Consider the following 126,459-nt stretch of genomic DNA (forward strand, 5'->3'; position numbering starts at 1 on the left):
AAATTAACAACTTCGGATATATGTGGTGCACAACGGCCCCTCCCCATTTCTAAGCTCATTTCCATATCAAACACAGTGTATCAAAAGCGGCCCTATGAACAGCGCCTCAATTTGATGTGGTAAATCATATAAGTCTACGATCAATATTTAATTAAGTGTTCGACACAGAGGGTATACACTTCATTTTGGTTGTATGATCCCTTTTAATGGGAAAGCAGAGATTAACTTAGCAGTAATGTTGAGAAGGAAACAATCTGCCTCTGTAGTGATTGAGTACACGCAGCATAATTTTCCTCTCACTCTGCCTCCCTCCACCTCGCCTGTGCTGTGACTGACAGCTCACACCAGATCTGCGGTAAAATGACAGTATTTTGCAGTGACTCATTTGTCTCAGAGGAATAGGTTGCCATCCATCTCCATCATGTTCCTCTGTGTCTTGCATTGCAGTCATTGAAGTGTCAGCCGCTGTCTGCATGCAGGGGGTATGTCTCCCCTGCCTCCCCAACATCATACATTCAGGAGGAAACAAAGTTGCACAGCAAGAGAGGCGGATACACAGTAAGAGCGGTAAAGCAGCAAGCAAAGAACACATTCAGGTGGCGTTTTAGTTAACATTGTACGTCCACCATATTAAAGTGCCTGTTGATTTTCTTTTGTGAGGTCAGTTCAAAGCGAGTACAGAGTATTCGATTTTGCAAACAGTATTTACAACAGACTCTTAAAAACAGCTGGAATAGAACAAAGGCATTATGGCATGGCACGTTTTGGCATTTTAACTCTCGGACTGCACAGAAGAGCGACGCCTTAAGGAAAATGGAAAATGCCAAACAATTACACAAAAATTCAATAATAATTACAAATGGTTTCATATGTACAACAGTTTCTGTTTCAGAAAGGTTTCAGGCAAAATCCTGGTTTTCCATCCATCTGAACAAAGTAAAACAAGCAGGAACACACAACAAATCACTTTGAGATACTGTAACCTCAATGTGGAAGCAGAGTGCATAGTTCGTAAAAAAGAGCCTCTCTGCTGCAAAGGCAGACTTCATCCTGACAGTATGCCTTGTAGATTCAGAGCCAAAGGGACCAGATAGACATTCAGTCAGAAAAGAGGAAGACCAAGTAGGATCCAGATCCAGGAGCACTGGCTGATTGTTCTGTAGGGCTTAAACGGCTCGTGTACCTTTGTGTTGTTGCCTGCAAACACTTTCTATCCAAAAACATTCATTCAGGAGGTCATCAGTCATTCAAGAGGTCCATCAGTGAAAGCTAAAGGAGAAAATTTATGTTTTTAGTTTTCCACCTTCTTCTCTTTGATGAGCTGAACGGTGCCGAGGAAAGCAGATGCACAGAGGAACGAGGAGAGGTCTGCTGATGTGCATCAGCTATGAGATAGATGTGACTTAGTCTGTTCCTTCTGTCTGCTCATCATCCGCAGGTAAACGTTAAATTCACACTGTGCTTTCTTCTCTACGGGGAGCTCAGCTTTCTCACCTTCAGGTTGCCTGGGTCTGCAAGAATAACACAGACTTCTAAAGAAAAAGATCAAAGTGAGGCAATAGCATGACTCAACATCGAAGCACGTTGATTTTCTTTACCTCCTAGTTTGCAGGAGTGTTCTCGACCGCTGTCTCCTAAAATCAGCTGCAGGCTAGCGGCAGCTATGAAGCCCTCCTGCCGCCGACTCAGATTTTTCACCAGCCTTTCCACCAGGATGATAAATGGCAAGTGAGGATAAAGAAGAGAAGATTATAGAAACATTTAGGATAAATAAGGGTTGTCATATGGCCAGCATTTATGCCACATTCTGCAAGGCGGTGATTTAGTCTTTTACTTTTAACATACGTTTTCCCAAAGCAACTTTAGCTTTAATTTTATGGAGAGTCATTAAACCAACTGAAACAGTTTACTGGGCTTCACGTTTGATGGGAAAAAAAAAAAAAAAAAAACTCACCAGCACCCCCTGTTGTCTTCACATTGTAGTTGGATAACATCTCCACATCTAATGATGATGCTGCCTGGTCCATTTGGGGGGCAGTCAGCAAAAACCCTGTATCTCCCTGCAGACTGACACAGATAAAAAAAAAAAAAAAAAAAAAAAAAAAACATAGACAGTGCATCAACGGAATACATAATAAGGTATATTTATCACACAGGAACAACATTAACAGAAATGGCTGCCACTAAGTAAATGTAAAACAAAAATTAAACCAGAATTAATAATGCTTTGTCAGTAGAGGGCCAAATCATAGCGCCATTGTATGGCTGTTGTTTATAGCAACGATAGAATACCGTCTACAATCAATAAAATAATCATGTTTTTTATTAGAAAATCATTTATTTTTCCATGGTTTTAAAAAGAGGAATATGGGAATTTAAAATATGATAGTGCTTGATCTCACCAGTTGCACCAAAACCTCCTCCTCTGTGTCAGATGGTTGAAAGACGTCATGACCTCCAGACCACTCCTCTAGACCTTCGCAGATGTCGACTGTATGATGAGCCCCGGGCCAACCTGGGACGCAGACATGCTCTTAAAGGTAGTGAAAAGGACATCTGCCAAAATACAACACCTGAAAAAGCACCAAGTAGATACTTAGTAGCTATGTCAACATTAAAATGACCCTTTAGTCACTTACTGGGAAATTATTAAGAACGCAGAATCAAAAGCTAATCTCAGTAGCTGGCCCTTTTTCTCCCAAAGTCCTCGATGTACCTGGTTCTTCAGGTCAAAGTACACCTGAACTGCTAAGGGTGAAAAGTCAAGTATCTACATTAGTTTACGATTCTGAATGAAATCAGAAAGAGCAGTGCAACAGTGTGCATAGCAAGTTGGATTTGGATCAATTCCTCTACAAATTTAGTTTATTAAGTTACTAAGTATCTACTTGATTATATTATAAATGTCTCAGGATGAGCTTTACTCACTCCTGCGATTGTGCTGGTGTTTAGGGGAGTGTGGCTGGGGGTCTGGACTGCTCCGTCCTGACTCTGTGTCCTCTGAGCTCACTGACACTCTCTGCTGTTTGCTGAGAAAATAACACAACACAACACCCACAGTTACACACAGTACAGATCGCTAGTCGTGCTCAGGACAGATGTTGTCCTCAGTCATAAAACCTCAGGTCAGCTTCCTGGGTCTGACGGATAACGTGAAACTGGCCCCAGATCAGTGCCAAGAACAACTCTGCCCTGCTGTTTGTCACGCAGTCATGACCTACCAGTCACCAGCCAGACAGCACACAATAATCAGCAGCCATTTGCAAGCCTCTCAGTAGAACTTACAGGCCACTGAAACACTATGTCACAGCATCTCTGTTAACATGTGTCAACACAAGATAAGAGCTGGTCTCGATTTATTAAGATCCAAATTTGGCAATTTGGTCAGTTTGTTGCTGGATGTTAAGACAAAACGCTTTATCAGATCTCAAAAAACGAGCACCATCTTAAAAAACCAGCTATCATGAGGAAATGAGGCGAACTCATGGAATGAAACGAAAACGTTTCGAGTTTTCTCTTTGCATTACATGCAAAACAGCAAATCTGAGATGCAGAAATAAGAAGTAGTCTTTTGGTTCCATGTTAGAAAGCCATGGAGGAGCTGTTGAAACACGAACGTAAGAGGGGGAGAGCGGGGGTCAGTTATGAACCACAAATGGAGGCCATAAAAGAAAGAGGGAGGCTGCAGCTGACGATCAGTATGCAAACACAGCAGTCTGGGGTTTTCGCTCCTCATGCCATGGTGAGGCAAGCGAGGCTGAGTTTACCACTGAGCGTTACAGCAGGTCAATGGCGCTGGGAGCAGTGGCGGGGGCGTGGCCGGGGCCGTTGCCGGGGGCTCCAGGGACGAGGGCTCCGAGACCGCAGGCACAGAAACACGTCAGCTGACAGCGAGACAAAGTCCAGCCCCGGCAGACAGCCCCTGGGAACCCTTCTGGACGGACGCATGCCCCTGCAGGTAGGGGATGGGAGGAGTGGGGACAGGCAACTAAACAGGAGTGAACACAAAAGGAGAGGGACTTGTGCCCGTTGTCACAGTCCACCACACACAGAGCTGACACGCTGATAGTCAGCTTTGATCTCATATGACAATGCAAATGTTGTAGGTCTGCGAGCGCCTGTGTGTTTGCATGTTTGTCAGCCTACAGTCATGCTCCGAGCTCATAGCTGGCACTACTGACCTCTCAGCGATTGGTGGAGAAAGCTGCATGTGTTCCGCCATTTGGCCATGTTGATATGCTTCATCTGTGAAAAGAAGAGAAGCAGGATGTTGTGAGGAGAAACAAGCTGAGATTTTAGCTATTTCAACAGAAAGCACTTGATTCCATGGTGAGGACTTCTAAGCCCAAAGGCTCACCACAAGCTGTGGAATTTCAACCATGTCTCATGAGGGATATGGCAGTGAGAATCAGTTAAAGCTCTGAAGGTTAAGAGGGAATTTTGTGCTTAGAGTCTTTCCTCATATCAAATAAAGTTTCTCACAGACCTCTGAGCAGCTTCTGCTGGTTGGTCAGAATTTTCCGGAGCTCATTGAGCCAAGCCAACTTCACCTCCACTGTAGGAGCCTGACAGACCAAAGACACAGGATAGATTAAAAAAAAAAAAAAAAAAGTATTTGATCAAAATATTTATATATTTAACTTATAGATGCCTTTCGTCTGAAAGGCTTTTCATATTAGATTACACAATTAATTGTGTCTGTTAAATAGTTAGTGAATTAAAGTCGCATCTCAGCTTCAAAATGGCAAAAAAATCAAATATATCCAGTTCAAACGACTAAAGATCTACAGTGAAAATAAGAAACTTCTTACTTGAACAACATAAACCTCCTCCCTTCCACTGTACCAGATCTCAAACTTCTTCACATCTCCCTTGACGTTCTCCGTTATCCCCACAGCAGTCATCTGCCGAGAGACCCACACACACACACACACAGCACAGCGTTAAGATGATAAACAACACATCAGTTACATCATGCAACACATCTGTCCCATCTTAACATTTGTTCTCACACACCTCAGCTGTGTGACTGCTTCCTTCCAACATCCTCAATAATAAATCAACAGCTGCAGCTGCTGGAATGACAGCAGATGCAACATCCCGCAAGTCAACGCATACAATAAAAGAATCTGAGCAGCTTGAGGGTGCTAGAAGTAAGCAACACTGATCATGATATTAACTCGGTCTCCTGCAAATAATAAAGTGATCATGTTTGTGACACTGAAGGATAATAAGTGAATATATTTGAATCATTCATCATTTACAAATCTAAATGAAACATCAGCCTTATTTTCTCAACTTTTAGGATTTAAAATCATTCATAATCTCTAAAATAATATGGAATAATTTTGTGTCCAAAAACTGACAAAGGATTTGCACAAGGAAATCTTTCTTGGTATTTTGAAAGCTGAGTTGTTGTAAGATTTATTAAATGTGATTGAGATTAAAGGGAGTTATAAGGAGGGAAGTTTAGAAACCAAAATCTTGGATTGTAGGATAAAAACTAAACTCAGACTTGCTGTTTTTGGTATCAAAAGGATTAAAAGATAAACTGGCTAGCATTTGTGGATTTCTAATTTGTGGCCACATAGAAGATTTTGCTATAGCATTGCAAAGAAATCTCCCATCCTATTCTGTGCTTTTTAGAGGCATGTAGATACTGTGGAGTCAAAGCCAGAACAACAATAACTGTGTCTGGCGCACTGTGTTCCTTTATTCCATCTCTCTCTTACACACTATTGTTACAACTTCAGCTGTCAAGTCAGAGACCCATCAGGCAGAGGATGAAGTGTGACAGAGGTGTTTACAGAGAAATGGGACATGCAGAAGTTTTAGCTAGCTGTGCTATGAATGGATTCTTGACACCCTGCTGCAGACGACATCCATCCTATTAAATACTGGGACATTTTACATTTAGCAATCAGAGTAATAAATACTAGAATGTGAGTAAGGTTGAAGATGTAACAAAGATTCATTTCTGTTAACTAATGATTGGTGATGGTTGTGGCTCAAAAGCAGGGTGGCAGTAAAAGCTTTGTGTTTTCTATTCTCCACCCTGTGCTGAACTTTCCTTGGATAGGACACTAAACCGTTCGTATTACCGTGATGAGGTATCTTGTGAGCATATATATTTATATCTGCATGTAAAACATCAGTTTATATTTAAATGAAGCTGCAGACCAACCTTGAGACAGTGCTTGAAGCTGTATGAGGGTGTCTTGTCGTTGCCGTCTCCATGCTCCTCCCTTCGTTTGCACAACAGCAGAGCTCTTTCATACAAAAAGAGGTGTCTCTGCATCGGCTTGAAGCGAGCCAACTCCTTCATGCGTGTGGGACCTCTCTTATGGCTGATCCACACACTAAAAGAACCCTGCATCAGTACCCGGCCCAGCTCACAGATGTCACCCTGCAGATGAGGAAAGTTGGTTGTTTACTGCTTTATGTAAATATACTTAGTGAATACAGTTATTATCAAATTACTTAAAGTTGAGGTATTCAAAAAGTGAAATAAAACAATAAAATATTTTGTTCACCTCATATCCTGTGATGGCAATCTGATGCATGGAGTCATTGACTGATTTGAGCAGGTCCAACATGGCTGCCAGCGCCCCCTGCAGCTCAGAGGTTCCCTCATTATCTGTGCTGTATTTTAGCAGTTCCTGGGAACACACCAATGTAGAAAATGTGTCAAATCCACAAACAAATCACAGATACAGCAGTCTTGCTCACTGAAGACAAAAATAAATAACAAAAAATGGTTAAAAAAAAAAGAAAAAAAGAGGGAAATACAATGTTAGTCTCCAAGCTATACCTTTAGAAGCAGCTGGTATTTGGTAAGTCGCTGTACTGGTTTCAACAGGTATGAATCCAGGCCTAGTTTGTGGTGCAGCTTTCGTTGACACTCCTGCACACAGAAGACAAATTCAGCCACACTGTATGTTGAATTTGTCAATAAAAATGTTGAACTTGTCAATAAAAAAAAAAATCACAGCAAGTTCAACACCTTGACTCAATGGGTTGAACTTGAACCACATGCTCCTACAAGTATTTAGATATTACAATTCATTGCAGTTTGTATTACAAAAACATATTGAAAATCTTTAATCCGATGGAGTCAAATTGGGTTACTTTTTAGGAATAAATCCAATCCAATTTGTTATCAGATATTTTTAAATCTCTGATGGATTATGGCGCTGTGCTGTTTTAGAATGCTACTAAAAAATATCTTAAGAAAGTCAATACTAGGTACCATTGTTTCCTTACTGGCTGTGGAAATCCCACACATCACTGCATTTGGTATGCTACTGCTAAATGACTGTCTCTGTGTAGAAGCTTTTGTACTGGCTGATATTTTAATATTAAGCTATTCTTGGCTTAGCTCCACTATATCTCTCAACCTCTATGTCTAAAATCCAGAATAAACAGGACACTCATCCATTCTAGGCTACAGATCCATTACTGATTATATGTGTTTTTTGTGCCCTCTTGGCCAGGTCAGTCTTGGAAAACAGATTTATAATCAAAATGAGGTTTTATTAGGTTGAATAAAGGAGAGATTTAAGGAATATTCAAATATTTCAGTAGTTTAAATAACCAAAATACTCTCACAGAACGCAAAAGAGTGACGATGCTAAAAAATATTTTTTAAAATATTGCAAAATTAACCTGGAAGAAGGTGCAGTCTGAGAACTGCCTCCACAGTGCTTCAGAGCGTGGCTTGTTCTGACAGTAGCACTCATACATTTGGAAATTTTCTTTCTGCATAGATGGGACAGAGGAATCTCTTCTGAATATTGGGAATTTACTTGTAAACGATGCACATTTAACCAAAGCACAGAGTCAAAATGAGATAAACATCCATTATCTCACCCGCTCAAGAAAACGGGCTCCCACACCTTCGGGAGCTTCAACACATCCTTCCAGGTCCTGAAGAAAAACCCTAAACCCCAAGAATTACATCTCATAAGCCAAAGAAAGTGGTTAAAACAAACCCAAATTTCAGTCCATACAGTAGCTTGGAAAGCTTCAACCTTACTACAACAGTAACTCTAATCATAAAATCACTCAACAGACACCACAGCAGTTATCAATATCTCTCGCATCACTTAATTCTAGTGCTAACAATTTCATTAGCTTTATAAACTGAGCCTAAAGCCAGCAGGTAAGATGCAACACCAAATAATTTGACTTAAGCTAAGAGTTGATATCTATGTAAGTGAGAACATTATAACCAGGCTTCCTTTTGATATCAGCACATTAAAAAGAAGGTAATAAATAATTAACTTTATTTCAAGCTACTAAAACCTAGGATGTTTAGCCAGTCCTGTGTTTTTACATTCCAATGGGTTTCTTTGTGTAGTGAGTCATTAATAACTTGCCTGCTGTGAAAGTTGTAGATCTCAGGTATGTTTCCAAAGAGAATGTCTTTCTTACTGCGAAGTATTGGGGGCAGAAGCCCCGACAGAGCTGGGTTGTCCATTTCAGCCCTGTAACCCTACATTATTTATGACAATACGATATGATTTATGCAAAATTTGATCAAATATTCATCAAAGATAAACTTAAGAATCAATTTAGACCACAAACACATGCAACTCTTGTCTAAATTCTAACATATCTGAATTCTGTAGAAGAATATTAGTAATTTTTTTACCAGTAGAACTGAAAGCAGCTCCTCCACATATATTCTTTCTGTTTCTATGAGTTCCCTCATCACATGACTGTGACGCAAACATGCACACAAACACAGACAGACAAAAGAAAAAAAGAGAGTGCCAGAGGGCATCATTAGCACTGAGCAAAGAGAATCACAGAGTAAACAACATCAAAAGCAGCACTGAGGACAGACAGATGGGTGGACGGATGCCTCCTCCTTCTCACCGCTTCAAGAGATCCGGGCTGTCATCTCCATCCAGACTGTATGACACACAGCTTCGGCTCTCCTGGTAGTCATGAATCACCTCTATCTAAGCATACACACCCCCAAGGTCAAGACCATTACATTATGAGGTCATAAACATGTTGAGATCTCTGTGAAGCTGTGAAAGTAGAAATAAACTTTGCTTACTTTTCTAGGGTTAGGACTCTTTCTGGATGCTTTCTTCCCAGGAAGAGAAATATCGAATGTGAACTTCAAACCATCACCTGTAATATCAGCAAGAAGTATGAGTGTAATTTGCATACAGTCAATTTCCATATGCACTCAGGAAGAGTACTGAAAGAATGACTAATTTAAGTTCCCTCTGCTAATCTAACACGTAAATGTTTTATGACAGAGTATCATATAGCAGCCTCAAACAGACTTATTGGCTCTGCTCTGGACTTCTTTGATTGCTCAATAATTGAATAATAACAATAATAATAAAGGGAGGACATTTTTGGTAATCAGTAATAACAATAAGCCATATAAAACAGGACAGAGCTCAGGCAGTGTTTGGCAGTTATGTTAATGTCCAGTTGGATCCTTATATAATGATTTTAGCTCATCTGAGTGTTTTGGTTTTGCATGGTGTATTTATTACTGCTGTGTCTGTATGTGAAAATGCAAATATGCGCACGTAGACCGGCACTATTCAAAACTGGCTTGTGTTCAATGCATCAAAGAAGGCTCAGTGGGTTTATAATCAGTCCCACTTTCTTTTTATTACTCTCATTACCATTGATTAATATTATAGAGAACAAAACTGTAAAGACATGAATGAAAGTGGGAAAAAAAAGGCTCAAAAGTTCCACATCTAATGGATGAAGAACTTTATTGGAACAAAAGACCTCCACAACAGAAATTACATTCAGTTCTAATTAGATACTACTATAAAGCTTTGCAAGCCTCCCCTGTGGTGTAAAGGGAGATTTTAAAAAGTCCTTTAACTTATATGATCCACATAAGCTTCTATAGCTATAGCGAAGCAGTCGATTTTCCCAGTAGACTTATTATACTGTCTACCCTTCTTCAAGCATGTGTGCAAAGGCAGCGTGCAAACCCCAAAGGCCATTCAGGGAAACTCTTGGCGCTACACAGTGGGACCATGTGATGTGATCATTTAACCATGGTCTCTTAAGGAAACATGTTGGGGGGAGGAAGGGTATGATGCCACTTAAGATAGGAGGGAGGACAGCAAAAGATATTTGATGCATAAAATACATAAGCTGCAAATCTGGGGCAGCTTACCTAAAACAATCCATTGTTACAAACATCATTACTTTTGACATAACACTGCATAAATGAGGTGATGTACTATTTATTTTATTGGGTCTGTCTTTTTAATACACGCATCAGTGTGTGTGCCATACCATGCTTGGGAGAGAAGAGCGGGGATTTGGAGCGCGGTGGATTTTCAGGTCTGGGGGCCACCAGCTGGATTGGTCGCACATGTTTATCAGCCAGCTTCCTGAGGCTTGCCTGCCTGTTCTGGATCATCTGCTGCACTGCTGCATGCTTTTCTAATGTTTTCCCAATCTGGACCTAACAGAGTCACACACACACAAAAAGAGAAAGCATGAAGGAGGAAGAACATTGGCACACAAATGTATCGTTCGTTCCATCCAGAGGCTGATTTCTAAACTGTCCAAAGTTACAAATTGTGAATTCATTTCAATTCATCTTTATTAGTATAGCACCACTTCACAAAAATGACATCTCAGGGCACTTAACAGACACATCGGTTTGAGCAAATTAATAATAAATAGCTTAATGATGATGAATAAATAGGAAAAAGAATATGTTGGTTGCTTTCAATATTGTTTTTAAGGTTATAGTAGCTGACCTGTAGATCAGGTGTGATGATGGCCTCATATTCAATAGCCAGGATCTCAAGGCCTGAGCTCAGCAGGGAGGGCGCCCCTTCCAGAAACTTCTCAATGTCCTTCAAAGCAACCTGGGCCCCTTCTTTATTGTGGAACTTATCGACAAGCTGATTGGCCAACATATATGCTCCATTGTCACACCAAGTTTGGGCCTGAAGGCAAAGATCACATGAGTATCAGACAGATATAAGACATGCATGTCCTTGTTCTATTGTAAATAAATGGATGCATATGCTTACCTGTTCAAGACAAAGCAGCAGCTGGTGTGTTTGCAGAAGAAGAGAGTGTTTGGTCTTGAGAGCAGCAGAGAGTGTATCACAGTGGTGGCGAAGCTCGTTGCAGCGTTGCATAATGAGAGCCATAGCATAGTGATGACCAGCCGATAGCTGGTGTCCGTGGAGGATGATGATCTGGGCTCGAGACATCACCTCCTGATAGAACCAAAAAAGAAACACAAGCAGAAGGAAGTCAGTTTTCCTGTCCATTTTAGACTTGCAGTTATATAATAACATTTAAGAATCTTCCAAGACAAATTATATTTCAGGGTGAATCTGAAACTTTTTCAGTGCAAATAGGTGAACAACTCCTACAGCAATCAGTAAATTAATATAAACAACTATCATTTAAAACAATGCGCATCAACATATGCAAAAAGGCTAGGTTTAATATGCGTTTGTTGCAAATGTAGCAGAGAGACAGCATCAGACGGGGAAAGTATAATTACAAAACCACTGACCTGTGCATTGGCTTCCACACTGTCCAGCTTTTTGAGCACCTGCTCTGTTTGAGCCAATGTATTCACATTTATGGACAGTTCCTTCTCCTGACTCATGAGGTGCTCCAGACATAAGTTTATCTAAATAAAAACACATATATTCCCACATTAAACTCATAAACACCACAAGGCCAGATACAAAATCAGTGTGTGTATCCCTGTCAGAGGGACGTGACGACTGAGCATTTTTTGATGCCATCTCTCTGATTAGCCAAAAAGGGTCATGTGCATAATGAAAACCCTTCCAGTTTTTCCTTTTATTACTTCTAATACCCTGGGTGTTTTGAAACTGATGTTAAATTGATTGTATTAGTTCTTAAAGGTTTTAGCCCTATAAGTATTTATCAGACTTGCTTTTAGCTAACAACCTTCCCAGGGCGGTATCTTTAGGTGATTATGGTCCTCTCCTGTTGACCTGAGGGCAGCTGGGAGGGTTGATATTTTTAAGAGGCAGCTTTAGACTTACATGTTTAGCTTTGATTGATATTTTTTACTAGAATCATTTTCTAATCTTATTATATTTTATAAACTAAGTCGAGATAATAGGATTTAATATTTATTTATTTTAATTTGTGATGTTTTTATTCTTTTTATTTAACTTTACCATCTTTCATGTTTTCAGTGACTCTTCTCCAATCAGGTTAGCTCTTCCAGAGACATTATTTCATGTAGGCCTACATGTGTGTGGGTGTGTGGTTATGAGTGTGCATGGGTTGTATGTTTTATATGTGATTCATGGGTGTGTGATCTGGGGGATTTATTGGGTAAAAAAAAATTTTGTATTTTTTGTTTGTTTGTTTATTCATCATGTTTTGAATGTAAAGCTCATACCCTTTATTTATAAATATTGATGATTGGTTAGTTGGTTTGCTGACTGACTGACAGACTGGTAGGTTAGTTGGTATGTTGGTTGACTGATTGAGAAAAATGATGACATTACATGTATTTGGAATAGGCAAATTTCTTTCCACGAGAAACATTACAGATGAACAAAAGTCTAAGGAATCAGACTAAACATGGATGTTTGTCACTCAACATGTAAATTAACCAACGGAAAGAAATGCAGTTTGTAGCTGCATAGTTTTAGTTGTGGTTTTAGTGACTTTTTGGCGTAAACTGAATATTTTAATCAAACCTTGGGGATTTCTTGAGATGTCCTAAATTAAAAGATACGTACTTGTGAGGAGTATGCATATTGACAAAAGGCATAATGAATTCATATCAGAAGTTTATGAAATCATTACCTCCTGAAAACTTTGCTCGTATCTGAGCAGTTGCAGGTACTGATGGAGTTTCAGATGATGCTTCTCAAAGAAGCCATCAAAAGCTGACTCCATGTCTCTGAGCTGGGCAAGAAGCCTAAAGGCATAGGAAGAACTTAATCAGAGATCTCACCTATTTTCTATGGTAATATCCTCAGTTGAGTTTCACAGGAATGCAATTTAATGGCAGTCACTATCCTACCTCTGCACTGTCTCCCAGTCCAGCTTCACATCCCACTGAGAATCATCTTCCTTCCCAGTGGTCTCCAGGCTGGAGAGCAGATGACGACCCTCCTTTGAAACCGACCTGATTGCATCCTTTCAAACAGAAATTGCATCATAAATGTCAGTCTGACATCACTATGGTAACAGAAATAAATAAGGTTTGCATAAAACATCACCTTGAGTTTTCTGTACTTTTCAGTGTGAGTCTCAAGAAGACGTTCAATGGCTTTCCCCTCATCAGGCAGCTCTGTCTCTGCCAGCTCAGTACCAAAGCCCTGTAGCATCTGAGCTATGTCTTTGACTGTTACAGCAAAACTTTCTATAGCCTGTAGTGAAAATGAAAGATTACAGTAAGCTGCAGCTTTATGAAAGACGATAACTTTATGAATAATAGAGATTATCAGAAAGATAACTAAAATCAATCTATTGCTATTATTAGTTGACCCCTGTTTGAATCTGTTTACCGTGCGTAAAACAATCCAGTCACTGTGACAGTAGTCCAGTGTGCCTCCAAATTCTGACGTCAGCTGGTTCTCATCAATGTAGCGAAGCAAGTCTGTGACAGAGCTCAGCATCACCACCTAAACATGCAGACAAACCTGTAACCTCACAGAAAAGCTTTACTCTGCTGGACTACAGGATGTGCAGTTAGCTGAAGATATGATAAAATCCAACATCTGCAGACAGCAGGATGTGTCAGTGGCATTACCACGCAAGCAGAAGAACTTGAGAAAAGAGTGTCTGGCAGTCAAACATTAATTTACAGAGCCAGAATTTAACAAATCATACCAACAGTTTGTTGTTTTATAATCATTTTTATCAAACTGTGAAATCAATGTGTGTTTTCTGTCTAGTTTACCAAACAATATTTGACTCATGGAGCTCCGGTTTGTAACAAGAATGAGTTGTACCTTGTCATGATGTGAGACATATTTGGTAACTGAGGAGGAGCTGCCTTACTGGCATCTTAAGCATGAAGTCGTCTTGGCTGAAGCGGAAGCCAATATCTGTGACAGTACGGTGGAAGAAACTGGTGGGTCGGAGCACCAAAACCAGGTGGAGGTTCCCAGGAAAGGAAGCCTGGGTTAGGGAGAAGATGCTCAGTGTTACACTAAAGATGCTTATAAAGGAGATTTTTCTATCAAATCAAAACAATATGCTCATCCTCACTGAGAAGCGAGAGACTTTGTGAATACTGGCTCAGGAAGAGACTGGGCACAAGAGGGAAAAAAGAACATTAACAAGCTTTTATCCTCCAGATCTGGCAGGAGACTTCTGCTCTGTCACTCTGGAGATAAGACTACTGTCAGTCTAAAGGATTAAAGACTCAGTTGCACCACTTTGTACCGACATTATTTGATGCAATTCATCCTCAGACAGTCAGGTCATTGCATGGCTTTATGGGCTTTTCTGCACAGCATCTGCATCATGGCATAACAGCTGTATAACAGCAGCATACAAACCTTGATGAAACAGGAGCGGTGAATAACTACTATGACATACAGAGTAGTAATTCATAGAGTTTAAAAAAAAAAAAAAAAAAAAAAAAAGACTCCATTGACATTTTATCTAAAACCACCTTCAAGTTGAAAATAATAGTGATCTTATTTAAGTGCTGCAAAACAAGCTCTGCAGCACGTTTAGCCTAATAAACGTATAACCTGACATTCATTTCTCCTGCCTCGACCTTCCTGTTTCCTGATAGTCGGAAAAGTCTTAAGTGTGGGTTTCGCCCAGGGGCTCGCGCGCAGCCAATTGCATGACTAAGCAAAAAGCGTGTTCCGCACCGCAGTGCGCTCGTGCCGCATTCGTCCTGCCCACCCAAAAACTTCACTCCAAACTCTTCACGCCATTAATCTACTGCAAAGAGCTAGTTACCGGGCTCTTGCGGATCCTCGGCATCCCTCGGCGGTAAAAGCAATCGCTCATGGTGTCAGAAGCCATGTCTTTTTAGCGTAAGTTTCCAGCCAGCCACTGTAAGTCGGTGCCAAGCTGGGTAGATCTGCGGCTGCCTCCGACCTCCTGACAACAGCCGCAGCGCTGCTGCCTCTCAGATGGAGGGTGGCAGGCAGCCTTTACTGCAATGTTTCCCCTCCCGCCCACCTTCCTCATCCTCTTCTCATCTCCATCGAGCATCCCGCGTCATTACACAGTTTATGCTTACTCATGCATTTCCAGCAGTTTGCACCGGGACATCCAGCTCTGATTAAAACTCTGCACTGCTTTGAAGTCTGGATTATTAAATTGAAATATCAATCTGAATTTAATGCTGCTCTTTGGGATCATTTGGGTTTTCAGTACCATGGATAGCAGATATTTGACATTGTAATAACCTCATGAAATACCATGAAAAGCCAGCTGTTTCAGACATGATGTCTACACTATCCATCCATATCGGTTAGGATTACAATAGTTTTAACTGCAAGAAAAACACAACTTACAGCTATCCTTGCAAGGGCAGTTTTAATAGATGCCCACGTATCCAGTCTTCGGTCTAAAATGATGATGAATTTGACTCCTGGTTGCCTTGTTCTGAGAGTAAACACATAGATAACATTTATATAGCAGTATGCAATAATTGTGGAATTAGTGCTTTTGGGTATTTTGTGATTGGACACAAAAAGTAAGAAAACATTAATAATACTAAATAAATTACTGCTCAAAATGATTCCATGTCATCATATGATTTAAGGATTCGGCTGTTAAATTGATGAAACAAACTAAAGGGAGAGTGAAGTTATGGCACAGAGGACATCAGTAGGATGTTCAAGCCTGACTCCCTGTGCTCAGAATATGAGCTTTTGGTGCAGTGCAGAAACAGAGAGACACAACAGGACTAAAAGAGCGAGGACACACCGAGGGATGAGTGTGAGGTATGTAAAAACTTTGGCTAAAGCTTCCTCTGGAATATCAGTGAATGCTGAGCACTCTGGCAGGGTGATGATGACACTTGAGTCTTCACCACGGCCCCCTGTAAAATAATAATAATCAATTGATCAAAAATTAAGCATCATCTTAGATTAGGCCTGTATTAAAGAAATTGACCGATAAAGTTAAGAAACGACTTACCGGACAGATACGCCACCTGTTTCTCTATGTAGCCTCCCACCTCCTTCATACTAACAGGAACAGTTACCTCTGAAAGATCATGCAAATTTCACAGTAAATCAGAGGAATGCACTGAACATTTAAAAAAAAGAAAAAAAAAGTGGCCTACTTATCAAGATGGATGTTAGAATTAGGGTATTTTGTGCTGTCACATTTCTTTTAGAATTGTATATGTTTGGTTTTGTTTGTTCATTTTAGCTTTACGGTTGTACACTGCATGTACCATTATTGCACTTTTATGACAAAAACTGAAGGGTTTTTTATTATTATTATTAGATTTTTTTATGTTTCATATAATGAAGTATTATATATTCTACTTCTGTTTGTGTTCATTGAGAAACTTTGGCCTACAGTGAATTAATCAGGCAGCCATATCTGACTGAATAAGGTGTCATGAGTGGTGCTGAGTGAGAGAGCCAAAAATCAAGGATAAAACCATGAAGATGAGAGAATCATAACCGTGAAACGTGAGTGTGATGAGACACTTAGGGAGAAGTTTGAAAAAATATATTGAATCCAGAGTTCCTTTGGAAAGATGGGGTAATCTGTACTGGCACGCCTTTGCCCCCCAAAGAACAATCTACTGGAAATTTCACAGATTAAGTATCATGTGAAGTGAAACTGACCACTGGACATCACTACAGTAACATCTCTACTTTCAATACATGGACATGGGGAAATCATCCAATGGGGATACTTTTCTTCAAAAAGAATGCCAAGAAAGAACATTGCGATAAGACCTTTTTCCAGAGTGGAGCATTTCAAAAAGACGGTGTCCTTATCAATAAAGCTAAGAAATCACTGCAGTGTTTTCAGACAAACTGTGAAAAACTTGAAGTCACCAGCTATTAACTTTCTATAGACAGACATGTTTATGTACTGATGCTCAACATCCAATCTGAAAGAACTTTAATATTTTTGCCAAAAATGATTCAAGGAAAATCTGGAGGAAAAGGTGTCAATGATGGAAGAACATCTTCCAAGAACCTTGAGTCTCCAAATGCTCATAAAGATGCTTTAATATACAACAGAGTGAGAGGTCTTGTAATTTAAAATGAATATTTCAACCATTTATTTTAAACATTTATTTTCTACTTGTGTGTCTGATTGATTAGTCTTTTGTACAGAAATTGATGCAGAATGGAAGAGTTTCATCTGGATATTGGTGTACCAGGATAATTCAGTCAAATGTACAGACAGCAAGCAAGTTGTGATTCATGTTATGCCTGTTAACATTTGTTCAATTTATTTTAAAGTGCACCCAATACGTTTAATTGTTGACATACATAGAAAGGATAAAGAAAATAAAGTTCCAGCTGAGGAACAAACTGAACATTTTAGCTACCACACTAAAATGACCAACAGAAGAAGAGTATTACATGTGTACCGGTACATGTACCTGTTAATGTAGCCAATCACAAGACAGACGATGTGTTCTGATTTCTTTTCTTCTTTTTTTTTTTTTTTTAACTAATAAATCAAGGAGCTAGAATGGTTCCAGAAATGAGAACATCCTTTGTACACCATAAAGAAATAAAAGCAAAAACTCCCATTTGTAGGCAGAAGGTTGCATTTGTTTTCTTTTCAAATTAGGTTAAAAATTAACCAAAGTTTAAGTTATGGTGATTTTATCCGACTACATGCTGGAGCAACCTTTCTGGAGCCTTTTCTGCACTTTGATTTGCAGACATCTTTTTCGGGTTGTGTGCCCATTACACGACAAACCTTAAAAAACACACTATATTGTACACCACCTTTTATTAATGCAGCGTTACAGAGAGCTGGAGCTCTTTCCAGCAGCTACAAGAGAGACATGCAGCCACTCTCAGTCACACCGACAGTCAATTTAAAATAGACTATCATGATCTAATAAGCATGATTCTGGAGTTTCAGAGAAACCTGTCCAAAACTCATACAGGAACAATGAGAACTTTGATTTTGTGAGGTGACTGCACAAATCACCACTTTGTAAACATATTTAGCCTACATCAAATATATATTATGTTTATTGTGCAGAAGTGACAAATCCATCAAGATGTTCTGGACGCACTGCAAATAAATACAACAAGAAATTTAAAAAAAGACATCCATACATATACCAGCTTATTCTAGTGCAGATCTGCCAGAGGCTGGAGCCTATCCAAGCCATTGCCAGGTGAGAGACAGGGTACTGCCTGGACATGCTGCCAATCCATCACAGAGCCAACACAGAGAGACAAACAATCAAGAAGCCGGTGTACCCAGAGAGAACCCACACATACAAGTAAAGAACATGCAAACCCACACAGAGAGAGTACAGTTTGACCCCCGATGGCAAGTAACAAAATTTAACTCTGTTACACTAATTACAATAACAAATTTATTCTATAATGCAACATATTGTGTAATTAAGTTCAATAGATACATAATTAAAACCCCTCAGAGTAAGTTGATAAGGTTAACCTTTTTGCCTTTACTTTAGGGTTACTAAGCCTTCTACACCTTTAGTTGCCAGTGATAATTTTCTGTCTTTAAAATTCAACAAAAAAAGTTAACTATAATTGACTTAACAGTGAAACAGTCACGGACCTATTTTTCTTTTATGAGTTTCATCATCCATAATGAGGAGAGGGATCTTGATAATTAATTAGAGCATGTAGAAAAAAATAACAGTCAGAAAAAAAAGATGAAGAAAACAAAACAAAGAGGGAAGCCAACATAGGTGTTCTTTTCCATTAACCAAGTGCAGTAATCCTGTGTGTCAGGCACCAGGTAATGAGCTGAACTGCTACCTGCTAAATAATTGATGCGTGCCTGTAACAGAGATGAGCTGAGCCAAGCCAGGCCACACCATCACCAACGGCTGGAACGTCTGCAGTCAGATCTAGGATAAAGTTACCGTCACAGTTGAATAGCTTTACTCATCAATAGCAGCTGCAGGAAGCATTCTGATCAGGACACATCTTCCATTCATGGGTTGGTGGAGTGTTAAAGACTGTTTTAACTGGGGTAAATGCAGTTTAAGTCTGAGAACTCAAGGAGAAGCAGATAACACCATCAAGCCCTATTTAACATAAAATAAATTACAGCAGATAATCCACAATAAAATCCAAAACACGAGCATCAGAGAGCTTTTTGGAACTTGTTTCTTCCAATACATGTTTGGACATGCATCATGACCTCTCCAGGTAAAAGGCAGGGCAGTGTGTACAAATGAGAGTCAAATAAACTCTGATTACCTTCTGATCTTACAAACATAGAAAGAGAATTGTTTCCCATTGTGGATGGAAACAGAGATTTGACTCAGACCAATCCCTTCAGTCTGCTTACACAGCGGACAGCAGGAAGCTTATCTCTGTTGCCCAAACAATGATACTTATTTATACCAGTTTCATAACAGAATCCTTAACAGTTTTGATGATGATCAATCTAGAGAGATGCCAGAGAAGAAATCTGTGCATACTGATCGAATGGGGATGTATGGAGACACCATTTGGTTGGAGTTAGAAGATGTGATTTATATATTGAGGGTGTTTAAACAAGAAAAAATGTAGTAAATGCCGGCCAGTGGGTGACTGGCCGGCATTTACATTGTGATGTGACCACAGCTTGTTCACATAGTAAATATTATTGAATATTATCCATGTTAGCATTAAATGTGCAGCGCACATACACATGAACTCATCATATCATAGATACCCAAAAAACAGACATATAATCCCTTGGAAGGCAAAAAAAAAATCCCCTCTTACACATGCAAACATGTTCACAAAAACGCAGGGCGAGCCTCACACTGCTTTTAGGGCATGAAGGTTTTGCTAAATGAAGCTTTAAACGCTTAGGGGATTAGACTGGTTGGTGGCAGGATTCTGGTGGAAGAAAATTGGGTTTTCAACCCACTGGGATACATGAAAGCTAGATTGATTTTTGACCCGAAAAACCTAAATATTGAACCCTGTACAATAGTGTAGAATGTCCTTTGGAAAGGCAAGCTGATGCTTTTCATTTTCACTCTGAAGACCTCGGTCCCATACCGAATATCATGGTGTATTTTACATGAATTTTGGACACTGTAATGGTGTTATTTTCAGCTAATCTAAGAGTGATGTTTGCCTGTTATATGTGATCTATTGTATCTGCCATGGATCCAAGAACATGTTGTTTGTCCTGTTAATTTATTAAGTGTTATTGATCATTTTTCCTGCAACTTCCTAAGACATTTATCTGCAGAAAGAAATCCCCCTTTTTCATGCTGAAAATGCAAACATGACACAAGTACAATGCCAGTAAAACCTATTTGTAATCTAGGGTGGGAGCCTATAATCTATATGGAAACACTTTCAGCAGCTCTGATGTAACTTGAAGTTGAAACCATAAAAGGGTGTGAAGTGTCAAAGTTAAAGCTTTAAAAACTGTTCAGATGACTCAGTTTAAGCTGTAATGATGATAGTACATTTTCTTTCAAGGTGTTTTCAGCAATTTAAGTAAACAAGTTTGTTGTCATATTGCGTCAAATACATTTAAGTACAGATATTTTTGAAAATAAAGTGAATTGAAGCAGGAAAGACAGTTTCTAAAAATGCTAATCTGCAAGCTACATAAAAGTGTGGTAACTGATCCAGCAGTTTATTCCTACGTACGTTCACCACGGCACCATTTGTAAGCAGATTAGGATAAATCAAAAGTGCAAAGTTCAAAATTTCACATCAAGACTGGCTTTCCCCTGCTGTCTGTTTTCCATCTACCTCAAATCAGGCACAAAGAACCTAAGCTGTAAAGAGGCAAATGCCCATTTATGACATAATAACTTAAGGATGCCAAGATCCTCAAGTAATCACATTCTCCCCAGTAGGATGTCACCCTGGTCACATCCAGTGCTATTTCTGTCTTCCTGCCTCTTCTTTCAAGTTTTAAGTTACATAAAAAATAAGCCTTCAACAGTTTAAGAGACAAAAGCTTTTTCTTTTTCTGCTCTAAATGCTTTGGCATTATGTGGCAGCTCATTAGCAACGTAGCTCAGTCATTTAACACGGCATCTTGCAGACAGTGTCTATCATCAATGCCAATTAATCGATTTTTTCATTTAGCGCATTGGACAGTAATAGCACACTTTTTACGTTGATCATTGTTCCAGTGATCTACAAATCAGAATCAGGGTACAAACCATTCCTATGGATAAAAATCTATCCATCTGTGGTGGCTTAAAATAGCTGACATAATCCCTGCAATAGCCCACTGCTGGAGCAAAGCTGCAGAAAATGGCACATCAATAATACTGACTAACCTAAGGTGCAGCTCTCCAGTTTCTTCCTGGAATGGTTGTAAGGGGTTACGAATGCTCATTGTAGATTAAACAAAATTATCTGCTATATAATAAATAATAAATCCACTACAATACAAAGGGGGGGGGGGGGGGGGGGGTTGGAGCATTATGAAATATAGTAGAGAAGAATTGTATTGACAAAGAACTGTTGAAAAGTCTGGTAGTGATCCAAGCCAAAAGAGGTCTGTCAGCATCATGTTACTTACGCTGCAGAGTGTTTTCCAGCTGGGAGCCAGCCTGCAGGAGGCAGTGGTAGCTCTCCATCTCTTCTTTGGACGGTTTGCCTGGCTCCCTCTCCTCCTGCAGTGAGGCTGGGCCCATTCCCTCCGTCTGACTCCTCAAGATCAGGCTGGAAGAACTCACAGTTCCCGGGACTGTTTACTGTAGTTCAGGCCTTGCATCCTCTTCAGTCATATAGTCCTCCATAGTGCAAGCTTACATAAGCCTACAACACAAAAACTTACACCCACTTTCCTCAGCAGGTCTAAAGTTCCCAAAGGGACACGTCCCTGAGGTTGTTGCTGGCTCCTCCTGACCTTCGCCTGCATAGAGTGCCTTCACACTGAGCTATACAGCTTCAGTACAGCGTCTTCACAAGCAGAAAGCAGTAGTTTGCTTACCAGTTGTTGCCCTGACAAGGTGCGATGTCCTTTTTTTCCCCTCTGCCCTATTACACACCAGTTCCGACAGCCTGCCCTGCTTTCAGCAGCAGTCAGCTACTTCAAAACAAACAGCTCCATCTGGCCACTGCTGCCTGTCTCTTTCCCCTCCCCTTTCTGAGCTTTAGTGCGTCAGCTCTGCACAGAGTAGAGCTCAAGAGTCTGCTGCTGACACGCTGCCAATTCCCTCCCTTTACCGCTCACATCACACTTCTTCATGCTTCTTTGGCCTTTTTTTTTTTTTTTTTTTTAAAAACACTATGTAGGATGGACTGTTGGGCTGTCTGGCTGTCATCTTCACTCTATATGCTGCTTTAATATAAATGCAGACAGATAATAGAGCTATTGTTATCTGAAGAAAAAAAAAAAAAAGACCACTCCCTCTGCCAACAAGTTTGGCCAATGTGAAGTTCACCCCTTAATACACATCACATTCTAACAGCAGAACAAATATGAAAGGGTGTCATTGTGTAAATACTGTCACACAGAGCCTTTCTCAGCTGAAGTTCCCACTGCCCAGCCCACAACTCCTTTGAATGGATCTGCATTGAATTACACTCTACAGACTACAGCGAGGAGAATGGTATATGTACACAACTATGAATCTTCTCCATGTTTGACATTTCTGGATTTGAGGCCACACATGGACCAGTGCAAAGGCAGATACTACGACCTGATACGCAGCCACTCAGCTGATCCAGCTAAGCCTCTCAGCCATCTCATTACTACATAGCATCTGCTTAGTGTGGCTGCATGCTCACTCTTTCGCTCAAACACACACACATTGAGATCTTCGCATCAGACAGGATCTGCACACAAAAACTAGTCTAACAAATCACAAGGCAATTTGTGTATCTTCAAAACATTCTGCTTTATTACAGAAAATCTTCAGATTTTGAATACACTAGTTTCAAAGAGGTACATTCAGCTTAGAGGTTTGGAGTGTTGAAGCTGGAGACTTAAAAGGCTGGAGGCGACAAAGTGTTCCTGCCTGAGGTGCCTAAAGGTGTTCACCTCCACAGGTAGGTCCACAACCACAGAGCCTCTTGCTGTTCTTTTTTGTTTTTTCTCCATTTTCATTTTCTTATAAAAGTGGCTGGAAAAAGGTTGCATTAAAAATACAATCCATTCGTTTTAATGTTTCATTTAGACAGGCAAAATATTAGATTCAAACATATAAGCTCTGAAAATAGCATTTACAACACCCCTTACAACTATCTTGATTTTAGCAAAGCAGGCAACCCCTCTTCACAAACAGCATCTCTGACTTGGTGCCATCTGGTGATGACAAGACAGTAGAAAATGGATTCCCTTTCTTGAAAGTAAATGACTAAATAGAAATGATGCTTAATGGCATAAATTTCAGCTTAGTATAACTTAACAAAATTCTTAAATCTCAATCATGGTATTATAACATTTTCCATTCTACCCATCTACTAGATCAGCTATGGCAGATTGATGTCAGGGTTAAAACATTAATTATGGAATTTACGTTAGGTTGATTTAGCAGAGTTGGGAGTTTATTGGACAGGGGCTGCCTGACTTTCTAAAGATTTTCAAATGGAATTTGATTGAGCTCACATCAGAAATGGAGTACAACAGGGCAACTTAACCAACACAAAGCTGAATATTCTGCACAATAAAAAATATTCATGTCATAAAAATATAACATTTGTGAGTAAAATTACACTTCATAAAAATAATAATAATAATAAATATGCCAATTAGATAATATATGCTTGTGGGGAAAACAAGAAAACCATATTTCAAAAAATTATCTAAAAGTGTCAGAAATCATGTTATGTTTGAATGGAATGTATGAAGCACTACATATAAGAAGTTACATAAGAAACAAAGGGCCAAACAGTACATGCTGTCAACCTGCTGGTCAGCACATCTGACCCAAAACAGAGTGTAGAGTCTCACAGTGGCTTCAGCTAAGCTGACTCTGCACAGCTGAAGTTGGTTTATTTTCAATTCCAACTTCAGCTTATGAGACTGAATATGGACACTATATAAGAAATATAAACGCCTCATTTAGGCTTTAGTGCATGTGTGCATAAATGCATACAATATGTGTGGGTTACTGGTTGTGTAATATCTTGTCTTCATCTATCCAACAATATGTGCATGTGTGTTCAGGCTTATATTCATGTGCCTTAGTGATAATATTCAGAATGAAGACACTAGTTTTCTTACTAGTGCAGAAAATTTCACTGAACCACATTAACAAAGTTCAAGTAAAACTGGTCTTCATTACACACAGGCATTTGTGGCTACTCTCAACCATAACATTTACACACACATACACACACAGGCTTGTCGCTTTCACGTCACACTTAAGTGGACGCAATCTGATCGCACTGAGCTCATCTTATTTGGCTTTGAGCAGATGCTAAAATACATCTCTAAGCTATATACAGTACAGCACATATATTAATTTTCTTATACTGGACTCTCTTAAGTGACCTTTGAGGCTGGAAGATTTACATCATGCTCCAAGCAATGTTTCAATGCTGGAATATGCTCATAGTGATGGATTAAAATTTTTAATCTATCATTCAAGCGAATACAGACACACACAAACACACATTTTTGGACTGAGCAGTAATGTGGCCTCCATCAATCGTTCTCACACCTAGATTCAACATGATTTAACAATTTAATCATAACCACATAAACATTTGTAAACCCGAAAACTGTTCTAACAGTCTGCGTGCTGATTTAAGATGGACTGAAAACACATTCAGTAACTTTTCATCTTGATTTGAATCTGTCGATGAGCATATTCTCTAAAACACAATATTGTAAAGAAAAATCACAAAAATATGAATTGAAATAACCTCAAATTATAGATGGTAGACAACAAAATGAAAATGTTTGCAGAATACTGTGGCTGAACATGAGTGGAGTCTGCTTTAGAGCCTTCTTTCATGCAGGTGCGCCATTCTTGGGGTGGATAGAACTGTTAAAATGGTTGTAAAGAGCTACTGACACAGCAGCCATGTATTTACTTATCTGTAAGCTAATGTTAAAAAAAGTGAAAAGAAAATCATGCCTTTCAATTTAAAAAAGAAAATATATATATATATATATATATGCAGGGCACTGCTCTGCAGGCATGCGTAGGACGGGCACACGAAGATGGATAAGAGACAGTCAAATGGTTTCTAAATCTCCACCTCGCACATCATTTTATGTTTCTTGGGACTTTTATCTCATCTGCTTCACCTCCTTTCTGATGGTTCTTGCTGGCACCCCAAAAGCAGCTGAATAAGGTCGCTGTTGCTGTGGAGTCTCAGCTGCCTTTTACTGGCCCTCCTTCAGGTGCTTGTAGGATAATGGTGTGACAGCTGCAATCTGAAAACAGGACATGTGGACAGACTTTATTTTATGCTTTCATCAGGAGCTAGTCTAGAAAGAAGGACAAGATGCCCTGAAATCATTCCAAATCATCAGAGGGAAAGCAGTGATTGGTCAAACAGTATTACACACAGAAGCAACAATTACAGTTTCCCTTCCACCATCAATTGAAGCATTAGTAACAGGAATGATCCAGAATTTAACCAAGTCAGATGATCTGTTGAAGCGCAGTGGGGAGATTTTAAGATTTTAGGATTTGTCTCCAAAGTTTACCTGGGTGTTTGTATGAGGCAGCCCTCTGACAGCTACAGGAAAAATAAAGATTCAGGTTAAACAGTGAAAGCTGTTGCAAAAAGTCTGGTGCTGAGGGTCTGTTGAGACCTGCTGCTGACATGCGTCCTGGAAGACCCGAACAAACGGAGTGTGAATGTACTTAGAAAAGATCCAGGTCTGATCACTGTGGTCAGATTCAGTGATGGATTTAAACTTTAGATATATTTGGATATCAACTAAAAACGTCCAGATTCTGTCAAATAAAGCAGTTTTCTTTTAATGAACCTCAACCAGAACAATTAAAACAAAAATTTCCCCCCCCCCCAATTAATTTTCTGTACTGCTTAGTCCAGTTCAGAGTCACAGGGAAGCTGGATCCCAGCAAATAGTGGGCAAGAGGGGTGGATACATCTTGACACGTCACTAGAAAACCCATTATTCACGCTCACAGAGTGAAAATTTAGAGTAACCAATTACCCTAACATGCTTTTGGACGGTGGGAGGAAGCCAAAGTGCATGGAAAGAGAGAACCCAAGTATACACGAGGAGAACATGCAAACTGTACCCAGAAAGCATCCGGTTTGATGGAAAAAACCTATCAATTAATTCTTTTTTAAATGCTTGTCAAGTGAATCAGAGACGTGTTAAAGTCTAAATGATATTTCAGTAACCTAATGTTTGTGAAAGACCTGCTTGTTATGCTTCTTACTCGTCTCTGTTAAAAGCTATGTGCTTATTTGTATTAATAGGGGATAACATGGGGGGATGCACTGTAATGGCAGCCAAAAACATTTTACAGTTTCCACTTATGATCAGTTCAACTAGGACGCATGTTAGCAATGTGAACAATCCTCTAAAGCAATCCGTGACCCTTGTGAATAGTTGATGGCAAAGTGTGACCAAACTCCACAGCAAGCTTTCAGGGGGCAGACAAAAGAAAAAACAAAAGATAAATAAACTAGCACTTGAAAGAATTTGACAAAATGCTGTATGAATACACAATAAAGTGCAAGTATCTTTTTTCTTCACAGCTAGCATGTCCTGGAAACACTTTACTAATTGTTTTCCATCACTTAAATTTCTAACATATTCTACATATTTTGTGCTAGAGAATTTATATATTGTTTGATATTTTATTGTCTCCCCCCTGTAATGCACCAGCATTCAGGTTGTGGTTACGCCAAAGTCACAACATGCGCTGAGCTCATTCACAAATGCATCCATCTGCACAAAAGTAAGCAGGCAGCAACCAGCTCAGGTTTAGATGTGCACACACGAAACAACCACAACCAAACCACAATGTGTTAAACAGTATGACTTTCAATACAAGAATGCCAGACAAGTGGAAAAGTAATCAGACCACCTCACAATAAGGAGGTAAGACACCACACACTCACACATACCTAGAAAATTAAATGGGCAGAAAGTAAAAAAACTTTGGGAAATGACTTCAGAAGCACATGCAGGAGGTAATTAAAGCTGGGAATCCCAAGGGAGGCTGAAAGGAGCAAGTGTCTCTACAACAACTTTGGGCCTAGAGATGCATTCACATGTTAAATAAATTCACAGATTGACAATAAACATTGACACAAAACAACAAAAACATTGTGCATCTCTTCAGCCAGCCTATATCAGCTTAAACAACACAGAAGAACACGCTGTGTCCCATGAAATACGGCCTTATGTCTTTGATTTTCTTGTGAAAACTCAAGAGTTAGATACGACAACAGCTGGAGGGGTTTACTGGTGGGAGCGAGTCATTTGACTTGAATGGCCTGAAAGTGGGCTGGTACCTGTTTACATGACAGCATTGGACTCATCTGAAAAGGTTCTCATGAGCAGGGGCCTGGCTGAAGACTGAGGAGACGGAAGGCCCCCCGTACTTGAATGAACCAGCTTCTTCTAGAGGGAGTGAGGCAAGAGACACCAGTGATGTCACTACGCTGACAAACACAAACACAATTTGTCTGGTGGTTTCTCTTCCTCACGAACATACACATACACAAATGTACACATTCACACAGATTTCAAGTGGACAGTGGACAATGAGAATCAGTCCAAGTACCTTTCTAAACCCCTTTACCTTGAAATACACTATTTAGAAGCCTCAATTCTATCAAATGGTCAACCTGTAACATATCTGCTAACCTGACTTATTTCTAACTTGAATGCATGAATAACACACACAAAATGACACAATGCAGGGGCCTGTAGGGACTGCGCTGAGGATCCAGGATGAGGTTGTGACCTCGAGCCTCATGCAGATAAGTTTGGATGCTTTGATGTGCTGCAGTCACCTGACTGGACATGCGGAGGCAGCAGGCATTGGAGCAGCACAGGCAGCTGGGAGGAGACAGTGGCTGTTACAACTGGACAGACAAAGATGGAAGATTGGCGCTTTCAGCACGGACACCCCGTCCTACTCCACACTGCAGGCAGAGCTGGGCACGTGCCATTTCTCCCGATTTAACACATATTACTAAAAAGTAGCAGTTGTGTTAAAGTTTAAGTTTAAAATGCAGCCCCCACCCCTCCCAATGACAGCATTGCTGAGGTTTTAATTTGATTTTATCGATCCAAGGAAGAGAGACTATAATAAAGATCTATCGCGCACCAGCCTTGTTACTTTGTTAGCCAAAGGAAAGAATCTGACAGTGGGAGAGGAAGGACACAACAGGTAGGAAACAAACAAGTTTCCAAGCACACAGAAATTCCTCAAGAGAGGAAGAGATCTAAGTATGAATGCTGACAGAGAGAAAAAAAGAGACCTCAGTCACTCCATGAGAAGCTGTGAGTGCTAACGGTCTGTGACAACATGAAGATAGTAGAAGTCCCAGAGGAAGGAAGGCGATGCTTCATCTTTAGGGTGGACAGTCCAGAGAGAAGAGAAAAAATAAAGAGGGTGAAAAAGATAAGAAAGAGTGTATCTAAGTGCAGCAGCAGTTAGCAAAACAAAGATGAAAAAGTAGAAAATGAGCAAAAACCAGGTGTTGAGATGCACTAAAATAAAAAAAAAAAGACCCAGATATTCTTCCACAGGGAATCATGTTTAAAACCACAGATTAAACTACAAACAGATCTGCATGCTAAAGTTGGATTTATAATCTATGACACTGAACTGATGAAGCCATTTTAGAGACAAAAGTACTCCTTATAAAACATGTGTAAATAAAAAAAAAATTGAAGTGCACTTGTATGACATATACATATATTACACACACATACATATAAATAAATGAATACATAAAACTAAAACACCAACAGATTTAAGTAAGGAGCATGTCTGCATAACAAATCAGTGGGCTTTCTTGAGTGCATCAAGGAGACGTGGTCATCAAGCTGTCCAAATGGTCCCCAACCGCTCTGGCTGAAGGTGATTACCGCTATTTGTTAATGAACAAAAGAAAGGGGACACCTTACCCCCATAAAATACAGTGTGGGATATATCAGGCCACAGAAAAGAGTAAGCGAGAGCGTACAGGGTGTAAATGTGTGTGTATGTCTGTTTCAGCTGTACCTGTCGTGCGTGGGGTCCACGAGGCTTGCGGAGAACCACAAGCAAGATCTCTGGCAGTAAGCTGAGCAGGATGAGTAAGATGATGACCAGCCAGGCTGACACCGAGCTCAGCATGTTGGCAAATACAAAATATAATCTCTGCTGCCTCAGGAAAGGCCTGCAGGAGAGGCAACACTTTACTTCATACTGTTGGTTGGATCAAACACAGATAAGGAAAATGAATATTTTTGTTTATTCATCCTGAGGTGTTTGCTAACCATATTATTCCTCCCCAGAAGAAGCTGAAAAAGACGTAGAAAGCCAAGGAACCCCAGATTACAAAGTGGTTGATCCATGTCCAATGCCGTGTATCCAGTGCAAGCTGCAAAAGTGGATAAACGTCACTTACAGTATGTTTTTAAAGGCAAAATAAACAATATAACAAAAGTTAGTGATTAATACAATATCCTTATCATATGCTTAAATGCTACAATTTTCTATCAAGTCAGATTAAAGCAAAGTCTGTTATTTCCATGGAAACATGTTTGACAACAGGTACTTATAAACACTAAATTCTTTTTTTTTTTTTTTTTTTTTTTTTAAATCTTTACTCACACTTTAACCTACAGAGTGAAAACTCACCTTTAGAGTTACAGTGAAGACGAGTACAGTGAATACAATAGTTCCATATGACCAGTTTCCAAAGACCTGGAGTCATGAATGACAAAGAGGATATACTGAGCAGACAGTCAATTATTTCACTCCCTATTCATTTAGAAAGCAATGAGAACTAACCTGGCCATTATCTTGCAAGGCTGGATTCCTGAACAAATACCAAACACCAAAGAAGAAGAGCAAACCATGGAAGACTCCAAGGGAGGTCCAGTAGAGGAAAGGTCCCCACCGTAACATGGCATTCTTTGCAATCTCCCTGGAATAGATGAAAAAAAACAAAGAAAATAGTTCAGCTGAATATTGAGTCATTATTTTATGCCTTGTCATAAACCTTGGAATGAGGTGAATTATCAAAAATTAGAGTAATTATGAACAACTGCCCGACCCTAAAATAATTGACAAAAATGATTCATTTTAAATGTAGCTCATGCTGTTTTCTTAACAGATCGCTGTTGGGTGAAGCAATTATAAACAATATCAGCAGATTACATAAAAGCATATGCACAAAGTTCTACTTCATTTCTAAATTATCAACAAGAAACAGCTACTACAGAGCAACACTCATTTACAGCTTCTTTATACTAAAGAAACAAATGGTTGATTCAATTTTGTTGTAGAAACTTATGGTAAATTCAATTAATTTGAATGTTTATTCTTATAAACTGGGACAAACTAAACCTACATAGAACCAGAACAGAACACATCAAATCTCAGCCTTTAATCTCAGCTAATTTATAAACTGTCCATGTATTTAGATGTCTGCTCAAATGTGTTTGTTGGCCCTCACTAGTGTTAAGACACAACACACACAGCTAACTCTACCACACCCTGAAAAGCACATAAAGGTAAACAGGTGATTTCCAAGATTACCTGTAGAGGGTAGCATTGTCCAGCAGAACTTCAACACAAATATGCTGCTCGAAAAGGCTATACGCCAGGATAGGCATAGAGGTGAAGCAAATGTTGTACATCGTCAGATAGGCTGCATCATACAGGGGCTGGGGAGGATGGGAGGGAGGGATGGGAGGATGGGAGGGAGGGTGGGAGCAACCTGGGGTTAATATCATGGAAAGGACCAAACTCAGACACACCAGCATAACTTGGGCTTAGTGAATACAGGCAAGCTAGCACACATCTTTCATATACTTATGAAAGATCCATGTCATAAAGCATGAAAGATCTACCTAGACATTTAAAGTATAAAACATTGAATTAGCTTACATAGTACAATCCATATATGATTGATTCATGTATATATTCTGACGCTGGCATTAATTCGAACATGGTACCAGATGTACAATGCATATAGACATAGAACTCATATCTAACGTACAAGTAAATTAATCCATGCAGCTTCAACTGTTTGACAAAAAAGTCAAACCAGACCTGCCTGCATTTGGCAACATAACTCACACATTCCTGGGGGAAAAGGGGAGGGGAAATTTGAGGAAAAGACTGTGGTATCCAGGAGGCTGGTGTGGATTTGAGGGGGTTCTGTCTCTTTTCAAGGTCAGAACTTGTCTGAAGCTCAACAGGACATGGGACATACTTACTTGCTGGGAATATCCACAGAAGAACTGGTACAAAAACTGGGGTAAGATGAAGCAAAGATTCTGCATGTAAACAGAGAAAAATAAGACGAGGTTACTGGTTGCTTTAAGTTATCAAACAGTATAAAATTCATGACCCAGAATGCTTATGAGTATAAAAAGTTTATTTGATTTCGAATGAAAGAAAATCTGTTCAATGTGTGTAAATAGGTTCTAATCTTTGTTAACCAGATCCATGCCAGATCGCGTGATAGCCTTATTTGTTTGAGAAATACAAACTTTGTTTCAAGTCTAAATAACTTCTGACTTCACAGAATAATATTTAAAAAAATGGATCCATTTCTCTTACCTTGTAAAAGAAATACTGCACTAAGTGTGCAATGCGAACATAGTAAAGATGCCCATGAGCCAACAAAAGTTTCTTGAGGTGCTTGAGTTTGGGTATGGCATAATCACTGTTCCTTACTGCCTGACGACCCTCTTTCCCCTTAATTCCTAAAACAGAAAAACAAAAAGATGGTAAGTTACCTTAAATAGAAGACTATTATTACCTTTATAGCGGTTTTAGTTATACATTAAGTAATTTCTTACCGATACCAACATGTGCTTCCAAAATCATACTGACATCATTGGCTCCATCTCCAATGGAGAGGGTGATTGGGTTGCCTTTTGAGTTCTTCACCATTTTTACAATCTATTGAAGACAGAGGTGGAAAAATCTGTTGATAAGCATTCATGTTAGTGTGATTTTTCCTTATATTTTTACAATAAATGAACCCTTTCTAGACTTTGAGAGCACATCCACACAGGCCTTTTTGATTCGAATCATAGTCTGTTTGCTTCATTTGGGGTGTTGTGAATGTGCAAACACATTCTGATTCAAATCAAAGAGGTGGCCTCGGTCCGCCTACAAACGCAGGTCTGTTTCAACTACAGGAAGCGTACTACAAAACAAAGTGCAATGTGGGTTCACCACACGCCAACCAAAACAGGCGATAGGCGGCTCTGGACGGGGAAAAATACTTTACGGTCAGATGTGGAAGAAATTGGTTAAACTTCTGATAGAAATCTGATCAACCCAGACTACTAAGATCTAATGCAGCAGCTCTGTATTTTCTCACCTCTGGTGGTGAGTGAAACACTCTTTGTAAAAGGTCCAATCAGAATAATGTTGCGCACCCCCCCACCCAACAGTACCGAGTCCCCAATTGGACCGAGCCTTGCAGACTATCCTGATGTGAATGGACCCAAAGTAAGTGTTCTGACCTGTGCCTTCTGTAAAGGAGCCATGCGGCAGCAGAGCACAGCTGTGCAGTTTTGACAGATCTGCAGAAACAGAGTCTTGTAGTGACTGGAGTTGGATTCAGAAGATGAGTTAAGCACCATTGATAACGAGGCTCCATCAATGATGAAACCATAATCGTGGCCGGCTACAGACCAATTCCTGCAACACAGAGCGTTTAAAACCAAAAAAAAAATATCAGGTCAGAACTTAATCATCTCAAATAATATTTTTTAAGTGCAAGTACCTACCTGGTGACGCCTGCCTTTACTGGTGGTGCTTCCTGTACAGCTTTTTTATGGTACTCAAGCAAAAGGTCATGCAGTCGTTCTTCTCGTCTCCTCCCTCCATCTTCTAGAGTGCGCAACGTTAGCTCCAAAAGCTCTGTGTTTCTCTGGAACAATCTACAAGCGTAGCAGGTGGATTTTGCCGTCTCCATCTTGTCCCCTGTAAGGACCCAAACTTTCATACCTGCTCCCTGCAGAGCTTCCATGGTCTCTGCTGCCTCCTCTTGAAGCCTTCAGTGTACAAAAGACAAGAAATGAGATTAAAGATCACATTCCACTAACTGAAGTATTGCCACTAAGATGGAAAAAATACATAAAGCAGGTAAAAAAAAAACAACAACACATAAATCAGGGTTCAACTACTATAACTAAACTATATTTTTCATATGAAATGTGCAGATTAAATCCTGCCACTCATCCTGTATACATTTTACTTTTATAGCCATAAAACATGTTGAAAACAGGCAGAATCTTGTGTCATAGAGCACTCCAACCACAAGGTGGCAGCATGAACCTACATTTATACAGTTCTGATAAAGAAATACTCAAATAAAAAAGATGATTAATCTGGTATCATGTAACAAAGGGCAGGAAGCAAAGAAGGACTGTTGTAAAACAACTGCAGAGTGACAAATTAATTGATAAAGAGAAGAAAGAGAAAGCTGTACGGTTGTGGTGCGTTGTGTTAGTACCCACCGATCTTCCACAGCTGTAGCTCCTATTAGACTCATTCCATTCTCCACTTGGTTGTAAACAGCTATGAGCTTCTCCTCTCTGTCCTGCAGAGCAAGTCTAGCTTCTCTTAATCCTGCATCAGCCTGGGCATACTCCTCTGCGCTAAGACACTTGTAGGCCACACACAGTGTGCGATAACCCTCCTGAACAATTAAATAGAAAGCGTTACCATAAGAAAACAGAGTTTTATGCTGTGCAATCTCCTTAACTGTTTTGACATTAAGCAGAACTAGTTGCTTTGCACCCACTGTTGCATTACGTTCCACATGCATGCGTATCCTTTCAACCTCCTCCTGTCTGACACGTGGGAAGATGGAGGAGTCTGCCCCCTTACAAAAAAGCAGTGTATCACCTAGGCACAAAAATATGCAATCTTAGAGCTATACAACAGAGGTCAAACAGTAAATCAAGATTTGATAACTAACAGTAGTGTCGAGCTTACCTGATTTGGATCTGACTATTACACTCATTCGCCTTCTCACCGGGTCAAAGTTCAGCACGTGAAGCAGTTCATACCTACAGAAGGAAGAATATGCAAACAAAGTAAATAACCAGTATAGATTTAACAAAAAAAAATATGATTCAGGATGTGTGTAATTACTGACTTACATTTCAACATCTTTGTTCCTGTTGAGAATTTTCATGGTTTTACTTTCAAGACCCAGAAATGTGAAGCCAAACCTGCAGACAGAAACAAATTCCCTTAAATTGAAAAATATGCCGTATAAAAGAAACGTAGCTGAGAAATAAAATGGCATTCTAAAAATACATTCTGTGAAATTCAAACTATCATCATGTCACTTCAACCCGCTGAGTCGTGACACCCTGTCATACCTCATGGCACCCTTGACCAGAGCAATCTCATCAGGCGAGGAAGCAATGAAGCCCACCTCCTCTTGCAATGGATGAAAAGGTGCTAAACCATCCACCTGGTCCATCTTTCCATCTACCTGGCCTTGATTCTGCTCTGTGGACTCCTTCACCTGGACTGTGTGGCACAGACACAGCGCACGCAGAAACAGCTCCTCCTTCTCCTATTAACACACCATGAAAACAACTTAATACATCACTAACACATAAACTGCTTTGCTGGAAAATGATTTACAGCCTTAAGTGGTGGCATATACAGTAGCTGCGGTTTAGATAAAACTCCCAATTTATGGCCATTTGTCTAAATTGACTTCTTATCAAATTAACTGCTGAGGCGCAACAGTGTTATCAGGTGTTCATGTCAAGCGCACACACCACTGTTTCCTCCCACTATGTTAACTGCATATGTTGGAGATGTCACGGAGACTATACAAGGGTGACCTGCGAAGGGTCTTTCTGAGCAATGAGCTATCTAATGACCATATGTCAATGCTTGTGTGGCTTTTACAACAGATGGCGGGACACCACAATACCCACCCTGCCAGCTTTCTGCTGCAGTTTGTTCACAGGTCCATCTGGGACACAAAATCTGTCCAACTCAGAGCTTGCTTCCTGGTACTTGTACTGGAAACCGTCAATGCAGCACTCTATGAATTCCATGTTATTCTGAGTGAGTGTGCCCGTCTTGTCTGTGAAGACGTACTCCACCTGCAGGAAGTGATTATTTGGGTGAAGAAAAAATTTTAAATTTTCCTAAACCAATAAAAATTCAGTTTCTTTGTAACAACTTTCAACAATAATACTGGTTGATAACTTCCAAAATATTCCATCAATTTAATGGTGCATCACTTTGAAGTAATGTTCTGGCAAATTACGTGTGACTGATAGCAGGACTGTCTAAGCCAGATGTAAAATAAAACAAGAAGTGAGGACAGAAGTGGCAATAATGGCATTGTGAAAAATTAATTTAGTATAGTTCAGTTTGTATCATGCCATTTATTTTTTTTACCCATTTGTATTTTTTTTTAAAAGCGGATGTCAACTTTAAGTGCTAAAAAAAGTGAACATTTTGTTTTTACATAAAATTGGGATAAAAGTATCCATTTTCATATTGTAAATACTAACTTTAAATGATATGTATTCGAGTTACTACACTTCAGCCAGTGTGACAATCTGGACATCTGTCAGAGTCAGCCACAATACAGGCGACGTAAATCTCATCAAAAAGCTTTGTGTATTAGAGAAAACCTAACATATTTTTTTTAAGATGCCCTGACTTGTCTGTAGACTTTATTTAAAATATTTATGCACTTTACATCTTTATATTGATGCTAATGTGTTGCTGGATATCATTCCGAATTTTTAACTTGTTACACTGAGTCTGCAGCTTCAGTCTCACATCTGTACCTCTGTAGGGAGGCGGTTTTATCCTCAACTGAATTTTGCATTTTAAGAAGACACTGGTGCGTTGCTATGTCAACACTTGTTTTGCTGGGGTTTTAGGATTAGATGAAAGCTCTACACTTTGAAGTTCAGTAGCATCTGGAGTACCAAAAAAAAAATTATATATGTGCATAAATAAAACACATAGATGTTAAATAAAATATCTGACTGCAGCACACAGCCTGAAAATACCAGAAAACAACCAGACTGGCATTTGCAAACCCTGCAGTTCTCACTGGATTGAATAAAATCTTTATCAACCAAGAAAATCATTGTTTCACATTAAAAAAAAAGGCAAGCCAATGCCCCAACTCAGGGGAGTAGGCAGATTCAATGGACTGGACTCAGGCAAACTCATGTATCATGCATGTATGGAAGGTTGTCTCCGTGTGGACAAGGTAAAGGATAATGCCCTAGAGGGTATCCATCAAACTACTCTGGCCACCATCTCATGCATGATAATAAACAAGTAGCTGGACATTATCACCTATGTTAAGCAACTGTCAGAGGGTGAGGAGAGTTAATGGAGAAACTGGCAAATGAGAATTAACTACACATGAGCACAATCTTATAAAATAAAAGAAACTGTGAGAATTTGTATTCTATCACACACATTTAGAGTTTTTCTGAACTGTAACTTTTACATGTGCTACCTGCACACTATTGGTACATACTGCACATTTACTGCTCAGAGAGTTATCTTCATTCTGTTAAAATAATATCACATTTTTTCTGTAGACAGTCACTGAAGCAATAACATCAGTTTTGAAAGGTTAAAATCTGCGGGGTTTCACTTTTTTCTTTTGTAAAGATTTGAGGATTTTCAAACATACAAAAATCTACACAAAACAATGCACCTAGTTGTGCCGTTTACATGTCTCGTGTAATTTGTTCTGTCTGGCCGACCTGTCCAAGCTCCTCATTGAGGTCAGAAGTGTTGACCAGTGCTCCTTCTTCAATTTCAGGGTCAAAGAAATCTTTGTCCCAGCTGATGAAAAAGGATCCCAAAAACTTTTGCATCTCAACTGTGACATACATGGACACTGGAATGATGAAGTTGAAGAGCACCATGAAGGACAGGAAGTCTGTGAACATCTTTAAATACTGTTGAGAAAAAGAAAAAAAAATGGAAAAGCAAGCATCGAGTTAAACAAGAATAGGGCAAAAAGAAAATGGTCCTTTTTCCCTCGATAAAAAAAAATCTTTCAAACGACATACACAGCCTGAATCCCGATCAACACTGAAAGGTGATCACTTCCAAGTTGGATGATGTACCAACATCTGGTAACATTTTGCATTTGCAAATCAGCCCAAGAGGTAAAATCAGTAACAAATAAACCGATCACATAACCTTCTTTGAAGCTGTAATGACCTCTAGTGAAATAATTTTGCACTATTCATCTGTATAGTTTGAGTTCATGTAGAGTAAGTGGGTGTGGTACCATTTTTTGTGTATAAACATGTAACAAACATGTCTGTTTACAACAAGAAACATAAAGAAATGATGGCAGTCAAACTGTTTACAAGTTAATTTAAAGCTAGACCAGAGGGCTAACAGCCAATGAAATAGGTCATGTCACAAAGTAAGTCAGCAGTGGCCATTTACTGTCTTAGTAGTGGATGAGAGGAAGATAGAGCTGGTATAACACTTTAATATTACCAATGGAGCAGTGACCTGAAAGTTACAACAGAAAGCTTCTCTAGTTAAGCATTTATCATATTAAAAAGAGGGGTGGCTCTTTTTGAGACATGCACAAGTGAAGTGGGGCATTTGCATTTGGCTGCTACTGTTGTGAAACTGCAGCAACCAGAGCTCTCAAATTCAGCATCAGACTGAAAAACAAAAAATCAAATCAGACATCAGGACCAGTGGGAGCCACCAAGTCAACAGTGTTTTCTGAGAAGAAGAAAAAAACATGAGAAAACAGCTTGGACATCTACACAAGAACAGTAGTGAATGATCACACAGGTTTTTTGCAGTAAAGGCAAAGCCCTTCACAATATCCAGTCAAATGGAAATTCTTAAACAGCCAAAGTACAGGTCAGGAAAAGTTCAACCAGGCCTTCACTGCATGTAAAATGCTCTTAAAATTGTTGCAATTGCTAAAAATTTCAGATATTTTTCTAAATTAAAGCTTTAAGTCTTCAGCTTAAAACTAATTTTCAAAGTTTAACTTTAAAGTTAGTTGAGCTTCAAGATGAGATTTTTAGCAATAGTGATTGAGAATATATTTTGGGTGTAGAGCTGTAACAGATACATAACGTGCTACTTACAATGTTACTTTATATATATAGCCCCTTTTCATATTTTGAAATGCTACTCAAAGTGTTTTACATTAAAAACAAACCAAAGTCAAAAGCTCATGCTCTCAAGAAATTCTGGTTTCTTTGAGCAGGAGATTTTAAACATTGCAAACTGCTGTTTTCAGATGGGTGTCTTCCCACCTAACTGTAAAACTGTAGTGGTGAGGCCCCTTCTGAAGAAGAGGAATTTAGACCCAAACTCTGTTGGAAACTACTGACCAGTACTCCTTTAAGTATGATTAAAAACAGGGTTTTTACTTTATTCAAATACATAACCTTTGAATCAACATAATATTTTTAGGAAATTTTCAGTCTGGGTTTCAGACTAACCAGGCGCAGAGGCAGATCTTTTTAAAATAATTAAAGACCTCAAGTGTAATGAGGCAGGGAGACTTTCGGTCCTGGATCTGCTGGATCATAGAGTTGTATTTGATACATCTGATCATCAGACTTTATGAATTAGAGAAGTCTTGTGGTCCTCCCAGCTGCTGTTAAATGGCGTTATTCCTAACAGTCGTTTCTGCTTCTGGTAGAAGTATCTGATTTATTGTCAACATGTAGATTAAAATTTCCCAAATTATGATTCTATTAAAACTAACATCTGAAAGAATATGTAAAAAATCTGAGATCAGGAAACAGGATTTGGGTGGTCTAAACAGTCATGCAGAAGATAGGAGGGTTGCTAAAAACAGCATTATATTAGAAAGAAAACTAATTGTTAAAACTAATATTTTTAAAACTAATAGAGCTGTAGCTCTATGTCAAAAACAAGAACAAGTATTTCAGTAGTTCTGAAAAACATAAACTCACCATATTTGTGTCCTTTTCTCTCTGGGTTTTCTCATTATACCATGGCTCATCTTGTCCAGGCTTGCTTTGCCACACATATTTAAGCGTAGTGCAAACAAGTGCTTTGCTCACCAAAATACAAAGGTAAACCAGGAGAAAGGCATTGATGGACCTGAAAATATAAGAAATCAAAGTAATGATGACCAAATGTATGCCATATATTCTAAAACTTGTTTCTAGCTTTTGCTTAAACTCACTTCTCCACAGCAGACCGTTTCTGAGATTTGCCTTGATAGTTGAGAGCCATTTTTGTCTCCATGCCAGTGTAAACTGCAACACCTTTGGAGAGTGAGGAAAAAATAGAGCAAAGGAGGTCAGCATTTTTAAATAACAGACCACATTTAGTGGTGCTAGTCACTATCATAATGCCAATGTTATTTTCCTTACCACATATTTTCTGAGTATTCTTCAAAGTTGCCCCTTTCAAAAGAAGATTTTCTGGCCCCAAAGACCTGCACAATACACATCAGAAGATCAAGCTGTGCAGTCATTTACAAGTTGTGCAATCCACACACACTCCTCTATTCTCTAACTGGAAACGTGGCAGGCAAGCTGGCATCCACCCTAAAATGTACAGTCCAGGCTTAAACCCATCCCAGTGTTCTTGAGAAGGACACTAGCATTTGGGTATATGGCCATTACAAAGCAGTCAATGATAAATACCAATGGGAGTGCTTTGGAAGTAGCGACTGAAACCCTGCCAGCCTGTTTTAATTTTAATGCTTGTCTGCAATGAAGGATCAATGGATTAGTGATTTGTTGGTGGTGTAAAGGAAAACAAATGAGTGCTTAAGCAACTGTGTTTTGATTTTTGCTCTCACTTAAAGTGGGTTAAGGATGCTTGTTCATGAGAGCGCTCACCTCACTGAAGGCTCATGGCTGTCTTTGTAGATGTACACACGGCCGACAAATCTGGAACAAAATAACACGCATGCTCAGAAACTAAATTTAAACTCAAAAATTACACACAGCATCATGTTTGTTCTTCATTCATTCTTCTAACACTGCAGAAAGCTTGAATCTGTGAAATTATTGCAGTTTCTTAACTTTAAAATCAAATGCAGCTGCACAGGTTTGGAGGCCCACAAATCGCTTGTAGTCTGCGAGCAACATAGTTATTTTATTGACTCTGCACGGTGCACAGGCATCTAGTTAAATGACAACATTCCTACTGCTTTCCCCAAGGGGGAACCAAAATCCATCTACTGACTATGATGAAACAAAGTAAGCATGAACATGAACTATGTTGTGAAAATATATGCATCATTGGAAACAGGTCAATTTCATATTGCCCCAAATATGAAAGCAAATCAACATTAAGTACACAAATGTAAGACAACATCCACTCCAACAGCTTACATCATGCCATTTTAAACAGGCATGGTGTTAATCCATATCTCAACATATTACAATAAACACATGGGTGCGGTGTAAATCTGTTGGCTCCGCATGATGATTGCCTTACTTGTACAGGTCAGGCTGTGGCTGTTCACACTCGATGGTGGCGCTGAAAGATTCCAGATCCATTTCTGTGTCTGGCATTGTGTAGTGTGTCTGAAAAAGTGGACAAGGCAGAGAGTAGCATGTGAGAGCTGTGACAGACTTGGGTCAAGCGGTCATTTTAGTTCTCACTCAGTTTAAGTACAGGAGGTTGGCAGCAGGAAAGACACTGAGATCCTGTGAAAGTAGAAAAAAAATGTAGGAACCAGACAAGACAGAGCAGGCTGATAAGAGAAAATCTGGGGGAAAAAAAAAAAAACGTTTATATGCAATACACGCAGCTTGTCATTTTAATTAGTTATAGTGCTCGACTTTATAATTAATTTAACAACGCATAGGTGCATCTTACTTTATGGTTGGATTCTCCATCAAGACTTGCAGTGGTAACAAAACATGTGCCATCATCTCGGCTAGAATGCAGCAGTATTAAATCACAGGGAAAGGTCTCGTCTTCCTCCACCTCCACAACATCTCCAACCTGAAGAGAACCAACCAAAAACCAGTGACAAAGCATCCTTCTTCACATTCCTTAAACTGAGAGACTGAGGTTTTAATCAACATAACTAAGCTTTTACCTCTATGGAGTAGAAAAATAACTGTTTCTTGTCAAGTTGTGAAAGATATTTTGGGACAACTGCTGACTTTTAAGCAGCCCATGCAAATGCCTTTTTTAATCACTGCTCAAATAGCCATAACCCCTGGAGTTCCAGGTTGGTCAGCATATTATAAAATGCTATTCTGCTGAATGTTTATCTCTAGTCTACTAAGCACAATGTTTAAAGTTAGCAGCAACTAGAACCAATTTTAAATTTGGAAGTTAGCTGTGGTTATGACAGCTTGATGTCAGCAACTCTAGCAGACCTTTAAAACAGCCAGGTCGTTCAGTTTAAATCTAAAATGCATAAAACTTTAAAAGGGAACATATTATGAAGCCGAAAAATCATTTCTGTGCCTTGGTGGGATATTTTTGGGTGTCTGAAATAGAGTAAAACAAACAAAACTATAAATAGAGAAGTTACTGTCGAGTCACAGAATGGGCTCCGAGTAGAACAAATCAGCCTCCTTCTCATCACCCGTAACTTTAAACCATGTTGCATTCACTGCACAGCATAAGTGGGGAGTCTAAACATGTTGTTTTGGTAACAACTAATTTTAAACTGTTATTTGTTCATTTAACATAAGAAATAAACTAGAAATGTTTTTGCAGTTCTTTGTCTATTGCATGACTTGACTAAGAAATCTGCTTTCTGGTTAAAATGTGTGGCGTCCCCCCCCCCCCCACCGGAACTTCCCAGTGAGAAGTAAGACATTTCAAGTTCCCATATGTTAATGAATACCAGTTCATTGCATGACTTGACACAAGATGGTAACTAAAAGAGAGATTGCTATAATTTTGCAGCAAAGTTTAAATATGTATAAATAAATCTGCTTGAAAACTGCCAACAAGTTCTTTTTCTGCTCTTAGGTTACATACTGTATGCTCCCGCAATATATTGTGCATCAAGGGTCACTTGATGTCCATTTTTTAGCATGGTACTGCAAAGCTGTATGACTGATCTCAAATTAGAGCATGCCCCATGGATGTGGAGTAAAATGACCCACTTTAACCCCCTAAAATTGGCTGCTATTCTGAACTGTAAACACATGGTTTAAAGGGAACTTTATCCCTGTGGTACTGTCAGCAAAGACATTGTCAGACATTTCATTACAACCTGAGGAATAATGCAAAATTGTCTAGAAAGGGCATAATGTTATCTTAATTGAACATTTACCTTTTTGAACACAAAAATCTTTAAAAAATGGTGTAAACTGCAGAAAACACCATTGGATTGCTTAAGAGAAGTAAGCCCAGCAAAATACCCTTGATACATTATTATCATCACACCAATGTTGAAACATTTCATCATTTCTCCCCTGTGCATACACTCCAAACACAATCATGTCACACTGTCAGCAGATCCTCTCTGACCATATCCCCAAGGAATTATTTACTCCAACTGAAACAAGTTAAAATGTGTTGGCTAAAAGGTACCTTGATCTTCTCACTCTCCTTCCGTATCCTCTGGCCATCTTCAAGCACAGTCACAAGGTACTTATTCACCTCATTGTCAGCCTTGTGTCGTAGCCAGTCTTCATATCCCTGTGGTAATTTATCAAAATCAGCAAAAAATTTTAAAAAGTAGAGATATTCCATGTGGCATAAGCATTCACAGGACACCAAAAGTCTAAACTGAAATACACAGTATAGCTGAGGTTGTCAAACTCACAAGTGTGCTGAGCATTTTTCAGCTTCTGAAATGGAGGTGCATAAAAGTTTCAAAACTGCTGTTGTAAAGTTGCAACAAGAATATAAAATAGTAGTATGCATACAGTTTGATTGCTAAATCCAGAGCCTCATCATAAAGTATACAAGTGCTTGTAGCAGCTGAATGTGATAAGATTGTCCAGCTGTGCATTTGAACTGTATGTGACAAAATAATACTGAGTCAGGTGGAAAAACAACACTGTCTGGGATGCAGTTTAGAGAAGACATAAAATATAATACCAAAGTAAAGCAATGCAGGAGGTGGTGGTGTACTAAGACAAAGCTTTCGCGAGAAAGTAGGATTAAGCAAAGCAAATTTATTTGTATACCACCTTTCATATACAAGACAATTCAAAGTGCTTTACATAAAATATTAAAAGTGTTGCATTTCAGATGGTGCAAAGAAGCATAAAAGAACAACAAATCAAAATAAAAGTAAAAATCATCAATTAAAATAATTAAAAGCAAGATAAGTTAAAAGTTACGGTGCAGATTTCATGCATAGACGCATGAGAAAAATGTTTTTTTTAACCTGGGTTTAAAAGTATTGACATCTGGAAAGAGTTTAACCTGTACTGGTAGTTTGTTCCATTTGCTTGCAGCATAACAGCTAAATGCTGCTTCTCCATATTTAGTCTGGACTCTGGTCTGGACTAGCTGACCTGAGCCTTTGGATCTAAGAACTCTACTTGGTTTATTTTCTTTGAACATTATACAGATGTATTCTGGGCAGTAACCGCTCTGGGGTTTGTAAACATTCAGCAGGTTTTTATAAAATCTGTCCTGGGACTGACTGGAAGCCAGTCAAAAGACTAACAAACTTGTGTGATGTGTTCAGATCTCTTAGTCCTGGTTAAAGCTCTTGCAGCAACATTTAAGATAAGTTGCAGATGTTTAATGCTCATTTTAAGAAGACCATTTTAAAGGACCATTACAGAAACCCAGTCTACTGGAGAATGAATGCTGGATGAGCTTCTCCTTGTCTTTCCAGGAGAATAGACTTTATTCTGTTGATGTTTCTGAGCTGGTAATGAGCTGTCTATATGACAGCTTTGATCTGGCTGCTGAAAGCTAGATCTGAGTCTATCAACAATGTTGACCCACTTTTTTATTTATTTATTTTTTTAACAATAATCATAGTTTTGTCTTCATTTAATTGTAGAAAATTCTCTCATACAGGTATTTATTTGCTCCAGTAAGTCTTTTGGGCTGGAGTCTTCTGGTGACAAGGACACAAAGTTGTGTATCGTTTGCATAACTATGATACTCGATGTTAAAGTTTTATAATATTTCACCCAAAGCATATACAAAGTAGAACAGAGGAAGTCTAAGGACTGACCCCTGAGGTACTCCACAGGTATGGCCACTCGGTCAGATTCATAGCCGGCGACTTCAACAAAATAATTCTGGCCCTCTGAATATGACCTGAACCAATTTTGGACCGCTCCAGAAAGTCCAACCTTACTTTTTCTGGCTGTGCAACAGGATTCTGTGATCCTCATAGTTTCTCTAGGTTTTGAACTAGGTTTTGATCTTGGTTATGACATGCTGTGTTATCAAGTTCCCAATCAAAATTGTGTGTATTTCTTTTAGTGTGGAGTTGCTGATAGCTTCTCTACTCCCCCTAGTTGTGGGATTTTGGCCTCTCGTCATATTTTGGTTAGCACTTTTCATTTTAGTGTTTCTCGCAGTGCATTCATTCTTCATTTCATTAGGAGTCAAAACATCATTTATGCAGAGAAACCAAAGGTGGTAGAGTGAGTCTGGAGCTTTAAATTTCCTTCTGGATTTACCTCTGCAATGAACAACATCAGATGAGGTGATTAGGTGATAATCAACAAGACTTTCTCATCCTAATATTAAGAAATGATGCCAGGGAAGAGACATTCCATTAATGGTCCTGAAAATTCAACTCAGCCTACATAACAAAATCAGGCAGATCTCCTTGGTGTCACACTTCAAAGCCTAACTAAAGCCGATCCAGTACTATCAGTGCTTCCAATGTATTTGTGGAAGGAAGTCCAGCCATTATTGTGCTTGTCAAAGCCCCAGCAGTAGACCGACTAAAAAGCCAGTCCTAAAATAATACATCTAAAGCTGGGACATTGCAGCAACATAGTCAAAGAAACAGACACTTCCGATAATTTGTATGTCAGTAACAAACTTGCTATCTATCTCCATTTGCTCGCAGCTGCGTAGAGCCCATTACATCTTTATACCAATCAGAACTTAGCAGCAGAGAACATTACTACAAAACCCAACAGAGCATTAGTCAGGTATTTTATACAAAGATCACAGCAAGAAAGTTATGAAAGCAGCAAGACTTTAAAAGTTATAAGGAGAGGGAAAGAGGGTATAATGTGATTAAACACAATGAGGAAATGATCATATGGTTATAGAAATCCCAAATTAACTTCATTAGCCAGTGTCTTACCTGCTTGATAGCTGTTACTGTAATCACAAAAAATAAAGGTAGGCCACTGGTGACTGGGCTGGTGGGGGTGTCCACTATCACCTATAGAGAGAAAAAAAGCAATCAAGCTTCACAGAATCCTGTATACATATGACCATGAAATAGAAAACTATCTTTTAACCTTCCTTTTACCGTTACAAAGTCTTGCAGCATGTTGTCATAGCTGCAGCAGGAACAGTGTGTGCTGATGTTACATACTTTATTAATTCCAGAGAGAAACTGCTGTGTTATAGTCACCCGTAAGTCAAAGAAGATGAAACACAAAAAGACCAATAAAAAAGGATAAACATGGGGCTTGGCCACAAAATACGGAATGTAGTCTACTTCTGAGATATTCCTACCATTCTCTACATTTGCTTCTAAGAAAGGAAGACGAAGGGGACATTTTAAATTGTGGAAGAAAGCAAAAGAGGTTCTGGGCTGCAGAACTTTTAATCAAGTCAGCGAGGGACTGAGTGCTTATTCTACAGGCATGCCAACACTTCTGTTTTTATGCCAGAACATGGGAGGACCAGCAGGAGGCTTTGTCTACTCGCCTTACCTGCCTGAGCTGTGTGCAGGAGAACAGAGAGGTGCATTATGTCAGCATGTATTACAATTGTGTCCAATAAGAATTTTCAACCACTGATCAAGTTATCCCAAAAATCTGTTTAAGAGTATTAGACAAAGGCCTAAAGCTGAAACCCTAAAACACAAAAGGCCTTATGTGTTTTGTGTGTCCCTTAAAAGCATCAGATGGATTTACTCTGGCATTCCTTATGCTGCAGAATGAGCAGTGCGAATACGGTGTGAAAGACTCTAGAATTCGTACCTCCCTATTCGCTGACTAGTTAGTGGGTCAATGCCTCTTGAGAATAGCTCGATTTACCCTGATTATGTGAGCACTGAACTGATTGACATGACCAAATTCTCAAAGCAGAGCACCATCCACACCGATATGATAAACATTTAAAAAATAAATAAATAAAAAGCAAAACACTTAAACAGATTTAAATTTAATTTTAAATGAACTAAAATATGTCAAATTAGAGGCTGAAATTAAAAAAAAAAAACAAACAAAAAAAAAACCTACAGGAAGGATAAAGAACAGAAAGTTCCCTTAATATACCAGCCAGGTGGCCAAACTAAACACAGATTAACACCAAAGCAAATAAAAAACCTAAGCAAACAAATCCTGAATATGTGGTTTACAATAGGGGCTAAAAACAGCATAATAGATGCTGGTTACTTTGTGATGCCTGTGTATCAACAGTGATTCTCACAAAAACATTCATCTCATGCTATGGCCACATTCGCAGAAGGACTGAACAATTTCGCTTATAAATACAAGTGTTCATACAGACAAGTTTTTCCAGAAAGGTATGCAACCACACAACAGCAGTGAAAACACTATGTAATGACATAACAAGTAATGACAGTCCTGTCAGTGGTACTGCAATGCTGACACAAATATACATAAAAAAGAATGCAGAAGCAAACCACTGGCAAAAAAGAAGCAAAAGAAAAAACATGGTTGTATACATTGATGCTTTCACAAAGACATGGTTTTGGTAAGTTCCTGATTCTTGGAACCACTGTGCTTAATGGTGAACTCACACCAGTTTAACCAGAACCAAAGGGGGCAAACTTTATTACATGGAAGTACACATCAACAGCTTTGCAATTTGGTCCTGAATGTTAATGGTCAAGTCGTCAGGCCCCAATATAACCTACAATTTTTCAAAATATAAATGAAGCTTTTTTTCAGATGACTGGGTGAATTTCATTGAATTTTAGGATGATATTTTAAAAAGTTAATTGTTGACGGCTTAACTGAAAGATGTCCGGATCCTGTGACAGCAAAGTAAGCCCAGATCACGATTTTTGATGAATTGCAGATCACATCGGCACCCCATCCCAAACTAGGCCAAAATGGATGTATAGTTCCTATAGATTGATAAGAATTTTGTTTAGGAAAAAAATCTAAAAGCGTTATATGTCATGTGTTGCTCTTCACTACTATGCTTTTATGTAATACTTAACATCTAAGCTTTGTTTTGTTTGATCAATTGGTCAAAAGATGGTGCTTCTTTTGTAGCTGATGGCTTGTGTTTTTGTAAGTTGATCAACTTCAGATACTGCTGCTTTGTGTAAAAGCATTAACTCTTCTTCTGCAAGAGGTTTAGCATTTGAGAAACAGTATTGGGTGCCTTGCATAGTAGAAAGCTAAACTAATATGCACAATCTAGATTTAAGCATACTGAGTATGTTACTTGATAAGAGATTATGACACATCCTTCAAGAGCAGCAAGAATTCTAAGTATATTCCTCAAATGGTCACTGCAAATGGCTTTTTCAGCACACAATAAGGCTGACTGAGGTTCTGTTTAGATGTTAAGAATCTTTTTAGTACTAGGGACCTGTAACAGCTGAAGGAGAAAGCTGCTTGCAGTAAAGTCGATTTGTCTGAACAAGTTTACACTGAATGTCGTCTGATCTGAAGGAGAAAGGAAGAAATTCCGACTCCTTTCTTTTCATGCAGAAACAATAACTTGGCAAAAACAGAGTCATTTGTTTACATTTAAACATAAACAAACAGCTCACACAAAACTTGAAAAAGTTCCAATGCAGTCTCTGAAAGCTGTATTTGCACCTCTCCTGGGTTGACTGGGTTTGCAGTAACAAAAACTTCCCCTTTTTAACTGACCTTACATCTGGCTGCACAGAATTTTTTGAAACATCCATTTTATGCTGCAGCAGTAAAAAACACTAAAGATCTACACTTTCCAGTTCCCGCCTATGTAACAACACAAAACCTCCCAAAATCTTTTAACAGATCTGAAATTATTCACAACAATCTCCCAATAAAATTCCAGCAGGCCAAATACCTCTTCTCCATTGCACCAAATAAATATATAAATAAATGAATTCTCAGCAATAGGAGTGAACAGTGCCCTGCTGTTGATGTGCTGGTGTGATATGAGAGAAGCAGAGCAGCACAAAGCTGTTCATCTGAGCTGGGAAGTGTGTCAGGGTGAACGACAGACAGCAGGTCCCTGGGGTCCCTGGGGCAGTGCTGTGGGTCCTCATGGCCTCCAACCACGTCACCCTCGCTCACTCGCTCTCATTTTTCTGCCCGACTCGCTTGCATTGCCGTATTTCCATTCAATCAAATCCAGGCAAAGACATACAGGGGCTATTTATAGTAGAGTGGTGCTTTTTTATCAGCCTGTGTCTATTTGTGTCGCTCAGAAGTACAGAGGGCTCCCTGGCTGTTGACGTCAGCAGTGCAGTGCTGCAGAGATGGGGGTTATGTGAGATAGAAAGGGAGAAAGATATACAGAAAGAAATAGTCCAAATGATGAGGTGAGACAGAAAGGAGGATAGAACATAGAGTTGGATAGCATTTGGTTGTAGGAAAAGCAGTTTATGCAACTGCATAAAGCCTCCCTCATGCAAGAAGGATTTGGTTTTTTTTGTCTGTAAAATGTGAGAGGAATAGAACTGCATATTTAGTGTACCTGTTTCTTGCTAGCTAACATGATATGGCTGCATATACAAAAAAAAACCTGAGTGGTTGGGATAAGAAGCCCCACCAGAGAGGCTGGATTAGTGGATACATGCCAACCACACTGCAGCTTGGGTAAACACTATAAACAAACGGAGGACACCCACTGACATGTACTATCGCATGCACAGACACACACAAACATGCATTCAGACAAACTAACATTTCACAGTCAACACACCACACAACAAATGTCCTTGTGCAATAAACATGCATTAGCTCGCAGCGAGTTATGCAAGTACTCAGCAGGTTACTCCCACGTAAGTGTAGAATATCAGCCAACCATAATTTCAAGCATTACTTCAATTTAAAAAAAAAAAAAAAAAACCTTTTATATACGGCCATGGATAAAACAGAATTAAATCTGACAAGCTGTGGGGAAAAAAGGCTGAGAAACTGTCAGGTAGAAACAAGGCTGGGTAAACACAGTGGAATTGATCTGCGGTTGCTTGAGCATTATAGAATTTGTGAAACACAGAACACAGATATTTTTCAGTTTGTTACTGTACTAAACTACTGGGAGTTGTCAATCTATGAGCTTGTTTAGTCAGAATACACTTAGCACAAGCAGGCATGACTGAGCAGGCCCAATGCCGGCACCTGTTTACACTAGGCTGTAGTGTCTGCTGTTGCTGCTAAAAGCAGAAAAACAAGTTTCCATTTGCATGGATCAGAAAACAGGAATGGACATGAGATAATGGTTAAAAAGCAAGAGCAGTTGCAAACAACATTTTCATTTTGGAGAGGAGAGGAGAGGAGTTCAAAGGACAGAAAAAGATGCATGTCAGTGCTCTTTAGTCAGCGTTCTTGGTATGCTCAACAGTTTCCACTTACAAGAAGAGGACAGCACACACACCATACAAGCCAATAGTCACACACAAAAGGAAATCTTGAGATTAAGATGTTTCATAATAATGAAATGGGATTCTCTGTAAGATAATGTGCTGCTTCTCTCCAATACAAAGTCTCACTTTTAAAATTATATGACATTATAATGACTGGAAATTCGACTTGGATACTAAGACCAGCTTAAACAACCTGCACAGTGTTTGGAACGTTGTGCAGCAGACTGAGACTGAGGGTCTCAGTCTTTTTGTTTTTTGGGTTTTTTTTGTTTTTTTTTTTACTGCTGCACAGATAAACGTGCATGCAGTAGACCACTTGCTCTAAAAATGATGCTATGGCTGACATCAAAGTTGAATATGATGACACAGAAGCTGAAAAAAGGAGACAAGTCGGTTTTTGAAGGTAGTTTGCTTTTAAAAGATTGGACTTTGACAAAGGAAATGGAGCAAATGCTGTTGAGCTAAAGTTGTTGCACAAAGCAGCGGCACAAGCAAATTTGTATCACCACCTTAGCCACAAGCATGTCTTAGAGGAGTGGATCTCAAGCTTTTTGAGCCACAACCCACATGACAAACATACATTGGTGTTCAATTGAAAATTTATGATATAGAGCCCCACTTGGCAAAGCTAATTTGTCCAACATGACACAGGAACCAGATTACCATTCTGCTTGTTATGATGCTGGGCAGGACAAAAAGAAAAACTAAATAAAAGAAACTGTCAGAATCTTCATAAATAGGGAAGATAAAAGGGTTTTTGGTGAATTATGTTAACAGCTGTGACAGTGCAACCTTATCCCAAAATTAAGCTTTTTCAACAATCAGGGCAAAATTCTTATTTTTAAGCCTTGAAAATCCAACCAAACAAAAACAGTTCAGAAAATTCTATTTTTTTTATATGAAGTCTTTATTTGACCCTCTAACAAAATAATGAAAAAAATTGAAGGTAAAATTAAAACGTTTTTTAAACCATTTAACCCTCCTGCCCCATATCTATTAGGGGGCAGGAGGCAATTATTAGATTGTGTATCAAAGGGTTCTGAACAAAGTTTTTACCATGAAAAAAGGCCTCAGAAAGTGTATGAATAGGTCATCAGATGTTAAATTTGTCAAGACAAACAGCTAAAGATATTTCTTGGTATTGATGGTGGTATATTGATGTATATATTGATGTTGGTATTCCAACAGTTTATCTTTAGTCTTTTTTTTTTTTTCTTCTGCTGCTCCTTGTGTTTTATTGGCAAATCATCATCTCAACACCTCCCATGTGGCATTGGGTGGGGGAGGGATGCATGCAGAAAAGTTGGTTTCTTCCTGGCCTTCGGTGGCCTGAGAGTGCACCCTGTACCAGAACTGTCTCCATGGTGGAGCTCTGCAGCCAAAACCCCATCAATTAATCTGATCACTCCAAAACTCAGGAAAATATTGGACGCACGTGCAAGTAAACAAGATAACGTCCTGTGGTGCATCTTTCATTTTTTGATTCCTCATTCATTGCACTGAGCTTTGGTATAGTTTTATTTATCAAAATTTCTTGGAATAAACCAGAAATCATTAGCCAAGTCTATTTCTATTTCTTAAGCTACCGCCACTTCAGAAGACATTAAAAAAAAAAAAAAAAAGTCTCGTGTTAAGCACTTACTTTTTAACAAATTGATCAAGACGGCTTAAAAACAAAACCATTAACAACAAAATATTCACATTTCATCAGTTCAAGCCTTACAGGAAGCTATAGCTATTTTAACGGTTCAACAGCTGGTACATCCTGTTACTGTTTCATTTATCTCATTTGATCTCATTTAAATTTGCATGTTTTTCACACATTTTTATATACAGCATATGAAGACTGTAGGTTTTGGCAAATTGACCAATTCAGACTGCACACCTAAAAAAAAAAAAAAAAAAACAAGGTTACATTTGTTTTGTAATATTGACAAAAAAAACACAGACCTTCACACTGTGGACTTCACTACACTCCAGTCACAAGGACCCACCAAGTCATTGACAAACAAGCTTATCTTCGTTTATGTTGGCACACTCAAAACGTTTGCACTCACCTGCACCAGGAAGATGATAAGGAAGTAGAAATTAGCAATTCTTCTAAACTGTTCAAACAGGTTCTTTGGTAGAAAGTTCCAGACTGTATACTGTGGAGAAAAATAAAATCAAGGATGTAAGTCAGACATAAAATAAATATTGCTATTTGTAGCTGTTTTCACTCTACAATCGACATATTCTTTCAACCAAATTAAGTTACACAAAATAAACACTTGGTTACAGAGAAAGATAAAAGACATTTAATGTTAGCAGACACTTGCATTTAGTAACTTATATGTTATTATGATCATTTGGAGTGAGACAACAGGAAGGCAACTTGAATCACCGAAAAGCTCTGTTCTTTCTACTGCCTAGGGAGAGGGACCTTGAGGGATCACAGGTATTCCATTGATTCAGATTAGTGATTCATCTCCTTATTTTGGCTACACTTACATGCAGAACCAATCGAATTAACAGATTGTTTCTGTTCTTTTAAAGTCGCTGTGACAGCTGGTACCATTGGGGATGAGGGCAACACTTCTATGTTTAAATTTCAGAGAAATGGCTCAAAAATATCCCACAGGTAAGTGCTGCACAACGGAGTGCGCCAACAGTGGTGGAAAAAATACAAATACAAACACAGGCCTGCACATACACTTACAAACACCTGCACAGAAACAGCAGTGAGCCATTATTATGAAGGGGGAATGTCTGCAAGGGGAGAGTGTTGAAATGCAGCGGCAGCAGAAAGGCCCAACTCATTTTGCTGGAGAGAAAACAGAGGAAAAGTAATGAGAAAAAGAGGGGTGGCAGCAGTGGGGGGCAAATAGAGGTGGTGGTGCAGCGGCAGCAAGAGTGAGAAAAGGGCTATACTGGTCATTGCAGAGCGCAAAAGCAACCAGATGATGGAGAGCAGAAGCTGCGGAAAGCATAAACACTACAACTGAGGGTAATTAAAGACAGTTTCCTCTGACATACTGGCAGGCGCCATTTGATTGGTCCCTCTTCATCGGGACCCTCTGCACCACTATAAATCCCATGAGCATCTTTATCACACTGCTTCATCTTGTTCATCCTTTCACTTATGCTATCCATAAGCCTGCCATCCCCACTGTCTGGGCTTGCTGTTGACATGGAATAAATGGACAGGACTTACTTTGGGGGCAGTCTATCAAAGCTCAGGGGAAACAACCTAATTGTTCTCCCTTCCAGTACATTAATAGCAGCTATGTATTTTACTGTCAGTCGGTGCTCCCCTGACGGACAAATAATCACCTTTAGTTGGGAGTTCAGGCAAGGCAAGTTTATGAACAGCACATTTCATATACAAAACTAGCGCTGCCACAAACAATTATTTTAGCCATCGACTAGTCACCAGGTATTTTGGCGATTAGTTGACTAATTGGACATATGTAAATTGTAACTTATGGCACCAGCACGCTGTTCTTCCATAACCATCGTTACATTCCAGTTTGTAAGAGTTACATGCTATCAAAAATAGACAAGATGTCTCATTTAATAACTTCTAATTATTGTTGTAGCTGTCATACAATAAAAACAAAAATAAATATATGTATAATATTTTATTCACTTCATTTGTCTGTGGCATCAAACATAGCTACATCTACACAAAACCATATGAGGTCAGCACCTGAAACCAAAGATAAACTACCAGCAAAAAATAGGTTTTAGCTCACTGTTGACGGTAAAGTTAGTAGCTAACTAGCCAGTTAGCTTTACAGGTAAACTAACAGCAGGATGTTAAAGTCAGTTTGTTGGCAAACAGGAACCCAGAATAAAAATCTAGACTGGAGTTATACAATTCACTTTCTAGTAGTGTGCAGTCAGGATGGGCAGGAGGGCAGAAAGAAATAAAATGGAATCATTCCATTTTAATAATTATTCTATAATTTTTCACTCTCTTTTTTTAAATTATTTTAGGAATAATCTTTCAAATTATAATTTCCACTAACCTGTAGTACCTGGCAATTTGAAAGGGATGCCATTTAGTGCTTTTTGGACTTCACTACACTCCAGTCACCAGGCTTTTTGTAGCTCAATAAAAATAAGCACCGCCTCCTCCGGGCCAGGCAGATAAGCCATACAAGTAACGGTGTGTTCAGACCAAACACTCGACGCTGGTCACTAAACTGTCACGTTTGCGTCCAACGCCCAAAACGCTCCTTTTTGGGAGGACAAACATCAATATACGCTACTGGTTGTAACAACACATAAAGTTAAAAAGTCTGGGGACTGCCAGTGAATCATTAGCTAGCTAAGCAAGTTTTTTTCAATTGTGTCCTACACATTTAAATCATCATTTAGGTGTGAGTCGCAATTTGCGACTGCCTGCCTACCTAACCCTAGAACTCACGGCATGTGCCTGCCACATTCTTGGTATTAGTGAGGACTCAAACAACCACGTTCTGGATATACTGTAGCTGTCTGATGGACTTTTAAGGGAGACCTGTCATGATAACATTACAATTAAGGGCTGCTCGTTATTAGAAAAAAACCCCCAACATTGTGATTTTTTTTTTTCTAACCCTGTGATTAGGGCTGGCCAACTAATCAGCAATAATTTTTAAATTATTTCTCTTGAATATTCATTAAATGGCCATTTAGCTGAACTACGTGTGATTCTTTTAATTCATTTTAAAATCAGAAACACCTGATTCCAAAAAAATTGATTTCCACAGCTTGTTGTTCTCTGCCCAAGTCAGCTAATGAGCCGTTTGTTTGAACCAGGTGTGTTGCTGCTGGGACACATTCAATACCTGCAGAACCCTGGCCCTCGAGAACCGGATTTCAAAATCGCTATGCTAAATTAAGTGCCAAACTCTAGCATGTGCACCAGTGTAATCGACATACCAGGAAACTGCACTGGGAAAAAGAATCAAAAGCTATAATTACAGAAAAATTAACTTGTTAAAAAAATGATTAATCATAACTCACATGTTAAACCCAATTGGCATTGCGAATATAAACAGTTATTTAGTATCTGGAAGTTATGTAAATATTAAAAACAAATTTTCTAATAATTTTACTAACAAAGAGTAGGTTTATCAGCCTATAGCTATTCATGAGTAACAAGTCTAAGATGCTCTTTTTCAGACGCGTCTTTATGAGACCACTTTTAGGTTCTGAGGGAAGACACCTGAAAGCAGAAACATGTTTATTATCTGTAAAATATCTGAAGCTATGCATCCTGAAACAGCGAGGAGCAGATTTTAAATGGCAAATGATGTCAGGCTGATTAGTGTCTATGTCTCCTCTCGGTGGACATAGTGATGACAAATGTCCTGCCCCTGGTCTGGGAGCACATGACTGCCTGATTCTCTGAATTTTGTCAGCTAGACAGAAGTTCCAGGGAGGAGCACAACAAGCAAGGCCCCAACATTATTGCTGTTCTTCGCATCAGAAAAGAATGGCCAGCTTGCAATTTTTAGCTCCACAATATGAAACTCCATTTATAGATCTCAGAGTGAATCTGCAATTTAGTTTTTTTGCAACCTGCGTTCAGCTTTTTTACATTCTCGTGTTTTAGCTCTTATCAGAGTTGCATTTTTAACTGGAGCTTTCTTTATGGCACTGATTGCTTTCACCTTGGTGGGAGCAATGACATCAATAATGCTCGGAAATTTATCATTGAAATGATCCACAAGTTCATCAACTGAAGGCCAAGAGAAGGCAAGGACCAGGAGTGTCCCTGCTGTAACACAATTGACTTAAATTAATGGGTAATAAGCAGACTTGTGCAGCGTTTAACTTCAAGCACTGCAAAAGTTTGCTAATTAAATCGGATAGGTGTTGAAACAGGGAAACTATTAACACTTGCAGGACTGTGGCCCTCGAGGACCAGAGTTGCCGACCCCTGTGTTCACACATTTCATGGGTGAGCTGACCACAAATTAACAGCTTTCACATGACAGTGAACAGTTTTATAATGCATTCCACTTTACTTCGAAATAAAACGCATCACTTTCGAACACTAGCTGTGTTTAACCAGCTGTAATGAATCCTTGTATACAAGGGAAAAAAATGTTTTCCTTACATGTAAACTATCAGTTGAATAAACAGACCTTCAACATTCCCTGGGACACGTTTGCATACGCACAACTAAAGCAGCATGTTTACAAACCACTCAGACTATCTTCCAATGTGGTCTGAGCTCCTAAATCTAATCTAATATGAATGCATATTAGATACATTCACACCTGCATATCATTTTGGATGAGACTGCCTATCATGCATATTAATGCCTGCTGTGAGCAGATTGGAGTGTGCTTCTTACCTTTGAGGACACAATCCTGTTGTCACAGAACTTGGGTGGGATGAAAGCCTCTGTGGCAGGACCGGACCGATGACCAACATAGATTGTCCTACTGTCTACTCTTCTCTCATCACCACCGAACTAGAGAACGAATCAGCAAATGGGAATGGATGAACACAGAAAAAAAAAAGAAGAGATTCTTTTAGGACAGGGAACTAGAGTGCAATCATTTTTTGGTCACACATTCAACCAGAGATTTGTCAAGTATAACTAACTGTTTTCTTGGATGCTACGGTGCACCAGACATTTCATAGGTCTAAGTATGTAGGACTTTCATCTGCCTGAATGTCTGTCTGCAGATTTAATATTCATTCCTCTCTTGCCTTAGCTCAAGAAAGAATAAAACATGCTATAAAAAAAAACAGCAATTTAAAAAAGGTTCGGTGTTCATCTTTGATCCGCAGTTCTGTATGCTGGCTTGAAATTGTGACAGGTACACTTGAGACATGCAGTACAATGAAGAACAACACAGGCCCCCTTACATTTAGTCAGAAAATACACCAGGAAAGAACCAATGTTGGAGGAAGCGATAAGCATCAGCTATGTCTAACAAAGTGTGTGTTAAGTTGAGAGGACAATAACGTTGTCCGGACCCTTTTTGACATTTTGCATTCAGTGTCTCAGATAGTTTCTTTTTCTCTGCTTTTTTGTGTTCTTCCATTGCAAACATGAGAAATAAACAAGACAACACCAAAGCATTTGTGAATTCAAAAGTTTTCTGAAAAAACGCAAAGATCCTGATATTTTTGGCCTTGGCTGTATCTATGCATACACAGCAACCCAATGATGGAAAAAGGTAAGATTTCAGGAACCAAAGGTCTGACTCATGGAAATTTAGTGAACAGGCCATTCCTCTTGCTTTTCTAGAATTCTTCCTGAATAACTCTCAAAAAAACATGTATAGGCCACAAAAAAGTGTGCAAAAACCTGTACTTCCACATTATCTCTTTAATACAAGTAAAATTATCTGAAAAGTGGATAGCAATACATGCAGATGTTATCACAGTCATGATAGATGGAGCTGTTTTTGTGAGGAATAAGTTGGTGTGTGGAGATCCCAGTTTATTCTAAATAATGCAATTGAAATCTGGAGAAAAAAAGCCTGAAGAAACTATTTGTTTGGTCTAGTTTTCCTCAGCAGGATTGCTGACATCTTTGTAAAAGAAAAAGGACAAAGTTTATTGGGGGGAAAAAAAGAACAGTATATTGTCAGGTGGCTTTATAGGCTAGCTGTCAGTAATTTGTTACGACTGTTGGTGTTCATTAAACCCACTGACCGTTGAGCATTTTAAAAAGGCTAAAAGCTTCAGTCTGTGTGTCTTTAGCTGAAAAGATGTTCAAACTCTCAGCTGTAAGATGATATACAATCCATTTTATGCTCCTTTTCTTCACTCATATCACATCTATCACATAACCAAGCTCACTAATGTGTTTGTAAATAATTCAACAAGAAATCCAACTCAGGCAAATCTGAAAAAGTGGGAAGGTGTTTTCTGGATAAATCGGGTCATTACATGTATTTGTGGTTTTACGAAACATCAGTGAAGCTGCTGAAGATCCGGTCATGCTGCTCGCAGACAGCCAACTGCGTGACATAGGCTCTGTGTGCATTGGCTTACAGGTGAGTAAGACTGAATGACAAGTGGTCACTCAAGATTGTGTCGAAAGAAGTACAAAGAGCTGTCCACCTGTGATCAAATCACCCAGGATGCACCAGGAATAGCAAATTGGCCTGTTTGATAAGGTCAGTATCCATGCAAACACTGATCTAGAATAATGTTTACATTATGACAATTCACTGTTACTGAAAGGAAAAGTTGTGCCCCACAACTTACAATAAGTCTTACACACAAACTGTGTCCTTCAAAGACCAAATGACTCGGATACATTTACAAAGCTTGGCATACACCGATCTCTCACTGACCTCATTTTCTTTTCTGACCTCCCCTATACAACAAATCCAAGAACTTTGTGTAGATGGTGACGAGGACCGGATAGATCTTGATAATGTCAACATACTGGATCAGCCAGAGAAGCTTCATCCATATTTGCTGCTACAATCTCATCCTATCTTATCCATGAGCATTCTCCTTATCTCACAGTAGATAAATGTTATTTCCAAAGCCTTCCAAGGCAATCTAATCGACTGGTCAATAAACATTTAATGTATGACACCAATAAATGGAGTGTGTAAATGAATAGTCAAGCAATATCTGCTTTATTTGTAAATGTGTTAATGTGCTTGTCATCGTTGTCATCAATTAGGTGAGGAGGATGAGAGGAAGATGAAGATTAGAGGTCCTGTTTGTTTTTAATGCAATTTATTTATTTATATATTTATTTTGTGTGTGCAAGTACACAATCTCTGCATCGTTTGCATCACATGGACTTTAATAGGTAGCTGTTCAACCTTTCTGTACTTTCAGCCAACCAACTCTGAGGTCCAACAGCAAGGTACAGGACTGTGACAGGCGTGGGAATCTCTCATGGTGAGGAGTTCAAACATACTGTTTGAAGGATGGCCTAAATTATTCTCCACAATTCCTTAAGATTCAAAACAAAATGTGACTGAAAGAGTTTCTGTGTGAACATAGTATTTGTCTTGTAATGTCCATGGACAAAGGAACAATATAAAAGGTCTCAAGAGTCAGTTTGTTTAATTACAACATTGTATAGCTATAATAATTTACTTTAGCCTGCTGAGCACACAGAGTTTGGTAAAAAAAAAACAAACAAAAAAAACAAAAACAGATTGCTGTGGTGAAGCAAATAAAACTATTTGGTTTTTACTGAAGGTAAAACCATGGAGGAGAAGTTAGTACATCACTGTTATTGATATAACGTATTCCTCTGAACAGATGCTTATATACCCAAGCGAACAACTCTGCCATGTTTCTTTGTCGTAGTAAATATAATAGTAGTAAATATACTTTACTAAGCTCGACTTGGTAAGACGTGAGAGAAAAAAATGAATAATTTACAAATGACACTATAATTCAGCTGGCAGCAGGACTAGTGCATGTCTGCAAGGGGCTAAAGATAGCTTCTTCTTTACTTGTACGTCTCAGAAAATTAGATTATTATAAAAAAGTTAAAAAAAAATCGTCACTCATTTCAGAATGTGAAACCCATATATTATATAGATTCATCACACACAGAGTCAAACATTTCAAATATTTATTTCTTGAAATTTTGATGACTGCGGTTTACAGATAATGAAAACCCAAAACACAGTGTCTCAGAAAAATTGAATATTACATAAGAGGAATGAAAAAAGGATATTTTAAACAAAAATGTCAGGCTTCTTAAAAGTATGTTCATTTCCATGCACTAAGTACTGGGTTGGGCCTCCTTTTGCATGAATTAATACATCAATGGGGCGTGGCAATGGAAGTGATCGGTGTGTGGCGCTGCTCAGGTGTAATGGAAGCCCAGGTTGCTTTGATAGCAATCTTCGGGTCATCTACATCGTTGGGTCTGATGTCTCATCTTCCTCTTGACCGCACATATTCTTTATGGGGTTCAGATCAGGTGAGTTTGTTGGCCAATCAAGCACAGTAACACCATGGTCATTGAAGCAGCTTTTGGTACCTTTGGCAGTCTGGGCAGGTGCAAAGTCCTGCTAGAAAAAAAAAATTGGTATCACCTTAAAGCTTGTCAGCAGAAGGAAGCTCTAAAATTTTCTAGTAGATGGCTGTGTTGACTGTGTACTTCAGAAAACACAGTGGACCAACACCAGCAGATGACATGGATCCCCAAATCATCACTGATCGTGAAAACTTCACACTGGACCTCAAGCAACATGGATTCTGTGCCTCTCCAGTCTTCCTCCAGACTCTGGGACCTTGGTTTCCAAATGAAATGCAAAATCTGCTTTCATCTGAAACAGAGTCCAGTCCTTTTTCTCCTTAGCCCAGGTGAGTTGCTTCTGTCATTGTCTCTGGTTCAGGAATGCCTTGACACAAGGAATATGACATTTGTAGCCCATGTCCAGGATTTGTCTGTGCGTAGCGGCTCTTGATGTGCTGAGTCCAGCTTCAGTCCACTCCTTGTGAAGCTCCCCAAATTCTTGAATAGATGTTGCTTGACAATCCTCACAAGGCTGCGGTTGTGCTTTTTGCTGGTGCACCTTTTCCCTCCACTCAACTTTCTATTAATATGCTTGGATATAGCACTCTGTGAACAACCAGCTTCTTTAGAAATGACCTTTTATGACCTCCTTGTGGAGGGTCAATGATCATCTTCTGGACATCTGCCAAGTCAGCAGTCTTCCCCATGATTGTGTAGCCATCTGACCCAAACTGAGAGACCATTTAAAGGTTCAGGATACCTTTGCAGATGAGTTAATTAGTTGATTAGGGTGTGTCTCCATGACTTTTTAAGATTGAAGTTTTTCACAACATTCCAATCTATATCCGATCTATCTATCTATCTATCTATAAGCCACAATTGTCCAAATTTCAAGGATTGAATATTTGAAATGTTTAACACTGTGTGTCATGAATCTATAAAATATATAGGTTTCACATTCTGAAATGAGTGATAAAAAAAATATTGAACTTTTTTATAATATTCTAATTTTCTGAGATGTACTTGTAGGCATGTGGTTGAATAACAATACAACAATATGTTCTTCCAGCTTTTTTTTCCTAACTTTATAAACTTTTCAAACAGACAGAAAATGTGGTCTTTTTTTGTTTGGGTGTAATGCAGGTGTCATCCTATGAAGTCCAGGGTCTAAGTGACTAGCATTAAAGGATGTTAGCTCATGCATAAAACAACCTTTTTGTTATTACTATTGTTCTGAAATATTTCTGTAGTTCTCTATTAGGGTTGGGAAAAACGAATCGAAAAATCGGGATATTTTTGCTTCACAATTTTAAATAGATTTTTTGTGAAAAAATCTTTTTTTTTTTTCAAATAAATAAATATAATCCATTACAAAACTTTTGTCATTTTTATTGTTTTTATTGATCTCTTAACTTGTCTTCTTGGGCATTATGGCAGCAGAATGATGGTCTGGCTACTTTGTTTTTCCCAATTGAAATCAAGAAAAATGACGACCAAAAAGAAAGTTTTATCCATTTTTTTTGCTTTTAATCTACAGATATCAGCAATATCGAAGAATTGTGAGAATCGCAATTTAAAACGAATCATCACTCAAAAAATCGGAATCGAAGCATATCGTCACAGCCCTATTCTCTATATAATAACAATTTGTAAGTAGCCAAAATGAATTAAACAATATGTTGTTTGTGGTGTCTGCCAATTAGTTTATGTATAAAATTAGCCAGGAAATAAGTAAACAAACAATAAATAATGCTATTGTTCAACATATTTTCCCTTAGGATGGCTTGTAGATTGATTATACTGTTTCTGTATCTTAATCATGTTGACAGCTTTATAAACGCATGGTGAGCACTTTCCAAGGATGTCTTATATTTAAGTTGAAAGGTTAAGATGAAATCATGATTTCAGATGGTGACTGTACATCTAAGCTCTCAAAAACACTTTGCTTTGGTAAAGTGAAAGCATCCCTGTCAGAAAGATGGGCTTGTTTATGCAAAACAATGAAACAAAGCATTATTCAAGTTAACAGCCTAGACATGACATTTGTGTTATTAATCATTAAGATTATCCTGGTAAGTGATTACCATGAACATCTGACCGCACACAAACCCCCAGGAAGCATGTGAATTCTGGCCACCTGGACAGCAAGCTGTCCAGAGCCGGTTTCTGTCAAGAAGTTTGATCAAAGAATGCTCTGAAGGCTCAAGCATAATTTGTGCAGGACAAAAACGCAGCCTACATAAGTTTAAACCACCACTCAATTCAATGTAGTCCAAACAACTAGAATAAAGGGGACTTTTTAGCCTTTAACCCCAACCCTTCAGCAACACCAGATGCACATGAGGGGACAAACAAAGTGGGAGGAAGTGAGTGAGAGCAAAAAGGGCAAAAAAAAAAAAGCAACTCAAGTATATTAAAATTTTTATATCAAACATTATCCATGCCCCAAAGGCAAAAACACCCATGTGGACTGGTGTTGCTCATTTACTGGAATCAGATGCAGTTATTCTAAATGTTTTCCTGCAGTAAATGGCTTCCAGAAGAAATGCGCAGAGTTATCTGTAAAGAAACAATTCTCAAGAAACTATTCTCAAACCCATACTGGCTTGCAAAAATATTCATTGTGTTTGCATTTTCCCATCATTTTGTATCAGGACCTTAAATGAGAATTTTGGATGGATTTTAGTTTACATACATATGCACTCAATCCGTTCATTTGTACAGGTCAGTCCAGAGAGTTAACTGGCCACCAAGCTTTATGCAGTCCAACATTTTTGTGATTTTAAAAAATGTATTATAATATAATGCACAGGGTGCACACACTTATGCAACCAGCATATATACTTTTTTCACACTTGTCCCATAACACATCAGTTTTTCCATTTGAACTGTAGAGACTATAGATTGCATTAAAGGTGGGGGACATCTGAATATAATATATTGTGGTCTCAATCTTAAAACTCCAAAAATCAGGCATTTCAACAGAGGCTGTGGACAGTTTTATATCCACTTGTGCCAAAAGAGAAAAGGAAAAATCCTTCTGCTCAAAATAAGGAAGTGGTCCACATTGTGAGGCACTAAAGATTAGGACAGAACTGTAGAACAGTCATTGATTTAGTGGTGGATTCACTGGAAAATATAATGAGGGTCAGATGATAGGGGCTCTCTTCATTTTTAAGCAGCTACGTGATCGCAATCCTCATCTCAAAACTAGCACAAGAACATACAAGAAATGCTAATGTAAGGAAAATCAGAATTGGTTGGATTATATTTTCCCCAGCAATGTCAAAAGTAATACAGAGCCATTCAAAGACCAATGACCTTAATAAGTTAATAAAAAGGAAAGTGTTAGTATGAACATTTCAAACTATTTATTTTGATTAAACGGTATCAGCAAAGATCCATAAAGCAAACATTCAATACTCAGCTAAGTTGAGATAAAAATGCACTGTCAAGGGAAAAAAAAAGTTGCATTAGAGAATTGAATGAGGGAGAAACTTTACATTAAATTATACTCTAAATCAAATTATGTACACATTGTGAAATGAGCACAGGCAGGAAAGGTACTGCACCAAGACCAAGAGGAACATTCAGCCACTGCCAAACTCTCAGTGATGACTGGTCTGATGACACTGCGTCCTGTCACCCCATCTCTCTATTCACTGACTATCCCGCTTTGTCACTGTCGGCAATGAGTTAGCTGAACATCACTAAGTGACCACAAATTTATAAGGTCATTAGACAATGTTGCAAGCATCTCAAACGTTACTTTCACTTTTTAAATTTATACATTTATTAAATTTGTGACAGTACCTAAAAGACACAATCTATTTCTATTTCTATGAATTACACGGCAGAGTTGTTGAAGACTACATTACAAAGTCTTCAAACATAAATGTTTTTATCATTAATACATGTAACTAAGTATAACAATTGACATAAAAAACTAAAATTTATCTAAAGTCTTTTTTTTTTTATTTTTAAAATAACATTCATCAACATAACATTGTTGAGCCCTTGTCTATGACATAGACCATTGTCAATTTAATAATACCAATGCTTTTATATCAACATCAAAACTGAATTTTAGACTTATAAAGGATCATTTCATACTCACACATAACCAGTAACAATGTGCACATTTTGAAATTTAATCTGCTGTTTTTTAAGAAAAAAATTTGAAAAAAATGGATGGAACTCTGAACTCTTTGGAGGAGACAAAAATGGCAAATATCTGAAGATTTCTTTCAGGCCTAAAAATCCATGTATGAAAAATTGTTTTATTTTAACTGGTCCCTGCAAAAAGGGAAAAAAGCAGCAGCCAAAAACACAGTTTATATTTTCACACAATTAAGTTCAGCTCTGAATTTCACCTACAATTTCCTGAACCTTCAGGATATATTGCCTGCTGAGCATGGAGTCTTTTGGGAGTGAAATAATCCTCCCAGAATTTCATCTAGGTGATACCACTCGAGTAACTGATTTGATAATTAGGCTCCACAAGAAGTTCCTCCTCCCAGGGGAAAGTTGCATTAGTTGAAATGCATCTCAACCCTCAGGAGACATCTGACTGTCTTAGAAATAAAACAAGATATTCTACATTGTTTTACATAACTCATTGATTTCAACATTTTATCATTTATGGTACAAAAAGCATACCGTAAGCAGTTCTGGCTCTCAGTGCTGCTCAGGACAGCTAAGTGTCCTCTACTCTATGCATCTTGAGCTGTTGCTAGGTATCAAAGTGTAACCGAAGTGTGGATTTTACAGCTTACTTGTACATTTAAATCCAGTCAAGGAATAAAGGTGACACCAGGGCATCAACAAGTAGTAAAGTTAGTGACAACAAGTGTGACAGTGGTACAAAAAGCACTATTTACTCTGACACGAATGGATTTTGTGGTCCAACAAAATCAATACATTAACTTTTTTTTTTTTCTTTTTTTTTACAAAAGTGCTGAAACAAAATGAAAAAAGTAAGCCAAAGAGAATACAGTAGGATTCAACCTTATTCTCATCAGTCAGCTTTTGTGGTTTTGGAACTGTGTGTACTGGCAACAAACAGCACTCAGCTCTTCCAGTACAGAATTTTAGAGCTGTTCCATTAAGCTTAAAAAAATTACACCCAGAAAATCCACTTAAAGGCTTTAAATTAGGTGCAAGGGAGCTGTGCAAAGAAGAAAGAGCACAGGGGACCCTTCTTTATATCCTGAACATGTACGTCTTACAAACTGCCCTACACTGAGTAAGACTGATTAATTGTAAAATCCATGTTCCCATTCAACCTAAGGATCTATTTCATGTAATTCATTGTGCAAATATGAATCAAGCTCCATACAGTATTATACTTCAAGCAGCTGAAATGGCAGAGGGAGATGACTGAAAAGACGTGTGAGTGTGTAAGTGGTTCAGTCCATCAATAACTTACAACATCTGCTCCAACTTCATGTAATCCATCAGATTTTATGATGATGCTCTCAATTTAAGTGGATCATCACAGGTCAAACTTATCTGCCATTAAACGTGGCACATGACTGTTGTGTTTCCTCTCACCACAGACTGGGGAAAAAGAGGAAAAGTCCCATGAGGAAAACTATGACACTAATTATAAAATTAAGGTCAAAACATCAAATACCATTTAGAGATTTATGGAATGAATCAAGGTTGAAGTATCTACTACAGCTCAAGTAAACTGATTTAAGACATTTTAACGGTACAAATACATGCACACACTGTTTTACTGAATGCAGGCAGGATACATACAGAGTCACTCGTAACTGGCCCACATTGCTACTGTGTTTACAATACAATACAGATTGTGTTCTGTTATTGTTGTAACCAATACCTAATAACATAAAAACAAAAACTTCAGGAGATAAGCTACCTTCATCTATATCTGTGGGTCACTGTCCAACATTGTCAGTCCAGATATCCACTCTGCTGTCACTGTCTCCAGACAGCAGAAGATACCCGGTGGCTAGGGCTGGGCGATATGACCTTTTAGTAATATCCCGATATTTTTATGGCATGTCACGATATACGATATATATCTCGAAATTTACCTCAGCCTTGAATTAATGCTTTGGTGCATACAATAACATCAGTAAGATGATTTTGTGTCTATATTAAAACATAATTGTTCATACTGCATTAAGATATGCTGATTTTAAACATTCATGCCAAAAGGATGAAATTGTAACGAAGCAAATTTATCAAAACCGTATTTATTGAACAGTTAAAGCAGTGGCAGAAACATGTCATTTTAAAACAAAGTAAAGTTCCTTTTCATGATGTAATAATGCAACGTATGAAAATAGGTGCTCTAGGGGGTGACACTTCAAATGATGAACTATTATAAGGCTTTGCTTTATGGATACGTTTTTGAGTTGTGGGTTTTTTTTTGGTTTTTTTTAAATCGCAGAGTTTAGTGTAGAAATCAGTTTTATAATACAGGCAGAATGCCCTCGTATCGTCTCAAATAAACGGCTTCAGCCAGTTTTTAATTCAGGATTTGATTCCCACTCCTCTCTGTACTTTCTAGAGACATTACAAGCTAGATAAATATGCTTGTGTCTCACACACAGTGGATGAGGTGAGTAAGTGACAGAGGCTGTGAATGTAATCAAATAGAATTAATTGTTTTTGCGTGACGTGAAAAACTTTGTAATTTACGTCCAACTCTGTAATCCAGAGCGGGATCAGTGGCGGATTTGGCTGTTCATTGTGACTGTAGGTGGAGTCGTGCAGGTGTCCTCTCTGGTCCTCTGACTGCTGCAGCTGCACCCGGAGCGACTGAGCGCTTTAGGACGTGGAGAGACGCTCGTAACTTTACAATATGCGCTTTAAAGTCAGTCGCCAAAACACCAGGAAAGTCTCCAATAACTCCAGTAAAAGTCGCTAAATTTGTCACTAGTCGCTTCTCACAAAAAAAGTCGCCAGATTTAGCGAGAAAGTCGCCAAGTTGGCAACAGTGGCTACACGCTGCCTCTCATGACGTAGCACGCAGCTCACGTTATGTACGTAATTAGGTGCGCTTGTTTTAACTCTCTGCAAAGCGGTGCAGAGTCGAGGAGGAGGGAGGAAACCCCGCCCACAGCTAAAAACACCTGCGTGACAACAGGATACTCGAATATGACGAATATAGGCATTTTCTATATCGCACAGGGGACTAGCCACGATATCTTGAGTATATTCGATATATCGCCCAGCCCTACCGGTGGCCACCACAAAAAATGGCTCTGCCCATAGACCGTATATGAAATATGGACGGAGCCTCTGGTGGTTAAAAGTGAAGCCCATGTGGAAGTGCATAAAACTGCAGTTCCCCCTTCATCCGCTAGGGGTTGGCTGCAAAACAGAGTGAATCCTCAACAATTCCCATGTTAAAAAGGCCAACTTCACAGCAGAAATGAACATGTTTACAGCCTGGTTCAAAAATCAATTTTTGGCTTAATAGGTCAGGTTTACCTTCATGACAACTGTGGGGGAGTACATTTTTTGCTAACTTGCCTGTTTAAAAGTAATTTAATCTCAAAATTCAGCGTATTTTGGGGTGTCATTTTGATTGACAGGTACCCAATCTCCCGCTTCAATTAAGAAGAACGTAAAAACAACTGCGATTTTTAGCCAGTTAACAACGTGACTTAGCTTTAGTCAGCTTACCTTCGTTAGCTGGTTATCTCCTGTTATCTCTGGGTTATTTTGGTAAGCTCTTAGCTACAGGCAGCTCGGAGTCCACTCAATGTCAATCATCCACCATGACGCTCAAAGCCCCCTTTTCAGCTTTACCTCTTTGCCCATATTTGTATTTTCCGGGCAAGACTACACGCATGCCCCTGCCAAGATGGTGATGGTAGGAACCACCCATCGAGATTCAATTCAGCTCTTCAGAAACCTATGGGTGACGTCACGGAGGCAACGTGCATCTTTATATATACAGTCTATGGCTCTGCCACAAGATGGCACAACAACTAAAACGGACGTCGGATTAGTCTATAAAGTACCAAATCCCAACAGAAGTTCCCTTTCCTCTAGAACATTATAGTTAGGCTTTTGATTAAAAAAAAACAAAACTCTGACGTTATTTCTATATTTACATAACGGCCTTTCATAGCTGCTCTCTGCATCCACAGTGGAGTTCTACCCTGACAGTGCACACATGTATATATACACCCACACAGAAAGCTATAACATTCCATCAGCGGACAGAGAATGTGCGTGCGTCTGAAAACACATCAACTAGATGTAAATTGTATAAAATTTTAAGCTTTGTTTTGGTTGTTTTTTGTTTTTTTTTTAAACTCTCCCAGAGAGATGAAGATGGAAACACACACTCTAGGGAGGGGCAGAAGGAGTACTCACTCAGCTAGCACAGATAAATATAATAAAACTAAAATCATTGTAGTTATATTATGGTTTAAAATGGATCCAATATTATTTGGAGGTTTTATCAACATTAATATGTTATCTGAGATCAGAATTTTCAGATTTTTTTTTAACCGCCGCCGTTTGATCATTTATGGATAATTCATTCGCAAGCAAGTTTGATGTGATTTCATAGCCAAATCTAGCTATCACATGATGTGTATATAAGGCTTTTTTGTCATTATCGGGTAGAAATGTAATGCTGCAATGGGTAGGTTATCCGTTACTGCTGCAGAGTTCGTGAGAATAGAATTCAGCAGAGATGATTTTAAGGTTGAGATTTACACCCTGTGGTGGTGTAAAAAAATACATATATCAGAAATTAATTGACACTAAAATTTTGTATTTTGTTGGACATTAATTAGCGTTGGTGTCAATACTTAAATGTCACTTTTGCATCTTTGTGTTTCAAGGAGAGAAACAGATCCCTCTAACAATTATAAACAGGCACTGCAACAAGCTACCTCTCCCCCTTTAAGAAGCTACCTCCACTTATTTTACAACGTTGTGTGTTCTCTTATATTTATTTATGTATATTATATTGGTTGTGATGTTATTTTTCTTTCTGTTCCAGCTTTGACTCAATCAAAAAAAAAAATAAAATAAAAGAATCACCTTCTCCTAGTAGTATTGAAAATAGTATGAGTATGGAGTTGGAAATTTTAGTATTGGGACAAGCCAAACACCCTGAACACTAAGTCCGTATCTAAGCTATATGTTTAAAGCCAGAGTCAAAACAGATTAACTGTGGATACATTCCAAAGGAGAATGTCTGAAATACTTTCCCATATTTGCCATGACATATAATAAAGAAGAAAAGCTCAACTGTTTATTAATGCAAGAACTGCTGCTTCCATTACATAAGTGCGAAATGTAGAGCTCCCCAACCGATTCAGACTTGTCAACCAAATGAAGCCATCTAAAAAAGTCAAATACTTCCACACACACTAGCTTTTAATGCAAAGGGTGCCAGTTGCATTTCATGCTCAGACATTATATTGGTTATTGGCCTGTGACAGGCTGTTCAAGTGCTGCACGTCTGTAATCTCGAGTTCCACCTTTTGCATTTTTCAATATTTTTCAATAGTCCTTTTGCTCAGAAATATAAAACCACCAATCCCTATGTCAGCGAGTTGTTTATAGTAAGTGTTGTCATAGCAGTCTGAGCCTATGCAAATATACCATACATATTTAAGACTTTCACTCAAGTTTTGTCTGTTGCCAGGTAACTAAATCAGTTTTCTATTCTGCCTTCCTTTATGTGAGATATATATATATATATATATATATATATATATATATATATATATATATATATATATATATCATGAACACACACAACAACAATATTATGTAGATAAAATATAAAGAGTTGTTTTCAGAAAAATTAATGTAAACTTTGCGCATACAGGCTCTTAAACAAAATAATCATATTAACACATGATTATCTTATAGGCTTGTTTTCAGGTTTTAAAGCACTAAAATTGTATTCAGGATATCCTAATTTAGATGGAAATATAGCTTCTATAAAAGTCAGAATAAGGTGAAATATTCGCTATTGGGCATTCATTCAAATATTGGATGAATGCCCAATAGCAATCAAATAGTCATTGACTGGCAAGAAAACAATTTCAAGTTTGATTGACGCCAGAATTTAGTATTGCTATGATTTGCATCTATTAGGTAAAAACTAATCAAACCATGCATGTGTAGAAACTATCATCTCATAAGGCAGCTCAGAAGAAAATAAAGCATCCGAAATAAGATAATAAAAAAAAACTTTAAGTGTTAGAAAGATTTGGCCTGAATCCAACATATTAATAAATGCTTCAAGTTAACAATCGGCATTTTAAAAAATTAAACAAAAAATTACCACATACATTGCATAGGCATTAGTACTAACTGTTTTACAGAAAAGGCAACTAAATCAATGAAAAGCAATACTTTGTAATGATACTATAACAGGAGTTACCTCCATTATCGATTCACCATCACTTTGTCTATGTATAAAGACCACATGTCAAAAGCCTACTCTCTCCTCTGTCCGCTGTTTGCACATAGTGATGAAATGCCTCACAATGTAATAAAAATCCAACTTGAACTGAGGGCTGATCCTAAGGAGCTGTTGTGAATAGGCAAAGGCTCATTGTTCTGGTAGCATCCCTGCAGCTGCACAAGACACAGTGTACTGTAGCATGGACTGGTACTGGCCTACATTACACTTTGTCCCTCGACAATGGGGAGGAGGGGAACTCATCTAGACCTCACAACGAGTGTTGCTTCCTCAACTGTTAAACTGCCTAAAACGTCACAAATAGATACAGTAATAACTACTTCTGCAAGAATTAGTAGTTACAAGAACTTCTGAAATGTAACCAACTAAAAACCACAGTGATTTAGAAATCAGGTAACAGTTGACCAAGAGACTTTTCAGACTTGCAGAATTGGTTGTTTCTTTGTGTATAAAGCCAAAAAACCAAGTTTTCCAAATATGCAGGAGAGTAACCTCTGAACATAGTGGTTTGGTTATCCGAGCTATTGTTTGACAGTGGAAAAGAGAGATAAAAATATCAGACAAAAATCGTGTGGAACGCAGCAGATGACAGAAGAAAGGAAATGTGTAAGCAGGTTACTCAATGTTGAGTAACTGCTGTGGTTAGGCAGAGTTTGAGACATGCCAAATACACATACTTAAAAAAAAAACAAAAGACAAATTAAGCAGCTTTTTTTTTTTTTTTAACGTTCTATAAACTGGTTATTTTTTAACTGGTTTATAGGCTTGAACTTTTTTGAGTAAGACTGTTTTAAAGATTACTTGTTACTTCACCCTCTGCAGCCTGAACTTTGTCCCCATGCTGATGGTGTTTTCGGCCAATCAAGCTGGTAAACCCTGGATAGGATGGCTTCAGTGCACTACTTTCTACAACCTCCACACATTTTGTCTTAAGGTCATAAAAAATGCGCACTGTTAAAGCTGCAGCCTAGTCACACTTTTATCTATAATTAAAGAGAATTTAAAGCAGTGTAGCCTTAAATGGAATATGGTTTTCCAGCCAAGTGCACCAGCTCTCTGCATTTGTATGCATGTGTGCGACAAATTCAGCTACTTAGATGAAGGTGCTTGATCCACCTGCTTTTGCCATGTAGAGTAAGGGTTGTAACTTAACTAAACTCCCTACTACAATTGTTTTACTTCCTCCCTTCACCATGGCTGGCAGAAAGCCATGCAATACCAACAAAATGGCAATTACAGTACATCCCACTGCTGACGCTTTAAAAAAAAAAAAAAAAAAAAAATCTCCACCTCAGCTACATCCCTACTGATGACATTATCTTTAATAATGTACCAGGCTACACTAGCTGTAATTGGTTTTCAATTAATTATCCTTGGACACTGCATCAGAGGCCAACAAGACAAATGACAAAAATCAATGTGGCTTTTTCCTTCGTCTGCTAAGAGGGCATGGTTGATTTTGGTTTTCTCACAAGCATTTCCTCCTGCTGAACTCTGACCATATTAAAGAAACTACATTTTCTCCCAGTGATTGAGAAACACCGCCTGCTTGGATGGGAGTTTGCCATGGAGATAATCACCATACTCGGCGGCTTAACTTAGGTACTGGGTAAATGGGAGTGGTAGCACATTCATATGTATTCCACCACTTGTTAAAGTCTCTTTCTCAGTTACCCTGTTATTTTTTTTGTGACTATTAAAACATGGATTGATGAAACGGCGCAAATGAAGACATTTCTTCCATTTCTCCAAGCTCAGACACACACCAAAGACAAAATTACACACAGTCCAAACACCCACATCTCAACATTCTCTTCACATCTCACAGCACAGCGATGCTAGAGCTGAAGCACGGCACAAAAAAAATCTCTGGACGAGCCTTTATACATATATGAATGATGAGGATGCATTCTGAGTGCCACTAGCCTGGCAAGAAGACGTGGGTAAGGAAAAGGAGGAGCAATGTGAGGAGAATTCAAAAATAAATGAAGCTACCTGAATTATTTAGTGGTACAAACTGAGAATTCAATCTGGCTTCTGGGAGAAAGAAGAAAATTGCCACAAAAAGCCATCCATGGTTCCATGAACCACCCACTCAGGGAGCCAGAAAAAGTCTGCCCATTAGGTGGAGAAAGCCATGATGAGAGGTGCAAAAAGGCTACAGGTCCAACCTGCATTTACTCTCGCTTAAAATGTTTCTTAGTCACGCAGGACTCTCCGGTCTAACCCACTATATTTCACCTGCGCTTCCTGCACACCACCTCCCTGCCCAGACTATATATATTTATTATCCCACAGTGTGTTGCAGATGAGCTCCTTTGGCTGCGTTTCCATTACTGGGCAGGGTGCAAGAGGCCAGACGGGGAGAGGAAAGAGGAGAAAGAAATCAGAGTAAGCAATTCTGTTTGCCAGCAGATTCACGGTTGCAAGAGTAATGGGGGGGAAACTGAGCACGGCTCTAATCAATACACTTCTTTTCTGATCAAATAAGCCTGATAAATCAAATAGCTGTACAGGCTTCGTGTGTTCTTTCTCTCAACTGAACTCTTACATGATCAACCAAGAGTGACAACAGAGTTCTTGTATATTTTCAGTTCCCTTATACATTTTCAACAGGTGCTGCTTAACAGGCGTTTATGGTGTTGCTGTTGTATGAATTATTGTGTTTATTGTGTATAAATGCATTTGCACAAAACCACATAAATGTGCATGCGAAAGGTGTCCAAATTAAATTGTAGTTGTGTGTGAAATGCACACATTTTCCACTGATGGCAACTCTTGCCTGACCTGAGACACAGATGTACAACGCTGATATGAGGTCTTTCTATTACGATCACACATACGTACATCCTCGGTCAAAACAGGAACTTCTGGTAAATACAGACGGAGCTGCATCAGGTAGGCCTCAGTACTCAAAAACTAAATTCAAGTGATAATGATTTAATTTCTCAACTGTCTCATACACTTGTAGGTGTTATACATCAGAATCTAACCTAAATTGTTATAATTTTACTTTCTTTTTTTAAATAGTTTTCTAAATAATAGCAAACCCAGGCTTTACTGGAAATACTTTGGTCTTCTTTAGAGCAGTGCATAACTACATTAAGCTACCTCTGCAGCAAACTTCTTACGATGTAGAAAAATTCCTAATTCACAGTCTTGGACTGCATAAAATTTTATTTGGTCTTTGGGTTGCTCAGCAACTTCGGTGCAGCAGCACCAAGCTCTCATCCTGCAGAGTGCAGTTAAGAGTGGCCCTTCACTAAACAGGATCTAACATCTAGTATTGCAAAGACTTCCACTGGCAACTGTGGAGTCCATCAGTGGGGCATTGGGCTCATTGAAGGGGCAAAAGAGTAACAGAGGACTACCTTGACACCACACAAAAGATGACTGTAGCCATTATGTCGTCAGCTCTTGGTTTGTTGACCACATTAAGCCTCAGATTTGTCATTTGACCCATCACTATCTTGGGGTTTCAGAGCCATAAATCACATTGCTCACACTGAGAGCTTGAGGACACAGAACAAGTCCTCTCAGTAGCGGACAGAACGCCTACCTGCTACTTAAACTGGCCTGAGCTGAAATAACAGGATTAAAAATAAATACTAGCAGAACAGTGAGGTAAAAAAAAAAAAATTGACACCTAGCATGATTTACTTAAATTTACTCAGAAAAACAAACAAAATAGCCTTACATAACATCTGAAAAGCATTTAATAATGGCAGAGGGGGTACATGGGAGTATCAAGAGAAAAATTGTATAATCTCAACCATAGATGGAGGCATGTCTACTCCTCATTACTACAGTTTTCTTTAAAGGCCAGCTGCCATAGCCAGACATCTCATTTAAAGCCACCTGTCTACTTTATAAAACATATAATGATTTCATAATTGAATAGTTAGGACTATTATCTTTCAATTTGCCATGTGTATAGTTATGTGTGCTTTTAAAAAATTAAATATAAAGAGTGAATGTGATCAAGTAAATTTCTGTAATGAAACAGTGGTATTAGATCAGAAAATTGAGCTGTCCAGCAAAAAAAAAAAAAAAAAAAAAATCTTACTGGTAAGATACATCCTTGTGGGAAGATGTCTACGTTAGATAAAATTAACTTTATAACAATGTAACAAGCCTTACAGATTTATCTTCTCTTTCACTGTCCCCCCCCCCTTTTGTTATGTTGGAGCCTGTTGCACTCAATTGCAAGTATTTATCGGATGCAGAGGATTTGAGGATTTTTGTGTACAAAATGTCCATCATTTTTAAGTCCAAAAACAAGCTATTCTATTTGGGTCACTGCAGTCAATTACTGCCTTTGTGTTCAGGATAAAGGCACCTGCAGAGCTTTAATCTTATTAGCGGAATACTTTACAAGAGCCAAGGAGAACTTTGTAACAGAGCGGACCGTTTTCTCCAAGCACATGGCAGAAACCTTGTAATTTTACTGAGATGGTGAGTAGGAGGGAGACCTGGAAGTTACCATGGTGCAAGAAATATATAAATATATATACCAGGGTGCTGCCTGGGCAGTGGTGTTTATGTTTGCCTGTGATGTACCCCTTTACACTTAAGGCAGTGGCTCCCACAACGAATACTATCACATTTCCACCAGGTTCCACCTCTCACAGATCACACTGCTGCCTTCAAGGGCTTGAATGAACATCAAAGGCAGCTGTGGGATTTTGCATTCCTGTCAAGAGCATTACAACCTCTGGAGCCTCCCCTCCTCACAAAAAGCTCTGCACCACCCGCTCCCACAGCCATGTTTCATGGTTTTAAAAAGACAGGGTTTTGCAGTACACCGCATCATAGTGAGGGAGTCAAATGAGACGCATCAAGCTTCCTCTGTTCTTCTTGCTATGAGCAGTCACTCGCTCCCCCTCTCCATCTTTCTCCCTCCTCATGATGCACGTGTATCTCTGGTGGGCAAGGGGAGGGATGGTGTGAATCAGGAGGCAGAGAGAGAGCCTGAGATAACAGCACTATGTGCATCAATGACAGTCTGGCTGGCTGCTCTGCACAAAATATTATTTACAGCTCACAGTGAAGAGAAATTACAGCAGCAATCCTCTCCAGAAGCAGAAAAATCAGCTGACCTGGCAACACTTAGAGAGAGGCCACAAGGAGGGTCAGGCACTATAATTATTATATTGCTTCTCCTTATTCACTGTCGGTATCTATACTGCTCACACAGCGTGTAGGGGATTCAGTCCACTGGTGACAACAGGTTAGAGGCACATAAGAAGATGATAAAGAGGTCGTAAAGAGGGGTTTAGCATTTATAAACCTGGCTTTGCAGATAGTTACTAGACTTTCAGGAAGCCCTTTTATGATTAACATATAGGAAGGGCAATGAAACTAATGGATGAACTTTAAAAGGGTACGAGTTAAATTGGCCAATTATGAAATGTGATGTCAAAGCAATTTAGTTGCCAAAAGCCCAGCTTCTCATACATACCAAATTTATTGGGTAAGGAGGAGGATTATATTAAAACAAAGTCTGAGTTTACTACACATCTAAGAAAGGATAATCAGAAATAGTTTTGGTTAAAGATTAACCTGTTGATTATATGTTCTATCAACAACTCACTTTATGATTTGTATATTCAAGCAACACAAAAAGGTATAAACTGCCCAACAGACATTTTGAGAGGAAAGATTAAATTAAAGGGGTCAGTCACACAAAGAAATGGTAGTTGATTGTGTGTGGGGTTTTTTTGTTGTTTTTTTTTTTATTAGTAATGAACTATTTAACTTAATGACACTATTAGTTTTAGATCAGTAGTCTTTATGCCAGTGGCAGGCACATCTTCCCTCATATCTAACAAATTTCCTTCAGGTTCTGTTCACTTTGACTCAAAACTAAAACAAGCATGCAGTTATGCAGTGGTATTTGGTTTTGCAGCTAAATCCATGGCACTAATGTTATGATTTTCATCCAAATGTCAGCTCAATATAATAAATGTGGCACCTATTTCTTCCACCATCCCCAACACACAGAGGGATGGGGTTGTGATTTGACTAATGATGTCTAACAATAAAATGCCAAAAAGGAGCTGATCAAATTTATGAAGCTACACTATGTGATCTAACCTTTCGACTGATTGCACAATATAAAAGTGCTTAATTTTCTGTTGATTCTCTAATCATTTCACACTAACAGTTGGAGCTGATGACAGCTTTAAAAGCTGCACACACAGAAGTATCTGATGATATCTTTGAAGCTTATAATGGAGTGTGTATTTTTGGGATGTGTCTTCAGGCACATATTGGTGCTCATTTTGTTTTCCCACCCATGCCTCTTTAGAAAGTGGAACACTAATTTTTTTACATTACACATTTTATACGGCATTTACATTTTACACTTAGAGGATATTTAGTTTGCGTGTAGGGTTGAGACAGAAGATACATGTCCTTCAACATTTCCAGTATGCGCATTTGTCTCATCCATTAAAAACTTAACCAAAGCAAAGTATTTTAAGTTTGGAGACCTACTGCAGCATCAAGCTGAACAGCATTTGTCATTGCCATTGGCTTTCTGAAAGTATGCCCTTAAAAAAATCACGTAAAGACATGTTCCATACATTAACCTGATGCAGGAAAAGGAAGAAAAGTTGCCTTACAAATAGACTAGGATGCAAGGAATTAAAAAACTAACGCTGAACATTTCAAGGCGCAGAACTCCAGCTTAACGAGACCCTGCCCACTGCTCAAACGAAACCACACTGTATACATAGCGGAAATGCCTTCTTAAAATAAAACAATGACATCCTGCTTATAAGCCCAGATATGCTGGGCATTCTGAATTTATACAAGAATCTAAAATCAGCTTGGCATTCAAGAACTTAGAAGAACCATCTGGTCTGCTGATGATGGTCATGAAGTGAGGCAACAGCTGTCCATTTCACCAGCAAGTTGCAAGTTTGTTGTATGATGGGTGGATTGTCACATTTTTTTCCCCCTGTATTTCTTAACTGGAACCAGGTTAGTGGTGCATTCTTCCCCAGCAGTAAAGGACGCTAGCAGGAGCAGCTGGTTGTCATAAGCTAGCCTTCATTAAGTGTTCGTGTGTGTGTGTTGATGCCAGGCACACATACCAAACGATTGAGTCTCCTCCGTAGCATCCTGTTATTTATTGTCTTTGCAGTACAGATCAACTCTTCAGGTTCCACAAGCTCCACCAGGTTCCGTTTCAGTTTCTTCAGAGAACAACTTTACATGTATATTAGTTAAACGTGCTAGCTCCTTGGCTATCTATTTCCTACACTAAGGTTAGTTCTAGCTATATGAAATGCCGCAGCGACGCTACATCGTTTCCATTTTGTTTGATTTCGATATCTTCGCACCATTCGCATTCTCTCCCCCCTGAATATTTTCCGCGTTGCGGTGTACTAATCACGCTTCCCGTTGCTCAAGCCTGAAACAGTCGCTGACATCTCGGTCTGTGCCCTGTTGCTTACACTCGTACAAATCATTTGTCGCTCTCGGGTCTGCCTCCCTGTTGACTCGAAACTGCCCACCGACCCGGTAAAAACTAACTTCTCCAGGCAGTCCCTGCGCACAGGTCGCCGTACCTCCCTGTCAAACAATTTCACTCCAACAAACACAGCAGCCCACAGACGTTCCCACGTTTACTGGCTCCACCCTTATGGTCGCAATGCACTGTGGGTAATGTGGTCCAACGCCTACCAAGCTGCAAAATATTATTCATTAGATTATTATTGCAGTTTTAAGATATCTGAAACAGAAGCAGTCTGTCAAGCTGGTTTTTGTTTTGTTGACTTTCCTGCCAACGTTTCTTTAACTAATTTATAAAGCATCTAGGTGCAAAAACACATTTGTTTTGGTATAAATGCTATGTTTTTGGAAATGGAAATTAGGCAAGAAATATGAAGAAAAGAAAGACTTTGGATACATTATCAAAACCAGTGAGGAACTATGATAAACCTCTTATTGTCACCTTTCATGCCTCTAACTTGATGTTAAAAGGGTGCGTGCAATTAGAAGAAAACTTGACAAAATTGTATTCCTTTGGTTAGCACGAATTTACATCCATACATGTGTTCAGGCTACGATTGGCATCAACTACAAAGTAGCCTATATTATATACAAAATTCATGCTATCCAACATTATAATTTTGGAAAGGAAAAAAAAAAAAAAAGCTGGAATCCTGTGAAATAACTGAACAAGTGAACTAGGTATGTAAAACTGGAAAGAGTAACGCCTCTCTGCAATAAAAACATTAGTTTATAGTACATTTATATTGGACATTAATACAGAAATCAGATGGATGTTGTATAAATGTATTGCATAGTCAGATATCAGTTAAGCCTGTACAAAACTTTCATAAAGGCTTTTGTCTGAACCTCTAAATCCCAAAAGCTTTAGGTGCTGAAGGTCATGGTGGCCATTTGGAAATCTGATTTTCTGTTGTTTCTCACAAACCTATTTGCATTTTTTCTGCAGCATGGCATGACTGACCTTCCCAGCTATTTGCATGTGGATCCAGGTTTGCATTATTTGTAGTTTGGTTGCTCCCTGACTTCAGTTAATTTGAAAGAAGGAGTTTGTGCAAGTAGATTGAAATGTAGACATACTTTCATTTAAAAATATTATTTATGCTCTAAAGGAAATACACTCACTCTGAGTTATGAATGTGCTTTGTGTGTGTGTTTGTGTGTTGGTGTTTATGAATTTTATGTGTAAACCGCCTGGCCTAAATGGTTGGTGTTTGACAACCTTAAATAAGAAAGAGGACGAAACTTTACATTTTACAGTCCCTTACTCAGGTTTTCTTTCTCTCCTTCAAACATTAAATTTAATATTTTGTTGGTTTACAATTGACACCACCACCAACATGTTCAGTTACAGTTCCAAATATATAGCTAACTTACAACAGTAACAATCTTTTGAACTTTTTGAGCTTAAAGCTAAATATAGTCAACCATCAAAAGCACTCTTTTTTTTTTTTTTACCATCATCCTGTTTGTATTATATAGCTCCTAGTGTTAGTGTATTGTATCAAGTCAGATACAAAAACATCATACTACTTCAGCAACTAATAACACTATATGTGTTCCTATGTAAATCTACTCATTTGGATCCAATTTGTTTGAATAAAAACAAAGAAGAAGGAGCCAAGATAACTAATTTACTTTATTTTCAAATTCCCTTTTCAAAACCTTATTTGATTTCCGACCACTTTCTATGTAAACACAATAAACAAAAACAAAACAAAACAAAAAAAAAAGACCGGCCATTTATTTGGTCATGACCACAATCCAAAATTACATGACATTAGATTTCTTAGATCCCAAGCAATACAGGTGTTTTAACATTTTAAACACAATTCAAGGCCACCAAAAGCTGTAAGAAAAAACAATAAAAGGCACAAAAAAATGATGATCGCATAAAGAGGAAGTACTATATGCAACCCAAAGTTTGACTCTATCATCACCTACTGGCTAAATAATGTAGTGCATCATCGTGAAACAGCAGAAAAGAGGTCTTCACCAAGGGAGGAAGAAATTTGCATGCTGTTGGATATGTGTGTGTGTGTGTGTGTGTGTGTGTGTGTGTGTGTGTGTGTGTGTGTGTGTGTGTGTGTGTGTGTGTGTGTGTGTGTGTGTGTGTGTGTGAACTGTTGATTTATTTTTCAGATGCATCATCTATCATAAAATAAGATGTGATGTAAATGTCACATTTCCTCCATTTCTAGCACCAGATGTTTAAGGACTGGTTGCACAAAGATTGCTCTGGAATATTAGATGAAAAACTAAACCTGTCATAAAGTCCTACGGAATTTTCTTTCTATGATAACAAGATAATACCAGCTTTGGAGGGCTGTTAATCCCAAGTATCCCCAAGTATTTTAGTATCACTCTGTTGTCAAAAGTATGTCCTCTAAATACAACATGAATCCTAAAACTTTTTGAAGTTATTATAAAGATGATCAGATCTGTTGAGAAATACAGACTTCTGACTGTGTTTCCTGGGGATAAGGTCAAGGTAACTTTTAAATCAGATAAGTTAGTTGTCTATCATTAAATACAGGGACAACTTTTACCCCTTTGCTCTTTTCTTGTAGACTTTCCATGATGATCTTGTCAATGAGAAGATCCATTCTGACAGAATGTTTCTAAAACAGAATAAAGCTGAGGATGTAAAAATTTTGTGACCAGCAGGTAAATGAAAATGTCATCAGTCATATGTATGAGTGTTCACGTTGATGTAACATAAAAGATTAACTTAATGATTTGTTTATTTATTTAATCAACAGATTTAAACTAGTGACAGTGATTGAAGAGGTCACTAATATATGATCAAAAGTTAAGAAATGGGAAAGGAGACAACTTTTTTTTGTCTATTGGCTACGATAAAATGGCCTGGTCTGGTGGCCGTGCCTTTGCCCACGTAACCCGACAGGGTTACATGGGCCCCACCTCCCGTGGGCTCACCATCTGCTGGAGGAGCTGGAGGAGTGTAGTGCAATGTGTCCTGGGTGACAGCAAGAGGCGGGGACTGTGGGGGTCTGAGTCCCGGCTGCAGAAGCTGGCTCTGGGGACATGGAACGTCACCTCTCTGGTGGGGAAGGAGCCTGAGCTTGTGCGCAAGGTTGAGCTGTTCCGGCTAGATATAGTTGGACTCACCTTGATGCATGGCTTGGTCTCTGGAACCAGTACCCTCGATAAGGGCTGGACCTTCTTCCACTCTGGAGTTGCTCATGGTGAGAGGCGCCGAGCAGGTGTGGGCATTTTCATTAGCCCCTGGCTTGGTGCCTGCACGTTGGTGTTTACCCCGGTGGACAAAAGGTTAGTTTCCCTCTGCCTCTGGGTGGGTGGACGGGTTATGACTGTTGTCTGTGCTTATGCACTGAACAGCAGTTCAGAGTACCTACCCTTTCTGGAGTCTTTGGAGGGAGTGTTGGAGGGTGCTCCTTCTGGGGAACCCCTTGTTCTGCTGGGGGACTGACTGACATGGGCAATGACAGCGAGACTTGAAGGCGGGTGTTTGGGAGGCATGCAGTGTGGTTTTCATCCTGGTCGCAGAACAGTGGACCAGCTCTATACCCTCTCTGAGGTCCTGGAGGGGGTATGGGAGTTTGCCCAACCAGTCTACATGTGCTTTGTGGACCTGGAGAAGGCGTTCGACTGTGTCCCCCGCGGGCTCCAGTGGGAGGTATGCCGCGAGTATGGGGTACCAAAAGAACAAGATTTCGTATATGTTATTATGCATGTAATAATATGTTATTATTATCTATTATGTATATGTACATAATAGCTATAATATAGTAGCTAGCTAGGTATCTATGAAGATGAAGAAAGCAGTACAAGTTTTGAAGCCTGAAATGGTGTTTAAAAGGAGTAAAGCAGCTGAAAGACAGTGAGCCGAAGAATGTGGGAGAGGTTAGGGCCGTCCTAGGATTCCTTGGATATTATCGCACTTTCATTCAGGACTTTTTCAAGGATTTCTAGACCGTTGGTCAAGCCCATAGAGAGTCCTGGTGAGTGTAGTCAGAAAGCCAACTCAGCTAAGTCCAAGACTCAGCCAAAGCTTAAAAACAGTGACCAGTTATCATCAAAAGTCCCCGTACAGTGGACAGCAGAACATAGTGGTGTAGTTTCCCGCCTTGTTGACATGCTGACAAGCCCACCCATCTTGGCCTACCCAGATTTTAATTTGCCCTTTGTCCTCCACACCGATGCGTCAAATGAAGGCCTGGGAGCGGTGCTTTATCAGCAACAAGAAAACAAACTCCGTGTAATTGCTTATGGCTCCAGGACACTTACACCTGCTGAGAAGAACTACTATCTGCATTCCGGCAAGCTGGAGTTTCTTTCCATGAAAAAGGCCATCTGTGATAAGTTTAAGGATTATCTCTATTATGCACCTATTTTCACTGTATACACGGACAATAATCCCCTTACTTATATCCTGAGCACGGTGAAGTTAAATGCCACTGGACATTGCTGGGTGGGTGAGTTTGCCGTTTTTCATTTCACCATAAAGTAAAGACCTGGTAAATCAAATGCAGATGCCGACACCCTTTCATGCTACCCAGTCCTTTTTAAAGACTGTCTTAGTGAGTACAAAGAGGTCATGCCCCCCGAGGTGGTTTTATGCAATCTGGCAGGGAGACAAAGCTGGGAGGGATGGAGATGTACCAATGGTGACTGCATTAAACTTGCATCAGAGCAGTACAGCCGCACCGATCCGTCTGTCGATCTCGCGCTCCATACTTCACTCACTCGTGAACAAGACCCCGAGATATTTAAACTCCTCCACTTGAGGCAGGACCTGACACCCGACCCGGAGAGGACAAACCACCCTATTCCGGCTGAGGACCATGGTCTCAGATTTGGAGGTGCTGATTCCCATCCCGGCCGCTTCACACTCGGCAGCGAATTGCCAAAGTGAGAGCTGGAGATTACGACCAGATGAAGCCAACAGGACCACGTCATCTGCAAAAAGCAGGGACCCAATTCTGAGGCTACCGAGCCGGATCCCCTCAACACCTCGGCTGCGCCTAGAAATTCTGTCCACATAAGTCATGAACAGAATCGGTGATAAAGGGCAGCCTTGGCGGAGTCCAACCCTCACCGGAAACTAATCTGACTTACTACCGGCAATGCGGACCAAGCTCTGACATCTGTCCTACAGGGACTGGACAGCTCGCACAAGGGGGTCCGGTACCCCATACTCCCGGAGTACCCCCCACAGGAGCCCCCGGGGGACACGGTTGAACGCCTTCTCCAGGTCCACAAAGCACATGTAGACTGGTTGGGCAAACTCTCACGTCCCCTCCAGGACCCCAAAGAGGGTGTAGAGCTGGTCCACCGTTCCGCGGCCAGGACGAGAACCGCACTGCTCCTCCTCAATCCGAGATTCGACTATCCGGCGGACCCTCCTCTCCTGGATCCCTGAATAGACCTTACCAGGGAGGCTGAGGAGTGTGATTCCCCTGTAATTGGAACACACCCTCCGGTCCCCCTTCTTAAAAAGGGGGACCACCACCCCAGTCTGCCAATCCAGCGGTACTGCCCCCAATGTCCACGCGATGCTGCAGAGGCGTGTCAGCCAGGACACCCCCACAGCATCCAAAGCCTTAAGGAACTCTGGAAGGATCTCGTCCACCCCCGGGGCCTTGCCGCCAAGGAGCTTTTTGACCACCTCAGCGACTTCAGCCCCAGAGATAGGAGAGTCCACCCCTGAGTCCACCAGCTCTGCTTCCTCATCGGAAGACGTGTTGGTAGGATTGAGGAGGTCTTCGAAGTACTCCCTCCACCGACCCACAACGTCCCAAGTTGAGGTCAACAGCTCCCCATCTCCACTGTACACAGTGTCGATGGAGCACTGCGTCCCCCTCCTGAGCCGCCGGATGGTGGACCAGAATCTCCTCGAAGCCGTCCGGAAGTCTTTCTCCATGGCCTCGCCGAACTCCTCCCATGCCCGGGTTTTTGCCTCGGCGACAGCCGAAGCCGCATGCCGCTTAGCCTGTCGGTACTCCAGAGTCCCACAGGCCAAGAAGGCCCGATAGGACTCCTTCTTCAGCTTGACGGCATCCCTCACTGCTGGTGTCCACCAACGAGTCCTGGGATTACCGCCACGACAGGCACCAACGACCTTACAGCCACAGCTCCGGCTGGCCGCCTCAGCAATAGAGGCACGGAACACAGCCCATTCGGACTCAATGTCCCCCGCCTCACTCGGGACATGTTCGAAGCTCTGCTGAAGGTGGGAGTTGAAGCTCGCTCTGATAGGGGACTCAGCCAGACGTTCCCAGCAGACCCTCACAACACGTTTGGGCCTGCCAGATCTGACCGGCTTCCTCCCCCATCATCTGAGCCAACTCACCACCAGGTGGTGATCAGTTGACAGCTCCGCCCCTCTCTTCACCTGAGTGTCCAAGGCATGTGGCCGCAGGTCCGACGATACGACTACAAAATCGATCATCGAACTGCGGCCCAGGGAATCCTGATGCCAGGTGTACATATGGACACTCTTATGTTGGAACATGGTGTTCGTTATGGACAATCCATGACGAGCACAGAAGTCCAATAACAAAACACCATTTGGGTTCGGGGGGGGGGACCATGCCTCCCAATCACTCCCCTCCAGGTCTCGCTGTCATTGCCCACGTGAGCATTGAAGTCCCCCAGCAGAAAAATGGAGTCCCCAGAAGGAGCACCCTCCAGCACTCCCTCCAAGGACTCCAGAAAGGGTGGGTACTCTGAACTGCTGTTCGGCGCATAAGCACAGACAACAGTCAGGACCCGTCCCCCCACCCGGAGGCGGAGGGAAACTACCCTTTCATCCACCGGGATAAACCCCAACGTGCAGGTACCAAGCTGGGGGCTGATGAGAATGCCCACACACCTGCTCGGCGCCTCTCGCCATGAGCAACTCCAGAGTGGAAGAAAGTCCAGCCCCTTTCGAGGGTACTGGTTCCAGAGCCCAAGCCATGCGTCGAGGTGAGTCCAACTATATCTAGCCGGAACCGCTCAACCTCGCGCACAAGCTCAGGCTCCTTCCCCACCAGAGAGGTGACGTTCCATGTCCCTAGAGCCAGCTTCTGCAGCCGGGGATCGGACCGCCAGGGTCCCCGCCCCTTTTTGATGCCCACAGATGGTGAGCCCACGGGAGGTTTTACATACATACATATATATATATATATATATATATATATATATATATATATATATATATATATATATATATATATATATATATATATATATATATATATATATATATATACATATATATATAAATATATATATATGTATATATATATATATATGTATATATATATATATATATATATATATATATATATATATATATATATATATATATATATATATATATATATATATATATACAATTTCTTAATTGCAGAGTACAACTAAATACATCCACACTTTGAAGGAACACATGTGAAATTATATAGTAAACAAAAAAGTGGTAATAAACCAGAATATTTTTTATATTTTAGATTCTTTGAAGTTACCACCTTTTCTTTGATGACAGCTTGGCACACTCATAACATTTTCTCAATCAGCTTCATAAGGCAGTCACTTGGAATGGCTTATTAATGGTCTCAAATGAGTTCCTGGAGGTGTTGAGCACTTGTTAGATGCTTTACCTTCACTCTTTGGTCCAAAACATCCCAAACCATCGCAAGTGAGTTAAGGTCAAGTGATTGTGGAAACCAGGTTGTCTTATTCAGCACTCCATCATTCTGTTTTTTGGTCAATCAGCCCCTACACAGTCTGGAGGTGTGTTTAGGATCATTGCCCTCTTGAAATACAAATGATAGTCCCACGAAGTGCAAACCAGATGGGATGGCATGTCGCTGAAGAATGCTGTGGTAGCCATGCTGGTTAAGTGTTCTTTGGATGTTGACTAATTTATCGACTGTTTCACTAGCAAAGAACCCCATACCATACCATACCATAGTCTCCTCCTGCATGCTTCACCGTGGGAACCACACATATAGGAACCATATGCTCACCTTTTCTGCATCTCACAAAAACATGGCGAATGTAACTAAAAATCTCAAATTTGAATCCATCAGACCAGAGCACAGATTTCTACTGATATGAGGTCATTCCTGATGTTTCTTGGCCCAAATTGGTTTCTTTTTCTTATTGTTCACTCAGAAGTAGCTTCTTTACAGCAATTTGACCATGGAGGCCCAATTTAGGCAGTCTCCTCTGAACAGTTGATGTTGAAATGCATCACCATCTTGAATTCTGTGAAGCATTTTCATAGGCTCTTATCTGAGATGCTGTTTATTTGCAGTTTCTGAGATTGGTGACTCTGATAAACTTATCCTATGCAGCTGAGGTAACTCTTGGTCTTCCTGTCCTGAGGAGGTCCTCATGAGAGCAAGTTTCAACATAGTGTTTAATGGTCTTTGTAACTACAGAATACCTTCAAACTTTTTGAAATTTTCCTGATGGACTGCCTTATGAAGCTGATTGAGAAAATGTCATGAGTGTGCCTAGCTGTCATCAAAGCAAAAGGTGGTTACTTTGAAGAATCTTTTTTGCATATAGCTAATTTACATGCACTGATTGCAAAATAGAGAACATGGTTTGTCAAACCATGGTCATGGATTTAAAAACAGATGGCACAATTTAGCAATTCATTCACAGTGATAGCCTCTGGCTTTTTCTTTTCTTTTTTTACCCACTGGCACCTGCCAGGCTCCACTCAAGCTTGAAAAGTTTTTGATATGAAATATTTTGGCTCCATTAAATTGATTTTGGGGCTGCACGGTGGTGCAGTGGTTAGCACTGCAGCCTCATAGCAAGAAGGTCACTGGTTCAATCCTTGGTTTGGTCAGTGGCCTTTCTGTGTGGAGTTTGCATGTTCTCCCCGTGTATGCATGGGTTCTCTCCGGGTACTCCGGCTTTCTCCCACCATCCAAACACATGCATGATAGGTTAATTGGTCACTCTAAATTGCCCCTGGGAATGAGTGTGAGCGTGCATGGTTGTTCATCTCTCTGTGCAATGGACTGGCAAACTGTCCAGGGTGTACCCTGCCTGTCACCCAAAGCCAGCTGGGATAGGCTCCTGCTTCCCCGCAACCCTGGATTGGAATAAGCAGTTTGGAAAATGAATGAATGAATGATAAATTGATTTTCAGTTATATTTATCTGCTAATATTTAATCTTACTTTGATTATAACTGTACCACTCTTTCCTACATTAAGCAAATAGCAGGTGAGAGCAAGTAGCATGTATTCATGTGGAATCCCTTAGAACACACTGAATCTGGATACATGCTGTAACTATTTGAAGAAAATAAATAAACACTGTAATGAATTTGGATCCCTAAAATAGTTTTTCCATTTCTTTCCCATTCTTCATAGCAAAATCAAAAACTGAATTTTACCTCCCGTTTGGACTGAGCTGAGATGGTAGGTTTTAAGAAACAATTTCCTAAAGAGGTGCAGTCTCAGATTTAAATTTGGAAAATGTTTCTATTCAAATGATATCTTGTATATTTTGTTGATATTAGATCGATATCAAATAGCAAGGTGTTGCATGTGTTAAGCCTTTTCTTTCTGGTTTTATATAAGTGCATGTGTTCAGTGAGTACAATTTTATCTCATAGATTTTAGACCCCTGACAAAGAAAAGCTAAAATATTACAAATAAAAAAGTCATATGTGAGAATTCCACACAGTACAGTATAGTCTCTCTCTCTCTCTCTCTCTCTCTCTCTCTGCATGTTGGTCACTTTCTGTAATCACTGATTGCATACAAATGAATGGTTCACAGTTGCACTGCAATATCAACTGTGTCCACATGGTGGCAGCCCAGGAACATGAATGAGATTGCTGCTAAGTTAAAACCAGTAACAGTGCAGAGCCAGTTTTAGTTTGTTTTATGATACATTTGATACATTTAAAGACAAAACTTTTTTAAATGTAATTGCTTTGTAAAGGATACTGTTAAAGATTCACATTAGGTTTTGTAGAGGGTTGGTTTGGCAAGAGTGTAGCATTGAAAATTCTTAGGTGAATAAGGAAAGAACTTCAAGCAAAGTGTCCAAAAAAAATCAATCTTAAAAATCTTAAATCTTAAAAAAAAAAATGAACTCAGATAAAAACTTTGATGCATGGTTTGCTGTATTTAGTTTGATAAGAAAATGTCATTCTAATCAGCCACATAAAGGGTTCAAGATTTCCCTACACCCCACTCTCCATGTGTGCTCAATAATACAACTATAAAGTTTTCTCAGAAGTTGGACTAATATACTCCTGTACAATGATGAGTATGCCTGCAGAGATGAGGGAACGAATGATGTTTTTCACACAACCTAATACAAAACAGCTGGACAACAAAACAGTTTGAGCTAATTTAACAACAAACCTAAAGTAAAACCTAAAGTAAAGAGATCCTCTACCTTTAAAATCTTATACATACATACTCCCACTTGGACTCTAAACACTGCCAAACAAGACACAAGAAATATTTCTCTACTTGTCGGTGACAGCTACTTCTATCATTCTGTCTCTCCATTCAAGCGTTTTTACTCAAAGTGTGCTGGTTGTGTTTGTGACACCACAACAGCCAGGACTATGTTGAGCTACAGATATACTGTAAATAGCAGCCTATGTGCTTCTGGTAGGCATCTTTTTTTTATCTTGTTGCCCTCTGGAAGGCGCTACAGGTCTCTAAAAGTGTGCACTTCAAACTTCCTGTAAAGTATCTACCAAATTCCTGTAAATGAATGTGACCTGCCTATAAGTGTGTGCAACTAACAACTAAATGAATGTATTTGTGTTATGATGACTAAGTGCCATATATACAACATAGTGTCCTGATTCTTAAACCAATATTTTTTATTTAATTCAATAGTTTTGTGATTATGAGCTTGTTGTGAAGTCTACACTTAGTACCAAGGCACCCAATTTAGTTTTAAAGCTGTGAGATGACATTATAGACATTAATTTAAACATATAAAGTTCAGTCTCTGTTTTTTAATAAAAAAAATTACTTGAAATATCTACTGAGAGCAGCTGTTGGCTCAGTTTTGATCCTGGGTGCAATGTACAGTAGCTACTGCCTTGTGAGGACATTCCTCTAGTGGTTCTGGCCCTGGTTGTCTCATCCGTAGTTCTGAATTTAAACTGACAGCCCCTGTGGAGGAGTCGGGAGACTTCCCCAGCCATCTGTCTTAGAGCAGCGACCCCCCTTCCCTCCCTCCACTCATCCCTCATTCCCACACTGGGTCTTTGTCAGCAGTTCCTGTCCCTGGACTAGGCGTGGCGTGCGCAGAGGCTGGGGCAACCGTGGGTGCTTTCAGAGGCACCTGCAGATGGGACAAAGGGCCAAGGGTGCTGGGGCTGAAGACAGATTGATGCTTTGTGCACTGAGGCTGGAGAGAGCTGGAGAGGGAGAGCAAGCGAGAGAGGGGGGATAGTTAGCTGAGAAGTTTTCAGGGAGAGGATTTCAGGGGGAACAGCGGTGGGTTTGGGGTGAAGGTGGTGTGTGTTGGGGCATGTTGGGGAAGGGGGGGTAGTCTGTCACTCCAGTCTGTGTGAGTCCAAGCTTTGGAGGACCCAGAGAGATTGACAGCTTTTGTAGACTGCATCTCGGCACAATGGTTGCACTTTAATGGGCGGTAAAGCTCGAGCAGAGCTTTGGGGAAGTTTCGGAGGGGAGGTGGTGCTTGGTTGTGGTTGTGATGGTGGCGTTGTGGGCAGGCTAAGAGATGGGGGGCCAAAGGCTTTACTGCTTTGCTTGGTAGGGACCAATTCATGGGTATTCAATCCAAGGCTCGTTATTCACTGAATGCATCCAGTGGAGGAATGCAGTAGCATCAATTAGAATGTGTTAGCAGATAGCAAAGCAGGGAAGAAAAACCTTTCTCTCCCTTTTGCTCACAGGACAACACGGTCCCACTATAGGAGGTGTCAGAGCCACAAAGCCTTTTTTGTGGGTCTCTCTCCATTACATTACCAGTGCAATATGTAAGGTGGGGACTCTTTTGATTTAAATTAAGTGGAAAAAACACTAAATCCTATTTTTATTCAGCAGGGATAATGGTGTTATACTCTATAAAGGTCTTTAACTACTTATCTGTGGCTTAAAATCTTCCTCAGCTCCCTTTTCAGTCCACCTCAGTGTCTTATTCTCATTGGGGGCATTATATTTATTCAGCAGTGGAGGGTCAAAGACAGACTGTTAAACAAAGTTGCTTGTAGCCTTAACTGCCGCATCACTTCTAATTGTGTATCACTAGGTCAGTGGTTTGTTGTGTTGTCCCTCAGTAAGAAAAGAAGAGCGGATATGAATTTAAACAGTATCTTGTAAGGCATTGTTTGGAGTGGGCTCCGGCTGCCACTTAAGAAGCAGAGGACCTTTTGGAAAAGTTTTCTTCTTTAACTTTTTAAGACAGTGATATAAAAGAAGAGGATGGAGAGGAAAACTGTTTGATGGTGATCACACGTCAGGGTTGACGTGCCATTCTCTACCTTCACTAGAGAGAGGCCAGCCGCACATGCCGTTCACACTAATTAGACTGCACTTAATTGAAGGCTTTTTCAACTTGAACACAGAAAACACATTCTGTATTTGAAAACAATGAAAAGCTTTAATTTCAAACAGTCATATCATTAGTCGTTGTCACTAAAACATCCCTGCTACTTTTTTAATTCGAGCTATTTGAGAGAAATTTGGAAACAGGCATCACTTTGGGGAAGAGAGTTACTGACTTGAGCAAACTGATTTTTAAATGTCCCATCCATGCACTAAGCATCCATTTTGTCTCCAATTTCCTTGCTTTTAACACAAGATGATACAGATGGCAAGTGTGCTGAAACGAGATTGTGAATTTTTGTTCTCCTTAGGTTTAATGAGAACTAACTGGCAGGAACCTCTTGTAGAAAGGTGTGGATTTCAATATGAGCAATTACGGTTCATTTGAAGCCAAATGAGCCAAATTTGCATCCCCTGAAAAGAAAACTAGAGTTAAACTGTATGAAAAGTGCAGTAAATTGGGGCAAACATCGCAATGTGCAGAAATGCATCTCCGCTGTAATTGTGTAATTGTGGAAGAGCTCTAAATGCACGGCTCAATTAAACTTGCTTCTTCTGCACGGCAAAGAATTGGCAGGTTATTATGCAGGAAAGTATCAGGACATTTAAATAGCTGCCTTCTTCATGGGTGGGGATGGAGTGTGAGATCATTTGCAGCAAAATGGAATATCTGATCAAATATGGACAGATGTCTTCATACATGTTAAGCGGCTGTGAATTGGATTGGAAGAGGCTAGATGGATAGATGGCCTCCTCTAAGAGATAGAGCTTCCTGCCCTCAGTACTGAAGGGGCACAAGAGGGAAAGGGTGAGAGAGGGGGAAGGTTAGACTCTCAATGGGGGGAGACATTTCCCTGAAACACCAGTTGATGGGTTTCTCCCACAAAGGGTGGAGTGACGCAGTCTGCACTGCTGCACAACAGCCTGGTCTCTGTCTGGATTAGGCCCTGCAGCACACAAAAGAGAGCTCAAGTAAACGGTTCATGAATGTTGATTAATTGATGCCATTTTTTGCCGTGTGCCATGGAGATTCAGAGTGTATGGTGTATGAGGGAGGCTAAGCATAAACTGGTAGGACTGCAATCTGAGGGTTGAAGTGTGTATATATGCATGTTATTTAAAAGATATGCAAATTTGAAATGGTTATAAATAATAAAGCAACACAAATTTGATGCATGATGCATTTGGTGCAGATTCCTCAATTTTTTTGACTTTCTTAAAAACAACAGTTTGCATGTAAAAAGCTCAAAGATCTAAATCAAGTTGGCCCACTGTGACTATCTTTAGTCTCTTTGAATCCCAAAGGTATAATCAGATGTGCCCAGCTGGCACAGCAAGCAGCTCAGGTGGCAAAGGCGCTGAGAAGGTTCCCACGATGGGGTTTAGGGGTACAGGTGTCCTGGGAGAATGAGGGTGGCCTGGGGCAAGGAGGGGCAAAGCACTGGCCCATAGCCCACCTCAATGGAAGGATCCCAGGGGCCAGCTCAATAGCCTGGGTTCCACTTGATGGAGAGAGAAAGGAGCATTTCAGCCGCTGCCCAGCAGGAAAGATCTGGTTGTGGGAGACCTCTTTCAGGACTAACTGTTTGTCTGAAGGCTGTCACAGCAGATGAGTACTCAGCAAACAGCGTGAACAAGGATTTGAACCAGAAAACCAACAGAGCCTTGACAATATTGTGATTGGGCCTTGTCTCTTTAGAGGGGGCTGAAAGCCGAATTGAGAGCAGTAACAAGTGCACATTCACCACTGGACAGGGATGCCTTTGGGTTGTGTTTTATGGTTTTGAGGGTTGTACGTGCTGGATAAAGCAAAATCATGTTAATCTCTCTTTTCACTCATTTAAAGGAACAAAGGAAATGAACCTGTGGCACTTAAATGGTTGAAGCAATATCTTACAAAGTCATCCTTCACACGAACCTGAATGAGACTCCTGTAATCTCTTGACCCAAAACAAATGCGTTCTTTAAACATGTAAATACAAGGATAGCATTACTTACGCTGAGTTTATTTGAATCTTCACTTGTAAGAATTGCTTTTATCAACAGACGTTTGCCCTGATCTGCAGTATATATACGCACATTTCACTCCATGCAAAGGACATTGTAGGTGCAAAGATATTTCTAAAGATGCTTTCCAAAACATTTTTTCTCACAAGCACACAAATATGAATGCAGGCAGCTTTGTAATGTATGAGAAAGCTTCCACGCAAACCAAAGTTGCATGCGTTTGTATTTTTCATTCTTCTTTCTCATTTTAGCTTCTTTTTAATGGCCTAAAATAGACTCAGAAGGGAGGCAACCTGCTAGTTTAGAAATTTGCTGAAAAATTACTTTACATTTGGAGATTAGAATTAAACTTATCCTAATATGTGGTAAATTCTTCATCATTTCTTTCTTAAAATATTTTTTAAGTCAGAATATCTTACAATTATCTATCAGCCCCCTCCTGAAGGCAGACAGAATGAAGGAGTGGGCATCAGTGAAATGAGATTACACATAAAACAAACCAATTATATGCTTCAGTTTTGTTCCCCCCTCTGACTTTGTATACATTTATCAACCTATTTATCCATTTTGATGGTGAGTGAGAGGGGGCAAACAAAGAGCAATGTTGTCTTTTGGAGGAGTTGGGCTAACTCTGGAGGTTCCTGAAGAGAGAGGCTTGTGATGGAATGGGCCGGGAAGGACTGTGACTTCTCCATTGAGAGCGGAGGGGCACGCTGGATTAGCTTGATTTGCCTGTGAATGGGTGCTTTCCATTATTCTTGTTAGGGAGCTGTCACATCGAATTGAGAAAGTGAAAACCTCCTTTTATTAACCTTTTCCAAGTGAAACTGAACAGGCAATCAATAACTGAATTCAGACCCAGGGGAAAGTCAAGCAGAATGATATGGGGCTGTTATAAAAGGGGGTATTTGTCAAATTACTAATGTGAAAAAGGGATAACTGATGTAATTTTGGCTCCAGATGCTATTGGGTTCAACAAAAAAGTGATTAAAAAATGGAAATAAGCTTAGGGTGACACAAATGTAATGTTCTGGTCAGGTTTTATGACTTTAAATTAAAAATTGTAATTGTAAAAAGAAAAAACAGTAACTGGTGCAGCTTTAACAAGTGACAAAAAAAAAAGATAATTGTCGGAGGAAAGTAAAACATATACATAATTCAATGTATAACAAAATTACTAATGTGACATATTTAAAGACTGGAGGGTGTTGTCAGTATTTGTGAGAAATAAAAAGGCATAATTTTCTATCACATTTTGACTACAAAAGACATTTTTATTTTCTAAAATAATTCCGATCATTTGTAAATGTGCAAGGCAACATTCCAAGTCTGAACATATCAAGAACAACTCACATTTTATTATACAAACCACACCATATTGTTTTTGGAGTTTCATTATATTGACCTTATTGTGCCATTGTGCTTGTTCTGACACCATGATAATGCCTGAATACAGAGGGAATTATGCCCTGTATAAATAGATCCCATAGTCAAAGATCGCCTCAATTATCCCTCAACACATTGACAACATGAACAGAATAAAAAACTAAAGCCTCAGTCCAAGCTGGTCTCAAGGCGCTCTTCAAATATTGTTTTGGCTATTGTTAGTGGGGCAGAGGAACATCATCGGCATCAATGGCAGTAGAGAAAAGAAATATATTCATCGGATACATTAACCTTTTTTGCAATACAATGAATTAAATGGGAAAACGATTCAATGGGACTAAAGTATCAATTTAAGCCTTTTCCTTCATTGGAAGTTTAAACCTTTAATGTGTTTGTATACCATATTTATTCATTCTTGCTCATTTTAAATCTTTCAAGCCGATGAGATTTGAAATAGACGTTTAATTTTTTTTTTCTCTCCCATTAAATTACACATATTACATCCAAACCATTAATCAACAATTTAACTCATATTGCTGCTCTCCGTTTTTCCGCAGGATGAAGAAAATGAATCGGATCATTTGGCTTCATCAATCAAACTGGTAATTGATGTCTTAATCGTTATACAGTTAATTGAGCACCTTGATTGTTGCCTGTCATTCTTCAAATCACCCAGATATATTTCCCAGTGATCAGTTTCCAGTGGTTTGGAGGATTTAAAACAAAAAAAAAAAATTATTCTATTGTAAGTCATAAAAATGTTTGTTGAAATAAACTACGTGAATTATTATGTTTATGCAAAAGGAGTTTTTGGCAGGTTTAAAAACTGATGCTTTTTTTTAAACAGAAGTGACTTAAAAATAACGATATGGTGGTTTTGTTGAGTTTATTATTTCTGTAAAATGGAGTGTATTGGGGTTTCATCAGTGTAATTGTCATCCATCCATCTTCTGTGCACAGTGAGTTGATAACAGTCGATGAAAAATGAGTCATGGCTGTAATGAGTGTCTCACCTCTGAGCTCTCAGCAGGTTCATGGCCCTCCATGGAACACCAGTTCCCCATTTATTCCACTTCACTGTCTTTAAACCTCATATATATTCTTACTTTAATTTTTTACATTGCAAATCCTTCTTTCTCAGCACAACCTGTCCCCAAATTTAGTGAACAACTTAGAGCCCTGGACTAAGTGACTTTACTGCTGGTGTAGGATAGCAGATAAAGCTCAGGATGACTGTAAAAAGAGAAATCTTCAGGCTACAAAATGCTTTAATCATGACTGTTTCCCACATTCCCATTCTTAATGTTTGTCACACAATATGAACCAATGAGGGAGGGGAAAAAAATCCAGTTTCATCCCCGGAGAGCAGCTGGGAGGCAATTATCATCAAGCACCCCTGCATCTGTGTACAAACAATCTCACAGCTGCTGCCATTGATACTGTACATGCAGAAGAGAGCAGGTTGACCCCAGGGCTCTTGTATCGCCTCCAGTAGTACATCCTATTCATTTGTGGGTTATTTGCAACACCTATGAACACTCAACCTATTTACAATTTTAAATTACATGTGTATCATTGTTTACTACAGATGCATGCTGCATGTTGTTGAAATGGAATACTACATAAATGTTTTCTTGTTGATGCAAAATAATCAGATCTGGGAATCCGTTTGTACAAAAAATTATATTTAAGTGGAAGACTGGAAATTTTTAAGTTATAGGCTACAAGAAAAATATACATAACGTAAAACTACTGACTGTGAGCAAAGTTTAGTTACTTTAAGGCAAGGCAAGTTTATTTGTATAGCATATTTTATGTATAAGACAATGCAAAGTGCTTTACATAAAACATTACAAGCATGGCAAGTGGTGTTAAGAAAGCATAACAGGCAGCAAGAAATAACAAAAATCACAATAAAATAATAATTTAAATTTAAATGATAAAAGCGAGAGAAGGTGCATAAGTGCATTAGAAAACAAACGTTTTTAACCTGGATTTAAAAGGGTTACATTTGGTGAAAGTTTATTCTCCACTCGAGTAAAAGGTTAATTTTATTTTGGTAAAAGTTTTAGAATAAAGTTATAAGACTGAATGATAAACAAGGCTACACAGATTGTCCAACATGCATCCACATGTTTCTCATGAGCTTTACAGTCATATTAAAAACTATTTAATCATTACTCTCTGGTTCTTTGTTTGCCACCAGGGTGGCATATGTGTCTAAGATGGATGAATGTTTGTGACCAAGAATGTGCGTGGGCCAGTGAGAGTGTGTGAGTGTAGCTTATTTCTGAGAGTAGTGTGGCTGTTGGAAACACGGTGGGATAGAGGGGAGATGGAGGATGACTTTATGACACAGAGGGGACAGGATCAGGGCAGAAACAGAGAGGGCCTAAAGGAGGTGGTGGTAGTATGGGGAGAGGGCTGCCCAAGCTGTCAGCTCTGAGGGGCTGCTGGAAGGCTCAGCAGGAGCTCAGCTTGGCCTCCAGGATGCCTTGTCTCCACGGCGAGGCCCTGGAATGCACCAACAAACAAAGAGCTCCTGGGGCTTAGAGGGCACTTCGATTTGATAACCACATTAAAGTCCTAGCAACATCTGTTGGGGTGCAGGAGAAAGGGCTACTGGCAAGCTTTAACCTCCGAAATTCGGATCATTAACCCTCACCCCTGTGAGAGAAGAGGGACAACAACCTCCTATTTGTCAGCCGCCCTGCACAGGGCTGCGGGGGCTAATATTTTACAAAAACAGCGTGAGAAGAGAAGCAGCTCTGAGCACCATGGAGGGAACTCCTTCACACTTTACATATCTATTAATAGAAAAGTACAGTCATTTTTTTTTTTTTTATTTAAGCAAGTTTTAAAAAGAACAAATTGTGTTGCCTCTAAACTAGAGGACTTCTGAAAATATTGATAATTGACTTTGGTCAAACATCTGTACTTTACAAATTGACCTTAAAAGAAAATATTAAAATTCCAATGTGGTCATTCTTTTACTTAAAAAGTGCAAAAATGTATAGAAAAAATAAAACAAACAGAAATGATCATCATTCATTAGCTCCAAAAAGAAGTGATAATAATTTTTCTCATTAATTCATTAATGTCCTGTATGTTTAAGAGAGAAGGGCTACTGTTCATAGAGGACCAAGAAATAACAGGTGTCCTGTCACAAAAACACATCTCGGGCTCCAGGATGCTCTGGTGCTTTGTGGGTTGGCTCCAAGCCTCATCCACCTCCACAGGTTTCAAAGCGAAGGCCACCTCTCTGTAATGAATAATTAAGGAAACAAAAGGCCCTAAAGGGTTGAGAGCATAGGAAAGTAGATGGAAGCTGTGGAGGGCCTAATGCAACTGGACCAGATGCGACGAAGAGAGCCGAGGTTTTTGCCCCTGCGCTTCATAGAAAACATCATCTTAAATGTATTCCCGGGAGATGAGGGCCTGCAGGAGGTGCCCCCAATGCACAGGGTCCTCAAGTACCTCCACACAAGTAATCCTATTCACTGCAGCTCATTACATGGGCAATTAAGTGCTGGGGTGGAGGAGTGAGGTGGGGTGGAAGGGGTGATGGCGAAGAAGTGCGTGTATACGCACATGTTTGTGTGTGTTCAAACGTAAGGGTGGGGGGCTTACAATTATCATTTGGTTTGACAGATCAAAACGCTACCAATCCAATTCTTCTTCACCCAGCATCATCCTCGTTGGCCGGCCCCTCCCTGCTCCTTCACCTGGGCTGGATCTCTGTGGACACCTGCATCTCTTAATGAAGATCCATGGCTTCATTTCCATTTCTGGAGTCATATCAGAGACTGCCAAGCACAAAACAGGCCTGTTTCCTCAGAAGCCTGGAGAGCCGGATAGTATGACATGGCTAAGTGCTCTGGCAGAGCGGGGCAGCTGCAGAGCCTGAAAATGGGATTTGGTTGGGGGTTCTGAAGTGGAGGGCTCTGATGGAGAGGATCTGATGTTTGGATTGGCCACAACGGCAGCCGTGTGCTACCTCAGCAGCTCCTTGGTACTAATGAGGCTTTCTGCAGAGATGGAAGAAGAGAAGATATGGCACAAGAAAGTGGAAAAGAGGAGAACAGAGGAGGGGTGTACCACTACACACCTACCTCACACACCACTCTCACCTCCTCTGCTGATAACAGCTATGCTAACTCTTGAGGACACACTAAAGATTTTCTTTAACACACAAATGTGCACACTCACAGGTGCCAAGACTCACATAGCCACCAAAGCACCTGCTTTGCTGTGTGGCTGCAAAGCTCTTGTGTAGGGTAGTTGACATGACTGTGAAGGTTTATTGTATATAGATATATTCATTCTTTATTTTTATTTTTATTTTTTTACTGCTTCGTCCAATTAAGGTTTGTGGAGAAGCTAAAACCTATCCCAGCAATCATTGGGCAAGATTCACATACATCCTGGACCAGTCCACATATAAATGTATATGTAATGATTAAACAACGAGGAGCCGTGCATTAGACGGTTATAATGCAAGACGTGGAGTCTAGAAGACCACAACGCGCAGCATGCATTATAACCGTCTAATGCACAGGTCTGAGTTGTTTCATCTGCCTATAACATGGTCCCACACTGTAAACATTTTATAACACATTTGTATTTCTTTTTTACAACTCTTGCTAAATATGCTTAATGTACTTTTTATGCCAAACAACCACTTTCAAGCTACAGTGCGTTTCTCTCATTCATCTGTTAAAAGACAGCTGATCTGAACCAGCTGATTAACACGTTGCTACGGTGACCCCCATAACGGAGGGATATTACAGTGATTTAACTCGCCAAACCATGTGAGTTCATACAAAGAAGTGAGTTCATATACATATATATATACATATATATATATGTATATATGTATAAATATATATATATATATATATATATATATATATATATATATATATATATATATATATATATATATATATATATATATATATATATATATATATATATATATATATATATATATATATATATATATATATAAATATATATATATATATATATATATATATATATATATAAATATATAAATATATAAATATATATATATATATATATATATATATATATATCCCTCAAATATATGTATTTGAGGAGAGGCCGAAAAGCTGACAAAAAGATCATAATGATTTGAACACATATATTTAACTCCAGAAGAGCTCATTTACTACAGGTTTGTTGTTTTGGTCTGAAGAAAAGGCACTAATATGTGCATAAGCACCATAATGTCAGGAAAATATGATTGCTTACCAGCCTTGAGCTATTCCAAGCCTGCCCTGTTACACCCCTATGCACAACCAGTGTGTGTGTCTTTCAGTACAGTGGTTAAGACAGGGCTTGTTAACATGTTCTAGCTCACTGACTCCTCTCAGCACCCAGGGGTAGGAACACGGAGCTGAGCCAGGTGAGGAAAAGGAGGAAAGGAAAAACAAACAAAGTGACATTTTAGCCACATCACAGCTGCCTGCCTCAGTGACAAACATTAAAAAAAAGTTTTTGTTGTTTTTTTTGTTTGTTTGTTTAAGGGCTCTACAGTTATAATCAGAAAAGAAAATGTATTTTTAAATTGAAAACATGGTGAAGAAAAACAGTAGAGTTAGACAATGGTAGAGGTAGTTTTGATAAAGGCTTTAATCTCTTCTGTTTCAGTAAATAGTGTTGATGAAGGGAAGGACTGAAGCAAGAGGTGTTTTTATTTCTCCTTCATTTAACGGCATAAAAACATCACTGAAACTTGAAATCTTATTTTCAAAAACAAAGAAGAGCCAAGACGGCAGCACAACCACAAGTTAATAATATACCACATGACAAAGATAAACTATCAAAACACAAGTAAAACCAAAATAACAGAAAGCATTAAGTAAATTAAATAGGTACAGTATAGGATTAATACTATAACTTTTGACATTTATATTTGCATGTAAATAATAAATATTTCCTTTCCTTTTGACCACATTCTGTATGAAAATCAAGAAATAAACAGGTCAGTCATGACGCATAAAGGTTACCTGTTAATGCGTGTAGAGGTGGAGCCTGAAAATGAAGGTGGGGGGTTAGAGCAGAGTTGTGGATGGTGTCAGTTTGCGGGCCTCTCTGCACTCACCTGGAACAGGGCACTTCCCTTCCTTAAGTCTTATCAGTTCCAAGAGGAAATACCTGCTGCAGGTAAACACGACCCTTTAACCCCTCTGCCATCCACTCTGCCGGACTCCCTGCGGTCGACGTCCCCATCTCTGCTTAAATCCGCAGATTAACTCCAGCATAGCCCATAACACCCAGCTCAGACCCTCACATCTGCATTTAACCATGAGTCTATGCTCATACCTGGTCTTCTGACACCCCTGTGGCCCCTGCCCCAAAAACCTTAGATGTTGTTCTTCATGCACGAGTGAGGAAACCTTTATCCCCTCCATCCCAACCCTTCCTCCATCCCCTCATCCTTCTGTCTCAAATTTAATCTTATCTACATATCCCCAGGTGTAACCAAATATCCTTCTTATCAACCAAGGTGTCTCCAGCTCTGTTTTACACTGTCAGAGGAGTGATTTATTCGGCAGCAAACCAAATTGAATACTACATCATATGTCAAAAGGATGGCTGTGTTTGCGATGGAAGTTAGCATCATTAGAGTGTGAGAAATATGATGAACTTGCAAAGTGAACTCATTAAAGAATGATTGTAATTAAAGTGAAGATGCAGTCTACTTTTAATGACTTTGGAGCATAATTAATTCTTCCCCAGTATCTATAACAGATTTTTCTAACAAATGTGTGGGTGGTGATTTACTTTTAATTACTTCCTTAAGAGTTTTGAAATAGGAGTTTTTCCATGAAATATGACACAGCTCGTTACTGTTGAGGCAAATGCCACACCCTACTCATTTTACAGATGACACACATACATGCTCACAGACATTTGCACCCATGCGGATGAACATACAGCAGGTAAATATGCATGCATGGCTGCACATTTTTTGAAACAACATGATTATTTTGTAAAACAACATCTCCTACAGAGAAAATACATAGATGCAACAAATGAAATGTGCAGAATATGTAGCACATTTCTCTCAGTTATGTGGTGGGAAGAGGAGCAGGGGGATCAAGAGAGCGAGGAAGGCTCTGATAATGCAAACAGAATAGTTTCTGTTTCCAAAATTATTTCAAAGCAAAATTTCCCAATATTTCCTGTCCTGCAGGACAAACAGACAAGATATTGGTCCTGCCAGTCATTGCACTCACCCTGCTCCCTAACACAGGGTCAGGGTTACTCTCTCACCCCTTCTCCCACCCTCCCAATTCTCCACCCCTCCTCCACTGTCACCTGAGCCACACAGGTAAATGCTTGACTTTATTTGATGGATGTGGTTTCCCACAGCGACAGTGATGTATGCAAGGCTAGAAGACACTCCCCCTCTCCTCCCCCTAGTTGAGTCTTGAGCTGGAGCTGTGATTTTGGTGATAAGCTCCTTGGTGGCTGAAGCGTAGTAAACTGGAGAGGACAAGACATCCTGTGAGATGTAACTGAGTGTATGTCTCATCACACAAAACCAAAGCTATGAAACCAGGACATCTGCACAACTCAAAACAAACTCTGGGTGTGATGACTGTAATGGATAGTTGTATAGTTTGTGTTATATTTGTTTGATATCAGCATTTGTCAATTTATATTGCTGGTCGTTCTCATACACATTATGTAGCGCATCCAGTCACTATGGGTGACACCCTAACAAACAAATAAAATAACGTTTTTGTTTATTATTGATGACAAAACCCTCCCTCTCTCTCCTCCTCTTCATTAACAGATAACCCAACATGAGAGATAAGCAGTGACAATGGCTGGGTTGAAGGCCCAAATCACAGTTGTGTTTTTTATCTCCCACCTCATTAGCAGCCTGTGGTGTCTCTGTCAGAGGATGTTGTTAAACTAAGTCAAACATTCAAACATCCTGTGGCATCATCCTGCCTATATACTCCACAGTCCCACACACACATACACAAACCACTTTTTTTATGGCAGCTCACACTTGACTGGGGCTTGGTCCCTGTGGACAGTTCATAGGCTTAGATATGTTAATATGAGGGAGATCTCTTTGGTGATTTTTTAAGGCTTTTGTACACATACAAGCTTAATTTCAGACTAAATCTAGTTCTACAATGGAATAAATGATCAATAATATAAACATGTTCAACAGTAATAATGAAAGCCAACAAGTAAATCAATAAATCGATGAATGAAAGCAACACTTTGCATACAAATTTAAAACTGTGACGAATAAATTTGACCGACTTCAGTCAAAAAGTTTCTTTTGGGAAACTTTATAGCTGTGCACACCCCCAGAAATGCTTACAAGATTGCACTCGCACATGCACACACACACACACACACACACACACACACACACACACACACACACACACACACACACACACACACACACACACACACACACACACACACAGACATATCTTCTGTGTGAAGGGAGGAAGCTCTAGAGCAGGCAGGTTAATATCAGGAGCACTTGACAACAATAGTGTGTTATGAGGTGCTGCAGTGGTAATAAGGTCTTTGTTGGGACTTTAAAGCACAGCCACATCACATCATTAGTCATCCTGGGAGACCAGTTACCAGTCGGCATGGCAACCGGGACTTGGCTGAAACCAGAAGCAAGACCAGAATCTCAATGCCCAGAGAAGGGACACACACACAAAGAATGTTCTAGTGGGAGGAAAGAGTTTACAAGTGGCCACAGTGACCCCAGACCAGAAAATGAGACGGGAGAGTTTATCTCAACCAGTGGCTCAAATCAAAATTTTATATTGTTTTGCTGGATATTAATGCAATGGACACTGAGTTTTCCACATCATATCTTCCATTATTTTACCAAGAAAACTTTATGTTCAGGTAGATCAGCGTTAATAGACTATCTAGTCAAACAGGAAATTGAATCAGTTCACCCATGCTGAGTGTGTAAATAGACAGATTAGGAGTGGACAGTGCAGTCAGCTGAGGTATGCAGCGGTGTGAGAGTTTTGTCCTGAAGGTTGTTGGGAGTGTTGGGTCAGTGTGGAGCGGTCAGCAGCTGCTGCCTGGCCTAGGTCCCACAGTTCCCAGGCTGGGGGGATTGACAGGCCAGTAATAAAATCAGGCGCCCTGGTTGGGCTGTGTGCGGCCCATTGTTCAGCCGGCAAGGCCCACGGCTGCTGTTTACTTTCTCCCATATGCATTATTCAACGGCACAGGAGCTCCCGGAGAAAGGGGCCCCATTCAGGGATCCTCTTGCCCTTGTTTTGTTTTGCTAATTTTCAATTAAAATAAACCATCTTTTGCCAGTGCCATGGCTGAGTGGGGAAAGAGAGTGGGATACTGTCCCTGCCATTTGGACCATCTGACGAGATTAGACAGCATGTATCAATGAGAATAAAGTGGGAAGCATCATTTATACTGTCAGTGATATGTTTTCTATGCGAGGAATTAAATGGAGACAACAAAGCACGTTGCAGTTTCAGTTGAGAACATATGTGGGCCTCTTATGTAAGGTTTTGTGAAGCATGTCATCCAGTGTGACCTTTTTTTTTTTTTACAACAATAAAGAGGATTAGGTATGTAAACAAAATTGAACCACCTTTGGATTTATTATTAATCAATCAACAAGTGCACTCTTCTTCCATTGAAGCACATTATGAATTCCCCCCTTGAGGTTGCAACAGGAGGATTCCCATATGGTAAGTGAAAATGTGAACTAATCTCAAAGACAATGACTTTTCGATAATGACTACTGGAGGTCATTAAAAGAAGCCAGCCAGGGCAGCCCGGACCAATCAATAGTGATAGCTCTCTTTTTAAGTCAACTTATTCTCACAGGAGGGGGCTGAGCCAAACTCACGAAGAGCAGGGACAGATGTAGTGACAGTGGGGATGTAAGAAAAGTTAAAGATTCACAGCACATCTGTCACTTCAACTGGGTGGGTGTGTGGTGGTGGGGAGTGTAGGTCATATAGTCTCCCCCTGCTGAGTCCCTGCCTGCCGGATGCCATGTCTACCTGTGGCTTGGGTTTAGTCTGTTGCTAAGCTTCGCCATATGCCTCTTCTTTAAGATCTCTGTCTTCCTGATAACCACACGTGTCCCACTAATTTCTTTTGTTATTTCAAATCTTGAATAAATCTCCACTCGTGCCTTATACACAAGCACCTGTTCTCATATTCTCCCCTTGAAAAAAATTTGGAAAGCATTCATAACTGGAAGGCTCCCAAACCTGTCCGTCTCGGTTCCTATTAAACAAAGTTAATTGCAGAGGTAGGCAGCAGCCTGTTCAAACTTGTTTAGACCTTACTGAATTCAACTTTTACCAAACTAAATTAATAATTCCAGCATTCACAATATATGTACCACATCTAAAGATTTCGCTCTGTCCATAAAAAGAAACAGCTTCCCTCTGGTGAACCATGATAGCTTGTTAGTGCCTGAAGAGTGTGGATGTAAATGTGGAGAGCCTCTTGTTGTGGCTGGACACACTATGTTCTCCTGCTGGGTGCAGGTGAGCGCTCAATGCAGCCCTCAGCACCTGCCCTCTTTGTTCCCTTGTTGATGGCTTTACGGCGTAAAGGGAATCCGTCTGTCTGGCTCTCGTAAAGCCAGCAGCGCAAGGCCTAGTAAAAGCCGTGCTGCTGCCATGGCACTGTGTGGGGCCCCCATGGCTCCCAGAGTGACCTCGCCAGTCGTGGCGGGAACTCGTTTAAGCTTCCACAACATGTGACAAAAATACATAGAGTTTAGGTCTTATAGAGAATTTTTAACATACATCAATAATAATAATAATGATAATAATATCAAAATGCATTTGTGGGCAGTTGTGAGTATATATACAGACAGAGACAGACAGCGACATAGATTCTTGTAAAGAAAAAATTATACTGAAAATAATCATTTATTCAAAGAATATTTTCTTCAAAAACTAAACTATGTGAATTGCATAACTAAGAATTATAAAATTTGCATTTTGTACAATTTCAGAGATCAAACAAGCCCATTTATACCATAGTATTCAACATTTTATACAGTCCCATCACCTCAAGACAGATTCATCATGGCACATAATATCACCCTATACTACACTATGATAATAGTCAAAAGCAAATGAAGTATTCGACAAAAGGCTCACCTCAGTCAGCCTTAGTATTATGCTGCTGCTTCTATAAAATCTAATTTGTTGTCATATGTGAGTGTTTTAAGTCTCTTTTCTTTCATTAGAGAATATCATTCATTAATTTTAGTTTCTGGGATGAAAGCATGCTCAGATCTAAGCTTCTTTACCAGATGCCAGTGCTGTTCATAACTGATTAGATCTAAATAATTTTTTTAAAAGTACCTCAATTGATTTACACTGAGATTCCTTGTTATTACAAAATGATAGAACGTACGGTATTCTTTTACGATTGATAAAGTCTTATGTCACTGATCAGAGTTTTGTATTTTGAGACACAGTGGCCACAGACAAGATTTCACTGCCTTTGGGACTGTTGGGGCCCCAGTTAACCTTTTTGCTGGCATAACCCACAATCCATCTGGACAGCGTGAGCTACTTTTACACATAAACTGGAGACCTGGAAGATTCTGGAGCAGAAGCAAGGAAAATGTCCCCAGTAAGTGTTGAAGATTTTCCATGGGCATTTTCTTGAAAAATCTCTAAATCAGACAGTAAGACAGTGTATTAAATTAAATATTTTGACCCATTTGCAGAATCCAAGTTTTCAGGTATTTATTGTAGCTGTTTTGCACACTAGGACAGTTCCCAAAGCAAACCCTAAAATGATACGAGCTTAGATGCCTGGTTGTTCGTTGAAGGAGGGTTTGTCAGCAACATTCATGTGTGAAAAACCCAAATAATATTCCTGTTTATTTGGACAGGTTTGTGCCAACACTTTTCATTTGTTATGAAAACGGAAAGCATATTACAAAAATACTAGATATCATATGTGAGTAGAACAATGCCAATACATATTTTTTTGCAAGTGCAAAAATACTGCAGCTAGACAGATTATACAATAGGAAATTCTAAGTAGCTCAACTAGGTCAGTTGAATATTGTAAAATAACATTTTTCTTTCCAAAAATGTAACACATTAGATACTGTGTGATCCATGTATCAACCTTAGATTCTACTTGTCTGAATGAATCAGGGCAAATTGAGCTTTCATTTCTTTACTTTTTGTAAAATTGTGAAAGGGAAACTGACTTCTCCCTGAACCTGTTGGTACACTTGGTTCTTCCTAATTTGATGTACGTTTTCTGTTATTTCAAGCTGGTCAAGCTGGTTTTTTTATTTTCTAATTTTTTTTTTCAAGAATCAACTGCCTTGACATCTGCTGTTCAGAGCTTAGGTTTCCAAAACAAACACTGATTTTTTACGTTAATCTCGCTCTCAGTTTTTTCATGCTCCTCAGTGACAAGACACAGAAAACATGTATGTGTTTGATTTGCATCATACGCATACGTCATACACATAAATCATATCATTCAGAAGTATTTCAGTTAGTACCCCTCAAGCTGCAGTTTCTGCTGAAGCCTTTGCACCAGTTTTGACTGACAAACACTGAGTACCAAGGCTGATAAAGCAGCTCAATAGCTGTTGGAGGTCAGTGATTGAACAGAAATAAGCCTTACATTAATGTTCAATTTATATGATTTTCCTGGATATGAAATCTTACAGATAAGATGAAGCAAATTAAGTGGCTGAAAGGAGGGTCATAAGCAGCTTGGTATTTGAGATCGGGTCTTTGAGTAGGAGCATCTTAGAAACCAATTACCTGACAAGAAATAGATCATTATTTTTTCTTCTTTTGGGTTGTGGGGATGGGGGGGGGGCAAAGGTGGTTGCTAAAAGGAAGGGAGGGTTTTCTAGATTGAGGAGAGAGGGCATAATAAAGACATAATCATCTACCTTCAACTTTTCCTATCCAACTTTCAGATTTTAATTTGCCGTCTGTGAAGTGGTACCTAATTTACTTTCGCCTCATCCCTTCAATGCACCATTGTTGCCGCTGCTGAGATTCAGAGCTTCCTCTCTTAGCTCACCTCGGCGTGAAATTGGTTTAATGAAGCTGAAAGGTATGGGGCTCTCACAACACTGTGGATTCCAGTGACACTGCTTGATCCACCCGCCCCTCTTCTCAGTACCACCCCCTGCCCCAGCCCAGCTCCCTGCACACTCACATCATGGCACAATTTATAACGCACCCACAATAGATCCCAATCTCACACATTACATCAGTGCATGTTACTGTCCCTTTGAGAGCCACATACTTCATGCAAATACTTAAGGAAAGAAAATAGTGATTGACATGTATGAGGCACTTGCTGGCATTAAAACCGATCAAGTGTTTGCTTTGTGGCAGAGAAGTTGTTTCATGTTAAAGAGAAAGAGGAAATTAAGCCAGAGAAAAGCAGAATAACCTTGCCTGTTTTTCCCACCTCTACCAGTTTGACCCTGTGAAAGGTGTTCTCGTGTTACCTGTCCTCCTGGGTGTGGCTTCTAATGGGAATGGGAAGGAAGTCCTGTGGGATTACTGTGAGCATGTGTGTATGTGTGTGTGTTACATTAATATGATCCCCTTAAGTCATATCGCTTACTTCTACTCGTCCCCTTTCCGAACAATCAAATGGAAATGCACCAGTAACCAAATATTCCAGCCTGTACCAGTTTGAAACTGGTACCTTTCAAGCAAAAACTACTTAAAGTGGAAAGAAAGTAGGACATATTTATATGCATGTGTGTGTGTGTGTGTGTTTGCCTGTGTGTAGAAACAGGAAGATATTCAAGTTTTGCTCCTAGGATTGTTTCCCGTGTCAGTGATGAGGTAGGACAGCGATGGGAAGCTGTTCTGTTACAGAATAGGTTGTCAGTTTTTACAAGTATGTCTCAAAACAGCCCTTAGGTGCATGTATGGGTCCCAAAACAGATGTGGTTGAACTAATCATTCTTCCTGATCATACTGGCAATGAAGAAAGTCCATGTCTAATGTGCTTCAAATGTCTTTCAGGGCAAAAACTACAGTCTGGATTCCACACAGACCTGTACAAAGAAGTTTATCTAGAGCTGTTGTTTGGCATGTGCTGTCTTCCAGTTGATTCTTCAGGTACAAAACTACTTTATCTTGAAATAACTTAACTTAACTAATCCAATACTTCTCACAATTTTGACACATTAAAAATCCTTTGAAATTGTAGATGGTTTATACAACATTCAAGAACATCCTGCAACAAACTGGAGAGTTCCTTGTTTTTCCATTGATATTAATTTTTTATATCCATGTATCATCTCTGCAGTGCACATGACAGCATGGGTCCTCATGGAAAAAGGTGTGAACAACATTATTTTGACAGTCTTATAAAGTCATACAGCAAAGCACAAAAAATAAATACATTTTGATATACTGAATCATCACCACAGTCATGAATTATACTTTTTTGTCCTTTGTTTTTTTCTGTGAGTTTTTTTTATCTATAGTTGAAAAATATACACACTAATGTTTTAAAAGAGGTCAATATGCTTGTAATCACTGTTTTCTTTATTAATATACTGTATGTGTACTGTACATATCAGGGATCACCAAATCCCTTGGGTTGGTCTCCTGCAAGTTTTCAAGGAGTCTCCGCTCCAACACATCTTACTCAAAAAAATCCAACAGCCTCTAAAGTTCTGCAGAATGACTCAATAATTTGATATAGGTGTGTTGATGCAAGGACACATAGACAGCCTGCAGGACACCGGCCCAAGAGGTCACATATATGCATACATACATATGAAATAAAACACGTAACTTTGTAATCACTTAATCAATTAATTCAAGTGATTACAAAGTTATGTATTTCAGCACCGTTTCACGTTTTTGAAAGAAAGACCAAAAGAAAGAAAAAAGAAAGAAAGAGAAAAAGTAAGAAAGAAAAAAGAAAGAAAGAAAGAAAAACAAATTGTCTGAGGAAATGAGGAAAAGGTTTGACTTACAAAGGTTTCTTTACATTGTAATGACACGGCCATTATGCTGAACTTTGGCTGCCGTATGTCAAAAAGAATGAGCACTTTCACCGCCAGTGTGGAGCTCTAGTCAGCAGCATGCACTGCTGTTTGTGTTTCAAATGCCATTGTGGGTGAGGCCTCTAGTGTACGCACAAAGTGCCTGTTACAACTTTCTATTCACCGTGGGACTCTGAAACTCACAATGGAGTCTCAAATGATCCATCTCTGATTTTGTGCATTTCTGAATGGCCACATATTACATAGTCTGAGTTACAAAATGATTTCTTTAAACTGTTCCTTTTTTTCTTGTGATTTTGTGGCTAATGAGGCCAGTTTAGTGACAGCGTCAGAGTGGTTACGCATGCACAGTATGTACCTGATTCAAACAGTCACAGAGAACGCACTGCTAAAGTGTTGTATTTAGCTTCATCCCAAGTGAAAACCTGATCTGCAATGGCTTCAGATTGAAAGATTACAGCTGAGCAGAACCACAGGAGCACTATCTTTTACAGGTAATTACTCAATTATATGTAAACACTTTCACAGGAAACACAATGCCACATAAAACCGCTAAATGATCCACTTCGGAGCCACAAAAAAACCCACATTCACAAAGGGAATAGGCATTGGAGAAAGTACAAAAAAATACATAAACCTGTCAGTGTAATCACATCCAGAAAACAAAATAAAGTTTTCTGAATGAACAGAAACTTTAAACATTTAAATGGGTGCTTTTGGTTTATTTTACTCAAAATAAAAAAGGTATAATTATTAAACCTTGGCTAATACTTTTAAAATAAAACATCAGTTTTCATTATTTTTCAGTAACAAAGCAAACTGCTCTAATTAGCTATTACAGTATTGTCTTTTTACCACTAGTGGGCGCTAGTAAACAGATGGACTGAGGATCCAAGGATTCCCCTGCAGGCTTCAACACAAGAGTTCTTGTTTGAACAGTGTTGGGAACCAACAGTGATTTTATAGGTTTGTTTAAAGACACAGGTTAAGACTTTAGACAGCCAGGTAGTTAAATAGATGAGTTTAAAGAAGCTGGGTGTTAGGTTTCACTGAGACAGACTAAATGGATGAGTCTTTTCGTTAGTCTGTAAATATTTAGGCAGAATTAAGTGAGTGGATAAGGTGCAACACTTGCCCTGAAATACTGAGCTGTGACAGAGTTGACAGAAAGAAGCACAGGGGGCAGATTAGAGGTTTTCACCTGTCAGATTTTATTTCTTCATATTTTAAATGTTGAAAAGGTTAGTCAGAGTGCTGCAGCCTCCCACCTGGAAGATGAAACCTCACACTGCACACACTCAACCAAGAATGGAAACCCAATATGGTGTTACCTGCTTGTGGTCAGTGGTCACACACCTGGTGTGAAGCCTCGGCCCACAGTCCTTCCCTGTGGTCCTGCAGTCACCACCACGTAGGTTAACACACATGCAGTAAAACACTCCACTTCACTGGGGCAGTCCTGTAGGCCTTTCTAAATCTCTCCTGAGACAACCTGCCGTGAGGTAATGAGGAATTAGAGGAGAGGAAGGAGGTCTCCAGAAGATTTACAGGTTTTAAGTCCTGATACCCAGGAAGAGCCACAGGCCTGTGGCTACCAGTGACACTGACAACAAACATAACACCTCACTGATGATGGAAGGCTTGTAAAGTAGAGATAGCAGACATGAAAAATGTTGTTTGATGTGTGTGTTATGACATCTCAGCATTCTATTGAAAGCTCATATGTGAGTCTGGTCTATTTTTTACAATGCGGTGTTATCCTCAAACATCCATTATCCAGGAAGGACTTTATAGATCTGCAGCTCCTCAAACTCCTTAACCCAATTTGATTCAGTCTAAAGTGTGACTTAATGTGTGACTTCATACAATACCAATCAAAAGTCTGGACACTCAAAATAGTAAAGTGTATCCAAACTTTTGTCTGATACTGTATATTCAAAAGCAACTGTGAAAAGAGTAGCACTAAAATATTGTCCATGCAGACTGGACACGCCATTAGAAATTATATTTTGAATAGTCTATATGAACATAAAATGCAAGCATACAATGATAACCTAATCTGAATAAACTTGAATTTCTGGCATCACTAATATACTGCAGTTTATTTACAAAGAAAAAGGCTGAGTTCTGTGTGTTTTTCACTTCTTGTGTGACAAATGTCTGTGGCCACTCCTCATTCCAGTTAGCTTCTCCGTGGAAAACAAGGTGGTAAATATTCTGAAATTATGTAAATTAATCTCCTGTCACCCTTCATTTACTTACCAGGGTTGTTTCATGTAAGAGAAAACATTAGGTACCTAATTAAGAGAGCGGTTTGGTCAGTAGAACCAGCCAATCTAGCTTCTGATTGGCTAGTTCAATGGATGGGTTTTGAAGCCAACAAATTAGCAATGTCTGATCTAAAGCTAACACACTTGTTAATATTACTAAAACAAACCACCATGAATATTTTATGCAACGTTTTTAGTGCTTTGGTGGTTACAGAAATCCTAATGGACATCATAATCAACTGAGCACATGCACACTCCATGACTCATTCCAATGGCATGAAAACAGCCACGGGATTAAGAACCGTGTGCTGATTCACAAAACCATGCAGCTTAACTTTTGAAGGAGGGATTCTTTTGCTAAGTGCTATCTTTAGCTTTCATAAACACCCAAGCCAATTCGAGATCCAAGCAGAAAACAAAAAAACACCATGTAATTGAGTTAACTTTTGTGACTGAGAAGGACATTTAGCACAGAGAGAGGATAAATGCTAAAAACGGCTGATACTGCATGACAGATTTGTTTTCTCATCTCTCGTTTATGAACATGTAGTGAGCCATCTAACAGTGGGGCCCCATGTTCAGTGGATGGGCTTACACCCTGGACAGGTATGTACTGTGCAATTACCAGACTAGCTCAGAGCATGCAATTATCAGTAGGTGCTGTAGCATTAAGTGTGGGGGCGGTGGTGAAAACAACTTAAAAGGAAAGATGACTAGTGTCAGGTGTCAAGATTTATTTCACCAGACTAATTTTTCTCTCTTACAAATGTGTAGGGTGTCCTTGGATGTAAAAGCAGACCTGGTTCATGACAGAGGCTGCAGTGGGTGTGATCAAGCATGGGAGAATGTGTGTAGGTGTGTTTACCATTTTAAAAATAGGGCATGCCCGACAGAACAACTGACAGATCAATGTGTGTGTTTATGTTTATGTGAAGGGAGACCGTGTGAATGTGGTTCGATCGTGTCTAGGTCTGCACAGAAGGTATGAGAGTCTCTGAAGAAGACTCCATAATCAGAGATAGACAGAATGCAGCAATGAAAAGAATGTGGTGTCTTGGGTGCATTTATGCATGGAGATACGAGGGAGTGAAGTTTGCTAACATTCTTGAAAACACTAATGAGAGATACACATGTTTATTACAATTTGTATGCATGAATTTCTGAGAGACAGCACATGCATGCGTGTGTACAGCAATGTCTGCAGGGTGAGGTGGAGGCTGATGCTTTGGCAGCAGGTCTGGCACGTCTTTCAGGCCCAAACCTGCACAAGAGAGAGTGAGAGAAGAGAAGCAGAAAGCAAATAGGTGACTCTACTTGTCTTTATGCAATATGCTTCACTTATTCTTCACCATCATCATAAGTTCCTAGTCCTGTCACAGCAAATATGACTCAAGTTAACCCATACTGAGTCCTGAAGGCAGATGCAGTTACTAATAAACTGACAAAACAAAAAGGGACAAAAAAAAGCAGAGGGTTTTAAGTTAATCAGTGTCCACACACTTGTATTCAATTTCATTTCAACATCTGAGCCAATCTTTCTGTTTGCAAACTGGCTTGGTGGTCACAATCTCCACTGGATACAGTTTTATCATATTCTCCTCTTGTTTTGGTTTAGATTCATATCTGTGCATCTCGTCTACCACAGAGCATAAGGCAAGCATGTGGTTCATCTTTGTTTTGCTTCGACATTTCAGCCAAGCACATCCCTGTTGATGAATACATTGTATTTCTTTAGTCACGCATTTAGGAATGTGTTCAAAGCCCATTTAAGGTGCTTTTGTAGTTTGTATCTCATAGGATGGTTTTTATTTGGATTAGAGCTGGTTGAGATATAATTTTCTATTATATCAAATGTCAGAAGTGCTTTGGTCATTTATTTAAGCACGCAAGAAAGAAAGACAGAAAGAAAGAAACAAGCAAACAAAAATTTCCATGATACACACATATTATATATATATATATATACATATATATATACATATATATATATATATATATATATATATATATATATATATATATATATATATATATATATATATATATATATATATATATATATATATATATATATATATATATATATATATATATATTGTTGGTTGGACCTTTGGAAGTGAAATGTTTTCCCAGTCTTGTCATTTACAAGTTTCTAGCTGCTCAGCAGTCCTGGATCTTTGTTGTATTTTACATTTCATTATGTTTCCACTTGATGAGAGGTGCAGATTGCGGGAAGGTCAGTCCAGTCCATATCCATATCCATAAATATATATATGTATATATATATATATATATATATATATATATATATATATATATATATATATATATATATATATATATATATATATATATATATATATATATATATATATATATATATATATATACATATATATATTTATGGATATGGACTGGACTGACCTTCCCGCAATCTGCACCTCTCATCAAGTGGAAACATAATGAAATGTAAAATACAACAAAGATCCAGGACTGCTGAGCAGCTAGAAACTTGTAAATGACAAGACTGGGAAAACATTTCACTTCCAAAGGTCCAACCAACAACTAAGTTATTCAGCTCCTGGACATTTATCGACTGTTGTTACAAGAAGGGTGGATGACACAAGGTAGTAAACTTTGCCCTATCCCAACTTTCATTCATTCATTCATTTTCCAAACCGCTTATTCCAATTCAGGGTCGCGGGGAAGCTGGAGCCTATCCCAGCTGGCTTTGGGCGACAGGCAGGGTACACCCTGGACAGCTCGCCAGTCCATCGCAGGGCCCTATCCCAACTTATTTTTCAATATTGGGATTCTATTCATTGTAAAAAATATCTAACTTTTAACACTGAGAATGTTTCCTGTGTTCTATTCTAAAGAAAATCTCCGTTTATCAGATTTACAAGTAATTTTATTAATGTTTTATTCACATTTTTTAAGCATCTCCACTTTTTTAGGAATTGGAAATGGATTTGTTTAATTTTACTACAGAATAGGCAAAAACATTCTTAATCACATATAATCCCCATGTTTAAAGAAAAAGAATAAGATAAAATGTAATATTCCCATACAAATAGATTGTCCTTATTTGGTCTCTTTTTACTAAATTTGTTTTAATTAATTTAAAATTGATGTAAAAGGAAACAACTGTTTCTAAAACTTGGATGAAATCACAATATTACTGTGTGATATTTCATTCTTTCAGTATCATATTTATCATCAGTACTGGTTACATTCTCATCGTGCCTTAATTCTAGTCAGATTGATATGGAAAGGCAAAAATGACAACATTTATGGATAAAAATGGAATAGAAAAGAAATAGAAAAAGGAAATACCTAATCAAAGAGTAAGTAAATGTTGAATATTTAGTTCATTGAGCCACCATCTGGGCTAATCACATATGAGTTGTTGATTTGACTTTATTTACTGTAATCAAATATATGTGTTGTATTTTAAATTTAGTCAACTTTCCACTGAGATTACTCTCAGATAAAAGGATTTCCTAAATAACATCCAGATAATACCTTCACCTACAAAGAAACACTTCTAAAGAGTGCATTCGTCCCCTAGGGCAGAAAGTAAATCACTGTACATTGTGACCATGGCATAAAAGTCGCATTCGAGAGTGTATCAACTCCAAAACCTCAAAGGAAATCTCCATTCAGTGGCCATAAAAGAAAGCCTTAGCCCGCTATCGCTGTTGGGCCGGTTACAGAAACTGAGAAAGGATTAGGAGGGAAAACAGAGAGAAAGAAAAGTGTAGAGTGTACAGGTGAAGTCCTGTGACTATCGAGGTTTGCTCAGCTGTGTGGTATTCTTTTCTCTGCCCCACCCAGTAACCAAAGGCCAGGATATCTTTCCATTTCACTCTTCTCCACCCTTCCTCACTATATCGCTCTCCCTCATTCATATTTGCACAGGTGAGAGGACAGCAGTCCTATAGGTGTGGGTGGGAGACCTGAAAGTCAGGTTTGCCTGGCTGGCTGGTGGAAGGAGTTCATCTACAAACTGCAGATGGATGAAGATCTGATAGCAGGGCCCCAGCCAGCCTTTTGTCTGGAGAGACAGACAGCAAACATGCTAATACATAAGAAAAAAATGAATTTTGTGAGTCATGATGTCCTGGGACACAATGAAAGATCAGAGAAAAATACAGCTATGTACCATTTAATTATAAATACACAGATTTAGAATGATGCACAGTAACATAAAAGAAGCAGGCTGCCAATTGATGAAGGGAGGACAGAAAACAGGGAGGCAGGTGGAGCAGTGCTGGAGTCATAAGGGCGGGGAGGTTTTGCTACCAGGGCCAAAAGTTCAGAGCGAGGCAAACAAGTAGGTAACTCAAGCCACCATGTGCCACAGTCTCACGTGTTTTCCTCTTTGTCTTAACAGGCTAGAGCTCAGGTTTCTGGTGCATCCATGCTTCCTAGGAGATGAGGTCCCCCCACACGCCCCCCTCACCCATCTACCCCTTGAGCCCTTCACTCCGCCCTGCAAATGTAAACACACACACACTATAAGCAAGTGCATACATAATACATCATCACCAAGAGAAAATGTAAACACTAGTGTGCACATGAGCCTGAGAGACTCAACATTATAGTGTAACCACCGGCACAACAAGGGCACACAAGGATACTTCAACCAAGTGGACAAACTGTAATATATGGTGTAGCTCCAAGAGAGGTTTTTCCAAAGGAAAAAAAACATCCTGAAACTTTGCGATTCTTAGAAATAAACATTCTGTTTGTAAATCACCATAATTTACCATTTTGTCTGTCAAGAAAGTGTCGCTCAGACACAAGGGAGGCTTATCAGACAAATGTACACCTGAAGCTATTCCCTCCCTCTCTTCTCCTCCTCCCTCTTTTGCGAAATTCCATTAGAGCTGCATCTGAATCATATCTTGGTGAAATGCCAGGTTTCAGTTACTGCAGTGATTGTTGAGTTTGAGAAGAAGTGGGCTCAACCATCTTTGATGCTGTTAAAGTGTTGCATATTCACATTCAATACTGTAGAATAAAACTGTGCGGCTACTTTTGCTTACAGTCAGCCAACCAAAAAAGAACCAAACACTAACTTTAGAAAAGGATGTTTTGTGTTTTGTACAAGCTCTCCTACACTTTTCAAAGTGAAAACTCCAGCCTCATCTGGAAAGGAAGAGGTGAAGGTATTCATTTAGTTGCAATCTGCATCACCTTTAAACCATATCTCCAATAGTTCATGTAAAATGAGCTGTAAATAGCTGAGATTTAGCCAACTCACTCTCAATTATACTCCTCAGCTAGTGGAGGTTTAGAGAGAGACTAAATGTATTAAATCAAATTGGAAAAAAATGTTTTCAGATACTTTGCCAAGATTTACTTGATAACTTTTTACTAAAGTTTTAACAAAAGAGAAACAACGGTGGGTTTTTTTTCTTATTTGACTGCTGAATATGTTCAATTTCACACGCAAAGGTCATCCCAACTTGATTTTGCCAGTATTTGTTTTCACTACATTTTATTTAAACTGAAAACTGAAGAGGAAATGTTTCTAGTAAGTTCCCCACTTGTGATACAAGATCACAAGAGGTAGTTTTGATTTTGTCCTAGTTCATTAGTTATACATCCAGTGAAAACCTCATGTGTGCCTCCAAAGGATAAATAACTTGCGCTTTAAAATGTTCAGCATATGACAACATTGTCTCATTTAATGAAGATAAGCAATGCTCTAAAAAGTGGAAGAAATAGTAAGCTCTTATGCTAATTCAATTCTTATATTAATCCATTAACTTTTTGGCACTTTCTAGCACCATACAGGAACCAGGCCAATTCATAGCTACATGTAAGTTTGGATGGATTGTGGAGGGAAGGCGGTGATGCTAAGCTTCTCATCTGGTGCTTAATATTAAAGTGACATTCCGTGCGTTTACATGGGAGTTTTAAGTCCTGTTTAATTCCAAATAAAAGTTAATTCAGCTTTAAACTGAAGAAAAATGACCATGTAAACACTCAATTCCTAATGCAAATTTTTATTTGGAATTAAACTTAATTCCGATGTAAGTGTCTGGTTTACTCGCATTTTAATTCCGATCTATTTAATTCCTCTGTCATGTAAACCTTAATTCCACTCCAAGTTAATTCGGATTGTTCTGCACATGCTCGTTACCTTGTCCTGTCCCGATGACACGCGTTGTTTTGCGTCCCTCGTGCCTTCGGTGGTCTATCTTTCTTCTCCTTCTCAGTTGCTGCAAAAAGTGAAGTAGTATGCTCGTTTTGAGCTGGTACTTCAAAATTATAATAAAAGTATCGGCGAAACTGGTACTTATTATGTAGTTTTTACAAGTTACGACTGAAAAGACGAGAAGCAGGGAGCCAACTTTGTTTATTTCCAGTATACGTGCACCCTCTGTCCAATCAGAACCCTTCCCAACTCGCTGCTCTAAAGAGGAATTAAGTGAGGACAAGTTTCATGTAAACCTCCATTTGCAATTATCTTCATGTGAACTCGTAAGATAATTAAATGAATTCCGAATTATTTAATTCCGAATTGTTTAATTCCAAATTAATTCTGAATTAAAAAACACCATGTAGCCATACCCATTATGTCAGGACAATCAATGTCTGCATATATGTTTTCATTGGTGTCTTATAACCTCCATTAATAATCTGCCATCTTGAAACTACAGCTAACAATAAAGGGACAAATAACGCCAATGAGAACACGTTTTCCCTGGGAGCCACTGTGCAATGATTCAAATACCAGAGGAGAAATTCAGCAAAATATCGCTGCATGTTGTAAAATCTGTCCAGCTGCCATTTCCGAAAAAGCAAGACCACGCATATGTAGCAGCAGAGCAGAAGCTGTTTTCACCATCACCAAGAAAGTGAAAAAGATACTTAATCATGACAGATAATACTAAAGGGAGGATCAGCCATGTGCTAGCCTTCCCCAGGTGGGCAGAGTTCAAGAAGGAGAAAATTGTTGAAAGTGTGATAGTTGCCAGCTTTCACTTGTTCCACCAGTGAAGCATCACTGTGTTTTCCTGTATGCGTAGTGTCTATGTTTTTATATTTGTACTTATTGGATAGTAGATGTTGGAAACGTGTTTTCAACAAGTAGTCTCCATGTCATGAATTTCTTCTGCACATGCACTCCATGAAGCATCAGATGACATGGTTTCATCAGCGTTGTCAAGGCATTTTGATACGCGGCGACTACTGCTGTTGCAACAGACATTCATAAAGATGAGAAGCTAAAATGCATTATTTGCTTGAATTTGATACTCGAGTTCAGCCTCAGATGAGAGTAAGTTTTATATTCAGTCCATGTTTATGGGACTAGTGCTTGCTGCCCTTTCAAGCTAAGTCTGAAGTGTGCACCTTGCTCCCCAGGCTTGATACTGGAAGCCTTTCCAACAAGTCAAACTACTTTTAATTGGCATTCACTTTTATAATATATGCAATTTTAACATAGTAAACATCCCTATAACCCTACATAGGAAACTGAAATAATTTAACTAGTGGCTAACTTTGATTCCCTACCTTAAAGCAGGGGTGGGTAATGTTGGGGAGCTTGCTAGATTTGAAAGTGGCACCCTGTCTTGGCGCTTCCCCCTCGGGTTTTGCTCCTTGCATGATCCAAGGCTTTTTTTTTTTTTTTATAATAAATGAACAACTCCATTTTGGTCCAAGCGCTTGGATTGTGGAGTTTTTACATATTTACAGTAAACTGAGGGGTCTAACTATATTTCTTATTGTTCATGATTAAAAAATGTATAGACTGCTATCAGGACAAGGAACCAGTTCACCCAGTGGAACAAGACCTCCTCAAATTAATTATTATATACTACAATATTGAATTTCCCTTTGGGGATTAATAAAGAATTTTTCATTTCATTTTCATTTTCATTTTCATTTCATTTCATTTCATCTGACATAGTTCACAGTAGAAGCACAATACAACCTTAGCAACTCAAATTCAGTAACGTACCAGACAGAAAACCTATATTGAGGACTACATTTCTTTTGAGCTGTAAACACAAACTGCATGCCACCTTATTATTATTATTACCCCATGACACTGCTAACTAGCACTGCTCTCCCACAAGAATTTAGTTTCCTGGGATTAGCAGCTAATAGCAAGGCCAAGCAAACACCTGAAGCACCCAACAAGATGTTTTGGAAAACCAGAAGTTTGCTTTCCATAGAAACTTATTTATTTCACCATACTAGTTCTAAACCTAGCCCACTTCCCAGCTTTGTTCAGCTCTAAAGTTAGCTGCCATTCACATGAGCAACCAATCAAGTTTCTCCCCACCACCAGTGTGTCAAGTGCTACAACTCATTCCCCTGCCTTGTTTATACAGTGTTTTCCACCTAGCTTGAGCTAAATTCACTCAGCTTGCTAGCTTGTAATGTCATCAGTTCCTCGCGGCACATGCAAATTAGCTGTATAGCACCAACCCTCCGGTTTTCATGAGCGGTTTGCACGACTTCTTCCAAATAATTCCTCTATCTACATAGATATGACATATTGTGGGTGATATGGTTTTATCTTTCTGAGAGTTTCAGTGGTGCTGTGCAGATTTAAAATAGAAATCTTCGCACCTCATGGACATGTTAATAAGGTAAAAAATTTTACTTTGAGCAAAGAATGAGTTTAAAATCAAGCAGTAAAACAATAAATTGACACAGAAGAAAAAGCATCAGACATGTTTTGTATTGAAATAAGTCAAAAGCAAATATTATTGCACATCATATTAAAAACTTCCTCTGTCTTTCTGTAGTCAGGCTTGTTCATGCCCTGGTGAGGATGCAGACTAGAGGCTTGTGATCACATTGATTACTGAAAACACACATCCTGAAATCACTGTGATGTCATCAGAATTCCATGAGGCCAGAATATTGTCAATCTCCACGACAACATAATACTGCTATATACTAGAATGTGAGTGTGTGTATGTATCTAAGTGACCTCATATAACCATATTTTCTTTCAAGACACCAAACTTTTCTATGACCTTTTAAAGCAGTAGTCTGGAAGTTTTTTTTTTGGCACTGGCTGATTTTACCCCCATTTTATGAGTAGCTCTTGTACTTCCATGTAATGGCTTTCATTAGCAGTTGTGTGATTATCAATTATTTGTTTGTTAAACTGCTTAACAGTGACCTGAAGAATTGTTCAGTCATGATAACTGTATCTAACTCAGCGGATAAACCAGTGCTATGCTTCACATAACAGAAACATTTGTAAATAAATATATAAATACACATTTGCCTGTGGAGAGACACATAGCCTGTTGCAAATCTACACAACATGCTTCCATTTCTTTAGTGATAAATGTAAAAAAGATTATATAGATTTTACACCAAGGTGAGTCCTGGTAAACTACAAGCAGATAGTTTTCTATATCTTATTAGATGTGCAGTGTATACCAAAAAAAAAAAAAAAAAAAAAAAAAAAAAAAAAATGGAGGAAAGTTAATAAGGGGAGAAAAACAGGGAATGCCTAAACAATTTCTAGAAAACTACAAAATAAATAGGCTGAAAATGAGTGGACCCTGGTCTTACAATCTGAAAGATCCGCGTCAGAGCGCTGACCTCCACATTAATAAAGCAGTGTGGCATCTGAACAGCAGGTTTGAATGTCCTTAAAAAAATACTATGATTATGTAACTAATTACAACAAGGTTTGTCTGATAGGGTTCAGAACATGTTGAAGAAGAAGATCATGACATCAACGACTGACCCTTAAGCTTATTAGAATCCTGTAAACTTGTTTTTGTTTTCTTTTGGTTTGTTTGCCTGATTAATTGAATTTTTACATTTTTGCTAGTGGCTGAGTAAATCACCTCACCTATTTCCATTTATACAGAGAATATAAAAAGAAAATGGGGACTTTTCCATAAAGCTATTTACCATTATTTAAGTCAAGCTGTATGTTCTTTTTTTCTTTTTCTTTAATTTCTATCCTGCCACAAAGTAGGGACAGATTCTAAGACGATCCTTGGGCAATATTGTCTCAGTTGGGGCTAAAGTTCAGGTCTGCAATATAATGTCACTTTCCACCCTGGGAAGCCTACTTACTCATAGTAGTGCATGTAATGGAAAAACAATGTCTATGTTTTTTGCAAAGAAAAAGGACATTTTTGGAACCTCTCAAATGCACTAGCTACTTTATCAGTTGTTTTTTTTTTAGCCTTTGGAGATTTTAGAGACAGCATGTGTTGCCATGGATCATTGTCTTTTTCTTCACAATTGCATAGATACTGATTAGTAAGTCTTCATTGCAGACTGTGGTTCTGGTCTTCCCAGCCATTGGTAGCTAACCAGTTCCTTCTGAAAAGATGATTGAGCTTAGAGTCCATGATTTAAAGCCACACAAACTGCAGCAGATGGGGACTCCTGTAGGTATATGAAGTTTAACCTCATCAGTGCAAGAATCTTGTAGTACCATGACAGTATGAGGAAGAGAAAAATGATCAAGAATTGACCCATGTGGTTTGCCAGAGGGAATTCCAAAGGGAAGTGAAATTGGATACAGGAAGAAGCTAAAGCAATTCAGCTACTTTAAGAGTTCCTGTGAGTGGCTGGATTGAATTAAGTTTTTTTATTAGTTAAACTTTAATTGTATTTATTTGGAATTTATAATCAGTGGAAAATCCCTTCTAAAACCTGAGAAGTTCTTGCCACGAAACAGGCTCTGCCACTGTATTAAAGAGCCATTAAGTAGAAATGAGTTATTTCTGGATCAAATGAATTAAGAAAAATACAATGTGAAGAACTACAGGTGTAATGTCAACTGGAGTATAGTCATTAACCATCTCCCTGTGGTGTCCTCCAGCCCCCTGTTTACCAGCCTGTCCGGCAGCGTGTTCATTCCTCCCTCACTATGAAGGGTTTCAACAAGTGAACAATGGCACCCCATTTTTTAAACCAGAATGGCGAAAAACAGAATGAAACATTCACCTGAAGACAACCAGGGTCCAAAATTACCTTTCAAAGACAACTACAGTTGTTGGCAAAGAATAAAGAAGGAAACAGAAACAGATTAACATTGGTCTTGTATTACCAAAGTGGAGAGGATTGCAATCGCTGATGGGAGTACAGCTTGACTCGGAACTAGCTCTTTTTCTCCGCTAAGTATCTACATAAATTATAAGTTCATTTTAGAAGTTTACGTGTGTTTCTGCACATATTTGTTTGAAGACAAGCCGAGTTAGCCAAGAGGTAGAGGGAGGTGTGGCTCACTAAATGCACAGTAAACCTTGCAGTGAAACAGTTTTGCTTTTTGTTCCTTTGAATCATAGATATTACATAAAAACCATGTAAGAGCTTCAGCTATCAGCTTTGATAATCAATAATTGATTTTGGTTCATCAATAAATATGATCTTATTATTTTACTAATCGTGACAACACTTGCTAAGAAAGTTACATTACAAAAACAAAGCAAAACTAAGTTAAATCATTAATTCTCATAAATAATTTCTTAAAGATGTTTGAAAGATTGTTCTTTTATTCAGATTACTCTGTTATTCTACCACCTGTTCTTTTTTTTCTGAAACTCCCTTGAAAGTTACAAAAGTATGAGTGGAGGCATGGTTTTCTTCTGCATTGTCGAACCTCCTGTGAGCATTTGGATGCTGTGTAGAGGTGTGAATGCTAACAGCCCAGCTCAATCTGTATGCCACAGAGAAAAAACAATCCATGCTAATCTGCTGTCACAGACAGGAGTCCAGTTAGGCCAATCAGGAATGGAATCATCTGGAGTGGAGAGGGTTCAGAGAAGCCTAGATTGCAGAGACCCTGATTGCAGCAGGGTGAATTACAGCTCGAGAACAATGATGACTCCCTGGGTCAGCAATGATGGAGAGGCTTTAACTGCACCGACACAGACAGCTCCAACTCACCTGACATTCATGCACTGATGTGCATTCATGCATCAGCAAACGTGCAGACGTGTGCACACATAGACACACACGTGCAAGTGCTGCCAGCCCTGTATGCACACTTTGGGTTGGTCACAAATTTATTAGGACCAGCCATGCAAGGTGTACTCTGTGACCCAAACATGTTCTCAAGGCATCCATTTGACCCTCTGCATTTTACTAACAACACATACACCAAAACAACTCAGCAAGCCACTTCCTATGAACTCAGCACAGATAAAACGGGAAACTACCTTTGCCCTGCAGCAGTGCATGTAAATACGACGGGAATGGCTGAGGTTTGCATGAATGTAAGAAGCAGGGAGTTCAGATGCTAAGTGCATATGGGGGAGTTGGAGACATAGCGGGGTGTCTTCATCAAGTGTTTTCTTTAGAGCACCCCCTTTGATCTGCCCAGTCATGATTATAGAAGGAAGACCACAAGGGATAAAAAGTCTGAGTTACCCTGTAGCTTCTTCACTGGCACTGGTGACATCATGCACATGGAGGATGCAGCAGGTCACTTTTGACTAAGATTAATAGCTTTAATAGTCTCAATCAAGTACTTTTGAACATCAGAACAACCTAGATGTGTGAGGAATAGCACACAGCTGATTTTGTTGCTGTTTTCTTAACAGACAAACTCAACACATTTAACCCACTGATCACCCTTTATTCTATCAGTGTACTTTGCTGGGTTTCTCAGCACTTTTACCGCATCATCAAACTCAAGCACAGATATTTAAATAGAAATTTAAAAAATTAGATTAAAAATCCAGAAAATAGTGTTACTGTTAACCGTATCAATGTGCTGCAGCTGCAAAGAGGTCTGCATTAAAAACGGATCTGCTCCTACTTGCAGAAAATAGTGGTATTAAGAAAGAGTTAATTCAGGGTTTGTCTTGTGAATTTAAAAGTGGCTGAACTATTGCCCGGGGTACTGTATGAGAGATGAGAGGTTGGCTTTGACGTGTGATACTACACAGAAGATATTGCTCTCAGCTTCCAGAAAAGGCAAGTGAGTGCATGCACATGTGCCCCTTGCTCCGCCATGCACACACATTTATAACACTGATGCAAAGCCACATGGGTGATGTAACTCTGTAAAGCAAATGATTGAGTATCAACAGGAGCAGTTTTACTTTACTTTATGTATCATGAATAGAAATATCACCTGATTTTGTTTTGTTTTTTTATTGTTTGTTTGTTTTGTTTTTACAGGGCGAATAGCAAAGTTTTTTCAGCCTGTTTCTTGAGAATGAACCACCAGGCTTACAGGAGATCCCCAACTGATGACTGGCTTTGAAAACCATGACTACAGTTGACAAATACATCCTGTTTCGGACCCTCGGGGCATGACTCATAACACCTAACGAAATACTTAATAGTTTAAAGACTGTCGTACTTGGTGAACTTTTGTCATGTGTCTTGGAACAACCTACGAGCCTCGAGTAATAAGCGCACTGTGCACCCTGAAGCTGAGGGAGGGAGGTCTGCTGTGGGTGAGAAGGCAACGGGGGAGGTGGGAGATTTTTAGGGTGCCTAGAATTTGGGGGCTGAGTGGGTGTATTTAGCCCCCAGCAGATTGCCCTCTCTTTTCTTCCCCCCTTCTCCTCCTCCTCCTCCTCCTCCCCCTGGCTTTGTGTGTCCTGAGCCCACTCCTCCCCCTTTTGTCACCCGGGCATTCCGCTTTGGTTAGCACACACAATGGGCGCTCAGTGCTCACCCTCCTGACACTGCATTCTGCCTGTGCACTAGGGAGTGGGCACGAGAGGGGGAGGGAAAGGGGTCCGGGGGGGAAGGTTAAGGGATGACAGCAACTCACCCCATGTGACCGAAATGCCATCAAGTATCAACTACCCCTCCACACACCCCCATCCACACACACGCATTCACACACACCCTCACACACACTCTTCCCCTTTTTCAAAGCCCATCGTCTAACTTTGCCCATCCATGCAGATGGGCAGAAAACTGGAGCCAGCAGGCCCGGTTGGCACAGTGAGGAACAAAACCTCTACTTTACTAGCCAAACAAACGAACAGGTGTCTGTTATGCCTGACTGGTGATATGGACCCCTGCCTTCACTGGCCCCTCTGCGTGCCTGGCTACATGTGTGTTCCCTTCATCTTTATGCTGCAGGGCACACATCCTAAACGGAATTTTAAGACCTGGCTGCAGAACATTTTTGTCTGAAAAATAATCCCCAACTTCGGCAACGGTAAGAGTAAAACTGGCATAGTTACAAGTCCTGATTTTACTGCTCTGACATGTTTATCAAAGATTTGGAAATCGCGCTGGCCTCCATCAGTTTTCCCTGCTGCTATGTCTCCTTTCGGTTTGACACAGAATGTTATTTTTGTCAATAGCTTAACACAACTCAAAAGAGGAGATTTCATGCATCGGAAGTGAGTGAGAGCATTAACAGAAGCACTCCGACAGTTTTCTTTCTAATGTGTATGAAAAAACTCACAGAATAATCATGTCACCTGAAGGAATTGTTGTTTAGAAAGTTACAGAGCATTTTAAGTATGTATTGACTTCAAATGTGATTCCTGTATGAGGAAGCAACCAGTGGAGAGCAAGAAGATGACTGTATTTGTGTGTGTGGCAAGAGCTTCGAGGCCAGTAGGGGGTTAGTTTGGGTTTCAAAGACCTTGCTTGTTCACCCATATTTCACACCATGGTGACATCTTAAAGCCTAGACAGGCCTGGTTGCTTTGCCCTCTCTTTCACGTTCTGAGAAAAGAGGGGAATTGGGATGTGAGGGGGGGAGCGCTGAAATATATGCAAATGGTTCCCCAGAGGGCATACGAATTTTATGGGTTTAGAATTTAGTTCAGCCAACCTGAATAATCAAATGTGGGAACAAAAAAGAAGAAAAAAAAAAACAAGTCCTCCCTCCAATCATCCCACCACCACAAGTCCATATACTTCTAGCCTCAGCAAGCACCCCACCACCACCCTCGCTACACACCATCTTGGGCCTCATCTCTGTTCCCTCCTGCCAGGTCTTCACATAAGAAGAGCTCAGTACATCCAAACTCTTATTAGGATCTCCTTACGGGCAGGGGAAGGGGAAAAGAAATTACAGGAGGGGGCAAAGAGGAGAAGAAAGAGGAGGAGGGGTTAAGGAAAGCAGAAGACGGGCTAGTGTACCTGATCAGGCAGAACTGCTGGCTCCTGATTACGACACCATTTTCTCAGCAGGCTTCCCAGCCTCATCCTGCTTCTGTGAATATGGAGCATAGGGCCAGCCAATCCCCACAGAGCTCCCTCTCATCTAATGGCAGAATTAAAACCGTTTAGAGTGATTTCTGAAAAGTCGCTTTCTGAAAGAGCTGAATCTTTTTTCCCTTTGTGCCGATTTACAATGTGGGGGGTCTGGCATGCAACTGGTGAGAGAAAAGTTCTACATGACTGAACATAACATTACAACAGGTGGAAG

At 39.4% G+C, this 126,459-nt stretch overlaps 2 protein-coding genes across 5 annotated transcripts; both read right to left on the reverse strand.

Moving 5' to 3' along the window:
- Window positions 1-1,458: 1,458 nt before the first annotated feature.
- On the reverse strand, window positions 1,459-21,796 carry mcf2a (MCF.2 cell line derived transforming sequence a; the record flags this gene model as incomplete). The annotated part of the gene is made up of 30 exons (XM_079249559.1): window positions 1,459-1,511; window positions 1,599-1,702; window positions 1,955-2,067; window positions 2,403-2,515; window positions 2,929-3,029; window positions 4,182-4,245; window positions 4,487-4,565; window positions 4,812-4,904; window positions 6,185-6,406; window positions 6,534-6,659; window positions 6,812-6,904; window positions 7,666-7,758; window positions 7,870-7,939; window positions 8,379-8,494; window positions 8,654-8,720; window positions 8,881-8,966; window positions 9,068-9,144; window positions 10,291-10,462; window positions 10,764-10,955; window positions 11,043-11,234; window positions 11,540-11,659; window positions 12,823-12,937; window positions 13,043-13,158; window positions 13,242-13,391; window positions 13,530-13,646; window positions 14,026-14,145; window positions 15,507-15,597; window positions 15,922-16,036; window positions 16,135-16,203; window positions 21,682-21,796. 30 exons carry the CDS (start codon window positions 21,794-21,796, stop codon window positions 1,471-1,473), a joined length of 3,342 nt encoding a protein of 1,113 aa, XP_079105685.1. The 3' UTR covers window positions 1,459-1,470.
- A 1,261-nt stretch (window positions 21,797-23,057) lies between these two features.
- atp11c (ATPase phospholipid transporting 11C (ATP11C blood group)) lies at window positions 23,058-77,887 on the reverse strand. Of its 4 annotated transcripts, none has more exons than XM_079249556.1 (31): window positions 77,410-77,887; window positions 56,263-56,382; window positions 51,989-52,078; window positions 45,501-45,581; window positions 42,794-42,901; window positions 41,111-41,239; window positions 40,727-40,815; window positions 40,123-40,173; window positions 39,649-39,713; window positions 39,459-39,540; window positions 39,223-39,373; window positions 37,015-37,212; window positions 35,203-35,373; window positions 34,630-34,829; window positions 34,405-34,476; window positions 34,238-34,311; window positions 34,044-34,147; window positions 33,757-33,938; window positions 33,025-33,291; window positions 32,758-32,935; window positions 32,083-32,185; window positions 31,841-31,986; window positions 31,495-31,554; window positions 30,812-30,939; window positions 30,062-30,197; window positions 29,909-29,974; window positions 29,545-29,648; window positions 29,288-29,444; window positions 27,564-27,672; window positions 25,771-25,802; window positions 23,058-25,494 (listed from the first exon to the last, which is right to left on the reverse strand). In XM_079249556.1, exons 1-29 carry the CDS (start codon window positions 77,434-77,436, stop codon window positions 27,568-27,570), a joined length of 3,444 nt encoding a protein of 1,147 aa, XP_079105682.1. In that variant the 5' UTR covers window positions 77,437-77,887; the 3' UTR covers window positions 23,058-25,494; window positions 25,771-25,802; window positions 27,564-27,567. The 4 variants fall into 4 exon arrangements, with proteins under 4 accessions (XP_079105682.1, XP_079105681.1, XP_079105684.1 ...); XM_079249557.1 differs by lacking the exon at window positions 27,564-27,672 and adding an exon at window positions 28,539-28,629 and having other exon boundaries at window positions 25,415-25,494; XM_079249555.1 differs by lacking the exon at window positions 25,771-25,802.
- Between the last annotated feature and the right edge of the window lie 48,572 nt (window positions 77,888-126,459).

The sequence above is a fragment of the Telmatherina bonti genome (genome assembly GCF_933228915.1).
Source record: "Telmatherina bonti genome assembly, chromosome: 12".
Lineage (NCBI taxonomy): Eukaryota > Metazoa > Chordata > Actinopteri > Atheriniformes > Telmatherinidae > Telmatherina > Telmatherina bonti.

Bases quoted from the DNA above. Each gene is read 5' to 3' on its own strand.
- atp11c (XM_079249555.1), bottom strand. From the start codon at position 77,436: ATGCTACGGAGGAGACTCAATCGTTTG. The intron at 31,987-32,082 runs GTAAGAAATTAC...TTTCTGTTTTAG, and splicing joins GGAAGCACATGTTGGTATCG to GAATTAAGGGGAAAGAGGGT. The intron at 27,673-29,287 runs GTACAGCTGAAA...CACTCCCTCTAG, and splicing joins GTGGACCCCACGCACGACAG to AAGAAGCTGGTTCATTCAAG.